The sequence below is a fragment of the Carcharhinus amblyrhynchos genome, chromosome 2, assembly GCF_965287045.1.
Source record: "Carcharhinus amblyrhynchos chromosome 2, sCarAmb.v2.hapA, whole genome shotgun sequence".
NCBI lineage: Eukaryota > Metazoa > Chordata > Chondrichthyes > Carcharhiniformes > Carcharhinidae > Carcharhinus > Carcharhinus amblyrhynchos.
This window is the reverse complement of record NC_137325.1, coordinates 116,375,392-116,490,805: the sequence shown is the minus strand read 5'-3', so window position 1 is coordinate 116,490,805 and position 115,414 is coordinate 116,375,392. Positions and strand designations below refer to the sequence as shown.

Here is a 115,414-nt window from a genome sequence, read left to right as displayed (position 1 = left end):
ATTCTATATTGAAATTCTCCATTGTGACTGAAGTGGCTGATTCGTCCATTTTAAAACTTGAAAACATCTCATTCACTTTAAAACTTAGTTCGTGTGTACATATCCAATGAAGTATAGGAACAAAAAAAAGAATGAAACTATGAACTTTAAAAATCGGAAAGCTCCAGGAATGCAAACAGAGTTTTAACATTGCTGGATTTTTAACCCAGTCTCTTTCCCCCTTTACTGAGGTTAACAGGCCTGCTGTGCATTGCAGGCGTCGACTGAAATTGATTTGAAATTAAAATGAAAACCTACAGTTCTATTAAGTGGGCATGCTCGTTAGTCGATGTATGATATATGCCTGGTTTAAAAGTGTGATTCTTATCCAATTAATAATTAAGTGCAGCATTAATCACAGAGGCTGGGACGCCACGCAATCAATCACTCAAATAGGAATGACCTGCCACTGGCATATTCGGACTACTGCAGACACCGGTGGATGCTCAAGTTTTATTTTCACATAGTTATATCATAGTCAAGCAATTTTAAAAAAAACACGGTCAGTGGAAGATATGAATTAATGTCTTCAACCTAGGAATGCGGTCCATGAGATTCCAGTTCTCCCTGCAAGAGGACAGCATTTTATGTTCGCATCATAAATCTGAATCTAAAAGATCCTTTCCCAACCCATCTCACCCGAATTGAGCAGGAAGATCAGAGCCTGGCTCCCATCACTTCTGCGGTACTGAGTCTGGATTCGCCCGACAAGGAACATGGGGTGCAGTACATGTTCTCATTGTAACAGGATACCTTTCCAAAGGCATCACTCTGAGACAGAAACAATCAGATTTGTTTATTAGCTAAAACCTGCCGGTGTTCTCACTAACTGTAACATGATAGTTTATCACACTGATTATGAAAATGTTAAGTTTTTGTTGTCTTAAAAGGCGAAGTGGCGCAATTAGAGAGACATCAAAGTTGGTGACAAAGTGCGGCATGCTCCAGTTCAGATAACTGGATATCATAAATCGTGTAAATTGCAGTAAGCTATCTCTCATCGCACCTTAGGCCGGATCATTCCACGTCAATTAAGTTGCTAAATACGACATTTCATTGTTTAAAGGAACACCCGGTTACCGTGATAGGAGCTCCAGGTTTGAGTGCATTCCACAGTGTGCAACTCCTCCGAAATAAATCTGCATAAATCAACATAAACTACACTGCTAATCGGTGCGGTTTATTGCTAAATCTATTCCAGATGCAAAGAAGGACGGCGTCGCGCGCGTTCAGATAATCCGCATCGCGTGTGTATGTGTGAGACAGCAGGGAAACCTGGCAATATGGATATGAAGAACATAGCTTTCATTTTGTTAATGCATTAAAGTGACAGAAGTCTTCCACTAGATGTGAGTGAAAGCTGGGAAAATAACTTACAACCTAGTTTCGCCCGCTCCGTGTTACAGCGTTAGTTTTGCACATACGACTCCGTTTATACAGCTCCCCGCAAGAAAAAAATACAGATGCTCAGTTTTAGATTATTCCTGGGCAAACTTAATCAAGTCCTTCCGTGATTCCACTTGACAAGCCAGATTTTTATTTAGCAGGTCTTGGTTTTTTGTTGTTGTTGCATTAAACGGGAACCAATCCCGTTACCAGAGTTAAATGATCAAATGCAAACATTGTCCCCGGCTCTCAGAGACCGTACTCCACACAAACCAATAGCTTAATGCAAGAGAGTACCCCCCCCCCCCCCACCCCCCAAACTCCAGGCTTCTGTCGTGAGATGGTTACGACCGTTTGACATCCTGGTTTATCTGTTCGGGAGGACCTGCTGAAGTGACAACTAATGGGAAGTTCTTTATTTATTTAGTGTTCCACTTAATCCTGCTTACACAGAGAGCCCGCGGTTATGGCGAGTGTTGACACTGTTCAAAATCAATCGGAAGAATGTTTTTCTCTCTTCTGTTGCTATTCCCACTCTCAGTCGCGCCAAATCAGCAGCCCACATACACTGTTGTTTTTTGCATTACACACTTGTTTTGTCCCTAAGGACAGAGCACTGTTGGCGAAAGACTGATACCTTTTACAAGACCGTCCATCAAAACATGTCCTGTCTTTGTGGGCAACGCGTTATTTAATTAATTCCCAACGTTCATGTCACTTGAAATTGACAAAATCAAATCAGGACTGAAAGTAAGAAGCGGCGTGAGTTTGAATAAATTGTGATCTGAAATCATCTTCCCGTCTTGTCCTGTCCGATCCGAAGTGACGAATTTCACAGGATAGATCAAAACAGTGGCCATGAAACAGGATTACCGGGGAGAAGGGGGGAGGGCGGGGGGCCCAGTTGGATCGGCATCTCCCAAAATAAGGAAGCAAGAGGATAAAACTAAATGCTATCAAAATAATACGGGAGGCGATTGATCAGCGTATGCCAACCCTCAAAAGATAGGATTGTCTTTTTAATTGTGGTGTCAATGCTGATGCCGCCTGTGGCATGAGATTTTATTTACCATCTCACTATTCTTTCACGGGACGATTTCGCTGGCTCTAATAGTTTTTACCCGGGCCACCTCACCGCGGTTATAAATATCTTAATTTTCCTACTCTTTGAGTGCGACCCTCGTAAACCATTCCTGGCATCCTATAGCCATCGTTGCACCTTTTCGGGATATACATTTCTCTGCTTTAACGACCGTGCAATTTAGAGATTCTAAATTTGCACAGAAGCGCCGATCACACGGCTCCATTTGTCAATGTATCGCTTTAGTGGAAGCTATAGGCGTGTGTGTGTGTGTTCGCAAGGGATAGAGACTCCAGAGTTCCTTCTCTTAGTGCTGACGGACCCACTGTGTGCTCCCAATGTTTGAGTTTTTACTTGGAGCATTTCAAACTCGACTTGTGTTACGTTTGTGTTTGCAATGACTTCAGCGGGTCGCTGACTGCCCCGTCACATTAACCGCTGTGTTCAATCAGTGTACATAAACCCCGAGTCCTGAGAGAAATCATTTCTTCCACAATCACTATGACAACGAGGTTGGATTCAGTTGAATGTCACCTCGTATAAAAATAAGGTCAAATTCATAATACCACTTGCACTCAGCACTCGCAGATATTCAAGAACATTTTGACGCTCTTTTGTTCTAGAAAATAAACAATGATTTTAATCAAAAGAATTGTGGATGTTCGATCCACTAATCAGCATAATTCGTGCATGGCGAGGATAAACTTGAGCTGGTTTAAGTCGCCCTCAGGGATAATTAATAGTCTTTGAGTCCTAGAGTTTTACAGCACCAAATAGGCCATCCGGCCCATCGTGTCTGCATCTGCCATCAAGCACCCATCTATCCTACTCCGTAGCCTTTGCTGAACAGTACTTCTTGAAGTTAATTAACACCACGACCACCAGCCCAATAAACTCGCACGATTTTATAAAGCAACCTTCATCCAATAATTAGCTTTCCACAATGGTTTGGTATCCAATAGTTTTTTTTAAAGAACGTCCGTGGTTAATTCAACGAAAGGAATAGAAAATAACTGACTATCGACGATGAAAAAAAAATGTGATCCTGAATTTACACCTTCTCATTTCAAATTGCTATATTGAACACTCTCCCGCAAATAGGATCGATTCCTGATTCGGAAAATTCCCCTCCTCCGACAAGTTTGTAAATGTGTTAATTTATACACGCCTCGCGCTGTTATTCCTGTGCCGCTTCTAATTTTTGCCGAAGTTTTGAATTTTATTCATGGTTCCGTTTCATAGGAGGGCAATCTTCTTGCAAGAGAATCAGTCTAATCTCAATATAACCCGGCTACTCAAGGTGTTAGAGAATCGCCCGCGATTTCTGATGCATACACCAGACAACACATTAGAAACGAACTTTTATCATTCGTATTTCAATTAATTTATCTTCAAGAGAACGGAATTTCCCGATTGAACACTATATTCGATATTTCACATTGAAGTGCAGATTCTGTCTGGTCCTTTAATGAGGATGTCTCTCCGGCATGAATATAAGCTGGAATATGAATTTTAAAAGCACGACACAGCATCTCCAAATGCGAATGACATAAATATGTATATAATTTTGTACACTTCTCCATATATGTATGTATATATGTATATATATGAAGTGTGCAAAAAGGAAATAAGACCTGAAACATGATTCAAGGGTAAATTTAAGACAAAATATTAATTTAAGACAAAACTCTGTGATAAATTGACCGGGAAATGTGTTTTGGAAAATCCAATCCAGTCGATGTTATCCATGTCAATTCCTGGATTCTAGGGCATTTTCGAAAACATGGGTGAATATATTTTTAGTGCTGCATTTGACGGAGGAAAATGGAACGAAAATGCACCAGGTCACTTTATTTAGAACGGAAATGTTCTCGCTGGAAATGAAATAAGCGCGCTATATTTAGGAGTGGGCGAACAGGATCCTGTAAAACAGGCAGAGCCAGCCTCCCGCTGCACCTTCCCGGAACCTGTGTAACGCAGCCCGTCTATGTTCACAGACTAGGCAGAGCAGCTGGGAAACATGGTCAGTGCTGTTTATTCAGGTTCCGGGGTCCGGGCTGCCATCAGGGTAAATAGGAGAGAGGCGAGCGTGGTCCGTGCGGTTTCACTTCAGTCAGCCTGACAAGCGATGTGAAATGGGAATACAATTGCACACAGGAGCTGGATTACTACCTACTCTTATCGCTTTACCACACTGACCGGATCCTTCCTAAAACACCAAACCAGGTACACTCACTCCTTCTCTGCATGCTTTCCACTGGGGGTGTTTGTTGGTGGAACAAGATATTATCGTCTGTCAACAGGCAACAAGCATGTTCTCGGTCGGATGTGTTTATATTAGTGACAGGGAGGCTTCAAGAAATCTTTTTGAAACCTGTCACATTCCACAGGGGTGATCTGAACAGGGGAAGGGGGTTGTGGGTCTGAAAAGGGTTGGCGACTGGGTGGGCAAAATGTTCGCCGGGCGAGGGAGAAAGTGGTTTGTTACAAGTTGTTTGCTGATCGCATTTTGACTTGGAGCTGGCGGGGGCCGAGCAGCTGATGTGCGGGCTTGCTTGCGGTTTAAAATCTTATCAACATATCAACTGCCCATTTCTCCAGAAGGCACGGGGAAGGTAACAGCCCCTCCAAATGCGACTGACAGGCCATTTATATACTGTGATCTCAGTCTGGTGGTGGCGGTGGTGGGGGGGGGGGGGTCACTAACTGTCTACACTCCCCCCTCTAATTAAACATCATTTGACCAGAGAGACTGTTTTGGTTAAACCAATCTCAGGAGAGGCGCTGGGATGTAGCGGGATGAGTATGTAATGCGGAGCCGCAGGTAAGAGACAGGCTGCGAAGGAACAATTGGACTATTATCTGATCAGACGGCAGACACGTGTTGGGTCTTTTCTGTCTGTGTCTGAAAGTTATTCCCAGAGGGCGAGGCAGAGAGAGAGACACACATACAATGAATCGGAGAATGCTGTGCAAACTTCGATAGATGGAGTAAACATTCCCAGCCCACCATACCGAACTGCCCACGCACATTGTCAATGTGCGCACCGCAATGTTCCTCACTCAATAATATCTAACAGCCCGCTCTGAATGGGAGCCCTGTCTGGATCAGCACCCGCGCTGCCTCCAAACACACACGTAAGGAACATTAATCACCAAAAAGCCTTTTTTTTCCTATTAATGTGTCCACAAGGCATTGGCGGTCCTAAAAAGAAACGATCTTGTGCAGCTGTCCCGGGAATTTACCGTTTACTGGAAACCATTAAATATCTTTACTTGGCTTTGGCGAGGCAAGTTTTGACTGTTCCGCGGGTCCGCTGCAGTCAAGCGAGCAATCGAGGACAAGATGTGAACTGGACACGCGTTTGGTCTGTAATGCTGTAAAGTGGCCCATTAAACGTAACCATTTTTCTTGTTTCCACATGTTTATGTGATTTGTATCCCCCAGATCACAGGCCGCAGGAATTTATTCTGGCCGATACTGGGGGGAGAGGTTCCAACAAATTGTATTTCATTTCACAAATAGGATTATTTTATTCTCTATATCTTAACCTAGGAATCTCAGCGGGTGATCGAATAATGAAATGTGGTCAGTCCCTAAAAAAAAGTTTCATCTGCAGATTTCCTTTCGCTCTTTTTTAATCTCGCGGATATTTAAGGGTTGTAAACAACACGGTGTAGAAAAACAAACTCTCGTTAGCTGGGCAAGTGAATAACACCAGCATTCAGTCTGAATGGTCTGCATTTTGTCTATTTTGGCACACGGCCGGTTCCTTCTTCTGTGCATGGGGTTTCATTGCGCCTTCATTTACACGGCATCGAGGACCCTTTCAGTTTTTTTTGCTTTTGAAGTAACCCACGATTCTTTTTATCCTTTGCCTCCAGTAAACCAGGTTCGATCCCCGATTCACCGACACTTTTCACCCGCCGGTGAGGCTGACACGGGGAAGGTACAAAGATGAACGCCATCGTGTTTAATAAATTTACCAACCAGGTCATTTTCAAAGAAAAGGCGAGTGAGGTTGAGAGGAACAGCAGGACCTATATGGAAGTCATGGAGGAACAGCACCAGGAGCTGGTGATGCCCGACAGTCCGTCTGGGAGAAGCCAGAGAGGCCTACGACACAGGAGGTCTGGGTATGACCATGTTTTTAATCTCAGTTTTGTATTCGAGGTATGTATTTAACGAGTGTCTGTGGGGGGAAGAAGTGGGTTAGCGGAACCTAATCACACTTCATCCGTGCACTGCACCCTTGATGCACTGACATCGGGGAAGCCGGAATTGTGTTTTGCCGGTATAAACAATCCGCTTCTGCCCCTAAATACTGAGAACACGTCCCCAAAGCAGGACGGGATGTATGTCTCGTGCAGGGAAAGTGCAGCAGGCAGTGTGGAGTACAGTATCTGCAAAGTAATCCGCAGCACATGTACATGAGATTTAAAACAACACATTCCACGTTTCGCCAAGTTTGACAGTTATGTTTCTGGAGATGTAATCACGAGTTTCTGATTATATCATCACAGTTGTTCGGATTAGTAAACATGTACTGTCTACCCATCCCACTTTACCATTGGAAACACAACACCTTTCTGTTAATCTTTATTTTTATGCTTATATGTTTACTTTTTTAAAAAACTCAAGTGATTTGAACACGTTCAAATTACTCTTTCATACCGTTGTTAATAATGGGAGACCTATTATTGATTATGTTTTAAGCAATGCCTCATTGCACCAGGCACTCAAACAATTGCAACGCGATAGGAGAGTCTAAATAGCAATGACACTTAACTCCTCGAAATTCATAGCTGCAGCAACCTTCACAGGTAAAACTTCAAAACAGTTCAAGGATAATCAGACATCATGTGTACATACACATACATGATAGCAGGTATTATATGTACATGCATGTATCTGATACATGTACATACACATGCATGACATTTGATATATGCACATACACATGCATGATCTCAGATGTCATTTGTACATTTACATGCATGGTGTTCGATACATGTCCATACACATGCATGATATCAGATATACACACATATCATATGTATATTTAAATCAATGTTATATGGTAGTCATTTGTCACTAATTTATATGCATGTGTTTCAATTACCTCAAATTTTATTGGCACAAACAAATCAATATTTTAAAAGAAAAGTTTCAGTGGCAATTATTATGGATTTCAAGAAAATTGCCATATTTTTATTCTAAAGAGATTATCGCGTTCACTAAAAACACATTTTCCATGAGAAGAGAGATAAGAATTCCATCTCAAACACAAAACAATTGTAACCGTGAATATCGGGTAGCAAGGATGTCTGATGACAAGTGGTTTGGGTGTGACGGGAGAGGGGGTGGGGGAGGGAGGTGGAGGTGGTGTCATGAATGTGGATTGCGAAAGTTTAGCAATACCGCGACAGCCTGGCAGCATTGAAGGGAATGTGAGTCAGAAGTATCATCATCAGTGTGCCACAATACAAGTGTCTGTAATAAGTGCATGTCCCGCCTTCGGCTGCACAGCGACACCTACAGCATTCAGCTTGAATGGACAAAATTATCTTGGTGTGAGACTTCGTACTGAACGGACAAACGCAGCAGACACGATTCACATCATGTCCCTCGGCCAAGGACATACTGCACAGGCATCGCAAATCCACCTACTAATCACATGCAGGGCTTACATCCATGCAAACACAGCATATCCACATACTTACAATATTATAATATTATATCAGCATTAGTAAAGAGGTCATTGGTTATGGGGATAAAGAGGGAAGGTGGGGTTAGGGATTATCATTTCAGATCGGACATGACCGATCCTTGAATGGAGAAGCAGACTCGATGGACTGAATGGCCTACTTCTGCTCCTACCGCTTATGGTCTTATCTTTCAGTCAGCATCACTAACATAACACATATTAATCTCTCTACCTTCTAGCTATGACTGTAACACTGCATTCTGCACCCTCTCCTTTCCTTCTCCCCTATGTACTCTACGCGCTATACAAGGCATGTATGTTTTGTATGGCGTACAAGAAACAATACTTTTAACTGCATTCCAATACATGTGATAATAAATCAAATCAAAAATATCACATTACTATTTGTGGGCGCTTGCTGTTCTCTGTCGCATGTCCTATCACAGTAATTCCATTTCAAAACTACTTCATTAGCTGTAACACGCGAGTTGATGATAAGTGCTATATCAATGCCAGTGTCCTTTTATGTGAGTATTGGGTCAGAAACAAGCACTACTTAAGGGCGCGCAACTGGAGAAGCAGCAATTATGGATGTGAAACCTTCATTGAGACAGAGCCTTATCAGGTTGCTGAGAAACTTCAGCTGAAATGAAACTGAAAGATTTAAATACCAGTACGGACCAGTTGGGCTGAATGGTCTGGTTCTGTGCTGAAATTCGGTGCACCGATAACAGAAAAACCTTCCTGAGAATGCTTCTCCCCCATGCACAGAAACATTCCCGCGGGCCCTCAGATCCACGATTAACCTGAAATTGATTTCTATCCCACAACTAAATCACCAGAAATATGATAACATTTTTAAAAAAAGTCAAACCCGGGGACTCCGATTTAATTTGTACAGTTTTATTGTGGCAATTTATTACTGCTGTGGGTTGGATTTTGCTGTTAGTCCTGAGGTGCACCTACTGCGGGAAATAAGGTTTAATATTTTTAAAACTGCACACATTTTTGTTACCGTTCTTCCCTCAACAAAGTGAATTTTTAACACTAGTCGAAAGACAAACTATTATGTCCAGTAATTGACGCATCAATGTGACTAGCTTGCTAAGAGATTATGGTGCGCTGAGCGATTGCGGGAAAGTGCAGCCAAGGATACAATGCAACGCCCTATATACAATGTGTGCACGGCCACTCAGAGGCCATCGCGTGAACTGAAATTATTAGATTCTTTCAAGTAAATTACATTTTCAGAGGGATAGTTGCATCGACTGGTTTGAGCTGTTTTTTTTACTGATTGAAACCTGTACCTTGAACTGTTTGCAGCTCTCGACAGGGAGGAGGAAAAGTCAGACACAAACGCCAGGCTCTTCAGGATATGGCTCGTCCCCTGAAGCAATGGCTCTACAAACACCGGGACAATCCCTACCCAACTAAAACGGAGAAGATCCTTCTGGCACTCGGATCCCAAATGACCCTGGTACAAGTAAGGTCGCTTTTTTTTTTACCAGATACACTATACCAGTAGATTACTTTCTGGATGTCGATCCCTCTTCAGTACGTGTAACTCTCAGGGTTATCCGTGTGAGTGCCTTGCAATAAAAAAGTGTAAATCCGCTGCCCTGATAATAAACTGCAATGATATTCTGATTTTATCATTCGGTTTATTATATTGCCATTGCTTGTAAGTTAGTCCAGGTATATCAGTGGAAGGTGTGTTTTACCAGTGATATTGAAGGTAGAGAGAAACCTTATTGAAACTGAGAGGCAGGACGTGTGGGGGAATTGTGACAGTGGCGATCACAGAATAGTGAGTCGATTAAGCGCACACGATACTTAGAACATTTCCATAATTGGTGTGTAACCGCAAAGACTTTTGTATATTCTTATATTTGAAATGCAGGAATTAAACTATTTTATTTAAGGCCAGGCTGCTAAATGTTTCTGCATTTTTGAAATCGTGATTGAAATTGCAATGTGTAAGTTTTGTCTACTGAACTCCAGCAGACTGGATTTCGAAATGATCTAACCCACTGCAGGTTAAGCGGGAGGAAGTCTGTTTAATGGATTTAATTCCTCCCTCATAGAGGTTTGGAGTACAAATACATTTCAGGTTATGGTCTGTGACAATGACAATTTATGCGCCTGTCTGTTTTAAGGCAATCACAAAAGGTTAAATGATAAACTCATGTTAGCTATTTAAACTGGTGAAACTCAATACTTATCCAGGTGCACAGTCATCTAACTGATTTCATCTGGAACCCTCACACCGTTATACAGATTTATCCTGATCAATGTTATTCCAACATTCCTTATGTTGACAAGAAATGGACGGCACAGTGGCACACAGTGGTTAGCACTGCTGCCTCACAGCGCCAGGGACATGGGGTCAATTCTAGCCTCGGGTCATTGCTGTGTGGGGTTTGCACGCTCTCCCCGTGTCTGCGTGGGTTTCCTCCCACACTCCTAAAACGTACAGGTTAGGCTGATTGGCCATGATAAATTGACCCTTCAGAGGGAATAGCCGGCTAAATGCCTGGAGTTATGGGAATAGGCCCTGGTGCCTCCTTCTGTACCAAAGGGATTCTATGATTCTAAGAATTTCTTAAACGTCTTTGTAATGTGACAAGGTGTAGTTTAAGATGATATTGTGCCATACATACACACATTTCACACCCAATAATAGTAATGTTTAGCAAGTACGATTATTCGCAACTCTACATACAACATATTCAACTCCAAAAGGTTTAAGGTGAGGGGGATAAGTTTAGGGGAGATGTAGGGAAAGCTGTTCACACAGAGGGTGATGTGTGCCTGAAATACACTGCCAGTGGAGGTGATGGAGGCAGGCACATTAGCAACATTGAGAGGCAAACAGAGGAATAGAAACCCCGTATCAGTGCTGGCTTGGTGAGCCGAAGGGCCTGTTCCTGTGCTGTATTGTTCTTTAATAATAACAAAATACTGCGGATGCTGGAACCGCAGAAGAGAAAACGCTGGAAAATCTCAGCAGGTCTGGCAGCATCTGTAAGGAGAGAAACGAGTTGATGTTTCGAGTCCAGATGACCCTTTGTCAAAGCTTTTGTGTTGTTCTTTGTTCTCTTTATATTAAGTACCATTGTGCTAAAACAGGAGCAAGTGGTCCAGCGAGGGAAATGAAAAAATGAACATTCATAAAACTCAATAGCTTATAATGCTCCAAACTGGCAGTATTAATTTCCATATCCATTCATTTTCCCAGTTTTACTGCTGATATTAATATGCGTGATCTTATTGCTATGTTGACAGAAAAAAACTACTCCTTTAACACAATAACAAATTAAGTATCTCTGGACCAGTTTACCAGATGTATTTTCACAGGTCCTTCTGAAACTATCGCACTGTCAATCATGATTTAGGACACCGCAGTTAAGACTATACCGGAAAAATATATATTTTTAAAAACGTACTGTTAACCATTTCTTTGTTCCCGTTGCAATTCACCTGTTACATCAAAGAAAAGACTGAGCGAATCATTCATCGGTTAGACAGAAATACATTCAGATTGAGTTTGTAATATGTGTGAAGGATTTATTTACAGAACACCACCATTCCACACAAAGACTTTACATCCCAGTTTGAGTCTGAAAACGAGTTCTCTATTTCCAAACAATTTGTATGTTGTAATTCTCGGTCAAGGCGACTTACAACTGTTAACATCTAGGCAGTTCTTGGACGTTACATGGATTAAATTCTGCGATGTTGTTTTTATAAATATTTACTGCTTCTGTTAAATCAATTTGGGGGCTTCAGGCTAGAATCTTGAGAAAGGACATTTTGCAGTGCCATCTACTGACGGCTTCCCAACCATTCTGAGGATGCTCAGATTTCATTTGCACCCCAGTTTAAACACGCGTCTTCCTCACACCAATTTTAGGGAATGGGGTGATGAATTGGATCAGTGCCATCCCGGCTGTTTTTGTTTTCTAGTCTTTCCTTGTACGCAATAATCATCTCAATGAGATGGTGGCCCCTCTGCAATAATTCCGTCTTTTTCAAAGTGATGGCAGCATCAGCTGTGACCGAGCAGAGGTCAGGCAACTTCAGTAACAGTTTGACACTGGATCGAAAAGTGACAAGAACAGAAAGAATGCTGGGGGGAAAAAAATCAGCAACTTCGGTTCCTGTTCCGGATTCCAGTATCCGCAGCATTTTGCTCATTTTACAAGACATATCCATGGAAGAAACTCGTCATTTCGTGTTATATATGAATTAGGCAGAAGTGTTGCGATGTTGCAATTGACACCTTGGCTTCTGGCGCACGAGCCGACTGAAATGCTACCGTGTAGTTTCTGCCCACTGTTGTCCATCCGGTGGGCCCGGTACAGAGAGATTTCAATCCAGAGTCTGACATCTGGCAGCTCCCAAAGAACCTGCCTGCCCGTCCGCCCGGGGAGTGTTCGCGTCCGACCACCGCCTGCTTACTAGGCTGGGAAATAAAGACTAAGTCACATTTTAATGTAGTCCAGTCACCTAAAAATGCTGACTGCAAACCAGAATCGACAGATTTGTCATTTTGACGGATGTAAAGAAGAACGATGTCCGTTGTTCTCTTTTTTGATATTCTGTTTACGCAGGTGCTTAGGGGCATTTCTCAATAATATTTATGTGAAAGTGATGTTCCTGTATAAGCTGGCAATCAAAACAGGCATAGAAAAACATAGTACCTGCCACCCGTCACCCCATTCCTAGATCAATAATTACACTCAGCAATTAAATAGTTACTCAATAACGTTGTAAATGTCACTGTGGATATATTTGCTAATATATCACTTAATGATCGTCAATGTCAATTGCTTTGAACACTCCGGTTTCCTTGAGTTCAGGTCACCGAATTGTAGCCAATTTTATTGACCTTAAAATACTGTTGCACTGAAAAGGGTTGAAAATTAGAATCATACCCAGCAATGCTCAGACGAATAGGTAATTTTATCTGCGCCTGTTACATGCCACTTTCCCTTCTACACATACCTAAAGCTAATTCACATTCACCGAATCTGGTAGCATACTGGCTGGCTCTTTTGATACACTTAAAATCAGAAATAAATTCATTACAGAGAAAATCAGGCAGCTTACATTTTTAATGACAACAAAAGATAATTTTAAACATGGTAGATTTGACAATTGCTGAGGATATTGATATAATTTGATATATTAATGTGGTTAGTGCAGCCTTCAAATAGCAGTTACTAATCTGACACCAGTACCAGCTTCAGAGTGCCAGAATCATTAGTGAATTGCTTTATGCTCAGGCTAATTGTGCCTTCACCTATGCAGGTCTAATATGTGCAGCTGTCCTCTTCTGGACTGGCTTTGATTGCTGGATCTTTGGAGACATTATTTTTTAAAAAAGCTTCATAGTGCTGTCTTTCCACCAGCTGCAGTTTATGCTGCAACCAATGTGAAACCTAGGCAATGTGAGCCTATCCTCTCAATAAATACTGCTAAATAACTACAGCTACTTCAATAAGGCTGAGCAGTCCAATGAGACAGTAACAAGTGTTCAGATGTAACTGATACAGAAGTCAGTTTCCAGTGCTCTCAGAATTTCCCAAAAGTGATGTTTCTTTTTGAGTTCATTATCTTTGTCTTCCATATTTCCCCACTGTAGGTCTTTTGACAGCTGACAATTTGAACCAAATCCATTGGGCTCTACATTTCTTACATTAAATTTCTCTGTCTCACCGTTCTCAGATATTACTTTCATCCTTTTTTACTTGCAATAATTGTGAAGATCCAGATTGGATAGTATATTACAAATTCCATTGTGCTGTATTTTATTTCCTTTCCTCATGTTAAAAACCTGTTCATGAATGCCACGCACAATGCCTTGCTTTAATATTTTTGTCAGTTGTTTATACTAAACTATATATTTTGTTTTGGCTCCAAAATATGCAGAGAAAACAAATTAGTCATATAGATTCTAAAATAAATTCTGCAACTAAGTAATAATCATTGTTATAACATAGAACAGTACAGCACAGTATAGGCCCCTCAGCCCTCAATGTTGTGCTGAGCTATGTCTAAACCCAAGATCAAACTTTCCCACTCCCTATTATTCTGGTGTGCTCCATGTGCCTATCCAATAACCGCTTGAAAGTTCCTAAAGTGTCCGACTCCACTATCACAGCAGGCAGTGCATTCCACACCCCAACCACTCTGAGTGAAGAATCTACCTTGGACATCCCTCCTATATCTCCCACCATGAACTTTATAGTTATGCCCCCTAGTAACAGTTACATCCACTCAAGGAAATAGACTCTGCTCGTCCACTCTATCAATCCCCCTCGTCATCTTATAAACGTCTATTAAGTCACCTCTCATCCTCCTCTGCTCTAAAGAGAAAAGCCCCAGCTCCCTCAACTTTTCCTCATAAGACCTACCCTCAAAACCAGGAAGCATTCTGGTAAATCTCCTCTGCACTCTCTCCAATGCTTCCACATCCTTCACATAATGAGGCGACCAGAACTGAACATAATATTCAAAATGTGGTCTCATCAATGTCTGGTATAGTTGCAGCATTACCCCTCAGCTCTTAAACTCAAACCCCCTGTTAATAAGACCATAAGAAATAAGAACACAAGTAGGCCATCTAGCCCCTCGAACCTGCTCCGCCATTCAATAAGATCATGGCTGATCTGATAGTGGCTCAATTCCACTTATCCACCTATCTCCCATAACCCTTAATTCCCTTATTGGTTAAAAATCTATCTATCTGTGACTTAAATACATTTAACGAGGTAACCTCTACTGCTTCAATGGGCAGAGAATTCCAAAGATTCACTACCCTCTGGGAGAAGAAGTTCCTCCTCAACTCTGTTCTAAATTGACTCCCCCTGTATTTTGAGGCTGTGCCCCTTAGTGGAAATAACCTCGCTGCTTCTATCCTGTCAAGCCCCTTCATTATCTTATATGTCTCTATAAGATCTCCCCTCAACCTTCCATACTCCAATGAGTACAGGTCCAGTCTACTCAATCTCTCCTCATAAGCTAACCCCCTCATCTCCGGAATCAACCTGGTGAACCTTTTCTGAAGCCCCTCCAAAGCTAATATATCCTTTCTTAAATAAGGGGACCAATATTGTACACAGTACTCTAGGTGCAGCTTCACCAGTACCTTGTACAATTGCAGCAAGACCTCCCTGCTTTTACAATCCATCCCCCTCGCGATAAAGGCCAACATTTCATTCGCCTTCTTGATCGCCTGTTGCACCTGCAAACTGAGTTTTTGTGATTCATGCACAAGGACCCCCAGGTCCCTCTGCACCGTAGCATGTTGTGATTTTTCACCGTTTAAATAATAGTCCATTTTACTATTATTCCTTTCAAAGTGGATAACCTCACACTTGCCAACGCTATACTCCATCTGCCAGATCCTTGCCCACTCACTTAGCCTATCCAAATCTCTCTGCAGACTTTCTGTGTCCTCCACGCAATTTGCTTTCCTACTCATCTTTGTGTCATCCTCAAACTTTGTTACCCTACACTCAATCCCCTCCTCCAGATCGTCTATGTATATGGTAAACAGTTGAGGCCCCAGCACTGATCCCTGCGGCACGCCATTAGTCACTGACCCCTGCGGCATGCCACTAGTCACTGATCCCTGTGGCACACCACTAGTCACTGACTAATAAATGCTAACACAATATAAGCCTTCTTCACAGCTCTATCCACTTGAGTGGCAACTTTCCGAGATCTGTGGATATGAACCCCAAGATCTCTCTGCTCTGCCACATTCCTCAGAACCCTACTGTTGACCCTATAATCTGCAATCAAGTTTGTCCTACCAAAATGAGTCACCACACACTTATCAGGGTTAAACTCCATCTGCCACTTTTCGGCCCAGCTCTGCATCCTATCAATGTCTCTTTGCAGCCTACAAGAGCCCTCCACCTCATCCACTACTCCACCAATCTTGGTGTCATCAGCAAATTTACTAACCCATCCTTCACCCCCTCTTCTGAGCCATTGATAAAAATCACAACTAGCAGCGGACCCAGCACTGATCCCTGTGGTACACCACTGGTAACTGGCCTCCAGTCTGAAAAATTTCCTTCCACCGCCACCCTGTGTCTTTTATGAGACAGCCAGTTACTTATCCAATCGGCCAAACTTCCTTCTATCCCACACCTCCTTATCTGCTTCATGAGCCTACCAAGGGGAACCTTGTCAAACGCCTTACTAAAATCCATGTATATGACATCAACTGCTCTACCTTCACACTTAGTTACCTCCTCAAAGAATTCAATCAAATTTGTGAGGCAGGACCTACCCCGTGTATTTATTTAATAACAAATAAATTATTAAGTGAGTAATATTTTTCATTTGTTCATTGGATGTGGGCATCACTAGCAAGGCAGTATTTATTGCAAACCCTAATTGTCTAAAGAGTGTGGTGGTGAGCTTCCTTCTTGGACCACAGGTACACCTGCTTTGAAGGGGATTGCAGGATTTTGACCCAGTCACAGTGAAGGAACAGTGATAGTTCCAAGCCAGAATGGCATATGACTTGAAAGGGACTTGTAAGTGGTGATATTCCCATGTGCCTGTTGTTGAAGGTGCCTTAGTGAGTTGCCGCAGTGCATCTTGTTTATGGTAACTGCAGCCACTATGCATTGGTGGTGGAGAGAACAAATGTTTAAGATGGTCTATGGGGTGCCCATGAAGCCAGCTGCTTTCTTTTGGATGTATTGAATTTCTTGAATATTGTGGGAGCTGTATTCACTCAGGCAAGTGGAAAGTTTTCCATTAACGCCTGACTTGTGCCTAGTATTCACTAGGTAGGTGGGCTCTAAGGAGTCAGAAGGTGAATTACTTTCCATACACTAAAATCTCTGACCTTCTCTTGTAGCTTCAGTATTTATATGGCTGAGTAAAGGTAATTGCCAAGACATTGATAATGAGGGATCCAGCAATGATAATGCCATTGAATGTCAAGCGGAGGTGGTTATATTGTCTCTTGTTGAACATGGTCATTTCTTGGCACTTGTTGGCACGAATGCTACTTGCCATTTATCAGCCCGATACTGAATGTTGTCCAGGTCTTGCTGCATGTGGGTACGGTATCTGAGGAATTGCGAATGGTGCTGAACATTATGCAAACAATGTTGCGCGAACATCTCAACTTCTGACTAATGTTAGAGGAAAGGTCATTGATGAAGCACCTATGGTGTTTGAGCCGAGGGCATTATCCTATGAAAGGCCTGCTGGGATATCTCGAGGCTTCCAACAAACATACACATTTTCCTTTTTGTTAGGTATGACTCCAACTAATGGAGAGTTTTCCTCAGTTTCATTTTTATCAGGGCTTCTTGATGCCACACTGAGTCAAATGCTGTCCTGAGCTGAATAATATTGTGGTGGTGGCAAACAGGATGACCTCCCCGAGAAACCACTTTGGTTTGGAGCCAGTATGCTTCACAGCCATAAAGTGCTGCAGGGCTGATTAATGAGGGCCAACTGGGACTTTGGCCTTTCATTGGAATGAAAGACCCACCCTCTGGAATTGCCAGCCAGCAGCTTCATCAATCCCAGCAATGCCAGAAAGGCAACTATGGCTGTTTTCAGGAATGTTGATGAGGATCCAATACTTTGGATCCTCAAAGCGGTTAAGTCTGAAGTCTTGCACCAATTTTGGGTGGGGTCAGGTTAGGGGCTTGGAAGGAAGGGGAGCAGATTCAACCTAAGGGGACTGCTTTGTGATCGGCAAAGGGCAGCTCCCAATGACTGAACCTTCTGAGCTGCCCACTACCACCCTCCTGCCCAAGCCAAACTTTTAATGGCAGGAAGCATACACCTTAACCTTGCTGGCGTTTTTGCTGGTGTGATCTTATGGACCAGCTGACAGTGTACCCAATCGTGAGGGGTGCGTTTAACCTTTTTGACAATAGCGGGACCATAAGATCCTGCCGCAAGTGAGCAATGTACCATCTCCCACTGCTGTGAAACACAGCACAGAGTGGGGGAAGGCTGGGGCAATCCGGCCCACATGATCAGGGTCAATAGGCTAGATAACAAGCCTAATTGACCCTCAACTGTTCATTTAAATATGGTGGGCGGGGTGTTGATTTGGGCGCGCACCCTTGTATCATTGGGGTGAGATGGAGGTGGGAAGCTAGTGATTCCTGATTTTACGTGCCCCTCCCTGCTAGAAACACGCCTGCCAGGGGCACATAAAATTCAACCTCAGATGTCAAGGCCAATTATTCTCTCACATCATCATTGCAATTTAGATGATTTGTGATGTTTGGACCAAAGCTGGAATGAGGTTTGGAGCCAAGTGGCCCTGAAGGAACTCAAAATGGGCATGTTGTTTCTGAGTAATTGTCACTTGACAGTGCTGTAAATGACACCATCCATCATTTAGCTGATGATTGAGGGAGACTAAAGGGCTGGTAACTGGCCAGACTGAACATTGATTGTTTTCCAGGCTGTTAGGTGGATAGAACAGGTCAGGTTAAAACCTAAACCTAAATTAACCCAACTATTATTGTCCGTAATTTTCTGTTTTTCCCTTTTGCCATATTGCTGTTCCCTATTTACAAGGGACAGACAAATTCTTTTGATCGTTGTTTAATTGCAGCAAATTTGATATTCTGCTTTTTATAAAATCAATCATTCATTTTATCATCATCCAACAATGATTCAATCAAAATTCAATTTCTCATAATTTTTAAAGTATCTTTGCAGTGCTCGATAACATCTGCAAGCAGGTCCCAGATTTGCTTGGCTTTTTTTTAAAGCTCAGTACTTCTTCCAATTGGCAAGACTGTGCTTGCTGCTGGTTAGCTGAACTCTTCAGCTTCCCCCAGTGACCACAATCAGCATGAAGCCTTCCCTGCCACGTTCCATTGTACTATCTGTGCAGAGCTCAAAGCAAGTTCTGCTTCAAGTGAGCAGCCAAGTAATGCGCCTCAGTGCATCAACATATGGTGGCCCAGCTGCCATGAAAGCTTATCTATTTAACTCCACTGACTCATTTTAACCCTTTCATTCTGTGAATGGATAGGGCAACTGAATAGCATTATGCCAAATGTATCCAAAATCTCCAAACTCACATGCGAAAGGCCATAATAAAAATGAGACATTTTCTGAAGCTGTATTCTTATTTATTTCATAGAATCCCAACAGTGCGGAGTCTGCACATTCTCCCCTTGTCTGCATGGGTTTCCTCTGGTGCTCTGATTTCCTCTCACACTCCAAAGATATGCTAGTTCGGTTGATTGGCCATGCTAAATTGACCTTAGTTTTGGGGGGGATTAGCAAGGTAAATATGTGGGATTATGGGGATAGGGTGGGATTGTTGTCAGTGCAGGCTTGATGGGCCACTTGACCTCCTTCTGCATTGTAGGGATTCTATGATTCCATGATTCAGTGCAGAGGAAGGCCATTCAGGCCATCGAGCCTGCACTGACAACAATCCCATTCCTCGGACGCATGAAAGCTTCAACACAATTGTCGACATATTGTTTTGCTTACCTTGATTAACTTCAATGATTAAAAATGGAAACCTCATGTTTTTGACTAGTTGTCGCTGGAGTTGTAACAATTGTTTTAGATATTTCTAAAAAAGTGAGTCAAAGTTTAGAATCTCATCCTAGAAAACCAAATAAATATTCACTGGAATTTGAGTCTGGTGCCATTATAAAAACATCTGTGGGAACATCATGAGTTAGTGACATGTTATTTTTGTCTAACACATGTTGCATAAAGGTTTGTCATGAAGAAATTATTTATGTTTATGAATTGGCATATGATGCTCATATAAAATGTAATAATGTGTGTTTATGTCTATAATCAACAACATGCAAGTCAATCAGTGCTCCTGCATGACTTTTTTAACCAAAATTTTTGGAACTCATACTTTGTTATCAAATAACCATTCTTTTAAACAAACTCTCATGTTTTTCAAATAGGTTTCCAACTGGTTTGCAAATGCGAGGCGCCGTCTAAAAAATACTGTTAGACAACCAGATTTAAGCTGGGCATTGAGAATAAAGTTGTACAACAAGTACGTCCAGGGCAACGCAGAACGACTCAGCATTAGCAGTGATGACACATGTTCAGAAGGTACGGCAAATGAAGAAAAAGTCAGTCGCACTCAATGTTTTTAGTATAGAACATATTTTATTGTTAATTGGCATTGCCTTATTACAGAATGTTCTGGTATTTGTGATTATAGGAATCAAATTCAGTCCAACAAAGGTTATGCTCTCTCAAGAAAAAGTAAAACACTATGTTAAGCAAACACACCACATTTCCAACATAACTTGATTTACAACTGAGCATATTTGAACCTTTAAGGGAGTAGATTTGGCGGCTGGTTTGTAGGTTCCTTCATGTCTGAAGAATATAACTGAACATTACCAATTTTTAAAAAGGCATTTTATTTGAAGCAAGAATAATACATCCCACAAATGTAAATATTTCTGCACATTTTCATATGCTAAAGTTGTGAAAAGATATTAAGAAAATATCCTGGGGTTACAAATGCTAAATAAAGCAAATTATAAGGCATTGAATAAAGCAAAATCTAAGTTTCCTACTTTCTTCTCTCCATTAAATTTAACCAAACAGCTGATGTGAGAGAGCTGGTGAACAAGAATGACGAAATGTGTTCACAAATCTTTCCTCAGGATTATCCACCACTCAGAGTTTTGGTCCAAAGCAAAGCAAAACTTTCTAAAGGGCAAGTAAAAAAACCCTGAAGTTTTGCATGTGGGCGGAAAGTAATTTGAAAATTGAGTTCATTGTGCACAGTCACGTCTGTGAATTAGTTGTTTAAAGGAACAGCAACATTTCAAAGTTTCAGCAGAGTACTGCTGGAAATAATGAGTGACAGATTTGTGGGGTCTGTGTTTCTCATTTGTGCTATTAATCTAATGATTCCCTCTGGGAGCCCAAATTCTGCTCAAAGCCTCAATCGAACTCCTGCTAACAGCACATGCCAACGTCTACTGCTCCGACTTGTCTCAACTATCATTACAACTGATTAAATAATTAAGTATGGGCTGAATTCTATGGGTTGTCTGTGGATAGAAAAACAGGCAGTGGACCATCAGCAATGTACTGCCATGGTCCACTCGCCCCCCACTTCCTCCATGATTTTACAGGCAGCCGGACAGGCTCGTGGTCCAATTGAGGCCCTTAAGTGGCCAATTAACCCCAAATTAAGTGCTTCGTCCTGCTGCTGCTCCAATACAATAGGCTGCGCCCAATGTGTACACTAGTAGATTTAACACTGGAGACTGCTGGCCAATGAAAAGGTAGGGGAAAGCTGATACTTCTTTCCTAGTGTCAATCTAAGAACCCTCTCTCAAAGTTTTGCCACACAACATCTATCTTTCCTGTCTAAGAATGTTCCCTGCCCCATCCCTCAGTGGGTCCTGCAAGATCTGGGTATGTATCGGAACATCTGGGCCCAGTACTGAACACCACCGCCCTGGTCTGCCTGCAGCACCGACAGTGTTACTGCTCCTGCTGGTGAGCAGAGTTCAGACCTCCAGTTGGCTGGCAGTGCTATGAGGTGTTACTTCTTCCTGAAGAGGGATGAAGATCCTCCCACCCCGCCATACTAATGAAAGGATCATTGCTTTTAAAATGATATCAAAGTGAGCTGGCTGAGAGGAGGTGAGCTTGCCCTTGAAACTTATACCAAGATGTGGAGAGGCCTTCCTCAGTGTAATATCCAGTGCGATGTGTTTACCCTCACATGCACAACTCTTATTGTTATGACCATAGTTAAACATGTATGGCCATTTTCTGTTTGTTGCATCATCAAATTGCAATCATGTTAAAAAAACCTGACAACATTAAATATGTTCTTCCTCTTCCCACAAATACAGTTGAGTTGCTTCCCTTACCTTGGTCATCCTTTCAAAGGCATAGAATATTTTATTAATTCCTACCAAAGCTATACTCATGAAGACTGAGCCCCAAGCAGTAGTGTGCTGCAGCACCTTCTCGGTACTGTTGAAATATTGGACAGGTTTATATACAAGCTTTTTTCAAAGGCAGAAAAATGAAATGGATAGAACAACTTTGCATTGAAAAGGGAGGTTGCTATGTGAATTACACAGATAGTTCTATACTGATGCACTTCAGATTTACCAGGGGTTAGGCCAGGAGGGTTCAGGTTGGACTGGCAGCCCAAGTTAGGTCAGGCTAGATTGGGCTTCCATCAGCTGCCTCACAGTACCAGGGACCCAGGTTCAATTCCGGCCTTGAGTCACAGTCTGTGTGGAGTTTGCATGTTCTCCCCATGTCTGCGTGGATTTCTTCTGGTTTCCTCCCACAGTCCAAAGACACGCGGGTTGGGTGGATTAGCTGTGCTAAATTGACCCTGGTGTCAGGGGGCTTACCAGGGTAAATGTGTGGGGTTACAGGAATAGATCCTGGGTGAGATTGTGGTTGGTACAGACTCAATGGGCCGAATGGCCTCCTGTGATTCTAAAGAAGTTATATAGTATGGGGTCCATTGGCTCAAGGATCTCATTTGCAGTCAATGTTTAGTTTATGATGTCCTCTGAAGAACAGGCTATACTTTCACACATTATTAGCTGGCTTTCATAATGTTAAAGGTAACAGTATATTTGTGGAGATCTTGTGGTGCAGTGGGTAGTGTCCCTGTCTCTGAGCCAGAAGGTCTTCATCTGAGTCCCACTCCAGGACTTAACAGAGATATGTTCATAAAATGACCAGACAAGTCAACCTACAAATTGTTCCAATGTGCCTATTAAGAGGGCATTAAGAGTGGAAGGGACTCCTGGTAAGCCATGCTCTGGTTCCCAGCTCTGGAAAGGGGAAGTCTAATGGCAGGAATTCACCCGTAAAATAGCCTGCCAAATTCAGACACTGATGGTTAACACCCAGCTGAGCAACCAGCATTGTAGTGACCCCATGTAACATGGAAAAAGCTGAAAAAGAAGAAAGACGACAATATATGTGCCAACAGGATTGCAGCGTGCAGATGAGACAAAGGATGAGACAAATTCTACACTGTCTTGAGCAATCTGCCTGAGTCCTAGCAGGCAACAACCAATCTTCTGTGAAGACTTCAATATCAGAGTCAAGAAAGATGTGAATCTCTGGAAGGGTAGGGTAGGCTAAAGAAAGAGTAGAGAAAACAAACTCCAGTGGAGTCCCACTCCTGACAAAATGTCTATAACATGAGCTTGTCATAACCAACACCTTGTTCTGCTAGCAAGATAAGTACAAGATCCCAGCACAGTGCTCACAGTCCAAACACTGGCATATGCTTAACTACATCATCATTCAGAAAAGGAGCACAGAGATGTCCATATCACCTGTGCCATGACAGGTACTGATGACTGCTGGACCAATCTCACTGCCTTATCCAGTCTACAATTTCCATCAGGCAAATAACAGAGGCAACAAAAGCAATGCTGCAAGGAAATTACCATCAATGGTCTCTGTGACCCCACCAAGGTGGCTGTTCTGAGTTAGTGTCTTACTATCAACCTCTCAGCCTCCAGCCACTCAGAGATACAGTGTGCTCATACAGCCTGATAGACCTAAAAGTCAAATACAAGCACCCTATTACTCAAGGGTAACCCTATTAAGAGCCAAGCATAGAGAGGATCTCAGCAAGGTCAGGGAAGCAGTCCGTGATCACTGAAGGGAACATTTTGTAGAACTCCTCAACTGAGATTCTATCTTCAATTCAAACATCCTCAACTCCATTCCTCAAAACCCATCCAGCTCAATCTCAGCGCTACAGCCCCACCCCTCCCACCCGAAGTGAAGTCAAAAAAGCCCTTTAATAGCTGAAAAATGACAAAACCCATGGAGTAAATGGCATCCCTGCTGATATTCTGAAACATGACGGAGATACAGTCCCATTAAGGCTGCACAACCTCAAATCCCTCACTTAGGAAGAGGAGTGCATACCGGGGGATCGTGGCTATATTCACAAAGAGATAAGTCCGGTTGTGGAAACTACAAAGGAATGTGCCTGCAATGTGCCACAGGGAAGATCGTTGCAAGAATCCTCCTCAACTGCCTCCTCCCCATGGCTGAGGAATTCCTTCCATAGTGCAGTTCCCGCTCATCGAAAGGCACCCCTGCACATCACGGTCAAGAAAAGTTCAAAGATCAGCACTAACCATTTTACATGGTCTTTTCCAACCTCACAATTACTTTTTGATTCAGTTAGCCGTGAAGGCGGAGTCTCCCCTTCAAACATGGCTCCCCTTGGAAATTTATCACCATCCTTTGGTTACTCCATAATGACATGCAAGGTGTGATCCTCATCAAGAAAACTACCACAGACCCCCTCTCAGTGAAAACTGGGATCAAACAGGCTGAGTCATTGCATTTACTCTCTTCTCCATTTTCCTCACTGCAATAACACCCGTGTCTCCAGTAAATTACCCACAACCATGGAGATAATCTACAGAACAAACTGAAAACTGTTCAGCTGATTCTGCCTTCAATCCAAGCCAAAATTCAGTCTGACCTCTCTCATAGAGTTTCAGTGTGCGGGTGGCACTTGTGTGTGCACTCACTCACAAACTGAATCCCAGGTCATTGTCAAAGCCTTCTCCTGAAACACATGAGAAAATGGGCCATTCACTTAACACCTGGAAAGTCCACTTCCAGCCAGTCCCATAGCACAAAACCTCTTCTCATTAGTTAAATCAGTGGTGAGATCTTGGAGAATGTGAGCCATTTTCCACACCTAGGGAGCCTCTTCTCAACAAAGGCATAAATAGACAATGAAATTCATAATCTCGGGTTTGAGATCCTGGGCCTCAAATATCTTTTGCCAATGTCTGAAATGGAATATTGGAGATGATAATGAATTCCATTGTGATCATGGCTTACCACGCAGCAGTGATTCCTGTGCTCCAATGACCACAAGAGTCATAGAAATCAGTTAACTCAATACAGACTAAGGATTGTATGTGAAACCTCCCTGCTCTGTGTAACTTAGTACCATATCATTGCAGATCTGGATAAACAGAAGCTCCTACACGTGTTGGACAAAGATATTCTCCTTGATAGATTGATGATTGTAATATAGTTATTACATGCAATGAAAGATAATTTGCCATTGGTTTTCAGAAATAAAACTCAATATTATAGAATGCTTCATTGTTAGTTTGTATTGATGGGATATAAAACTTAGCATGTGGATTGAACCCGCTTCTTAAACATAAAAGGAAATGCAGTATCTCTTACTTGCTACATTTTCTACCAGTCATGCCTCATTACTTGATGTAAAGTTAATAGCAATTAAAGTTAGTCTAAGCAGGAATATTTTGTTTAATATTTCCCTCGTAACCATAGAGTTCCGACTGTTGCAACTTTGCAGATGGTAATAGTTTTGATCATTCCATTGTCTCCATTTATAATTTTAACTATGGTGCCAATTAAAAATTTCATAGTAGGACAAAATGTATCTACCGAATGTCTTTTTAATTAAGTAACTGCCATCAAATGTTGTTGACTTTCTACTGGCAAGTCTACCTTACGTGTAATGATTAATTGGCTGTTTGATAGAAAGTAGAACGATAAGGACTCCAATTTGAAGAGCTGATTAGCTTCCTCCCTTCAAAATCAAAAATTCTTGCTGCTGGGCTGTGTACCCTTAGATTGGATGAGGTGGCCACTTCTATGCCAGAGATCATGCTCTCTAATAGCCTTGAGGTGTGGCCAGGACATTAGTCATTCCTCATTGATTGGAGCAGCAGAATACGAGTTGGCAGAAGCGCAGAACTGCTGCAGCTGCACTTCAATATTCTGTATCGACCCAACCAAACTGACAGAATAGCAACAGAGGAGCTTAACTCTCTATTGTAGAGCTGTCTTCTAGACAGCATCATTACTCACAACTGTCCTCACACAGAGAAAGACAAAGGCAGATCTGTTTGCTCAAAAAAGAATTTGCAGAGATGTGATGCACGTAAATCTTTTATTTCTTCCCTGCTGAATTGTCATAAATATTCTGAGTATTTTAATTCTTCAGCAAGCATAAACAATTGTACGAAATGCTTGCTATAATTATCGCCACACGCTAACAAAAATAGTTTTAATGGGGTTGAAAACAAAGAACGACTAGCAAGATCAGATGTCAAGTAGTGTGTAGAGCTTTCCATTGACATTCAGTGCAGGCTTTTTCTTTAGATGTTGACGTGTAGCCACAGCAATTCCTGTGTTCTTTCAACTCACATGATTTTTTTTAAAAGACTACCAACCTGGCAATAACTACAAATCTTCTGGAAAATAAATTGAAAATGGAATAAGTTTGATAATTTGAACATTGCTTTGATCAGCTAAACTCTTGACTAATTTCAATATAAGAATTAAGAAGTTTTACCTAAGCTTTATAAATATAGTAGCATGAAGGCAATAATATGTTTTACTGATTCTTTTGCTGGAAGTTTTATTATTGTGGGAGGTAGGAGTAAGTAAAAAAAAACCTGTCTGGTGGCTTGAATTTAGCTACGATTGTGAACTGTGCACTTAAATTTTCCACAACTGGAAAAAGGCATTTCCATTGATAACGTTACTGCATTGTGCAAATAAAACATCTTTCAGCTGAAGCTAAAAAAACACACTTAATACATGTCAAGCTTCACATGTTTCTATTGTATTTATCTTGGCTGAAAATTACGTAATAACATTACGTGATGAGAAGGACCTATCAAATGTGGAGACAGGTGTGTTAATCCTGAAATCTAAATCATATCCATATCAGGATTGAACCCAAGGATCAAATTACAAATCTGAAGTTTTACACAATGAATATTTCAATAAAACGTGTTATAGTTTAAAAATACAATAGTATCACAGATTCAATAAGATTAAATATGGAATTTATTAGGATAGGCTCATATAATACTTAAGTTAATCATACAAAATAGAATCTACCCCTTCTAAATTACTAGGCATCTTTTTGAATGATGTCAGCCTGCTACTATATTTATAAAGCTTAGGTAAAACTTCTTGATTCAAAAATGTTTAAGGCATTGAGCTGAATTTGAATAGTTCTGCACACTTCAGTAGACCCATGTACATAAATATACCCTTTACCTGAATAAAGCAAATGTGTCCAGGTATCAGATTGCTGGCTGTTCATTGTAGTTTAGATACTTCAATAAGGGGATCAAGGGTTGCATGACAAGATAGGAGAATGGGGATGAAAATCATATCAGCATGGAGCAGACTTGATGGGCCAAATGTCCTCCTTCTGCATTGTAGGTGTTCTGGAGGGCTTCTATGAAGTTAAAATTTTCACTGATTTCAGCGCCATTCACAACTCCTCAGTCCATGTCCATACACAGCAAGAAATGGCCAACATTCAGATTTCATAAGAACATAAGAAATAGGAGCAGGAGTAGGCCAACTAGCCCTTCGAGCCTGCCCCTCCATTCAATAAGATCATGGCTGATCTGTCGTGGCTCAGTTCCACATTCCCGCCCTCTCCCCATAACCCTTAATCCCCTCTCTTATCAAAAACTCATCAACCAGCGTCTTAAAAATATTTAGCGAGGTAGCCTCCACCATTTCAACGGGCAGAGAATTCCAGAGATTCACCACCCTTTGAGTGAAGAAGTTCCTCCTCAACTCCGTTCTAAACCGCCCCCCCTTTATCTTGAGGCTGTGACCCTAGTCCTATTACCCTTTCTGAGCGGGAAGAGTCTCTCCACCTCTATCCTATCCATCCCATTCATCATCTTATACGTCTCAATGAGATCTCCCTTTCTTCTAAACTCTACCGAGTACAAGCCTAATTTATTCAGCCTCTCCTCATAGCTCAACCCCCTCAACTCCGGCATCATCCTAGTAAACCTCCTCTGCACTCCCTCCAAGGCCAAAATATCCTTGCGTAAGTACGGCGCCCAAAACTGCACACAGTACTCCAGCTGCGGCCTCACCAATGCCCTATACAGCCGCAGCAAGACCTCCCTACTTTTATATTCAATCCCCCTCGCGATGAAGGCCAGCATCCCATTTGCCTTCCTGACCACCTGCTGCACCTGCAAGCTGGGTTTTTGCGACTCATGCACAAGGACCCCAAAGTCCCTCTGCACCGTCGCCTGCTGCAGTTTTTCTCCACGCAAGTAATAATCCTTCCTACCATTATTCCTACCAAAGTGGACCACCTCGCACTTGCCAACATTAAATTCCATTTGCCATTTCCTGGCCCATTCGCCCAACCTATCTAGATCCTTCTGCAGACTCTCCACACCCTCCGCACAATTTGCCTTTCCACCAATCTTGGTGTCATCAGCAAATTTCGACACCATACACTCGGTTCCCTCCTCCAGATCATCTATATAAATGGTAAATAGCTGAGGCCCCAGCACCGACCCCTGGGGCACTCCACTAGTCACCATCTGCCAATCCGAATAGCACCCATTGACCCCCACTCTCTGCCTCCTATTTGACAACCAGTCCTCTATCCACGCTAACACCCTACCCCCAACTCCATGCCCCCTGACCTTCTGCAATAACCTCTTGTGAGGTACCTTGTCAAATGCCTTCTGAAAATCAAGAAAGACCACATCCACCGGCTCTCCTCTATCCACCGCCCTAGACACATCCTCATAGAAATCCAGTAAATTTGTCAGACACGACTTCCCTTTAACGAAACCGTGCTGCGTCTGCTTTATCAAGCAGTTCCCCTCAAGATGCTTCGCTATTTCCTCCTTGATGACGGATTCTAACATTTTACCTACAACAGACGTTAAACTAACCGGCCTATAATTCCCTGCCTTTTGCCTGGCACCCTTCTTAAACAACGGCGTAACATTAGCCGTTTTCCAATCTTCCGGCACTTCCCCGGAATCCAGCGACATCTGGAAAATAACCACCAAGGCATCCACTATCACCTCCGCCATTTCTTTCAGAACCCTCGGATGCATTCCATCCGGTCCTGGCGACTTGTCCACAATCAGCCCCCTCCAGTCTGTCGAGCACCGCCTCTCTAGTAACAGTAATGTCATCGAGACCCTCCAGTCCTACCACCTTTCCATCTCTAACATCCGGCAAATTATTCACGTCCTCCTCCGTGAAGACAGAAACAAAAAAGTTGTTCAAGACCTCAGCCATATCCCCATCCCCTACCACTAAGTCCCCCTTCTCATCCTCTAAGGGACCAACGTTCACCCTAGCCAGCCTCTTCCTTTTTATATACTTATAAAAACTCTTGCTATCCTTTTTTATATTAAGCGCAAGCCCAGCTTCATAGTTTCTCCTACCCTTCTTTATCAACTTCTTTGTCAATCTTTGTTGACATTTAAACCTCTCCCAATCCTCTTCTCTCCCACTACTCTTAGCTACTCTAAACACCTCCGCTTTTAATTTAACACTTTCCTTCACCTCCTTCGTTATCCACGGCTTATCACCTCTCCTCCTACAGTCCTTTTTGACCATCGGAATAAATTTCAGCTGAGCACCAAGAAAGATCTCCTTAAAGATCCTCCACTGCTCCTCAGCAGACCTACCTTCCAACGCGCTCCCCCAGTCCACATTCGCCAATTCTTCGACTGATAAGTGGCAAATAACAATGCCACACAAGTGTCAGGTAGTGACTATCTCCAACAAGAGAGAATCTAACCATCTCCTATTACCACTAATATAAATCATAAATATAGACCAGAAACTGACTAGACCACCCATATAAATACTGTGGCTATAAGAGTAAGTCAGAGGCTAGGAATTTAGCAGTAACTCACCTCCTGTCACCCTAAAGCCTTTCCACAATCTACAAGGCAGAAGTTAGGAGTGTGATGGAGTACTCTCCAGCTGCCTCAATGACAACAACTCTCTACCCAACACTGTTGTGAGTATTCACGCCACGATTTGACTTCAGGGGTTCAAGAGGGTGGCTCACCACCTTCTAAATGTCCACTGGGAATGGGCAATAAACTCTGGCCTTGCAGGTAAGGCCCACATCCCATGAAAGGATAAAATAAAAGCTATCCAATTGGTCCCAACCACCTCTTTACAATTGCCATGCAAAGTTTTCCCCTTCAAATATTACACCATTCCATTTTGAAAGATGTAACTAAATCTATTTCCACCTACCCTTTCAGATAGTGCATTCTTAATCATAGCGACTTGCCATTGAAAACATTTCTCCCTATCTCGCCTCTGGTTCTTTTGCAATTATCTCAAATCTGTGTTCTCTGGTTACCAACCCTTCTGCAACTTATCTCCTGACTCATTCACCATAAATTTTGAACAGTCCATCAAATCTCCTCTTAGCCTTCCCTGTTCAAAAGAGAAACTTCTCTAATCTCTCCATATTACTGATTTTCCACATCCTTGGTGCAATTTGAACAAATCTCTTCTGCATCCACTCAAAAGTCTTGATATTCTTTGTGAACAGGTGCCCAGAAATGGCTGCGATATTTTAGCTGGAGACTTAGCAGTGATTGAATAAAGGTTTAATATAACTTCCTTGCTTTGTCTCTCAGTTTAGAAAGCCAAAGATCCCATATGAGAAAAGCATTTTATTTCTCTCATATACCCAACAATAGGATATTTAATTTTTGTTTTATACCTTGTCCTATACATCTTAGATGTGGAGCACCCACCAAGGAATCCTGCAGATGGAGAATTCAACAAACCAGTTCAGGTTGTTGCTAAAATGGAGAGTCCCATTCTGAAGGCAGTGGGAAGACCAGGCACCATAATCAATGAAGATTATGTCTCACCACCAAAATACAAAAGTAGCTTGTTACACCGCTATCTGAATGACTCCTTAAGGCACGTCATGGCATCAAATGCAGCTATGAAAGCTGCTGACAGGAAAAGAAACCATTCTGGATCCTTCAGCTCCAATGAATATGAAGAAGAATTAGCATCACCATCATCATCTGAAACAGATGGGAACTTTGTGTATCGTACTGGTAAGAGCTCTGTACTAGAAATGTTGCTTTTTCTTAAAAAAACAATTATTTATTTTTGGGATGTGACATTATAGGTCAGCATTTGTTATCTAGCCCTAGTTGCCATGAGAAGATGGTGGTAGCCTTCTTGTATCATGCAGTCTGTCTATTTGAAGCAGTTTGATTAAAAAATCCTGAATTGCTGGGCCTCTGCAGACAGAGTGTTAATGATCAAGCAGGTTGGTGTGGGACTGGAGTAACATAAAGGCCAAAATGGTGTGACCAGCAACATTCCTTCTCCAAAGAACATGACCCGCCTCAGTTGGGGGTTCTACAACAATTTGACCCAAATTTCCAACACCACTTTCTACTTCCAGATCTTTTAAGCTGAATTCAAATTTTTACCTGCATGGAATTTCACTTAACCACTGAATCCTTGATAATGTTGTGCAATTTTTCACTCCAACAATTCAGAATTTACTTTCAACTGTTGAAGCATTAAGCATATTAAAATCCCCCTGCAGGGAATGTGCTTATCCAGATTCAGCTTGTCAATAGGTTTGATTGAAGCCTTTAAGGAAAGGGAGACTGTTTCAGAAACTTCATGAATAGCACAAGTTAAATGTTCCCCATGCTTTCCTTCTACTCTTTATTCAATATTATAGAAAAGCTGCCAATTTTCCAATTGACCCCTTGCTGGAAAACGGCAAGAGTAAACCTCCAGTGAACAAAGGCTTAATTTTCAGATTTACATTCAAGCATTGATGACTCAGGTGAGGTACAACTCATAACCATAGAAATTTACCCCAGCAAAAGCCAACACCAGAAGGATGAAGGCAGATCAAGGGAGAAAACTGTGGACAGGGGGAGGAGGGGTGTGGAATATTCTGGGGGATTTTTTGTGCGTGTGTATTTGTGTAACCTCCAATTATAAAATATATTTCAACACGGAAAAGTGTAGATTAAAGTGTGAAGTAGAAGACTCAAGTGAGGATGAAGGCAATTATAGGTGAACGGAGAACTTTGCGATCCTAGTCACATTTTGTTTGTGTGTGCTTTTGCAGTGCTGTCACTGACTCAAGAATTTGACACAGATCTTTTCTCTTCTGAAGAATAACCGCATTGGCTACTTTGTCACTTCCAGTGATATAATAGTGAACAGCAATTTCCTGTTGCAGGCACTTTCTTAGCTGGGGACACAGCCATGAAAAACCAGTTTTTTTCTGCAGGATTACAGAAATTTTATTAATGTTGCTCCAGACAGACTGCTGCACTATTTGTTTTGAAAATAAGAATACTGTAGACATTCTTAGAAATGTGTCCAAGTTAAAAGCTGACATTTTTTGGTGAGCTTTCTGGTCAATGTTTAATTAGTCTGGCATAAAAATGCATTCAAATAGTCAAGAATGATAGTCCAGAAAACTATGGAGGAAGCACTTGAAGCAGGAAGTTCCTGCCCACAGGAAATGTATGTGTTCCCTTTAAACAGAACAGGAGTATTGGGTAGATAAATGTCTTAATTCATTAACCCAGCCAGACATTATTTATGTTTCCATGTACTTATGCTATTTTTTGAAATACTTGCATTCATCATCGGCGTAGAATATTAAGGCAAATTACAGCTTAACATTTCCTTAAAATAACTCCAAAATCTGTTTATGGTTAAATTAATACAGTAGCTGGAAATGTATTTATTTCTCGTAAAAACTCACCACAGTGTTGCTCTTACTGTTGACTGTGAGAAAGATGGATTTGTAAAACTGGATATAAGAAAAAAAGGATTGTAAACATATTTAAATGAAAATTACCCTTCACCAAACCTCTAAAGAAGAAGTTACATTGTACATTTAAGCAATCAAATACTCAATGCTAGGCTTTTTCCAAACGCAGCAAACTATAATAAATTATATTTAATTGATGCATAATTCTGACAGAAACAAATATTTGAATTTCTGCCATGACATAACTTACACTATGAACAGAGTATTCGACAGAACAGACAACACTGGTTTCCAGTTTGTTCCGAACTTGCTGGTGAATGAAATAGCATTTCTTAAATTAACTGTGACTGTGAAACACAGTGGACAAATATTGAACTGATGATCATTCATTGGGAAGTTGGAACTGATTTATCTTTGCAACATTTCTTCATACTTACAGTTTTGCAGAATAACCCATAATTCTAACAAATAACTTCACCAAATTAAATTGCACTTTTTTTTAAATTGAGCCCATTTAGATTGAATTCACTGATCCCTTGCCCCCAAAGGAGAGGAGTATCATAGAATTATAGTATCTTACATTGCAGAAGTGGCCATTTGGTCCATCGAGTCTGCACCAACTCTCTGACAGGCTATTTTACACAGGTCATGACCCCCACCCTATCCCTGTAATCCCATAATTTTACCATGACTGATCAATCTAAACTACAGGTCTTAGAACACTAAGGGGACATTTAGTCTGGCCAATCCATCTAACCTGCAGATCTTTGGACTGTGGGAGGAAACTGGAGCACCCGGAGGAAACTCAAGCAGACGCAGGGAGAATGTAAATCTCCACACAAGCACCCAAGGCCGGAATAGAAATAGGAGTTGAAGGTAGAGCTACAGCACTATTTCACATCCCTTCCTCATTGTGGTGTGGAATTTACCACCTTTATACTTTTTGGTTTTCCATTCTCGAATCTCGATGAATTTGTGATTCCAGAGGTTTTCCTCATTTCACCCAAATGACAATTCCAATCTGCTCACTGTTGACTATTCCATTCATACTGAGCATCAAGGGCAAATCCAACTTAGTCTGCACCCTATGAACACACTTTATAGTGTCTGCCACAGAGATGCAATACAAGGACCACAGTTGATTTTTACTTTCAGCAGCCCTGGGGCACCAAGGGCATCTGACCTACTGTAACAGCCACAACCTAAGAACATGAGAACTAGGAGCTAATCCGCACAAACCAAGGCTGCACTCAGAACGCCTCTGACCTGTGTGGCTCAATGTCACTACAGTCACTGGGAAGCTCTTTTTGAATATATATGCCTACAGTTTTTAGCACATTATTCAGAGTTTCTTAAAAAAGTGCAGAATTTGGAAATATTGATGTTCAGAGGGACTTGGATGCACTCACATAGAGAACACAGAAAATTCACATGTTGACCTTTACGCAAAGGGATTGGGGTACAAGATTAAGGAAGTCTTACTACAGTTCTATGGGGCTTTGTTAAGACCACAAGATGGGCTGAATAGCCTCCTTCTACACTATAGGGATTCCATTAAGTCAATTGCAACGGCTTCTTTTCCCACTCCTACACCATTACCTCTGGTGACTTTCAAGGATCTATTCTTCACCTCCTGCTATTTCTCATTCATTGCCCTGAGTGACGTCGTTCTCTTAAACGTCTCTGCTTCAATGAGAAGAGTCTCAACTTCTCCAATCTTTCTACATAACTGACGTTCCTCATCCCTGGAAATATTGCTGAATCCTTCCTATATTCACTCAAACATCTTCATATCTTCCTAAATTCCAGAACTGGACACAATGGCCTGAATTCTCTGGTCTCACACACTGCGCTCCCAGTGGAAAGGGAGAATTTGATGCTCAGCCAAATCTCCATTCACTGCAACGGGACCGGTGAATCCGCCTGCAGATGAGGTTGCAGAATTCCAACCAGTATTCCAGTTGAGGCTGAACCATTGTTTATAGAGGATTAACATAATTTGCTTTTGTACTTGTGCCCCTATTGAATAATGAATGCTTTATTAACTGCTCTCTCCTATCACCTTCAATGATTCATAAGCAGAAAATAACTTGCATTGGCTTCTCCTCCTGCTTCCACACCATTACTTCTACATAAGAACATAAGAACATAAGAAATAGGAGCAGGAGTAGGCCATCTAGCCCTTCGAGCCTGCCCCGCCATTCAATAAGATCATGGCTGATCTGTCGTGGCTCAGTTCCACATTCCCGCCCTCTCCCCATAACCCTTAATCCCCTCTCTTATCAAAAACCCATCAACCCGCGTCCTAAAAATTTTTAGCGAGGCAGCCTCCACCACTTCAACGGGCAGAGATTCACCACCCTTTGAGTGAAGAAGTTCCTCCTCAACTCCGTTCTAAACCGCCCCCCCTTTATCTTGAGGCTGTGCCCCCTAGTCCTATTATCCTTTCTGAGCAGGAAGAGTCTCTCCACCTCTATCCTATCCATCCCATTCATCATCTTATACGTCTCAATGAGATCTCCCCTCATTCTTCTAAACTCTAACGAGTACAAGCCTAGTTTATTCAGCCTCTCCTCATAGCTCAATCCCCTCAACTCCGGTATCAGCCTAGTAAACCTCCTCTGCACTCCCTCCAAGGCCAAAATATCCTTGCGTAAGTACGGCGCCCAAAACTGCACACAGTACTCCAGCTGCGGCCTCACCAATGCCCTATACAGCCGCAGCAAGACCTCCCTACTTTTATATTCAATCCCCCTCGCTATGAAGGCCAGCATCCCATTCACCTTCCTGACCACCTGCTGCACGTGCAAGCTGGGTTTTTGCGACTCATGCACAAGGACCCCAAAGTCCCTCTGCACCGTCGCCTGCTGCAGTTTTTCGCCACATAAGTGATAATCCTTCCTACCATTATTCCTACCAAAGTGGACCACCTCGCACTTGCCAACATTAAATTCCATTTGCCATTTCCTGGCCCATTCGACCAGCCTATCTAGATCCTTCTGTAGACTCTCCACACCCTCCGCACAATTTGCCTTTCCTCCAATCTTGGTGTCATCAGCAAATTTCGACACCCTACACTCGGTTCCCTCCTCCAGATCATCTATATAAATGGTAAATAGCTGAGGCCCCAGCACCGACCCCTGAGGCACTCCACGAGTCACCATCCGCCAATCCGAATAGCACCCATTGACCCCCACTCTCTGCCTCCTATTTGACAACCAGTCCTCTATCCACGCTAACACCCTACCCCCAACTCCCTGTCCCCTGACCTTCTGCAATAACCTCCTGTGAGGTACCTTGTCAAATGCCTTCTGAAAATCCAGAAAGACCACATCCACCGGCTCTCCTCTATCCACCGCCCTAGACACATCCTCACAGAACTCCAGTAAATTTGTCAGACACGACTTCCCTTTAACGAAACCGTGCTGCGTCTGCTTTATCAAGCAATTCCTCTCAAGATGCCTCGCTATTTCCTCCTTGATGACGGATTCTAACATTTTACCTACAACAGACGTTAAACTAACCGGCCTATAATTCCCTGCCTTTTGCCTGGCACCCTTCTTAAACAACGGCGTAACATTAGCCGTTTTCCAATCTTCCGGCACTTCCCCGGAATCCAGCGACGTCTGGAAAATAACCACCAAGGCATCCACTATCACCTCCGCCATTTCTTTCAGAACCCTCGGATGCATTCCATCCGGTCCTGGCGACTTGTCCACAATCAGTCCCTCCAGTCTGTTGAGCACCTCCTCTCTAGTAACAGTAATGTCTTTAAGACCCTCCAGTCCTACCACCTTTCCATCTCTAACATCCGGCAAATTATTCACGTCCTCCTCCGTGAAGACAGAAACAAAAAAGTTATTCAGGACCTCAGCCATATCCCCATCCCCTACCACTAAGTCCCCCTTCTCATCCTCTAAGGGACCAATGTTCACCCTAGCCAGCCTCTTCCTTTTTATATATTTATAAAAACTCTTGCTATCCTTTTTTATATTAAGCGCAAGCCCAGCTTCATAGTTTCTCCTACCCTTCTTTATCATCTTCTTTGTCAATCTTTGTTGACATTTAAACCTCTCCCAATCCTCTTCTCGTCCACTACTCTTTGCTACTCTAAACGCCTCCGCTTTTAATTTAACACTTTCCTTCACCTCCTTCGTTATCCACGGCTTATTACCTCTCCTCCTACTGTCCTTTTTGACCATCGGAATAAATTTCTGCTGAGCACCAAGAAAGATCTCCTTAAAGATCCTCCACTGCTCCTCAGCAGACCTACCTTCCAACGTGCTCCCCCAGTCCACATTCACCAATTCTTCTCTCATCCTACCGTACTCCCCTCTGTTCAAACAAAGGACGCGCGTCCGGGAACCCACTTTCTCCTCCTCCATCTGCACCAGAAACTCCACCATACAATGATCACTCTCCCCAAGAGGATCCTTCACCGCAAGGTCCCTAATTCTACCCGCCTCATTACATAACACCAGATCCAAGATAGCTCGCTCCCTCGTCGGCTCAAACACACACTGTTCGAGGAAACTATCCCGGCAGCATTCCAAGAACTCCTCCTCGAGCCCACCGCGTCCAACATGGGTCGACCAATCTATATGTAGATTGAAATCCCCCATAACTACGGCTGTCCCATTCCTGCACGTCGCACTTATTTGCGCGTTAACAGCCCGCCCCACCTCCAGATCATTATTCGGGGGCCTATAGACGACACCCACCAGCGTCTTCCTCCCTTTGCTGTTCCTAATCTCTACCCACAACGCTTTCTCTTTCTGCTCCTTGGCTCCAATATCATCCCTTGCTACGACCCTGGTGCTATCCTTAATCAGCAGAGCTACACCCCCCCCTTTTCCCTCCTGCCTATCCTTCCTAAACACTTGATATCCCTGGACATTCAGCTCCTAGTCCCTGTCACCTTGCAGCCACGTCTCTGTAATGGCCACCAGATCATATCCATTTGTGCTGATCTGCGCCACCAGCTCATCCACTTTATTCCGAATGCTTCGCGCATTCAGATAAAGTGCCTTCATCCCAGCCTTCACCTGGACCGTATTTGCGTAACGCCACCAACCATACTCACGCCCCCTACTCCCTGTATTATTGGGACATCCTCGGCCTCTTCCCTTACCTGTACCCTCTCCTCAACTTTAGCCCCTGTAACGTCACCTACCCTCGCACCCTCCCCCCCCTAATTAGTTTAAAGCTCTGTCTACAGTCCTCTTTACTCTATTTGCCAGCACTCTGGTCCCAGCACGGTTCAGACCAACACCATCACACCTGAACAGGTCCCACCTACCCCAATACTGATGCCAATGCCCCATAAATTCAAACCCATTCCTCCCACACCAATCCCTGAGCCACCCATTCACTTCCTTAATCCTATCTACCCTACGCCCGTCTGCACTTGGTTCAGGCAGTAGCCCAGAGATAACCACCTTGTCGGTTCTACTCTTTAATTCCATTCCCAGCTTCTCATACTCCCTCCCCAGATCCTCAGTTCGCATTTTGCCTACGTCGTTGGCACCCACATGTACCACAACGACCAGATTCTCACCCTCCCACTCCAGGTTCTTCTGCACCCCAGATGCGACATCCCGGACCCGAGCACCAGGCAGACAACACACCCTTCTGTGGACTTTGTCATTGTGACAAAGGACAGTGTCAATACCCTTCACCCCACTATCCCCAATCACTACTACGTTCCTTTTCACCTTCTCCTTGCCTATGTCCTGCTGCATCACTGTACCGTGTGCAGTTTGCTCACCAATCTCACCTCCCTCGTCCTCGTCCAGACTGGAAGCAAGAGCCTCAAACCTGTTATGCAGATTGAGAGGCTGAGGCCTCCTCTCCCCACCCTCCTTCCTCCTCTCCCCACCCTCCTTCCTCCTCTCCCCACCCCCCTTCCTCCTCTCAGCAGCCCCCTCTTGTTCCTGACCCTTAGAGTTAGCCAGTCTAGGGGGGGGTGGATGTCACTTGCACCCCATTGACAATGGCACCCTCTCTCCCCTTGATGAGTCTCAGTGTCTGTAGCTCAGAGGCCAGCTCATCTACCTTGAGCTGGAGCTCCTCCAGCAACCTGCACTTACTGCAGACATGGTCACTGGGAAGGACCCTGGGGTCCACCAGTTCCCACATCATACAGAAACAACACATCTCATGCCCCTCCATTATTCTCTGTAGTAGTATTGAAAATTTCAACGCGCACTTACCTGGCCCTTTTTCTCCCCAGCCTTTTGCTCCTAAGCCCTAATAGCTCACTCTGCTTCCCCCTCACTCCGCTGCCCGCTCCGACGCCACCCGCTGTCTATACCAGGCCTCTTTTTAAACCTGGCGCTGATTTAAAGCTTGCTGGCCCACAACTCCCTTTTAACCACTCCCTCAGAATTCTTAAAGAGGTAAATACAAAAAGCCCGCAAAAATGCTTTTAAATGATTTAAACAGTTCTACAAGGAACAAAGTGCTTTAAACTTAAATTTAAACTTAAATTTAAATTTTCTAGTGTCCCCCAAGGATTTAATTGGGCGCCCTCCTATTTCCCATCTACATGCTGCCTCTCGGCAAAACCATCTGAAGTATAGCATTGGTTCTCATGTGTAAGCAAATGACATCCAGCTCTATCCCACTACCAACTCTCCAGTCTTCCACTGTTACTAAATTATCAAACTGCTTGTCTGACACCCAGTATCGAATGAGCAGAAATTTCCTCCAATGTTGGGAAGACTGAAGCCATTGGTTTTGGTCCCGGATCCAAACTCCATTCCCTAGCTAACTACTCCATCCCTCTCCCAGGCAACAGTGTGTTCTCAACCTTGGTGTCATATTTGATCCTGATGATCTCCAGCCCCATATTCATACCTTCATTAACTTTGCCTACTTCAATCATACAACATTGTCTGATTTAATCCCTGCCTCAGCTCATCTGCTGCTGAAACCCTCATCCATGCCTCTTTATCTCTAGAAGCACTCCAGGGTGGTCTCCCACTTTTGATCCCCAGTAAACTTGAGGTCAACCAAAACTCTGCTGCCCTTGTCTTAATTCACAGGAAGTTCTGTTCTGCCACCACCTCCTTGCCAATGACAATAGCTCTGAGTCAAGAAACATCTTGATTTAAAAAATCTGTGTTTTGAAATCTCTCCATAGCCTTGTCCCTCCCCATCACATCGCTTCGAGATATTTGTGTTGCTGTCATTCTGGTATCCTGTGCATCCCCAATTTTAATTGCTCCACCTTTGGTGACCATGGCTTTAGTTGCCCAGATCCCAAACTCTGGAATTCCCTCGCTACAGCTCTCTCTATTTCACTTTACTCCTTTAAGATACTCCTTAAAACATACCTCTTTGACCAAGCTTTTGATATCTAACCTACTGTGATCCTTACATGGCTTGGTGTCTTACTTTGGTTTATAATGTTCCTGTCAAGGTCCTTCTGATATTTCCCTACATTAAAGGCACTATAGACAAACAAGGTGTTAATAGCTACTTAAGGATCCCAGGCACATGTATAAAGAGCATGAATGAAACAAGGCAGGTTTTAAAGCTTTCTCTATAGCCCAGTGAGTAGCATTCTAAGCTAGAACTCCAGAGGCTTGACTGCAACATTCAGGCTGACACTGTCACATTCAAACTCCATTTGCAGTTTGCCAGCAACAGATGTCATGGGGAGCATCTACAATCATGACACCCACTTCACTTAATGCTTGACATTTCTCTGATGGTTAAAAGTTAAGGCATACTCGGCATGATTATTGAGAACAACTGAATTCCAGAAAACAACACAGCACCATGTAAGAGCTTGCGTAGATAAAATAGCTATTAATCATTCATGAAATGTCATAGATCTTGTGTATGCACAAAGATAATCACCTCCGTCTGTACAGTAAACATTTCATGATTCAATAATTTTCTAACTTCAAATTTGGGTACAATCTGAAAGCAGTTCACAATGAATGGAATTTCTCCACCTGTAAGAATGGCTGCTTTAATTCCTAAAGGTAATTTGTTTGGAGAGTTATGTATTTGGTATGTTGTACCTTTCTTGAAGTTTTTTTTAAGGTTACCTCACTGATTGTGTAAAAAAATCTATTGAATGTCTTTCTTCTTTATTGTAAAACACTTGAAAAGTCTGGAAAATCTGACTGAAGCAATTTGGATCTAATCAACAACCTGATATGCAGCAAGTGATGTCCCATTGCAGAGTCACATTTTACAGTAGATGTCTTATTTTGGGGTGGCAAGCATGAGTTGGTTGAGTATGGTCTGCATGCTGCCCTTGCTGACCAATTCTGAGTGTGCTAGTAGCTACACTAACAACCAATTTAAGCATATTACGTGTCTCACTGTCGCTTGCTGGAAATGGCATACATTCATTTGCAGGAACTCCTTTTCTGCAAATAGGAATATTAGGAATATTGTCAAGCCTTGTGCCTTTTTTGAGTACCCAGAAGGCTGGGGAGCCTATTAAACCCCTGTTACTTTCTCCACAGCAACATCGAGGCCAATCAGATTCTACTTGCCAACCAATCAGCAGCTCTTTTCACCTGCAGTATAAATTGTTGTCATCATTTGACATTTGGTTTTCTTGCATTCGTCATGATGAGTGCAAGATGAAAAGCTTCATCAAAATGTCTTTTTTCAGCAATATTCAAGCTCTGTATTACCAATGACAATAAGCCTTTATATAGTGAGAGCACAAAAGCAAAGAGGTTATGTTGAACATGTATAAATCATTAGTTTGACCTCAGTTCAAGTATTGCATCCAGTTCTGGGTGCCAAACTTTTGGAAGGATGTGAAGACATTAGAGAGGGTGCAGAAAGGATTCACAAGAATGTTTTCATGAGGAACTTCAGTTAAGTGAATAGATAGGGGAGGTTGGGATTGTTTTCCTTGGAGAAAAGAAAGCTGGATGGAGTTCTGATAGATGTATACAAAATCATGAGCAGCTTGTATAGAGTAGGTATGTAATTAGCAAAGGAAGCAAAGTGAGTGGTTAGTGTCTGGAGTGCAGTGCCAAAGAATATGGTGGAGGTAGGTTCAACTGAAGCATTCAAGAGAGCATTAAACTGTTGTTGGAAATGGAAACAAGTTACATGGAGAAGGAACTAGGTGAGTTGCTCAATTGGAGAGCTAGCACAGATACAATGAGCCAAATGGCCTTTTCCTGTACTGTAACAATTCTGCTATTCTGCAAAATTTGTCAAACACTATTTCCCTTTCACAAAATCATCTTAACTCTGCCTGATTATAATTACAATTTTCTAAATATCTTCTTAATTATGGGTTCTGGCATTTCCCCAATAATGTGGACTTACTGGCCTGTAGTTTCCAGCTTTCTGTATCCCTCCTTTCTTGAGCAAAGGTGTTATATTTGTGGTTTTGCATTCTGCTGGGACCATTCCAGCATCTAGGCATCTTTGAAAGATTAAAACTAATTCATTCACTATCTCTGCAGCCACTTCTTTCAAGAAATATGGTGCTAGCCAACAGATCCAGGGGTCTTGTCAGCACTTTTTTTATTGTTTCATAGGATATAGACATTTCTGGCTAGGTCTGCATTTATTGCCCATCCCCATTTGCCCTTGAGAAGATGGTTGTGAACTACCTTTTTGAACCCTTGTCCTTCTAGGAGGTAGAGGTTGCAGGTTTGAAAAGTACTGCCTAAGCAGCTATAGGTAAGTTCTTGTAGTTGGTACACATTACTGTTACTGTGTTTCAGTGGTAGAGGGAGTGAATGTTTGTGGATGGGATGCCAATCAAGTGGGCTGCTTTGTCCTGGATGATGTCAAGCTTCTTGAGTCTTTTTGGAGCTGCACACATCCAGGCAAGTGGAGAGTATTCCATCACACTCCTGATTTGTGCTTTGTAGGTGGTGACCAGTTTTGGGGAGTCAAGAAGTGAGTTGCTTGCCGAGGATTCCCATCCTCTGGCCTGCTGTTGTAGCCACAATATTTATGTGGCTAGTCTTGTTTCAGGTCAACAGTAATTCCCAAGATGTTGACAGTGGGGAATTCAGTGATGGTAATGCCATCACTAAATTGAATGTCAAGGACAGACGATTAGAATCTATTTTGCTGGAGATAGTCATTGCCTGACACTACTTGCCACTTTTCAAACCAGGCTTGAATATTGTCCAGGTCTTGCTGCATATGGACAGAATGCTTCTGTATCTGAGGAGTTGTGATTGGCAATGAACATGTGCAATCATTAACAAACATGCCCATTTCTGGCCTTATAATAAAAGGAAGATTATTGATGAAGCAACTGATGATAGCTGGACCTAGGACACTACCCTGAAAAACTCCTGTATTAGTATACTGATACTGAGATGATTAATCTCCACAACCATTAACATTTTCCTTTATGCTACATATGACTTTAACTAATAAAGGGTTTCCACCCGATTGCCATTGACTTCAACTTTTGCAGGGTTCCCTTATGCCGCACTCAATTATGTGCTACTTTGATGCTAAGAACAATCACTGTCATCTCACCAAATACTTTCCTCTACTAATCATGATTGTTTTAAGTTTCTTCCATTTGCCCCCTGCCTTTTTACTCTTCTGCTTTTTCTGTCTTCCACTGTTGAGGACAGATGTAAAATATACCTTCACCTCTGCCATTGCCTTGTTTCCCATTATTAATTCCTCAGTTTCATCCCCCAAGGGACCACCAGCCACTTTAGCTACTCCCTTCCTTTCAATATACATGCAGAATCTTTTACTGTTTGTTTTTATATTTCTTTCTAGTTTCTTTCAGACTCCAATTTCTCTCTTCTTTTTCTAGTTGTCCAAATTTTTCCAAGCTTCAGGCCTACCACTAGTCTCTGCAACATTATATGTTGTTTTTAATTCAATACCATACTTAACTATTTTAGTTAGCCATGGATGGTATACCTTCTCATAGAATCTTCTTTCTCAATATCTTTGAGAGTTATAAAATATTGCTTTAAGCATGTGTCACTGTTTCACTACCATTTTACCTTTTAACATATTTTCCTATTTCACTTTAACCAGCTCTGTGTCTGTATACTTGTAAATGCCTTTCTGTCAATTTAAGACAATGGTTACATTTCTCATCCTCAAATTGAATGTGAATTTCTCTCTTGTTGTGTTTCTATCATCATGTCAAGAGGATCCTTCAATATGAGGTCAGTAGATAAGGTAAAGTTGTCATGGTCCCAGATGACCATTGGCTGCTTTCCCCTTTGAGGGGGAGAGCTGACTGGAGGTGATTTAACTCGATGATCATCTCACCTCAGGCGAGGGGCGAGGTTGAGAAGGCAGGGCTGTATGGGAATTGAACCCACGGTGTTGGCATCATTCTGCATCACAAACTAGCTGTCCAGACAACTGAGTTAAATTGACCCCCACTGGGGGAGGGGGGGGTGATCAATAATTGATTCTGTCTCATTACACATTACCTGGTCTTAAAATATATATATATTCTGGTTGAATCCAGAATATATTGTTCTCAGAAACTAAAAGTAAAAAAAAGTATTAGTCACAAGTGAGGCTTACATTAACACTGCAATGAAGTTACTGTGAAATTCCTCTAGTTGCCACAGTCCGGCTCCTGTTTGGGTCAATGTACCTAACTAGCATGTCTTACTATCTTATCTACACTATCCTAAGCATGGTCCGTAAACTCATCTTAATTTGATTGGCCTAATCTATGTATTAATATTAAAATCTCCCACTATTATTGCAATTTCTTTCTGGCAGGCCCCCATTATATCTTGATTTATACTCTATCCTATGGTGTAGCTACTGTCTCCCCTTACATGAGAACTCCACCCCAAAGTTCACTTTAAAGCCCTTTCTACAGCCCCAGTTATACAGTTCACCTGGACACTTGTCCCAACACAGTTCAGGAATATGTTCCCAACATGACGATTTGCTCTTTCCCTGGTATAGGTACCAGTGCCCCCAGATCAAAACCCATTTCTCCCACACTAACCTTTGAACCACACATTCAACTCTCTGATCTTACTTAACCTGTGCCAATTTGTTCGTGGCTTAGGCCAGAAATTATTATGCTTTTTAATGTAGCCCCTGGATGCTCACACTCCTTTAGCAAAATCTCTTTTATTCAGTGCTTCCTATGTTGCTAAAACCCATGTACACCACGACAACTGGGTCCTTTGGCTTCCACTATGCAGTCCTTACACAGTGTATAACAGATAGACATTCCTCTGAGGCAAAAACACCCAGAGGAAAAGCTAAATCAAATATTGTTAACAAAAAAAGTTAATGGTTGCATTAGATCAAAGAAAGTTAGCTATAAGGCTGCCAGATAAAGTGGTGAATCTGAGGGTTAGAAGCAAATTAGGACCCACCAAAGGAGGACAAAGAAGCTGAAAAAAAGAGGAAAAGCAAATATGAAAGCAAACTGGTGAGGAACATAAAGACAGAATGTAAAAGCTTCTTTAGGTACAAGAAAAGGAAAAGATTAGCTGGGACAAATGTGAGCCCATTACAGGCGGAACGGGAGAATTTATAGTGGAGAACAGGGAAGTGGTGGGAAATAAACAATTACTTTACATCTATTTTAATGGAAGAAGATACAGAAAATGCCCCAGAAATACTATGTGACCAAGGGACTTGTGAAATAGAGGAATTAAAAGAAATTAGTATTCATAATGAGATGATACTTGAAATGTTAACTGGATTGAAGATTGATAAATCCTCTAGATCAGATGAGCTTCATCCCAGTATTGAAGGAAGTGACAAGAAAGGTAGTGGGTATATTTTTCAAGATTCTATAGATTCTGGGAAGTAGCAAATATGACACCAATGTTTAAGAAGTGAGTGGAGGGAATATGGAAAATTGCAGAGTTTATGTCGCAAGTAGGAAAATATTAGAATCTATCATAAAGGACATGATAACTGAATATTTAACAAGGAATGGTAAAATTGGGCAGTCAACATGGTCCTACGAAAGGGAAATCGTGTTTGGCAAGCTTGGAGTTTTTTTTAGGATATTGCTTGTAGCATTGATAAAGGAGAACCTGTGGATTTGGTGTATTTTAATTTTCAGAAGGCTTTTAATAAGGTCCCAGACAGAAGATTAGTAACTAAAATTAGATTGTGTAGGATTGGGGAAATATAAAAATATGGATTGAGAATTGATTAACAGACAGAAAGCAGAGAGCAGGAATAAACAGGCCATTCTCAGGGTGGCAGGCTATTACTTGTGGGGTACCACAAGGACCAATGCTAGATCCACAGCTGTTCTGGAGGCCAATGGTGTCAAGGACAAGGAAATAGTGTGGGAAAGAGGCACTGAAGTAGATCAGCCATTATTTAATTGAATGACAGAGCAAGCTCAATGGGCTGAATGACCTACTCCCATTCTATGTTCACTCCAAGTTCCTCTCCAGCCGGAGAAGATGTCCTTAATCCTGGTAGGCAACACAGGCTTCAGGATGCATCCCAGATATAAAGGACAGTATCTATTCCCCAACTGTCTCCTACAACAGCCACATCCCTTTTCACACTCCCAGATTGATTGGCTTGGTCAACTTGCTCATCCATTCTGCAGTCCCTGCTGTTGTCCACATAAGCTGCAAGAACGTTGAAACTATTAGACAACTGCAAGGACTGAGGTGCCCCAGGGGTCGGTGCTGGGGCCTCAGCTATTTACCATTTATATAGATGATCTGGAGGAGGGAACCGAGTGTAAGGTGTCGAAATTTGCTGATGACACCAAGATTGGGGGAAAGGCAAATTGTGCGGAGGGTGTGGAGAGTCTGCAGAAGGATCTAGATAGGCTGGGCGAATGGGCCAGGAAATGGCAAATGGAATTTAATGTTGGCAAGTGTGAGGTGGTCCACTTTGGTAGGAAGAATGGTAGGAAGGACTATTACTTACGTGGCGAAAAACTGCAGCAGGCGACGGTGCAGAGGGGCCTCGGGGTCCTTGTGCATGAGTCGCAAAAACCCAGCTTGCAGGTGCAGCAGGTGGTCAGGAAGGCGAATGGGATGCTGGCCTTCATAGCGAGGGGGATTGAATATAAAAGTAGGGAGGTCTTGCTGCAGCTGTATAGGGCATTGGTGAGGCCGCAGCTGGAGTACTGTGTGCAGGTTTGGGCGCCGCACCTGCGCAAGGATATTTTGGCCTTGGAGGGAGTGCAGAGGAGGTTTACTAGGCTGATACCGGAGTTGAGGGGGTTGAGCTATGAGGAGAGGCTGAATAAACTAGGCTTGTACTCGTTAGAGTTTAGAAGAATGAGGGGAGATCTCATTGAGACGTATAAGATGATGAATGGGATGGATAGGATAGAGGTGGAGAGACTCTTCCCGCTCAAAAAAGACAGTAGGACTAGGGGGCACAGCATCAAGATAAAGGGGAGGCGGTTTAGAACGGAGTTGAGGAGGAACTTCTTCACTCAAAGGGTGGTGAATCTCTGGAATTCTCTGCCCGTTGAAGTGGTGGAGGCTGCCTCGCTAAATATTTTTAAGAAGCGGGTTGATGGGTTCTTGATAAGAGAGGGGATTAAGGGTTATGGGGAGAGGGCGGGAAAGTGGAACTGAGCCACGACAGATCAGCCATGATCTTATTGAATGGCGGGGCAGGCTCGAAGGGCTAGATGGCCTACTCCTGCTCCTATTTCTTATGTTCTTATGTTCTTATGATCCCCATTCTTGTCCCACGTACAGTCACACTCTTTTACCCCTGAGCGCAGACCAAATCTAAAGTACCTTATCTAAGGGTGTGACTGTTCCTGAAACTAAGTGCCCGGGTAACATTTCCCCACTCTGGTGCATTGTATCCAAAGCTCTGACTTCTAACCCATCAACTCAGAGTCAATGTTACTCGAGCTACAGACATTTATTGCAGATGTGGCTGCCAGAGATCACACAGGTCTTTACCTGTCCCGCATGCTACAGCTGCAACACATCAGCCGTCCTACCATCTTTATTTTGTTTCATTTAACTTTCAAGTTTAGAAATATTACTCAACAGCTTTAGAAACTAAACTATGGAGTTTCATTATTTATCCTCTCAATATACTAATATTTATCTCTCTCCAGTATTCATCTCTCCATCTGTCACAGTATAGAGAAAAAATCCTTTAAAATTCACCAATCTGTTTACTTGCTCACCTAATTAATGCCTCTGGGTTACAACCCTTGCTGCCTTTGGTTCCCTCTCTTGACTACTCCATTTTTGTACAGGAACAAAACAGCCAATCCTTTCTCATTACATCAAATTCCCTCACTTAGCAAACTCCCAAAGTTAAGCACTCGAACTCTCAGTACTCAGACAAAGCTGCAACTTCGTGTGACTTACTTTGTGTGCCTGCTAAACTTTTGTATCAATAATAACTGAAATTCAGGTGACCCGATTCGGCTACTGCTGGCTAGGGAACTAGTTCAAACCAGCTACTAACTAACTAACTTTGCAGCTGTTTCTCAACAGGGGAGCTTGTTTTCACTAAGACTGAAATAAATGCCAAGTTACTTCTACGCTTATGTTAAATACGAAATGCAAACTTGGCTAGATCTTAGAAAGCGATCAACTCTTAAAATTCCCCCACATACCAAATTCCCAGAGTTAAGCAGTCAGACTTGCTACACTCAATCAAGCTGCACTTTTGTGCTACTTCACTCATCTAACTCAAGCCAACTAAGAACACCCAAAGGACATAACTGTTTTGGTCTAAATGATTTAACTACTCATTGCACTAAAAATATTGATGTATTTATTATTGTCACATGTATTAGGACAGGGTGAAAAGTGTTGTTTCTTGCACACTACACAGACAAAACATACCGTTCATAGAGTACATAGGGGAGAAGGAAAGGAGAGGGTGCAGAATACAATGTTGCAGTTACTGAAAGGATGAAGAGAAAGAGCAACTTAATATGCTGAAGTCTGATGGCAGCAGGGAAGAAGCTATTCTTCAGTTGGCTGGTAACGTGATCTCAGACTTTTGTATTTTTTGAGAGAGTTTTTATTGATTACTTTTCCACCGTACTTATAAAGTCACAACCTCATAGAGTCATTGCAGAAGGAGGTCTTTTGGCCCATCAAGTTTGCACTGACCACAGTCCCACACAGACCCGAACCCCTTAACCACATTTATTTACCTTGCTAGTCCCTCTGATACTAAGGAACAATTTGACGTAGCCGATCAACCTAACCTGCACATCTTTGGACTGTGGGAGAAAACTGGAGCACCTGGGGGAAGCCCACGTTGACATGGAGAGAAAGTGCAAACTCCACATGCAGAGATTCTCCCAGGGCTAGAATTGAACCCGGGTCCCTGGCATTGTGCGGCAGCAGTACTAACTACTGTGCCACCCTCACTCATTCTATCATGACTACTAGAAATTACAATTTCTATTCACCCCTCGAATTTGATCAGAAGAATTATCTGAAACCTGTGCAGGGGTGGTAGCAGCAAGTCATTCAAGAAATTACCATCCAAAGCCAGGAAGTGCTGCTGCCTGATATTCCAGTGCCTTTTCTTCTTCCTGTAGCTTTCCCAGCAGCAGTAGGTAACAGTAATTAAAACAAAAAAAACCACTGGAAAGACTGAGCTTGTCTGACAGCATCTGTGGAGCAAGAAAAGGAATAATCCGGACTTGAAACAGTAAATCTCTCTCCACAGATGTTGCTAGACCTGTTGAGAATTTATAGCAATGTTTGTTTTATTTCAGATTTCCAGCATCCACAGTATTTTGCTTTTACTTTAGCAGGTAGCAGTACCCTGCTCTGGCATTCTAAATTCTAGGTGTTCTATATCTCCTTAGCAGGATAGGTTTGATGTAAACAATTAGAAAGTTTCTTGATGTGAAATTTGCTCCTGCTGAGTTACTACATAGTGCATTATCTTCAGATCCTTATATAACTGATGGCTACTTATTATCTACTATGGGACATAAGTTTAAAGTGTGCAAGGAAAAGTTTAGAGGAGATGTATGAGGCAAGTTTTTTTACAGAGGGTGGTGAATGTCTGGAACGCGCTGCCCCGGGAGGTGGTGGGAGCAGATACGCTAGCGGCATTTAAGGTGCAACTAGACGAAAAAATGAATAGGGTGGGAATGGAAGGATACGGACTCTATAAATGCATATGGTTTTAGTTTAGGCAGGCATCATGATCTGCATAGGTTAAGAGGGCCGAAGGACCTATTTCTGTGCTGTACTGTTCTTTGTTCTATCCATCAGGATGGGAAACAGTTCAGTGGTAGAATTTTCACCTGACACACAGGAGGCCTGGGTTCGATTCCTGGCCAATGCATGAGCAGTAGTTAATTTCTCCGTGCTTTTCTTGATCGCTTCTCTGCCTTTTGGCTAAGATCAAGGGTAGTATTTGTTTTTATCAGTTTAATTGGCCTTTTGGCTAAGATCAAGTTTAGCATCGACATGCTGTGCTTGGTTGAAATCATTAGGTTACATTTCAGCTTCACTTGAAGCAATTTTTAAAAGCGGCATCTCGGCCTTTTGGCTAAGATGCAAATAAGATCAAGCTTTGGAGGAGGAGCTATGCCTACTCCAATCAGCTTGGATCATGTAGGTCAAGCCCACGACAGGAGGTGAGAGCCCTGTCTTGTCAGCTTGGATCAGGAATGCGTCAACTTGTTGAGACTCTGAATTGGACTTAATTTGATCAAATTGGAATAAAAACAGAAGAAAATCTGGATTTCAGAGCAGGCTATAACCACAGTTTGTAACTTGCATGACCAAAGGTGGAAGCTACTTCTTTTAGAGAAAGTAATCTCTGGGAAGAATCCTTTTTTTCTTGAAGTCAGTGTGGAGAAACTTAATTTGGGGATCTTTTTACTTTTCTATTCAATGGCACACTATCTGAAATCGGGGGCACATATTTAATTATTCATTTCACATTCTGATTCCATGGAATGCTGAGCACACGACTTCAGAACTCCTGAATGGGTCATGTCTGTCTGTTTACCACTACAAGTGAACATTATCATCAGAATGGTCACAATGAATGGTGTTTTGCTCTCTTCCAAACAGATGTACCATCTTTCATTACTTATTCAGGATATTTTCACAAGCCACATTACTCATCTAATTTACATTAATTGACCCCTTGTTTCTGCAAGCTTATTAGCTCAGCTTATTAGCAGCTCACCTGCCTACTATATGCACATTTTCAGTGCTCCTAAACTTGGACACATTCGTACGATCCAGTCAGATATGAACGTGCCACGGTAGAATATGGAATTATGGAAAGTAGAGATCTTGATCATACCACCAGTCTGCAATGCCGTATAGACGCCACAGTGTAAGCAATGGAAAAATGAAGCAAGTCTACCTGGCCTGATTTTCTGTAGGTCTCGGTGAACAGGAATAATCCAGGTGGAGACATCAAACCAATCTTTTTGCCTATGCTTGTAAATAGTATGTCATTAATGTGAACCTAAAAAGTTTAGTGTGAAGGAAATAAAGCAAGGAATAAAGAACAATGTCATATTTGAGATGCAAGATAAGGATTCTTCTGAAGCCCTAATTTATCTTCTGAGTTAACAAGATTTTTACCCTGATTTGGGGATTTTGGCTGAACTAAGGCAGCACGTGTACCTCTTTCTAAGGTACATTATTGAAGCAAGAAGAAATGTGAAAAGAAATTGTTCGCAGAAACGAAAACTAAACTGCAACAGTGGAAGACTAACCGGCAAAACCAATTGATGCTCAGAGGAAAATGCAGCCAGGAGTATGTGAAAACAAAGTGTATCCTGAAACGAAAGTCATCAAAAATGTTCTCCCATTTAAAAATTTACTTCAACCTCATAAAAGAAATTCTGAAAGAAATTCCAAAAGAGAAAAGAAACCTTCCAGTTTTAACAGAGACAAACTGGAGATTGAGTAACTCACCCTCTCCCAGGACAAGAGATGGACATTTAAATATTATAATGCGTTTGCTGGCCTCATTTGCACGTGCCATTTTAAATTTAAGTCAGGTTTCTTGAGCTTTATGAGGTGTGGCAGTTGCAGGGGACAAAGATTGTGATATCCAGGAAGTAAGGCTGGGACACCAAAGTTGTGGGCATTACTTGAATGGTTATCTACCATTGCATCACAAGATAACTTTACTTAACTTTGGCATGGGTAAACTGTTCTCTTTAAATTCAGCTGTGAATTACCTGCTCTGATCGCTTCTATTAAGTACGTCAGAGACCTTGCAGCCCTCTTTCATTTCGTACCTCCATTAGGAGGTTTCAGTCCAGTATGAAGATCTTGGATATTTGATCTGTCTTCTTTGCTTTCCGAATAATACAGTAAGCAACAGGCACTTGTACTAGGAAAAGATTCTTACAGGTGGTAGAAAGGGAGTTAATACCACTTCAAAACAGCGAAATGTCATGTAGGTCTTCTCCTTTGGTGTATTTGCCTCTGTTGATCAGGATGCACCTCATGGGAATTCTGTCACCAGATGTGGGCCCTCTCTTTACTGGATACATAATATTTCTCCAACAGCTTTACTGTTAACTTGTTCATTTAAACATTCTCCTGGTGAGGTTCATGTTCTTTGATCTCACTTGCATTTTTCTTACACACCTTTCCCCAGCCTCGTTTTGTCAGAGTCAAAATATAGATGCCTGGCAACATCATCTTTTATCTCCTACTGCTGGAGAGAGCAATTCCTCTCACACAGTGCTGACATAGTACGACACCTGTAAAGGTAAGAGTCAAATTTGAACTTATCGCAACTTGCCATTGCAGACAAAGGGGAGGCGATGGCCTAGTGGTATTATTGCTAGACTCTTAATCCAGAAACTCAGCCAATGTTCTGGGGACCCAGGTTTGACTCCTGTCACGGCAGATGGTGGAATTTGAATTCAATAAAAAAAAACTGGAATTAAGAATCTACTGATGACCATGAAATCATTGTTGAAAAAAACCCAGCTGGTTAACTAATGCCCTTCAGGGAAGGAAATCTGCCATCCTTATTTGGTCTGGTCCACATGTGACCCTTGGACAACTAGGAATGGGCAATAAATGCTGACCAGCCAGTGATGCCCATGTCCCATGGATGAATAAAAAATCTATTTGCTCATTAACAAACTTGTAGCAAAAAGAATTTATTGCAAATCATTAGGCCCCTGCATCCAGCCAGTTTGAACATCCTTTTCTGCTTGACTTTTTCCCATGCTGTATTTGTTCTGGTAAGGATAACTATCAATCCTTTCCAGTCAATATACCTTTGTGCTATAAGATTAGATGTACTGTCATACTTAAGGCATTGATTTGAGACTGTTTGGCTCCACATTGCTGTCTAGCCAGTTATGCAGAGTTCATTATGGGTATTTGTTTAAAAATTATTCATGTGATGGAGTATCCCTGGCGAGGTTGGTGGTTATAATTCATCCCTGGTTGACCTGAGAAGGTGATGCTGGACCTAATTCATGTTTGATCCATCAGGGGGCAGTTAAAAATCAACTGTTTTGGAGTTGCATGAAGGCCAGATCAGGTCTGGGCAGCAGCCTTTTCTCTCCTCCAAGGGAATATTTGTGTGGTAATCCAACAGCTTCATACTAAAATCAACTTTTCATATCCACATTTTTTAATACTGAATTCAAATTCTCAACTCTGGGATTTTAACCTACGTCTTCTGGATTATTTGACCAGGTTCCCTGGATCACCAGTGCATTAATTTAACCACTATACCCACAAGCACCAAGCCATCACATCAAAATGTGGAACTGGCTGTCTCATTAGATGCCCACTAACACTACAAGTTAAAAATAAAGTTTTTTAAAAGCTTTTTTTTCAAAGTTTATTTATTAGTATCACATTAACACTGCAATGAAGTTACTGTGAAAATCCCCTAGTCGCCGCACTCTGTCACCTGTTCAGGCACACTGAGGGCGAATTTAGCATGACTAATGCATCTAACCTATTTTAAAGTATATTTATTAGTGTCACAAGTAAGGCTTACATTAACACTGCAATGAAGTTACTGTGAAGTTCCTCTAGTTGCCACAGTCTGACATCTGTTTGGGTCAATGCACCTATCCAACACCTTTCAGACTGTGGGAGGAAACTGGAGCACCCAGAGGAAACCCATGCAGACACAGGAAGAATGTACAATCTCCACACAGACAGTGACCAAGCTGGGAGTCGAACCTGAGTCCCTGACACTGTGAAATAGCAGTGCTAACTACTGTGCTACCATGCTATAGTCCTTCTGACTGTGGGAGGAAAGCTGCTTGGGAAACTTTGAAAGTTTGCTTTTGTATGGTTGCAGATATATTGCTCATCTACATGCAGATTGGTCTCTGATTTGAGGGACTTTGGCTAAAAGGTTAGGCTAGGGAGCTGTGATTGTTACATAGGAGATTGAGGTGCATGTGATTGTGACAGACTTTGATCAAATTGCCAAAGAAAAGCTGTTTCCATTAGTTGTTTGCACAGGGATACAGATTTAAGATTTTGGACAAGAGAGGCAAGGGGGATGGGGGATTACTTTTGCAGCAAGTAATAATGACCTGGAACTCACTGCCCGTGAGGGTGTGGAAATGGTGACATCGGTAATTTCAAAAGGAAGTAGAATGGACACTTGCGAGAAATCCATTTGCAGGGCTAGTGGGATCATACAGAGAGTTACCCTACAGAGAGCCTGCATGGAGCCCAATGGTCTCCTTCTCTGTCTTAAGGACTCTGTGACTTTATGACTGTGTAGGAGATATGATTTGGATACCTTTTAATGATAAAATTTGTGTGCAGGAAAATTATTCTCTTCTGGGCCTTCCTAAGGGGAAAATATTACCTTGTTTTTTTTTCCTGCAATTATCTGTAGTTCCACCTTAAAATGAAGCTCCTAGAGCACATAGCTTGTCAAGAACTAAGCTGCTTAGAACAAGTATTTCGACATATGGAGGGTTAAGTTAGAGTTGGATATTCCTCAGCATTTTTTCAAATGGAAAACTGAAGATCTTTTGTTGAGGTCCTGTATGAATTTCACTGGAATTCTGTATTGGAGAATTCCATTGCATTCTCCTGTTCTTTTTCAGCCAAATCATGCATTAATGTATATTCTATGTTAGGAATTCCCCTACTCGGCACTTCGGCATCTTTTCCCCTGTTTGCTAAGTTTCCTTATTTTCATGCTATCTGGCAAAAATCCATGTCAGTAAAAGTCAAAGAACCATTCAGAGGAAAATAATAAAGTCCAATATTTCTGATTAATCTTACAGAGCCTTATTATTGTTCTTGGCTCGTCAAAGCCACAAAAATGCATTCTTCAGGTGTAAAAGACAAAGGAATGCCCTTCACTTCTAACTCCCTTTGCTAAAGAACCCTCATGTGCTAAAAAAGTTCCCAAAATGTTTTTGCCTTCCTCTACTTTTTACAAGGTTTCACACTGTTTCTGTCAGTGTTCTGTTATATTTAACTATGGTATATTCATTTCTGCCGCATTGAGAAGATATTGTAAATTTGGCAATTTAAATTGAATTTAAAGTATTAGAGTAGCTAATAATAAATGTGATAATTTTATCATGTCAGGTAAATAAAACTTAGCAGTTAAAAATATATAGAATCCTGATATAGAATCATTGAATCCCTATGGTGCAGAAGAAGGCCGTTTGGCCCATCAAGTCAGCACTGACCACAATCCCATCCAGGCTCTATTCCCATAACCCCACAAATTCACCCTGCTAACCTCTCAGATACTAGGGTCAATTTAGCATGGCCAGTCAACCTAACCCCCATATCTTTGGACTGTGGGAGGAAACCGGAGCATCCAGAGGAAACCTACGCAAACACAGGGAGAATGTGTAGACTCAGCACATACAGTAACCCAAGGCAGGAATTGAACCCAGGTCCCTGGCGCTGTGAGGCAGCAGTGCTAACCATTGAAATGGACAAATTATACTGTTGTTAAAAGATGAAATAATTAAGGTTCCATTATCTTGGCTGATTTGTTACAGGACTAAATAAAATACTTTCTTCCAATTTTTAAAACTGTAATTTTTTGAACAGTTTTCATTTGACTGACAAACTCTCCACAGGAACTAGCATATTTACAACAACTGTTTGCTGCGTTGGACAAGATGTTCAATTATTGATTCTGTTAATTATTTACTAAATAATAATTTTGTTGTTAACTGAAACTTCCTAAAATCATATTGTGCTTTAAATTTGTTGCTACATAATAGGTATTGTTCATACAAAGCTTTTATAACCAAATGAAATGGAATCCATAGTGTTATCTGGATTTTGTAACAATGGGTGGGATTTAACCTACCCTGGTGCAGTGGGAAAAATGGCAATCAAGCCCACTCAATTCAGGAGAGGCCACATGTCATTCACTCAGCTGCAGGAAAGCCTCCCATGACTAAGTCAGAGGCAGAGAGGGGCCAATGTGAAAACCTCATCAGCAGTAGCATATTATTTAGACTCATTAATGAGCCAATCAACAGCATTTATTCCAGAGCTCACTGGAGTGGTCGTGACTCAGGAATGAAATGTGAGTCACGAGGCCCATAGGCCTGTTGGGTTTGCCAATGGTCTAATGAGACGGGGTGGGAGAAGGAGATGGGGGAAGATGGGGTGGGGTTCCTTACTGCCAGGTACTCTGGCCCGATCAAAGGACCGAACATTGTAAGGCGGGGAAGAGGGTGTTCAAAGCCACCCTTCTCCAAGCTTCCTACATCCCCTTCTCAACTCCTCTCCATGACTCCCTCTCCTGCCTCACTCACCTGAGTCCGGGATTTCGACAGCAATCTTTGGTGAAGTCCCTGGAGCATTACCAGCAGCAGCCATTGATTGGCTGGCAGCATTTCCACCACTGTGGTCCTCAATCTTGGGGAAGGACCAATGCTGGCTGGCAAATGCCTGACAAGCAGTTTATCTGGTCAGATATTTCCACACCCCCCCCCCCCGCCCCCCACCGCCCACTCCCTCACCCCAGGAGTGACACAGGTTTTCCAATTGACAGGTGGGACCCACATTGGGAACATTAAATCCAGCCCCAAAAGGGGGCCAAATAGCAAATAAGGTAAACTGTCCAAATCCTCACCTGCGGCAAGTTACTTAACAAGGTGTGTATCTGAAAATCACAGGCGGTGGTCCCACAATGTTTTTGATGCATGATCCTGGAATGGAAGAAATTTATTGCAGAGGGAAGCATTGTAGCATATATATAACATGTACATATGTGAGAATATGTATATAGTGTGTAAAATAAATACATATATTTAAATGCCTACTGGTGAAACAACATGTGTGATAGAAAGCGGAAAGTTTAGCCTAGTTGTTAACCACTGTCACATCTGGCTTTTGTGTCTCCAGCATTCAGTGAAAGGGAATATTTGAAAAATGAGTTGATGTCGGATGACCAACATCTCCAATTGTGTTATCGTTGGCATCCCACCCAATTTAGAAATATACAAATGCAGTGGAAGAATGACGCTCCTTTAAAACTCACAACTATTTAAAAATGTACGCTGAGCATCAGCCCTCTAATACCATTTCTAGAATGGGTGTGTTTAATGATAATCACATCTCAATATTAGGACTGAGTAGAACCCTTTGATCATATGTCTGTCTGGAGTTAATTATTGTGTTATGCTGACTCAGGCAGTGTTTGGCTTTCATATCTAAAAAAAACTTTTAAAAATTGGCTATCAATTAAATGGAGATGAAAGGGGATGTTTGGAAAATGAGTCTGCACCAGATGACCAATATGACCAAACATCCACATTTGTTTGCTGATAATTAGCCTATTTCTGAAACATCCATCTAATATAAAGAAGATGTGTCCTTTGAAATACTGATGCAGTCGTGTTCAGCATCATTTCACAACCTCTATGCATAAAACAATCCTTTGGTTTACTATTCTTCCTGGACATGGCCTGGATCTGAACTGTGAGTCACTCATAACAACCAATAATAAGGGCTATGGGGATAGGGCCTGGGTGGGATGAATTGTTGGAGAGTTAGTGCAGACTCAATGGGCTGAATGGTCTCTTTCTGCACTGTAGGAATTCTATGAATGCTTTCTACCTGTTGATACTACATTTGCCTTGAATGAATTGTCAGGTTATGCTGCATTAGATAGCCATGGTTGGTTTTTGTTTCAAAATAAATGAAAAAAAACTCTAATGATTAAAAGTAGGTCCTGGGTACATTGTAAATGACCAAAAGTAGCTTAGCCCGTTATGTTCACACACTGTTCAATTATGAAAAATATAAACTATCAAACAGCATTTCTTCTAACTGGATAGCCCGCTTATCATACCATTGTAAACCTTGGAGCATGTCTATGTTAAGAATGTGGAATATGTTTAAAATTGTAGTTAATAACGTGAGCTGAAGTTAGGTCTGTTAAGAATATTTCCATGTACAATATACTTGGCTGCTGTCGTGTGCGCATGAGATATAGATTAAAGTAGACACAGTCAGAAAATCTTCAGTGGACCCAGCTGTGGAGACTGGAAAACGCTCAGTTGATGCCAGTGCAGTCTGATCGCACTAAACAGATAATGACTTTAAAATTGCTGTCACCTGGTTTCAATTATGCAGACTTGATGCCCTTAGAACACTGGTTTTTAAAATGCTGGAAATAGAACGTAAGAGAACAAAGGTGTGGAATTAATGTTTGCAACACATTTTTACAATTAGCAACAAAACGTTATCAGGTTAAAATTGTGAGCAAAGGGATGTAAGGTGTTTAAGCATGCAAATATTACAACACAATTCTTTCTGAGTTTAACATATTCTTAATAAGACTACCAGTGAGTGACTAGCCAAAGTGATGAATCCACTTAACTTTTGATATAAATTACACAACTGATAGATCACAATCTGGTTAGTGGCTTGCAACAGTGTTCTTTCACATCTGGGTTTGAATTCAGTCCAGATCATTCTCCTCTCTCAGGGGACTGTTAACCAAAATAAAAAAGAAGCAAGAACTTAATTTTCAGTTGCACCTAAATTTACCAACACACAAAGGCCCATAATTTGACACCAGTAAGGATTATGTTGCCATTCTTGCAGAATGAAACTGCATGGGTAGGTAGCTAGGTGAGAACTGGAAGTCGCACACTGGCAAAGTTGAAAGCTTACCCTGAGATGAGAATTAAATCATATTTTTGGAGCAGTATAATGTTTTAAAGTTTATTTATTAGTGTCGCAAGTAGGCTTCCATTAACACTGCAATGAAGTCGCTGTGAAAATCCACCAGTCGTCACATTCTGGAGAATTGAGGGAGAATTTAGCTTGGCCAATGCACTTTCAGACTGTGGGAGGAAACTGGAGCACCCGGAGGAAAACCATGCAGGCTGGGGGAGAACGTGCAAATTCCAGACAGGCATTGACCCAAGCTGGGAATCAAACCTGTGTCCCTGGATCTGTGAGGCAGCATGCTAACCACTGTGTCACTGTGCTGCCCAAAGGAGATTCCCTATATCTGGCATGTATTACATTTGATGCTGACAGAGGAAGAACAAAATGTGAAACTATTTTCTTCGCATCAATAAAGCCCACCCTTATCTTGATAAACGTAAAATCCGCGAAAGAACAAAAATTCAGAAATACACCTATTATTGATAGTTCTACTGTAGCATCGCTCACATTGTGCTCTAGGATGTAATTTAAGTTCAGTATATGGTATCATTTGAAATTTAATCCAATTCAATACTGTGATAGATTACTTTTGCGCTATGGACATTATCATAGTGTGACTTCCATAAGATTCCCATGACATTGTTCATAGTGAGACAGATAATATGCAATTTTATAAGGATAGAACCCATGTACAATGCAAAATACAATATTATTCTTCAAATGAAGTTTTGTTTAAGGCTGAAAGGCCTGTTCAATATGTAGACAGGGGGCCAATTTACTCAAGGGCCAATTGACAAGGCGCAAACATTCTGGATGCACTATGTTGTGTCTTATTCTGGATTTCTATGTAGTTTCTTCAGCTGCTCCTCACCCCCTTATTTAAAAGTTTGTCAACGACATTGCAGAAATTTACATGAATCAGTGCAGTATCTTAAGTATGACAAGCAAGAATTACCCACATTAGCAATTTTTATCCAGATTGATTATATAGATTGACCAACAAGCAATTGGAAATCAATATATGAACAGTAATTCTGGTACAGTAAAGCTCTCAGTACCAGGCCATACATGTTGTCTTAAATTCATTCAAATTTTTAAGGTATTTAGATTTTAAAAAGTACAGCGGAATGGTTAAATTTATCTACAAAAACGTTTATTATTTCCTCACTGATGGTTAAGAAGAGATGTGGATAAATCTGTGCAAACATTTGTTCTAAACTGTTGCACTGTATTTGACCTACAATGATCCAAATATTTCACCAGTGTAAGTGCAGACATGACACTTCTTGACCTTCTGTGAAGGAATAGTTTAGCAAGTGAAAGGAGCTAATTCAAATCCAGCTGTTCCAGACTCCCTCGGGTTCTCTAATATCAACAGGTCATAAGATTAGGTTTCAGTCTCTAAACAGAAGGATAATCAGAGACTCCTTTATCATTACAATATAATAACTGCATAACTCAATAAACAAGGAACACTGAGCATTTCCTTTCTGAAATTACATTATTCTTTGCTGCAGTGACTGTGAGCCACCCAAAACAAGTCACCTGAAACAAATTTCAGATGCAATCTGAAACTATATATGATATAACAACACAATAAAATCAAAGTACTGTGGATGCTAGAAATAAAAATAGAAAATGCAAGGAAAACTGGCAAGAGGAAAAAAGAATGTTTTGAGTTCATATGACTCTTCCTCAGAGCTTGTGGCTATGCATAAGTTGCAGTAAACCATTCAGTTATATAATAACAATTATATAACAATAACATTATCCAGGACTTCATAACATAGCATTTGGAAAGCTCTGGTATAATCAGGCAAAATCAGCATGGATTTACAAAACGAAAATCATACGTGACAAAGCTACTTGAATTCTTTGAGGATGTAACTCGTAGAGTTGACCAGGGAGAACCAGTGGATGTGGTTGATTTAGACTTTTGGAAGGCTTTTGACAAGGTCTCACATAGCAGATTACTATATAAAGTTAAAGTACATGGGATTTCAGGTAGTGTCTTGGGATGGATAGAAAGCTGGTTAGCAGGTCGAAAGCAAAGAGTTGGAATAAATGGCTCATTTTCCAATTGGCAGGCAGTGACTAGTGGGGTACCACAGGGATCTGTGCTAGGACTCCAGCTGTTCGCATTATATATTAATGATATGAAAGAGGAAACTAAATGTATTATCTCCAAATTTGCAAATGACACAGAGTTGGATAGAAGGATGAGCTGTGAGGAGGATGCAAAGATGCTTCAGTGTGGTTTGGATGGGCTGATTGAGGGGCCTATGCAGATGAAGCACAATTTGGATAAATGTGACATTATTCACTTTGGTAGCAAAAATAAGAAGGCACATTATTATTTAAATGGGTGTAAATTGAGAGAAATGGATAGTCAACGAGACCTCGTTGTCCTTGTGCATCAATCACTGAAAGTAAGCATGCAGGTACAGCAGTTAGTAAAGAAGGCAAATGGTATGTTGGCCTTCATAGCGAGAGGACTTGAGTAATGGAATAGGGATGTTTTACTGCAATTGCATAGGGCATTGGTGAGGCCACACCTGGAGTATTGTGTGCAGTTTGGTGACCTTATCTGAGGAAGGACGTCCTTGCTATAGAGGGAGTGCATCAAAAGTTTACTAGGCTGATTCCTGGGATGGCAGGTCTGTCATATGAGAAGAGACTTAAGTTAGGATTATATTCATTGAAGCTTAAAAGACTAAGAGGGGATGTCATAGAAACCTATAAAATTCTAACAGAATTAGACAGGGTAGATTCAGAAAGAATATTCCCAATGGTGGGGGAGCCAGAACGCAAAATCATAGATTGAGGATAATTGGTAAGTCTATAAGGACTGAGATGAGGAGACATTTCTTCACCCAATGAGTGGTGAATCTGTGGAATTCACTACCACAGAAAAAAGTTGAGGCCAAAACATTGTATGATTTCAAGAAGGAATTAGATATAGTTCTTGGGGCAAAAGGGATCAAGGGATCAAGGGAAATGGGGGGGGACGGAGGGATCAGGATATTGAATTTGATGATCAGTCATGATCATAATGATGGAGCAGGCTTGAATGACCAAATGGCCTACTTCTGCTTCTATTTTCTAACTATGTTTCTATGTAATAGTTGCTGGGATTAAAACATGTAAAGTGGATTTTAGGAGGTTCCTGTGCTTAAAACATTCGACCTTGTCCATGGCTGGGATTCTCCGCTGTTGCTGCAGTTAATGGAGTTTTAGCTGGTATCACATTGCCATTCTCATTGGCAGCGGGGGGTTTACGGACGTGACCAGAGAATCCTGCTCCTGTTCATTCAAATCAACCCCCCAGACATGGAAGTTTGCAGTCGCTGGGTCAAAATCCTGGAATTCTCTCCCTAACAGCATTGTGGGTCAAGTCACTGCACGTGAACTGCAGCGACTCAAGAAGGGGCTCACCACCACTTTCTCAAGGGCAACTAGGGATGGGCAATAAATGCTGGTTATCCAGCGACACCCATGTCCCATGAATGAATGACAAAATTGCAAATTACCATATGTAGTTGAAGGAAAAAAGGAAAGGAAAACTGGTCTGAAAACTATTCTTTCACTCTACTTGTTGGCATTTTCAAAAATGAATGGGGAGAAAAAAGAATATTTAGTCTGCTGATTTGAGTGAGAAACCATGTAAGATAAAGAGAATAACCTTCTTCTCTTTTGTTATCAGAGACAGTGGAGCAGGGAACACGCAGATTAACCAGGTTAGTGAAATCCCGAGCATACTACTTCAGCACTGGAAGTTGCTAATGTTAGTTCAATTTACAGACTAAAGTGCAGCTTTCCGTTATTCTCCCAGCTATCCAAAGAGAAAGGAAGCCTCCAAAGATGAAACCTACTGGAAGGAAATTAACGCTGCCATGGCCTTAACAAATCTGGCACAAGCAAAAGGCAAAATTCAAGGAACGACCAGCTGTATCATTCAGAAGTCTTCACATATTTCCGAAATAAAGACTTTGAAAATTTCACCGGGTAAACCATTTTAAAGAGAACCATGAAGTGACTTAAGACATTTCAGAAGCAAAACCATTCCATGTATATATTTTTTTAAAAATCTGCAATCAAATGTTGACTCCTGGCTCCTGAAGCCAGTTTAGAACAAATCAATTTTTAAAAATCTAATCTTATGTTTATTAATATATTTAGGATCTCGCAGCAATTTTTAAATCTTTTGTAATAGCATATGTATTTTTGCTGTTGTTGGCCAGCTTTTTTTTAAAACAAGAACTGACTGTAAATTGTTAAAACGGTACAATTTCTATCAAAGTATTAACTTATTTTATGTTACTCAAATTAATCTTTGACATATCATGTTGATGCCCTCAACGTGAATATAATGTAATATAAATAATATATCAATAAGCTACATGTTGCACACTGAAAGCATTTTTAACGTAGTGAAATTATACTTACGTATAACAAGATCAGTTCCATGTTGTAAGGCTCTTATTTGACAAACAAAGCAAAAAAAATGTCGACAACACAGGAATGTACATTGTGGTCCTGTAAAAGAAAATTGGGATTGTTCTGGCATGTCACTTTATTTTGACTGTCATTACACTCTGAGCTTTGGCTCCGAGGACAAGTGTTGAAAATACATGACAACTGGCATGTCACACAGATCTAAACTGTGATCTAATTAAAAGCAGCTACCTTTTGCACTTGGGATTCAAATTTGCTGAATTATTAGCCATCATTTAACTGGAAGGCTCCAAAATTAAACAATGCTCAAACCACTGCTTTTCATAGTGACAATATTCAAGTACATATTCAAAATCTGAATGGATGTGTCAGCATGCATTGGCCTCAATATAGAATTGGTGCTACTTCTTCATTTAACACTCAAACTTACCCTTGACGATAATAACATTTAAAAATAGAAAGCAGATCATTACAAAATGACAAGCACAGGGAGCATCTGTTGAATGCTGATTTGGCAAATTTTCCTGTAAGAAATTTTGAGGTTACAACTTTAAGCAAGTCCATCTATGCTCCCACTTTACCAATGCCTATTTATATCCAAATTTCTTACCAATGCTAATAATAAATGTTGGAAAATTAGGAATGAATGCAGAATCAGTAAAAAAAAATCAGAACCTGAATAAAGTACTGAATTCACACCAAAGTTTGAAAACTGAAGTCTCAGGCCATCTATCAAACATGCAAATTAGGCACAACTTGTTTAAGAACATGCATAAAAATGCAATCTAGAAACAGAAAATACAGGTCTCAGTGCACATACATTTATAAAAGTTACTCCAAAATGCCAGAACAAATGACTTTGTTTCCTGCTGTGCCTCAAATTCTGATGTTAATTTTACACCAGTATAATTGTAGAAAATGATGTATGGCTCGTTAGCCTGGGGACAGAACTAATACAGTGATCTGCAGTGCATTTGGAGTCAGGAATTGATAGATGGATATAAAAGAACAATGAAATTTGGGGCTAGTATATTTAGATGTAAAACACAATTATATCCAAATTTCCACACGGTTTATGCTTTCTTTCAATTTCTTTGCTTCATACCCAATAGCATGTGTCCCTGAGGACAAGTGCACAGGGCATTTCACCCCATTATTTGGTTTGATTTAATCTATTATTGTCACATGTATTAGCATACAGTGAAAGATATTGTTTCTTGCGCTATATAGATAAAGCTATATAGATAAAGCTATATAGATATAGATTTCATAGAGAAGGAAAGGAGAGAGTGCAGAATGTGGTGTTACAGTCATAGATAGGGTTCAGAGAAAGATCAACAGAATGTGAGGTAAGTCCGTTCAAAAGTCTGATGGCAGCAGGAAGAAGCTGTTCTTGAGTTGGTTGGTACGTGACCTCTGACTTTTGTATCTTCTTCCTGACGGAAGAAGGTAAAAGAGAGAATGTCCGGGATGTGTGGAGTCCTTAATTATGCTGGCTGCTTTGCCGAGGCAGTGGGACATGTAGACAGAGTCAATGGATGGGAGGCTGGTTTGCGTGATGGATTGGGCTACATTCGTGACCATTTGTAGTTTCTTGCGGTCTTGGGCAGAATAGGAGCCATACCAAGCTGTGATACATCCAGAAACAATGCTTTCTATGGTGCATCTGTAAAAGTTGGTGAGAGTCATAGCTGACATGCCAAATTTCCTTAGTCTTCTGAAAAAGTAGAGGCGTTGATGGGCTTTCTTAACTATATTGTCAACATGGGTTGTTGGTGATTTGGGCACCTAAAAACCTGAAGCTTTCAACCATTTCTACTTTGTCCTGTTGATGTAGACAGGTGCATAATATTAGCAGGGAGTCAAATTTTCCACCATGTTCCTGACATTATGTTTAAAGTGAGTACTACTGTGATCGGTAAAAGTCTCATTACTTTCCATGCTAGTTATAATGCTTATTTCGTGGCCAGATAAGTTGGGGCTGTGTGTTTGTTTGACCTGAAACCGACTTGAGGAGGTAATCTCATATCTCTTCAATCTCATGCCTACCTCTGTATAATTGTAGCCAGTGACAAATGGAGTTTAAGGAGACTACCTTGTAACTTTCAAGCTTACTTTCCACTCTTAATGTTAGCAGGGAGTCAAATTTTCCATCATGTTCCTGACATCAACATTTATCTGGCATTCCAATATTGGTAAGCAATTACCAAACATCACTTGAACAAAATTCTGGAATATCAAAATCATTTGCTAATATGTACTTTTCCTATTTAAAATAAAAATGTTATTGCCTACTTTTTAAATCTAAAGGAAAATTTCAATGTAATATCTGAGGGCCACTCAGTGTAATTTCATTCCTAATATGCTCTCCTCTTTGTGCAATGAATATAATGTATTTTGTGATGGTATTTGTAAATATTTTTATACCTTTTGTGCAAACTGTTAAAAGTTGCAATTTGTAATATGCCCTTAGGTGTAAAGCAGATATTTGAATGATGTATTTTGGCATATACAAAAGAAAGCTGCTTTAAAAAAGCTTTTTATGGTAGTGTCTTTTTTTTAATATATCACAAATTAAGCAAAATAATAGATCCAAGATTGTTCTATCATGTATCTTTTTCTGAATATGTTTAGTTGTTCTGATGTGTTCAGCAAACAATTTGTTGCAAATATTATTACAAATTTATAAATTATCACAATAATAAATAAAGTGCATGGCATTAAAGCTTTCTGCTACATATACATTTGACAATTCTTCACAAAATTGCAGACTGTCAGTGCAATAATGAGTTGAGTTTTATAGCTGTAATCTGCAACAGGATAAATGACAGGATGCATGCTTGTGAAAGTGCATTTTCAAGTGCCAGAGTGATTATCTGAGTAATTGGTGACCTACTTCTCCATCCTTGCCATAAAGACTTACAAGTCCCATCATTTTCTGATGAGCATTCAGTGGGAAAGTACCACAATGACATTCCTTTCTCATGCTTTTCAACGTTGTTTTTCTTCGGTGAGATAGTGGTGGAGCAAAGCATGTAGAGAAGTAGGGAAAATTAGAGAGCACCTTCCGAATTGTCACATCTGATTGCACTTATTTAGATGCGAGCTATCTGTCTTTACAGTGATGCTGATAGACTCATTGTGGGGGGAGAGATTGTCGGCCTCCTCGAGGCAGGGTGTATTTCTCACAGCAGGATTTCCCACTGACTGCACCCTATGCCACCGGGAAACCCACAGTGGTGGTGCATCATCGGCGGGACCAGAAGATCCTACCAGCATGGACAGCCGGAAAATTCTGTCCACTGTTTCTCCATCCACAAAATCTGAATCTTATAATCTTGCTGGTTTCCAGTTCTGTGCCAACAGTCCATAACAAATAACTCTTATAGATTTATATTTTCCATAATCCGCTCAGTATTTTAAGTACTTCACTCTTTCCCTTGATCAAGTTCAAATTTCTAGGCCTTTTTTCATTTAGAACCTTATTTCTGAAATTCATTTCTTATCCCACAATATGTAAAAAAAATCTCGCCAGTACACTATATATGTTGAGGATAACTTTTGTTTATACTTGCAATCTAATGCTCTTCAGATCCAATTTAGCATGTATTTCATTACATATGTTAATACAAGCTTTATTCGGAACAGAATCTTTCCATGCACAGTCATCATTTTTCTTCTCTAATGATGGGAGACTCTCATTGTGTACACATTTGCAGTTACTTTACACTCAATAACTTTAAAATTCATCTGTTATTGCTTTGCTTTCCCCTTACTATTTGGCCCAGATATCTTTCCGTGCTGTTTATTTCATTTGTAGCTGTCACCTGCTGAAATAAATTGCTATCAGCAAATTGAACACTATTTTAAAATTTAGGAATAATATGTACAGAAAGAGAACTCTGAAGAACTCTGTTAGCAGACACGGCCAGTCTTCCCAAAAGAACTTCTTCCATTTATCATCACCTTCTGCTTTTTACTTCCAAGCCAAATTTCTATGTAACAAGCCAATTCCATTAATTAATGACCTTTCAGTTTCTTCAAAACACCCAGTGGGATTATATCAAAGACTGGGAATCGAAAGTAAACATTATCAACTGGATAGCCTCATTACTAGTTGAGGAAACTATTCCAAGTAGATGACTGAGATTTGACCTCATACAAATTAGCCTGAGGGTGGAATTTTCCCTTCTATAGACTAAGAGCTTCAAGTTTGTAGGTGTTCAAGTCACTAATAACTTGTCGTGGATCCCCTATGCTGACACATAGTTAAGAAAGCCCACCATTGCCTCCATTTTTTCAGGAGGCTAATGAAATTTGGCATGTCCACTATGATTCTCACCAACCTTTACAGATGTACCATAGAAAGCATCCTTTCTGGTTGTATCACAGCTTGGTGTGGCTCCTGCTCTGCTCAAGACTGCAAGAAGCTACAAAGAGTTGTGAACATAGCCCAGTGTATCACAGAAACCAGCCTCTCATCCATTGATAAAAGCAAAATACTGTGGATGCTGGAATCTGAAACAAAAACAGAAAATGCTAGAAAATCTCAGCAGGTCTGACAATATCTATGGGGAGAGAATAGAGCCAATGTTTTGAGTTTAGATGACCCTTCATTGTGGCTAAGAGCTAACAGAATCAGCAGAGATTTATACTTTGGGAGTGAGGTGGGGGTGGAGGGGGGTGGAAGGTGGACTGGGACAAAGGAAATGTAAATGAAGATACAGAAGGCTGAGAAGGTGCTAAAAGTGTCCATTAAGTGATCAGAATGTGTGAATAGCAGAACAGAGGCACAACTGGTTAAGGGACTGCCTGGGGATTATAGCAGTTGCCCTGAAAGTGGGCGGGGAGGGGGCAAGAAGGAGAGCTGGAATGGAAAGTGGAAAAATGGAAGTGAGAATGAAGGATGATAAAAATGGATGAATGAGATGAAACAAAATGCAAAAACATACATGGAAATAGGGTAAAGGTGGAGGGCAGAGTTTATCCTCTGATGTTTGTAAACTCAATGTTCAGTCCAGAGGCTGTTAAGTGCCTAATCGGAAGCTGAGGCGCTGTTCCTCCAATTTGGGCTTCACTAGAACATTGCAAAAGACCAAGGACAGACATGTGACAGGAGTGCAGGGTGGTGTGTTGAAGTGGCAAGCAACAGGACGATCTGGGTGCTGCTTGCAGGTGGACAAAAGGTGTTTGGCAAAGCAGTCACCCAGTCTGTGTTTGGCCTCTCCAAAGTAGAGTACACCGCATTGGAAGCTGCAAATAGAGCAGATTGAAGGAGGTGCATGTGAGGCAATGTTTCACCTGAAAGGGGTGTTTAGGGCCTGGGATGATGTGCAGGGAAGAGGTAAAGAGGCATGTATTGCACCTTCTATGATTGCATGGGAAGATACTGGGGCAGGGGGGTGGGATATTGGATGTGACAGAGGAATGGATCAGGGCGTCCTGAAGAGAATGGTCCCTATGAAATGCAGAAATTGGGGATGGGATGGTGAGGGGAAGATGTGTTGAGTAGTGGCTTCATGCTGGAGTTGGCAGAAATGGTGAAGGATGATCTTTCGAATTTGGAGACTGGTGGGGTGAAAAGTGAGGACAAGGGAGACCCTATCCTGGTTCTGGGAGGGAGGGAAGGGGGTGAGAGCAGTGGCCCAGGGGGATGGGTTAGATGCGGTTGAGGGTCTTGTCAACCACAGTAGGTGGAAAACCACAACTGAGGAAGAAGGAAGACATATTGGCAGCGCTATTTTAGAAAGTGGCACATCAGAACAGATATGGCAGAGGCAAAGGAACAAAGAGAATGAGATGGAGTCCTTACAGGGTGTGGGGTGTGAAGAGCTGTAGTCAAGGCAGCTGTGGGAGTCAGGGGGCTTATAATGGATACTAAGTTTATCACCAGAAATGGAGACAGAGAGGTCAAGGAAGGGAAGAGAAGTGTCAGAGATAGACCATGTGAAGATGATAGAGAGGTGGAAATTGGAAGCAAGATTGATAAATCTTTCCAGGTCCAAATGAGAGCATGAAGTGGCATGAAGTTCCCAGCAGGATGGCCTCAAAGTTCTTTGCTCCTTCCTCAAACAGAGTCTGAACATTCCCCATCCACCACTTCTCTCTGTCTGGCTGAACTGGTTCTCTCACTCAATAATTTCTCCTTTAACTCATCCCACTTTCACCATGTGGCTATGAGCACTCAAGTTGGGAACTGGAAAGAATTAGCAATTTTGCTTCCAATTTCCACCTATCACTTTCACATGGGGAGCATATGATGGGGAAGCCAGCGAGATTCAGATTTTTTGAGTCTCATGACATTTTGCACCTACGTCGTTATTCGCGCTAGCGGTGAACACGGGTGCAAAATCACATCAACACCTGAAACTCAAGATTGTTGCAAGACAGAAAAACCAACAAAGCAAAGAAGCCCCAAAGTTTACCAATGCTTTGTTGGAACTCCTGATTTGGTGCAGTCTGTCAGAGAGTCAGTGCAGATTCGATTGGCTGAGTGGCATCTTCTGCATCATAGGCACTCCACAATACCCAAAACCCAAGATTGCTGCAAGACAGAGAAGGCCCACAAAGCAAAGAAGCCCCAAAGTTTACCAATGTCTTGCGGGAATACCTGACTTAGTGCAGTCAAGGTCAGCCAAGACCTTTCATAGCCCACCATGACCCAGTAAGGTCGTAAAAGGTAACCAACCTGGCTTGCAGGAGGTGCCTGTGGTAGTAGGCACCAACTCCATCCAGAGGAGGTCAGTCATGCAGTGCAGAAAATGTGAATGATCGCATTTGCAGTTCACGCTCTCACAAACCCTTCACACGTTCAAAACCCTGAGTCAAAATCAATTTAGCTCAGTCAGTAGTACTTGTGGCCCTTAACCTTAGGGTTGTGGGTTTGAGCCCCAGGTTGAGCGCTGTTGTTTCAAAGTGGCACAGGGGTTAGCACTGCTGCTTCACAGTGCCAGGGACCTGGGTTTGATTCCCAGCTTTAGTGACTGTCTGTGCGGAGTTTGCACATTCTCCCTGTGTCTGCTTGAGTTTCATTTGGGTGTTCTGGTTTCCTCACACAGTCTGAAAGATGGGCTGGTTAGGTACATTGACCCGGACAGTGGCGACTAGGGGAATTTCACAATAACTTTGCAATGTTAATTTAAGCCTTACCTGTGACTAATAAATAAACTTTATAAAAAAATCCTGGAACTCCCTCCCGAACAGCACTGTGGGTGTACCTGCACTGCATAGACTGTAGCAGATCAAGAAGCCATCTTCTCAAGAACAATTAGGGACAGGTAATAAGTGCTGGCCTACCAAGAGATGCCCACATTCTTTAAATGAAGTTTTAAAAAAATTGCAGGTTCAACCTGCACAGGTATTTCATATAGTGCCATCACAAAGAATATCACCACTCACTTCCTCACACACACCTTGATATTCCATCTAGCTTTGTGTCCTGGGGAGGGCGTGGCATTGTGGTATTGTCACTCGACTAGTAATCCAGAGACCCAGGATAAAGCCCTGGGAACACAGGTTCAAATCCTGCCACGGCAAATGGTGAAATTTGAATTCAATAAAGAACTAGAATTAAAAATTTACTGATGACCATGAAACCAATGTCCTAAAAACCCACCTGGTTCACTAATGTCCTTTAGGGCAGGAAGTCTGCCATCCTTAACTGGTCTCGTCTACATGTGATCCAGATTCACAGCAATGAGATTGACTCTTAGTTATCCCATCATAGAATCCTACAGTGCAGAAGGAGGCCATTCTGTCCATTGAGTCTGCACTGATCACAATTTCACCCAGGCCATAACCCCACGCCTTTACCCTAACTAATCCCTACGACACTAAGGGGCAATTTAGCATGGCTAATCCACCTAACCCACACATCTTGGACAAGGGCAATTAGGAACAGGCAACAAATGCTGGCCCAGCCAGTGATGCCCACATCCCATTGTGAAGTTAGTGTAACTTTCAGAGATTTTTTTTTAACCATGTTCTCCCAGCTCACAGCCTCAGCTGATATCATTATTGCTGAGCTGTCTCCAAGGAGTTATTTTACTGCTACTTCAGTGGTTTGAAATGGAATTGTTTACTGTTTATGTTTACTCTGGGATTAGTGTTATGACCCTGCATTGTTAGGGGAAAGGTCATGGGTTCTGGACAGGTTTTTTTCCCCTTGAGGGGCAGTTTAAGGTTTTTTTTTCTATTTGATTGCAGCTGAGTTTTAGTTTTAGAAGGGACATCAAGCTGAAAAGAAGTCTCTCTCTCTCCCCCTGGTTTTGGGAGTTCTGCATTTAGCTGAAAGCCTTCCTGAAGTAGAAAATCTGCTGTTGGTGGTTTGATCAGAGTCTACCTGAGGTTCTGGGGGGTTGTTGTGACTTCAAACCATTCTGGGTGAGTCAAGAGGACTACTAGAACTTATAAGGCAGAGTTTTTAATTATCCAACCAAAGGGCTCAATCTCAGTATCACGTGAGCATTAGTCTTTGCTGTGTTGAACTTGTTTAAAGGGTTTTGTCTATGGAAGGTTTTGGTTTGATTGGAACATTTTAGATATATTTGTTGAGAGTTATATTATCGTGGTTTTTTTGTTTGTACTTGAAAAAATTTCTTGCTAATTTTCTTGTTACAAATTAACCATATTCTTAAATAAAATTTGTTCACTAAAAGCTCCCTAGTGAAATTTTATCATCCTAGCCAAATTCAAGATGCAAAACTTATAATCCAGGCAGGTTCCAGAAAACGCTGGCAGATGGAATCTAACCTCGACAAATGTGAACTGATGCAATTTGGAAGGTCTACTGCAGAAGGAAATCATTCAGTAAATGGTAGAGCCTTTAGAAATATTAGCGTACAAAGGGATCTAGGTGTGCAGATCCACAATTCCCTGGAGGTGGCAATTCAGTTGGACAAGGTGGTTGAGAAGGCATATGGCATGCTGGCCTTCATTGGTCGGGAAAAGACTTTGGTTAGGACGCATTTCGAGTATTGTGTACAATTCTGGTTGCTACATTACTGGAAGGATATTGATGTATTGGAAAGGGTGCAAAAGAGATTTATCAGGTTTGGAGCATATGGATTGTTTTCATTAGAGTGTTGGAGGATGAGGGGGGACCTGATAAAAGTTTACAACACTATAACAGGCTCAGATAGAGTGGATAGTCAGGGTCTTTTTCTCAGGGTCAAAGGATTAATTACTCATGGGCATAGGTTAAAAGTGAGAGGGAGTAGGTTTAAAAGAGATGTGAGGGTCAGATTTTTCACACAGAGGGTGGCGAATGCCTGGAACACACTGCTGGAGGAGGTGGTGGAAGCAGATTCTATAACAACGTTCAAAAGGCATCTGGACAGATACACGAAAGGCAGCAAATAGAGGGATATGGACCACATAGAGGCAAGAAAATATTAGATTAGAGAGGCATCTGTCTCAGGTGGGCATAAGGCCTGTTCCTGTGCTGTATTATTCTTTGTTCTTTGTTCACTTTGGAGTTTCTGACCTGAACCATAATACCCATGAACAAAAAAAGCAGCTCACATTTTCATCCTGAATGTTAATCCACTCAGTACACACACAGCCATCCTTATCATCTGCCTTGGCATACCTCATGCTCACACTCACTCCATCTCTATGCAGGCCAAGCTTATCCTAAAAAAAGGAGAGAAATGTGGGCATGGCAGAATTCAGCACCCTCACTCAGAATGAAGTGTGATCTTCGCCTAGCTGGAGAGGATCAGCACTATTAACACAATATCCACAGCGGTGATGAGGTCAGTGCAGCACACCCAAATAAGGACCATGTACCAGCTCATTCTTTAGACTGCAAGACTATAGGTGCTAATTGACACCTCCGCCATTCGCCCTAGGGACACTGTGAGTCAACTTCTAATCGCCATCCCCCTTGACCTTCGGATGCAACAGAAATGAAGAGCAGTCACAGTAGATTGAAGGGCCTTTTCTGCACTGTACAACTCTATGACTTTATGACAGTGCTCACCCACTCTGCACCAGTGCAAAGGCACACACCTCAAACTAAAGCAGGCTTGCAGTCACACCTGGTGAGCACAGCACAGATTAAGGAGTGGAGGTAGGGACATCCATGGTCATAGGCATTTGAGGCCTGCTGGAGACCAGGATTGGCTGAGTCTGAATCAGATGACAAACATCTGGACTTAGTCTTCAGACATATGGTGGAGCTGCAGTGAAAGACAATGGACTTCTAGAGCGGGATGACAGATTGCAACAATCAATGGAGGAGTCCTTTCACGTTCAATCTGAGGTCATAGCACTGGCAGAGGTTGACTGATAGCATGGCAGCCGCCATGGAGACTTTTGTCCAGGTCTCATAATGCACCAGGAGTTACACTCCATCACCGTAGACATTGGTGGAATCTATCAGTGGCTACGGGGGACAGGGGGGAAGGCACTGCATTCTCAACCCAAATGCACTTTCTCCTAAGGAATGAGGACCAGCAACTGGACATGCCGAGTGACTTGGGAGTGTGCAACAGAGCCAAATCTTCTCTGCTTGTGACCCCATCACCTTCAGCTCCACAGGTCAAGAAGGGCAAACATGTCCCATAGCACGAGACCCAACGCTAGCTGGCATCCTCCAAGTCTTGGCCCTCCCAGGACCCTCACCAGGATCATCAAGGATAACAGGGCATAGGAATCAGCAGACTGCCTCCACCTTTATAATCCATTCACAGTACATGGGCATTGCTGGCTAGACCAGTATTTAATGCTGAACCCTAACTGCCTGTGAGGAGGTGGTGCTGAGATGCCTTCTTGAACTGCTGTAGTCCAAGTGATGTAGGTACACCCACAGTGCTGCTAGGGAGGGAGTTCCAGGATTGTGACCCAGTGACAGTGAAGGAACAGCGATGCAGTTCCAAGTCAAGATGGTAAATGACTTGGAGGGCAACTTCCAAATAGTGGGGTTCTCATGTGTCTGCTGCCCTTATCCTTCTAGATGGTTGTGGCCATCGGTTTGGAAGGTGCTGCCAGAGGAATCTTAGTGAGTTCTGGTAGCTGATACACACGCTGTTGTTGTGCATCAGTAGTGGAGGGAGTGATTGTTTGTTTGTAGAAGGAGTACCAATCCAGCAGGCCTCATTATTCTGGATGGTGTCAAGCTTCTTGAATGTTGTTGGAGCTGCACTCATCCAGGCAAGTGGAGAGTATTCCTTTAGACTCTTGACTTATGCCTTACAGATTATGGAAAGTTCTGGGGAGTCAGGAAATAAGTCAAGAGATACTCAACAGAGAAATCTCAGCCTCCTACCTGCTCTTGTAGCCATAGTATTTATATGGCTGGTCCAGTTCAGTTTCTAGTCAACAGTAACCCCAAGATTTTGATAGTAGGGAATTTAGTGCTGGTAATAGCATTGAATGTCTAAGGTGATGGTTAGATTGTCTCTTGTTTGAGATGGTGATTGCCTGGCGTTTGTTTCACATGAATGTTACTTGCCATTTGTCGGCCCGGCCCAAGCCTGGATATCCAGGTCTTGCTGCATTGGGAGATGGACTGCTTCAGTACCTGAGGAATCATGAATGGTGCTGCATGGTGTGCAATCATCAGCGAACATCCCCACATCTGACCATATGATGGAAGGTCATTGACGAAGCAGCTGAAGATGGTTTTGCGTTGGACGCTTCTGCTGTAGATGTCATGGAAGCACGAACACAAAGCTAATAGGTAACTATACTGGAAGCAAGCCCTTAAAACCACAGTCACTCACATAGTCAGCAATAAAAAAAAGAGGGTTACTGCGCAGAGATTGATAATTGGAGCTAATCAGAATTACGCTCACGTGAATGCACTTTTACATTGATGGCTCACTATTTCCTCTGTTGTATCAGTGACGTTCCTGATGTGCATCAGCTGTGCATTCCTCCTCCTTTGGGAATACAGATGTCAGATGGGTGCCCCTTTAATTGTCCCCCCAGTGCTGTGAGGCATTCCTTCCAGAAATCTTCACAATCCTTTCGAGAGTCTTGTTTTCAATTTCATTTTCCACTGCTCCATTGCTTCAGGTTCCACGAAGGCAGTCCTCAGATTTAATAGCAGACCAGCTTCGACCATCCCTGTGTGACCATGGAAATCCCACCCATCTGGAGGAGCCAGATGTTCAAGTTTCCCTCCCTATAGAATCCCTACAGTGCACAAGAAGGCCATGTGGTCCATCAAGTCTGCACCGACCACAATCCCACACAGCTCCTATTCCTGTAACCCTACCTATTCACCCTGCCAATCCCCCTGACACGAGAGTCAATTTAGTATGGCCATTCAACCTAACCCACACATCTTTGGACTGTGGAAGGAAACTGGAGCACCTGGAGGAAACCCATGCAGACACCGGGAGAATGTGCAAACTCCACATAGACAGTGACCCAAGGCCGGAATTGAATCTGGGTCCCTGGCCCTGTGAGACAGCAATGCTAACCACTGTGCCACTGTGTCTATTACTCAGTGTCCCCCTGTAATTCTGGACCCTATTCTGAAAGTGATTGATATCCCTGTGTTACTCCGAGTTGTTTGTGGATGTTTCTATGCCCTATTTCAGGATGTCTTTGCCCCCAAACTTCCCCCCAGTCATATGTCTACATTCAACATTCCCTAGTTTTCCTCCCTCATAATCAAGTATTTCCCCTCCAGTCCCTTCTCTTGTCTCCCCCCAGCCTGGTCAAACCTTTGATCCGTAACATATGAGAACCCAGCCCCGCCTTGCTGCTGGTCTGGTATATTGAGCTTTTCCTGAGATAGCCCACTGAAGTTGATGCGCTGAAGCTTAGCACGGTGTCTGAAGAGGTACAATCGCAATGCAATGCATGGTGAGCAAACTAGCCTCAAAGTCACAAGCAAAATGCTTGTTAGGTCGATTGGCTATGCTTAGTTGACCCTAATGTCGGGGGATTAATGGGTTAAATATGTAGGGTACACGAAAAGGGCCTCGGTGGGATTGTTGATGCAAACTCAATGGACAAAATGGGTTCCTTCTACACTGTAGGGACTCTATGATACCAGGCCGTGAGGTACACTGGTTTAATTAGATGCCAATATAGGATTTCAATACCATGCCAGGTGTAATTCTAGTGAGCTACCTTGAAAATGAGCATTTATTATATTTGAACGTATTCAAATGGCCTTTCCGACATGTCGTAATGGGAAAAGCAACTGGCCATTGAAGGCAGCTCCATCCTCCTGTGACCCCTTTTCCCATCAGTGGGGGATTGACTTTTTGACTCCTGTGATATCTTCCCCTCTTGCCCACCATTACACCCGCCAAGGGCAGGAGTGTAAAATTCCAGACTTAGTTTGTTTACGATTCTCTGAAGTGACTTGGGATGTCTTTCTATGTTAAAGGTGCTATGCAAATAAAAGTTGTTGTAGTTGCTCTAGTCCCTGTATTCTTTAAAAGTTTACCTGCAGCATCAGGCTACAATGATTTTTTTCTGCACTAGAAATGTTCACAATCATTTCCTGGTTAATTCACACTCCCTTTTTGAATATTGGGATAACATCTGGAATTTTCTGATGATCAGATGAAGTGATGGTCCTTGGTGTTGCCCAGTAGATAAAAATGTTAATGAGAATCTTACCTATTCCCTCCTATTTTTCGGTGGAAGTTATATTTGATTACTCCTCAAATCTTCTTTGAGGTAGTTTTAAAAAACGATGGAATTTTTTGCTATTCAATCCTCACCTGTTATATTCTCTTGGTCGCACAGCACAAAGTTCACTCTCACTTATTGTGTGTTTTGATATTAGAGGGCAAATTTCATATGGAAATATGGAACTGGTATTTCATTCAGCTACCTTACCATTGTAGCTCTATTGTTTAAATATTGAAAATATTTTATTCCCCCTAGCCAATTGTCTTTCCCCCCCTTGAGCACTTTATTTGATTTTTCTCATGCTCCAGCCACCTTTGCATTAGAACATAAGAACCAGGATCGGGAGTCGACAATTCAGCCCCTTGAGCCTGCTCTGCTATTCAATATGATCACAGGAGATCTCATCTTTGCTTTAGCTCCATAACCCTTCAACCCATTACTAACTAAAAATCTGTCCATCCCCTCCTTAAGTTTATTCAATGTGCCAGTGTCCACCATGCTCTGGGGATGTGAATTCCACAGATTCACAACCCTTAGGGAGAGATTTCTCCGTATCTATTTTAAATCTGCCACCCCTTATCCTAAAATTATGATGACCTTTTGTGCTAGAATTCACGTACAGAAGCAGCACTTAAGACAAATGGGATCAAAGATTATGGGGAGAAAGCAGGATTAGACTATTGAATTGGACGATTAGCATGATTGTGATGAATGGCGAGCAGGCTTGAAGGGCTGAATGGCCTCCTCCTGCTCTTATCTTTTATGTTTCTATGTTTCATCTATGAGCCCACTGCTTTAAAATTAACATATCATAAAAGGTACTTCATTGACTGTGAAGTGTTTTGGAATATCTTGATGTTCTGAAAGGCACTATATAAATGAGGTCTATGGGGTGTCATGGAGGGATAGTGCCTCTGGTGGGGGAACATGTCGCGTCCTTTCAGGGCGGTTTGTCCATCCTTTGTCCCCATCTGGCACTGAGCTCTCATCTGTGGCTCCCCATAGCTGTTTGCATGTGACAGTGGCCACACCCTGGGCAACAGCTTCAACACGCTGGCTAAACCAGATGAGGGTAGCCGACGGGTCTCAACCCACGGTGAGATAGGGAGATGTCTATCCCAGCAAGTGAAGACAGAGTCTGGCGGATTGAGCGGAAGAGACCAATGGAAAGTCCAACGGTCAAGAAGGCGGTCTCTGCAAGCGTCGTGGAACGCGAAGAGCAGGACAAGATACAGAAGACGTCCTGGTCATCCACTGCGTCTAGTCCCACCTCCAGCCATCTCAAAGAACAAAACAGCCCGGAAAACAGGCCCTTCGGCCCAACGAGCCCGCACTGCCATTTTAACACCACCAGTACCCCCCTCCACCCATGACCCTTATCTATTGTTTTAAGGCCATCCACATTAAGGGAAACTAATTTAGGGACAATTTATTACTGCCAATCAGCCTAACAGCACATCTTTGAGGTGTAGGAGGAAACCGGAGCACCCGGAGAAAACGCACGCAAGCACGGGGAGAATGCGCAAACTCCCACAGACACCGGCCCAAATCCATGTGTCTGCACAGCAAACAGTGATAGTCACTGAGCTGTCGTGTTGCCCAGCATCTGGTCCGGTTTAGGCACACACTAACGATATGAAGCACTAGGCCAATCTCGAACAACCAAGAGCAGCCCAAGTACAACCCATCGCGTGTATGCTGCTCGTCGGACAACGAGGCGGACCGACTTAAAACCTGTGAATGAAAAGAGAAAAAACATTATTATCATACCATATCCATTTACCTTACCAGGGACGCCCCAATGCTAATGAACCTTATTTAAAACAATCTCCTATATCCACCCATCTCCAACCCACTCATGTGCTTGTCTAAGTTACTCTTAAACAACTCTAGCGTGCTTGCCTCCACCACCTTAATTGGCAGAGCATTCCATACCCCTACTACCCTCTGTGTGAAAAACCTCCCTCTAATATCCGTGTTGTACCTCTCCCCCCTCATCTTAAGCCCATGGCCCCTCGAACTGTGTGTCTCTAACATAGGAAATAGCTTACCTCTGTTTACTCTATCTATACCCTTCAAAATCTTATATACCTCTATTAGATCCCCCCTCTGTCGACATCTTTCAAGGGAAAAGAGCCCCAGTTTGTTCAATCTTTCCTCATAACCCAGTCCTTCCATACCAGGCAACATCCTGGTAAACCTCCTCTGCACTCTCTCCAGAGTCTCCACGTCCTTCCAGTAGTAAGGTGACCAGAACTGGACGCAGTACTCTAAATGCGGCCTAACCAACGTTCTATACAACTGCAACATTAGACTCCAGCTCTTATACTCTATACCCCTTCCTGTAAAGGCTAACATACCATAGGCTTTCTTCACAATCTCGACTCTTGTCTTGTCATTGGATCTAGATGGGGATTGGGAAGAGAGAGTGAGGCTGGCGCTGTGCAACTCTCCCTCACGCTAATCCAAATCAAGCGCTAGTTTCAACACCATCATCATCATCATCCTCATCAGTCTCCTGTTCAACCCTTGAAGTCCTGTGGCGGTGGGTGAGCGGCGAAGCAGCAGGTGTGCATATACTGGGAACTGTAGTGACACAGGCAGCTCAGGTCTAATGGTCGTTTTCCGCTGACCGAAGTAGCAGTGGAACTCGGTGTCTACCTGGGCAACTGAGCAGTCTTCTTCAGAAATGCACTGCTCACCTCCGTAGAATGAGAAAGAGGCTAGATGAGGTGCCCTAAACATTGCCTGATTCACTACAGCCTGGCCAGTTTATCATGGCTGGCGGGGATCCCACCTTGCGGTTGAACAAGCAAAATAAAACATAAGGTGATACCGCTCACCATTGGCACTTGGAATGTGTTCACGCTTTTGGACAACCCTACAGCAGACTGACCACAGAGAAGAACAGCCTTGGTTGCCAAAGAGCTTGCAAGGTACAACAGTGACATTGCAGCCCTGAGCGAAACTCATCTTGCCAACGTAGGTCAGCTGACTGAAACTGGAAGTGGATACACTTTTTTCTGGAGTGGTCGTGGCAGCGATGAGCGTCGTGATGCTGGAGTTGGATTTGCCGTCAGGAGTCACCTTGTTCGGAAACTTGCTAGTCTCCCCAAGGGTGTGAATGACCAGTTTATGACATTTCAGCTTCTGCTATGGAACAGAAGTCAAGCCACCCTGTTCAGTGCCTATGCCCCCACAATGAACAACCCAGAAGAAATGAAAGACAAGTTCTATGAAGAACTAGACGCCCTACTATCAGGAGTGAGTAGTACCGACAAGCTGATCTTGCTTGCCAATTTCAATGCAAGAGTAGGGTGTGACTCTGCAATTTGGCAGGGAGTCGTTGGGAGGCATGGAGTGGGCAAGTGTAATAGTAATGGCCTACTCTTACTGAAGACATGTGCAGCACACGACCTCCTCATCACCAACACAACCTTCCATCTGCCTACCCGTAACAAGACGCACCCCCACTCTAAGCATTGGCATACATAAGAACATAAGAAATAGGAGCAGGACTAGGCCATCTAGCCCTTCGAGTCTGCCCCACCATTCAATAAGATCATGGCTGATCTGAAGTGGATCAGATCCACTTTCCCGCTTTCTCCCCATAACCCTTAATTCCTTTGTCTATCAGAAATCTATCTACCCGTGACTTGAATATATTCAGCGAGGTAGCCTCCATCACTTCAATGGGCAGAGAATTCCAGATTCACCACCCTTTGAGTGAAGAAGTTCCTCCTCAACTCTGTTCTAAACTGCCCCCCCTTATTTTGAGGTTGTGCCCTCTAGTTCTGCTATCCTTTCTAAGTGAAGAATGTCTCTACCCCACCCTATCTAGCCCCTTCATTATCTTATACGTCTCTATAAGATCCCCCCTCAGCCTTCTAAACTCTAACGAGTACAGACCCAGTCTATTCAGTCTCTCTTCGTAAGCTAACCCCCTCATCTCTGGTATCAGCCTAGTGAACCTTCTCTGTACTCCCTCCAAGGCCAATATATCCTTTCACAAATGCGGGGACCAAAACTGCACACAGTACTCCAGTTGCGGCCTCACCAGTGCCCTGTACATTTGCAGCAAGATCTCCCTGCTTTTATATTCTATCCCCCTCGCTATAAAGGCCAACATTCCATTCGCCTTCTTGATCACCTGCTGCACCTGCAGACTGGGTTTTTGTGACTCATGCACAAGGACCCCCAGGTCCCTCTGCCCTGTAGCAAGCTGCAGCTTTTCACCCTTTAAATAATAATCCCTCCTACTATTATTTCTACCAAAGTGGATAACCTCACATTTGCTAACGTTATACTCCATCTGCCAGGTCCTCGCCCACTCACTCAGCCTATCAAGATCTCTCTGCAGACTATCCGCGCCTTCCACACAATTCGCTTTTCCACTCATCTTCATGTCATCAGCAAATTTTGTTACGCTACACTCAGCTCCCTCCTCCAGATCGTCTATGCATCTTATCGACTATGTCATTGTCAGGAGAAAAGACAGGCAGGATGTCAGAGTGACCAAGGCCGTGTGTGGTGCTCACTGTTGGATAGATCACAGGCTCATTGTTTCCAAAATGAGGCTCTGCATCAGACCCAATAGGCTATCACAAGGAAGCAAAGTTATGAAAAGAATCAATGCGGCCAAGCTAAACAACCCCAGGAAAGCTTTAGCACTGGCTGAAGACTTAGAAATCAAGCTTGCTGACCTACACCTCACAGGCAGTGCTGAGGACGACTGGGAATGCTTCAGGGATGCTGTTCATTCATCTGCACTGAAGACACTCGGGCCCTCTACCCACAAGCAGCATGATTGGTTCAATGAGAATGATGAGGAGATACAGGCTCTACTTGTTGAAAAGCACCGTCTTCATTGGGCCTGTCAGAATGACCCAGCTTCAGTTGCCAAGAAAAATGCTTTTACCAGTGCTCGCAGGACAGTCCAGAATAAACTGTATAAAATGCAGGATGCCTGGCTGAGCGCCAAGGCAGATGAAATACAGGGATACGCTGACAGAAACGATTTGAAACAGTTCTATGGAGCCTTCAACACTGTCTACAGACATCAATCTCTCAGGAGATCCCCCTCCTGAGTACAGATAGTACAACTCTCATTACAGAGAGGGCTCAGATCCTGCGGAGATGGGCTGAACACTTTGAAGCCATCCTCAACCGACCGTCATCTATTCCCCAGGCCGATATCTACAGCGCCATGGATGGCCCACCGGCAGTAGCCGAAGTCACGAAAGCTGTCAGTCAGCTATCCAGTGGCAAAGCCCCAGGGGCAGATGCCATACCCGCAGAGATCTACAAAGCTGCTGGTCCTGTACTTATTGAGAAGCCAAGTTGTTCCAGTCCTTTTGGAAGAAAGAATCCATTCCTCAGGAACTTAAAGATGCTTCCATCGTACACCTCTACAACAGGAAGAGCAATCAGCAAGTATGTGACAACCACTGAGGAATCTTGCTGCTCTCCATTGCAGGAAAAACCCTCTGGTCACTCATCTGGAGTTGGGCCTGCTACCAGAGTCAGAGTGTGGCTTCCGTAAAGGACTGTTTGCGGGACTATTGATATGATTTTTGCCCTGCGCCAACTTCAGGAGAAGTATTAGGAGCAGAATTGCGAGCTCTACATCACCTTTGTTGATGTCTTGAAAGCCTTTGACACTGTCAGCCAACAAGGCCTGTGGAAGATCATATCAAAGTTCGACTGCCCCCCCCCAAAATTCATTCAGATAGTACGCCAGTTCCATGATGGCATGATGGCCAGGGTACTGGATGGCGGAGAATCCTCTAAGGAATTCTCAGTCACCAATGGCATCAAACAGGGCTGTGTGCCTGTGCTCGTACCCACACTGTTCAGCATGATGTTTACTGCCATGATGAATGATGCCTTCCAGGACAGTGCTGCTGGAATCAGTCTCAAGTACAGAGTGGATGGGAAGCTCTTCAACCTGAGGAGACTTCAAGCTATTACCAAAGTGAAGGAGACTGTTCTGAGAGACTACCTCTTTGCCAATGACTGCGTCCTGTATACTGGCTCAGGATGTGGAGATGCCAGCGTTGGACTGGGGTAAAACAGAAAAAAAAATCTCACAATACCAGCTTAAAGTCCAACAAGTTCATTTGTAGCAAACGCCCCAAGCTTTCGGAACACGTTGTTCCTTTGTCAGGTGGCTGGGAGTTCCAGCTGGTGTTGTGAAATATTTTTCTGCTGGCTCAGGGCCAGAGATGCAAGTCAGTATGGACAAATCTTCCACAGCTTGTGACAATTTCGGACTCACCATCAACATTAAAAAGACTGAAGTCTTCATGCACCATACACAGAACCCATAATCACAATCAAAGGGTAGAAACTACTGGCAGTGGACCAGTTCACTTATCTTGGCAGCACCCTCTCCCAAGCAATGACTATTGATATAGAAGTTAACTGCAGAATAGCAAAGGTAAGTTCTGCTTTTGGTAGACTGCTCTCCACTGTATGGGAACATCGAGGAATCAGCCCAGCAAAAAAACTGAAGGTCTATAGCGCCGTGGTACTCACTACCCTCCTGCATGCCTGTGAAATGTGGACTGTATATTGAAGGCATGCAAGACAGCTCAATCATTTCCACATGACTTGTTTTCGCAGAATATTACGCATCCGATGGCAAGACAAAGTACCAGACATTAAAGTTCTCTCTAGAGCAAGTCTACCATCAGTCCACACACTGCTGATCAGAGCACAGACCCGGTGGGCAGGTCATGTCATCCATATGTCAGACGAGTGCATACCCAAGCAGCTCCTTTTTGGGGAACTCTCTGCTGAAAGATGCTCACATGGAGGGCAGAAGAAACGTTTCAAAGACACACTCAAGGTCTCCTTGAAGTTGCTTGACATAGACACGACCAGCTGGGAAACGCTGGCACAAAACTGCCCTATCTGACGCTGCCTCATTCACAAGGGCTGTCAAGCTTACGATGCAAGGTGCAATGCTGAAGCATAACTTAAGCACGAGCTGTGCAAGTCCAGAGCCACCAGCGCAACAACCATAGTGCCTACACAAGTCTGCCCAATATGTGCCAGGACATTCTGTGCCCGAATTGGCCTGATAAGTCATCTTCGGACACACCGCATCCTGCCTCAAAATGACTAATGGTGTTGAGGTCCTCATTGAAGATGATGGACGAACAACATTTAAATGCCAATACATTTCTTTCTTTCATTTGAAAATGTGTATTGGCTGACTGTTTGTCCATCCCAGCCAACCCAAATGTGCTCTGACATGGCATCAACACACATGCTGACAGCAGAGGGTCATTGGAATAAGATCAAGAATCAGAATCCTGCCCAAGGATTTGCTCTTTAGTCCGGGCATGCTGCATTAGCTTGTGGTACTCCAACTGCTGCCCAGGATTAAATCACAAAGTTCAGCACAGTTCTGGAATCAGAATTGGCACATTTCTGTGCAGCTTAGCGCCAGATTTAGTGCACTTATCCACTGAGCTAGAGTTGGGGCATCATGGAGAGTTGTTTTATTCCCACACTGACTTCAGTACATTGGTGGTCATACCATCTTTATGCTTCAAATGCAACAAAAGCACCTCTTGAAACAACTCCCTGTATTTTTCTAGAAGGATCAGGCATTTTCTTTTCCAGTACATTAAACTGAGGTAACGGGCTGTCAGTTCTGCTAAGTCAAGCACCCAGTTACATTTTGGGTACGGACCAAAAATGTGGTTATAATTCCACCTTCAGGAAAAAAAAACCATAAGGAATATTAAAAAAAAGTCTTATGGTAATAATAATGTTGATAGACCACATACTTAAATCGTTCTGCTTTCTCAAATGCATTCAAGCACAATTTTGTTGCGTTGGCACAAAATGATTTCACAATTAATTTTCTTTTGTGCTTGACTGAACGGCATTAATACTTACGTTGTATGTACCATCATTTCAGTTTAATGCTGATGGAAACAATGTAAAAAAAACAAAAGTTTTTATTCCCTATTCCATTTTATTTTCTCCATGTCACTCCATATTTCCAGTTGAACTTCAAATTGATTTTGGGCTAGCTGTTGGAAATGTGCAACCTTTCCATCTCTCCCATTCTCGGCAGTGTCTCCTGTTGATGGTCTGGTTGAGATAAGAAACTTAATGCTTCGTGAATCTCAAGTACGAGCTTGCACGCTGGCATGACACGTCAAACCTGGATACTAAAGACAGCAAGGATCCTAAATATCATGGCTGACATTTTCTGGTGCCGTGGCAGATACAGCCATTCAAATGTCCAGTAAATTTGACAGGACCAGAAGATCCCACCAGGGAGGGACTGGAAAATTCTGGCCCTTGTTTGCTTTCTTTGTCACTATTACCTATCTGAATGTTGTATAGCCAATTGTTTAATTAGCCATTGAACATGGGTGTGTGAGGCTATTGCGCCAATCACTAATAACTGGACTTGTGGATTTGATGGTGGGCAGTCACTCTCACTCATCTGTTTAATCGGCTCTTCATCCATATATGGATCTAGGCTGCAATGAGGTCTGGAGTTGAGGAGACCTAGCAGAACCCAAACTGCACGACGCTGGGCAAGTTATTGCTGAGTATTACTCGATAACACTGACTTTGCTGGTGATTGAGGCTAATGATGACTGGCTGTGTGCAGTTTGCACAATCTCCCCATGTCTGTGTGGGTTTCCTCCACGTGACCTGGTTTCCTCTCTCAGTCCAAAGATGTGCAAGTTAGGTGGATTGGCTGTGTTAAATTGCACCTTATTGTCCAAAGATGTGTGGGTTATGTGGATTAGCACTGGCTTCGGGGATAGGGTGCAGGTAGGTGGGCCTGGGTAAGATGCTGTTTTGGAGAGTTGGTGCAGACATGACAGGCCGAATGGCCTCCTTCTGCACTGTAGGGATTCTATGGCTGTAGTCAGTTGGATTGAATATATTGTTACCTTTAGAGGATATCTAAAGGGGTGCAATAAATAACAATGAAAAAAATTCCCTCGCACTCCCCAAGAATTCAAACAGATAAACACTTCTCACTCTTACGACCTGATAAATGGTATGTGCAACTGGAGGGAGGAGGACCACACAGTTAAACTAGAATATCTAGTCCTATGCAGCCTAGTGAGTTCTAATGAAAGGCCATTGACCTAAAACATTTAACTCTATATCTGTCTTCACAGGTGCTGCTTAATGTTTCCAGCATTTGCTGTTATTATTTCACATGACTTTACAGATCAGGCCATGAACGAGTCAGTAGACTTTGTATTACTGATATAAATTTCCAGTAAAAAAAGTTATTCAATGTGCAGAGAAGTGGCAGCCACATATATTTCATACTGAGGAGTTTTAAAAGGGATTGACATGATTGGGTCCAACAAGAACACCAGATGCACAATACTCTCCCTCTCCCCAATAGGATTTTTTTGCTCAGTACGTCCTGCATTGAACTCCACCAAAAGCTCACAGTTCAGGGCAGAATTTATTTGTGTCTGAGCATCAGTAAAGCCACAGCATTAAGCAAAACCAAGTCCATTCAACTTACAAAAGTTTTTGCTGCCATGACATATGAAAAAATACTTGTATTTATGTAGCACCTTTCATGATCTTAGGATGTCCCAAATTGCTTTAGCAGCCAATATGTGCACAGTATTTTTGAAGTGTGGTCATTGTATCTTGCCTTGCGTACAAACATACAGAATTTTATGACAGATGGCACACTCTAGTGAGGTCATTCCAAAGTTATTTTGCAGTTTTAAAAATATATCTTAAATTTGATAAGGAGGAAGTTTAGGCATCTTGTAGTTTGATAAGACACCGGAACCAGAAGAGATGTATCCAAAGATACTGAGGGAAGTAAGAGTGGTGCCACTGGTCATAATTTTCCAATCTTCCTTAGACTCAGGGGTGATGCCAGAGGACTGGAAAATTATAAATATTACACTGTTGTTCAAAACAAGAGGAAAAGATACACCTCAATGCTGGGGAAGCTTTAATAATGTTAAAACTATTACATAAGTTGGATTCATCTGCTTGCTGTTTGTAAATGTTTCCTGCTAAACCAGTGCGTTCCAGGATCCTCTCCACATGAAACTTCTTTTGTTAAGACATACTAAGCTTTTGTCAGTCTGGTTAATTGTACCTAGAAATAGGACACACAAAGACAAATATAATCCATAGGCATGCTTTAAATACAAACACAGGTCAAACATAAGAAAGAAAAATAATCAGCTTTACCATAACAATTGGAATACAGAGATTACTGTGACAAATGGTATCAAAAATACAGTATTACACCACTTTAAGTTTTATACTAATCAGGAAACATTGGGCGGAATTCTCCTGAAAACTTTCTGGCAAGAATAATGGAATGATTCCTGCCAGTTTCTTAGGCGGCACCGCACTATAATCCTCCCACACTCAGTCACTTTTTTGGAGAGCTGGTACTGAGGAGAGGGGGTAGTCTAGCCCCTAAACACAATGGTGAGCACAGCTTCTGAGTGCTTGGGATACCCCTCCCTCACATCACGAACGTGAGGGCAAAAGGGATCAAGGGTTATTGATTTTGATGATCAGCCATGATCAAAATTAATGGCAGAGCAGGCTCAAATGGTGAATGCTTCTATTTTCTATGTTTCACCCCTCATTGGTGGCCTGTTCCCCCCAACTCCTCTCCGACATCGTTCGCCAACGTTGGGGCATCGAGGCCCCTGGTGGGTCCCCCTGTTCAACCTCCAATATGTCCCTCATCAAGACTGTATTTACAATCTACTCCTGCATGACTCCTCTACCCCCCTCCACACATAGCCCTCCCATCATGGGACCCACTCATGCCCCACCCCCTCAGCCCTGCCATTGGTTCACAGGCGGTACCTGCCTGGCGCCATCAGGCTGTCTGTTGGCAGCTGCCCGGTGCTGCCGGTGTGCTGTCAGGCACTGCCAGTGTGCCAGGTGAGCCCTGCCAGGACACTGCCTGGTGGGCACTGCCTGGCCATGCTTCCAACTACCCAAAGACTTCAATGTCCTCCAAGCACCCCCAGCGTGACCATCGCACCAGGTCTCCGCTAGTGAAGACCAGTAGTGATTCTCACTGTTATCGCGCTGTGCCCAATGGCCAGTGAATTCCATGCGCTGGGTTCTGAACAGGTACTACATATTTAAACACTACTTTACATATGCTAATTGGACTAGTTTGCACCATTAGGAAGGGGCCAAGAGACTCGCAAGCTGTTTGGCATCGGTTGCAAAACAGATTTTCTTGACCACACAGTCTGGGACTAACAGCAAGACGAGATTGGAGAATCCTCCTTTATATATATTAATCAGAGAAATATAACCTGAACCTGAATCTAAGTGTACTGTCAATAATGCAGTTAACTTGGAAACTTGGATACAATAAATAGAAAATGTCTAGCAATGATGATTTATTTATCTAAATGGATACCTTACAGTGCCCTACTGTGGTTCATATTTATTTTAAATATGTTTTCAAAAAAATTATAAAAGTTATGCAGTGCAAGTTATATTCACCAGCATAGAGCTGAAGAAAGTACATTTTTATACTTGCATGCAGAAATGTGCCATTGTCAATCAACATTTTTAATGGATCCAATTACATTGTATATTCTCTCCTTCAAAGCTCTATTAAAAATCCAAATAAATTCCTACTTGAAGAAGCAATTCTGCTCATTGCCAAACCCGCGAGGTGTATCCAGTATAGAAATGAGGTTGGAGTCTGAAAGACCAACTGTATACATTCATACTCTGTCACAAACCAGATCACCCCATCTGATCACATGTTTCAAATAACAAAATTAGGTGCCCCTTCAATAAAACTCCACTTAAATTAGAGCTATTATTTCCTTCCATCCATTACAGGTATTGTAAAGCTGTCAGATGCCATAGCGAAGTAATTACTAAATCACATCCGAAATTTACTTTTAACCACAACATTTTAAATAATTTTTTGATGGAAGGACACACACATACAATCACGCACTAGCCTAGCACATGAACTCCTCTTAATTATGTCCGGTAATGTAAGCATCTTGCAGTCAAGTTCTGAAAACATACGTTCTGCCAAATGAAGGCTTTATACCATTTACTCATGGCAGCATATGTAGTCACTTTGCATTATTGTGCTCATCCTAACGGACTTGTTCTAAGTGTGAGCAAACATTAAGGGACCTTTCACTAAATTGAAATTGTCCATGAGAGGTTAGCTGAATAGTTGGAATTTGACTACTTCGAAGTACAGCAAAAGATGATAAAGGCTTCCTCCCAATGGTGGCAATACTGACCACAACTGAGAACAATTACAGTTAATCATTGTCCTGAGAGTCATAATACTCTGACAGTATAATTATGAGGTTACTTCTGTAATCCTTCGGGTAAAGTTTGTCAATTATATGCAGAAAGCTCCAGCCAAAATTGTTTAATTTATACTTTTTTATTTTAAGTTAACATTTTCTCTGTTTTGACCAGGCTATTGCTTGGCACATTATTCTTTTGCAATCTGTTATTGAAGGCTATTATTCACTGCTGTCAGTTGGCAGTCAAGTGAACCATTGCTTGAATTTTTTGGGTGGTAGAGTCTTGCTCCCCATCACCTAAAGAGTTGACAGGGAACACATCCCCACTGACTCAGACTCCCCCATAATCTTGAATAAGTGTTGATTAGCTGCAAACGGGGCTTCTCTCCCTCATTCAGGGGGAAACCACCTTAGAGAGCTACAGCTTTCCGGTAGCAACTGTGCAACAGTAGGCGGAATAAGAAGTTCAAGAAGGTGTCAAAGACTAAGGAGACAATCTTACAAAAAAAAACTTAAGCACTGAATGAGCGAGAAAATGGGTGACTTTCAGACCTGTTCTTTGGGCAAGTTTGGAAATGCAAATTTATAACGCTGTCAGTTTTCTGGACAAAAGTGTGATTCTGACCAGTTATTGGGGAGAGTGGGTGGAGATTAAACTTGGCAGCGAAGACCACAGGGCACCATTGTGTAGGTACCCTCAATCTCCCAGTGAACTGGGAGACCAGCAGCCCCCCACCCCAGTATCCCCCATCATCATTGGTGGCATTGTAACATAGCCCATGGCAACCTGGGCCACTGGCATCAGATATCGCAATCCTATCGATCAGCCTCCATCATGATCCCCTCTGTGGCTCATCCTGCACACCCCCCTTTTGCCAACACCCCCCATCTGTTGATCACTCACTTTACTGATCACCCCTTGTTCCAGTCTCCCTCTGTCTACTGATCTCTTCTTTGTCAATCATCCCCTTTTCTGATCACCCCGACCTTGCATATCCGCCCTTGGCTTCCCTCAAATCATAGCCGCATCCCCACTCAGGCTCCACCCCACTCAGGTCCCACCCCCTTGGCACTGACCTGGTATAGTTATGGTGGCCAGTGGGCAGCGCCATGTGCCTGATGGGAAGTGCCAGGGTGCCAGGTAAGCATTACCTGATGGATATTGCCCAGACATGACCCTGACCACCTGGGGGCTTCAATGGCCTTTGGCCACCTTGCCCGCCCCCCCACCCCTCCCCACCACTCCCCACCACTCCCCACCCCCACCAACCTCCCATCAAGGCCATCACATCTGGTCTCACCCAACTGTGATTCTCACCAGCGTGAGGTCTGATGAGGGAGTACATGTTGATGAGGCCGGAAGATGCCATTTGAGTTGCCGGTGAGTTTGCCCCCTCAGTTTTCATTGCTCTCAAAGAGAAATATGTTACAGTACAAAATAAACCACCTGTACCTGAAATTGACCATTTTGTTAAGTTCCCTCACGTTCAGGGCTGAAGTGGGAATCATTCTAGGCATGATTCTTTCTCTGAAGAAGATCATGGGGATGATTTCATTGAGAATTTTGAAAGGAATTGTGAGATGAGATGAATGATTCTTTTTCCACCGGTAGGGGAATCTGGGACAAAGAGGCAGACCCAAAAATCATGGCCCCAGACTACTCATGAGAGAAGTTAGGAAACACCTTTGACAGGTAAAGAATGGTAGAAATACAGACCATCCCTCCATAAAAAGCAGCAGCTGCTAGTTCACTTAATTATTTCAAATCTATAATCAGTAGATTTTTGTTAGCTGAGGATATGAGGGGATATAGAACGAAGGTGGGTGGATGGAGCTAGGATACAGAGCAGCTATGATCTCACTGAATGATGGAACAGATTTGGTGGATTGAATAGCCTACTCCTGTTCCTATATTCCTACATTCTGCATGGAAAATATGCTGTTTCTTACACCTAACATAGCCAGTATGCCAAGGGAATTTGGGTTTTTAGTACTAAGAATAATACATATGTTCCACATTACGTTACACCCATAAATTCACTAATCACAGTGAAAGCAGACACCATTGTGCTAGGGTGTGCTGGGTCAAGCCTATCTCCCTAGTGTATACCACTGCAATCCAGTACTGAGTAATGAAATGTGCTTCAATATAATGGTGACATACCCCATGATTACTGAAAATTTATTACATTCATAAAATATAAAAATTTTAATCCTCAGTTTGTTGAACATGTAAGGTCCAACTGGAGTCCTTCAATCCTAGACACAAATTCAACAGCTGAGCATTGCTCTGAGGTCAACAGGATCTATAAACCTTCTGAAGCAAAACATTTAGTAAAGTATTCAAAAGAGCAGGGCTTGATAATTGATATCTTCCCCTGAAATTATTTATTAGAATAAGCATTTTGGGCAATCAGTTGCTCAACAGTTTACCATTGTGCTGAGAACTAATATTTGATTGTTTTGTATTTAGTGCTACAGTAGAGTGTTGTTATCGCTGGGTTATCCTCACTCATTTTTCTCAAATTATTTTGCAGATCTGGACAGTGTAAAGTTTATTTATTCATTAGTGTCACAAGTAGGCAATGAAGTTACTATGAAAATCCCTGAGTTGCAACACCCCAGCACCTGTTTGGGTACACTGAGGGAGAATTTAACATGGCCGATGCACCTAACCAGCATGTCTTTTAGACTGTGGGAGGAAATCGGAGCACCTGGCCGAAACCAACGCAGACACAGGCAGAATGTGCAAACTCCACACAGTGACCCAAGCCAGGAATCGAACCCAGGTCCCTGGTTTTGTGAGACAGCATTGTGCCACCAGTAAGAATTTTTTGGCACTAGCAGGAAGGTCTAACTGGTGAAACAGACTGAATCATTTAGATGGAAGTTTATTTCATCTTTATCATTGGTAGTAGAGAGAATGAATCATTGAAACTTACAAAATAGAAGCAGGAGTAGGCCATTCGGCCCTTCGAGCCTGTTCCACCATTCATTTTGATCATGGCTGATCATCAAAATCTGTCCTGATCCCACATTCCCTCCATATCCCATCATAGTGCAAGGGATGTTGGCTGACTCTGTGACACTGTAGTTTTCTTTCATAGGTACATCATTGGTTCAAAATGCTCAAGACTTTGCCTCTGAGATTGCATATCAGGAGATTAGGAATGGCTGTTTAATGGGCTCATCTCAAATTCTTCTGCTATTTTAGCAGAGCTATTACCAGTTTCAAATAAATGGGTTAATGCTTCCACTAAAATGGAGAGAAGTCACTGACAAATTTGTTAAGCGTTTTTCTAATAGCTTCCCACAGCCTAATTTTAGGGCCTACATTTAGGTTGGGGTCAAAGAAATAGAACACACCCTAGAGCCATTGTTAATGACATAAAATTGAGCAGCCACTTTGCAACAATTTTGCAATTTGTTGTGAAAGGTGGATTAAATGCAGGCTATTTTAGTAAAGTGAGCCCTCACGCTATTGAATGCCCCATTTTTGTTTGGCTTCTCATCTTCCACATTTGCTTAAGTGAAAGACTGCTTTGGGGATGGCCCACGCGAGCTGCTATCCTGATTGTTGGCGTGAGATTGCCAATGAAGGTGCTGTGTTTTCATTTCCATTATATGGGCTCATATTTCATCTCAAGCAGTGGAAGTCTGCCTTTTTGATTGTTATTATAAGGACGCCAGGTGAAGTGGAATTAGATAACAAAAATACCCGTAATCGGCCTCTAGATTTTCAATTTGAATTAAAGCTCCAGCTGTTAAAAACTATTTGTAATTGTTACAAATTCAAGTCTGCTGTTGGATAACTGCTTAGGTGCAGTGCTGCCAGCCATTTCCTTAAGTGGTCTAATCAGCTGTTCCTTATGGACTCTTACTGCCCCATATCTCTATCACAGGAGCAGAACCCAACATCTTGACAATACAAGATCCAATCTGACCTGGATTGAATCTCCGTTTGTCATGCAAGTGCATGTTTTTGATTTTACCGCAGGCGAACCAAGTTTCATTAGATGAAACATTTGGTTACACTTGCAAAATGCGTTATTTCACAGAAGGCAGACATGTAGATCAATAAATTGGTTGGTTAAAAATCAGTCTGACTTATGTTCATGTACTACCACAAAACTAAAGATGATGTATATTGTTGTCCACTTCAGAAGGTCATTCAAAGAACAGTATAGCCCAAGAACCCAACATCTCAATACCTTTCCACATTTTTAATTGCAACTAAACACTAGTTGGCACTGCCAGGCTATGAAACAATTTTGTACTAGCTACATTTAATAATTAGATGTGGGAGATAACTTTGTATAGAATGGGAACAATTGCTGATATCTTCTCAATTCTTCCTAATTCATGACTTCTGGACTAGAATGATTCCTACAACTTTTCTGTTTCTGTTGAGCAAAATTAATACCCATAGGGTTAGAGGCACAGTAGTGGTATGGCTATAGAATTGGCTGAGGGATAGAAAACAGAATGTGGTGGTGAATGTTTTACAGCCTGGAAAGAAACATACAACGGCATTTTCCTAGGTGATCGGTATTAGGGTCACTGATTGTTTTGATATATCAATATTCATGATTTGATTTGATATATACAAGGACTTGCATATGCATGACATAATTTCAAAGTTTACAGATCATACAACATTAGGAAGCACTGTAAATAATAAGGATGATGATAATTGATTTCAAGACAACATGGATAACCTGGTAAAATGGCACAGTGCAGGTGAGATTTAACTCAAAAAATTTGAAGTGATAAATTTTGGTAGGAAAAATGAGGAAAGGTAAAATGACCTAAATGGTACAATTTTAAAGTGGATGGAGTGTAGGGACAGAGAGATCTGGGGTGTACATACAGAGGTTGTGTAGGACAAGTTTTTCTTCATTCACAGGATATGGGTGTCGCGGAATGGGCCAGTATTTATTGCCCATCCCTAATTTTCATCCATTTGGATTGGGAGCAATTCAAAATTCAGCAAAGGAGAACCCAAGGATTAAGAAGCGAGAAATACAGTATTTAACTAAGATAGTGGGGAACATGAAAACTGACTGTAAAAGTTTCTATAGGTATGTAAAGAGAAAAAGATTGACAAAAATGAATGTAGGCCCCTTACAGTCATAAATAGAAGAATTCATAACAGGGAATAAAGAAATGTCCGAGGAATTAAATCTGTACTTTGCTTCGGTCTTCACAAAGGAAGACATAAATAATGTCCCAGGAGTTCTCACAGAAACAAGTTTTAGTGAGAAGCATTAGTAAAGAAATGGTTTTGAGGAAATTGACAGGATTGAAGGTGGATAAATCTCAGGTCCCGATAACCTTCATTCACAGAATACTTGGAAATACTTAGCCCCGGAAATAGTTATTTTCCAAAATTCTTTGGACTCTGGACTGGTTCCTATAGATTGGAGGGTAGCGAATATGAGCCCGCTATTCAAAACGGGAGGTGGAGAGAAAACAGGGAACTATAGACCAGTGAACCTAATATCAGTATTGGAGTTGTTAGAGTCCATTACCAATGATTTCATAACTCAGCATTTGGAAGGCAGTGGCATAATCAGACAAAGTCAGCATGAATTTACAAAAGGGAAATCATGCTTGACAAATCTACTGGAATTCTTTGAGGATGCAACTAACAGAGTTGACCAAGGACAACCAGTGTATGTAGTTTATTTAGACTTTCCAAAGGCTTTCGACAAGGTCTCACGTAACAGACTACTAGGTAAAGTTAAAGCACATGGGATTGCAGGTAATGTCTTGAGAAGAATAGAAAGCTGGTTAGCAGATAGGAAGAAGTCACACAACACCAGGTTAAAGTCCAACCAGTTTATTTGATAGTAACCCCACAAGCTTTTGGGGTTTGCCCCTTCGCTAGGTGAGTGGAGAGTTTTCTAACGAAGAGGCAAACCCCAAAAGCTTGTGAGTTTAACTATCAAATAACCTGGTTGGACTTTAACCTGGTGTTGTGAGACTTCTTACTGTGTTTACCCCAGTCCAACGCTGGCATCGCCACATCATAGCAGATTGGAAACAAAAAATTGGCATAAATAGGTCTTTTTCTGATTGGCAGTCAGTGACAAGTGGGGCTCGGAGTGTGGTGCTAGACCCCAACTGTTCACATTATATATTAATAATTTGGAAGAGGGAACTGAATGTATTATCTTCAAATTTTCAGATGATATAAAGTTGGGTGGGAGAATGAGTTGCGAGAAGAATGCAGAGATGCTTCAGCGTGATTTGGACAGGCTGAGCATATGGACATCTGCATGGCAGGTGCAATACAATGTTGATAAACGTGAGGTTATCCACTTTGGTAACAATAAGAAGAAGACCGATTACTACTTGAATGGGTATAAATTGAGAGGTGGATACTCAACAAGACCTCGGTGTCTTTGTACATCAGTTGCTGAAAGTAAGTGTGCGGGTACAGCAGGCAATAAAGGTGGCAAATTGTATGTTGTCCTTCATAGCAAGAGGATTTGAGTATAAGGATAGGGACATTTTGCTGCAATTGTAAAGGGCATTGGTTAAGTCACACCAGGAATACTGTGTGCAGTTTTGGTATCTTTATCTGAGGAAGTATGTCCTTGCTAAAGCAAAGATTTACCAGGCTGATCCCTGAGATGGCAGGTCTGTCATATGCAGAGAGATTAAGTCGATTAGGATTATATTCACTGGAGTTTAGAAGAGTGAGAGGGGATCTCATAGAAATTATAAAATTCTAACAGTGTTAGACAGGGTTGACTCAGAAAGAATGTTCCCAATGGCGGGGAAGTCCAGAACTCATAAGAACATAAGAACATAAGAAATAGGAGCAGGAGTAGGCCATCTAGCCCTTCGAGCCTGCCCCGCCATTCAATAAGATCATGGCTGATCTGTTGTGGCTCAGTTCCACTTTCCCGCCCTCTCCCCATAACCCTTAATCCCCTCTCTTATCAAAAACCCATCAACCCGCTTCTTAAAAATATTTAGCGAGGCAGCCTCCACCACTTCAACGGGCAGAGAATTCCAGAGATTCACCACCCTTTGAGTGAAGAAGTTCCTCCTCAACTCCGTTCTAAACCGCCTCCCCTTTATCTTGAGGCTGTGCCCCCTAGTCCTACTGTCTTTTTTGAGCGGCAAGAGTCTCTCCACCTCTATCCTATCCATCCCATTCATCATCTTATACGTCTCAATGAGATCTCCCCTCATTCTTCTAAACTCTAACGAGTACAAGCCTAGTTTATTCAGCCTCTCCTCATAGCTCAATCCCCTCAACTCCGGTATCAGCCTAGTAAACCTCCTCTGCACTCCCTCCAGGGCCAAAATATCCTTGCGCAGGTGCGGCGCCCAAAACTGCACACAGTACTCCAGCTGCGGCCAGGTCATAGTTTGAGGATAAGGCGTAAACATTTAGAACTGAGATGAGGAGAAACTTCTTCACATAGAGGTTGGTGAATCTGTGGAATTTACTACCACAGAATGTAGTTGAGGCCAAAACTTTGTCTTATTTCAAGAAGAGATTAGATATAGCTCTTGGAGCTAAAGGGATCAAGGGACTGGGGGGGGGGGGGGTGGAAAGGGGGGAAGGAGGGAAATCAGGATATTGAATTTGAAGGTCAGCCATGATCAAAATAAATAGTGGAGCAGGCTCGAAGGGCCAAATGGCCTACTCCTATTTTAGAGGGCATTTACAAGTCATCCACACTATTGTCTGGTAAGAATGACAGATTTTCTTCTCGAAGGGAGATTAGCAAACCAGACTTGAACTAGCCCAGGAACAGCCCTTTGGCCCACCAAGCCTGCGCCGATCACATTATCCTATTTAGACAAACCACCTGCATCCCTCTATTCCCCACCTGTTCATGTGTCTATCCAGTTACGTCTTAAATGTCACTAACATGTCTGCCTCAATCACCTCACTTGGCAGTACATTCCAGACCCTCACCCTTTCTGTGTAAATTCTTCCCCCGATTCACTCTTCTAGCCACTGTGCACACATTTTCTCCCAATTCGCTCTTACCGTACAATATGGGCATCACAACGGCACAGTGGTTAGCACTGTTGCCACCAGTACTAGGGACCGGGGTTCAATTCTTGCCTCGGGTGACTATGTGGAATTTGCATGTTCTCCTCGTGTCTGCGTGGGTTTCCTCTGGGTGCTCCAGTTTCCTCCCACTTTCCAATGATACGTGGGTTAGATAGATTGGTTGTGCTAACTCGTCCATTAGTGTTAGAGGAACTATCAGGGTAAATACTTGCAGTTACGGGGATATGGCCTGAGTGGGATTGTTGTCAGTGCAGGCTCAATGGGTCGAATGGCCTACTTCTGCGCTGTAGGGAATCTATGATTCTATGAAAAGGATGGCAAACATGAGAACAGATTACAGGCACGGATGTTGGAATAAGACACTTAAGCAGATTTCAAGAATGAAATGAAACAGTTTCTTAACAAGGTTCAGTTGTTAGAAATGCACTTTGAGCCTTCTAACCGCTGTGGAGAGGTTTTCTCCTCAAAGGTATTGTGAGATGTTAATGTTTGTGAACAGAGTCCCCTGCCTTGTCTTTGTACACGTCACAATTTTCTCCAAAACTGGTAAGAATGACAGATTTTCTTCTCGAAGGGAGATTAGCAAACCAGACTTGGTTTTTACAACAATCGTTTAATGGCCAGTATTGGACTGTTATTACCAGATTTTTATTGAATTCAAATCTTACCATCTGCTGTGGTGGAATTTGAACCTGGGTCTCCAGATACTTGCCTGGATCTCTGGAATACTAGTTCAATGGCAATACCACTATGCCACCAACAGAAGGCTGTTGAAATATTTGGTTTTATTGATGGATTGAATAGCCTTCTTCAGTTTCACAATGACTCTATGGATTTTCAAAAGGCTTTGGGTTGGAACTTACCAACACCAAAGGTCATCTTAGGATTGCAATGCATTCAGGACAGTTAATTAATGGGGTTGGGCGGGGTGGTGGTGGGTGGGTGGGTGGTGGCAATGGGAATAGGAAACACACCACTTGTTGTCAACTAATGGCCCCCTAAGCTCCTTAAGGAGCTTATTAATAAAGGGTCCTGTCTGATGCAGAATTGCACTTTTGAACTTTATTTCAGAAAAGCCACGAAGTCTAGCAGTGTAAGTTATCGTATAGCAGTTGAGCTTACCATGGGATCAATTAAAGTTTATCTGTCTTTGTTTTCATCCATTTTTCCAGAACCTATTTGCACTGGTGAGAGTTCTCGGCCTTTTCCATCCGTCAATGCTAATGGATCTCCAAAGAGCCGCCAGATCTCTTTGGCAAGGCAGCTGCAGCCTCCAACATGGCTGCCACTTGTCCTTGCCACTGGCAACAGGTAGGCAGCTCCCAGTTCTTTGAGGTGCTCATCTCCAGGCCTTTTAGGCTTGCATCGGTGACAATGCGGGCGGGGTGGGATTAGGACCAGAATTTTGAACCTTGTTTTGAAAGTCTGAATAGAAGGAAATAGAATACAAAAATAATGATAATAAATCTTTATAAATCATGGGTTTATAAATCAGCTGGAGTGTTGTATTCAATCCTGGCCTCGTATTATAAGAGGGGTGCCAAGTCCTTGGAGAGATTGCAGTCGAGATTTACCAGAATGGTACCAGGGATGATAGACATCAGTTATTTGGAGACACTGGAGGAGTTGGGGTTGTTTGCCTTAGTGCAGAGAATGTGAAGATGAGATTTAATACAGATGTTCAAAATCATGACTGGTTTTGATGGAGCAATTAAGGAGAAACAGCAGAAGGGTCAGTAATCAGACGACATAGATTTAAGTTGATTGGCAAAAGAATCAGAGGCGACATAGGGAAACACTTTTTGCATCACAATTTGTGATCTAGAGCAGACTGCCTGAAAGTTGGAAGCAGATTCAGTAGTAGCATTGCAAAGAGAATTGTAGAAATAATTAAAGGAAAATAAATTTTTATAGGAAAAGAGCAGGAGTGTGGCATCAATTGAATAGCATTACCAAATAACTGACGCAGGCAGGATTGGCCAATTGGCATCCTTGCATGTTCTATCATTCACATTATGGAGCTCTTCCACATTTCCTTTTGGCTTCTTTAAGGGATGAAAGAAGTTGTCATTATTATTTTTTCCTGCACACATTTGATAGAGAAAACACATCTACGTTGAGGAGGAACATCTTCCTTAATAGCATCACCAAAACAGCCATATCTGTAAATTGTAGGTTTCTTCCATTCACAAGTCAAGGCCTCATGTTTGAGATCAGGCTATTTGGATTATCTGATAAATTGCATACGATTGGGGTTAAAAGGCTCATTTGATGGCTTGAATTCCATAGGTTTCAGGTTTCACATTGCTACTCTCTTGAAAATATCCTATTGCTGAGATTATAAAAGGTTGAACAACTTGTATAGCTAGCTTAAATGTAAAACAATCTAAAATTCACCATTATAGTTCAGATCAGATTCTGCATTTGTCCTGATAGCACTTGGCTGAGGGTTAACAAAAAAGACAAAAAAGATCATATTCACAGTAAGATAAGGGCCATTTATGTGAGACTTATGACTATCTGGGAAACCCTAGCTCTAGCAAGGCAATCACCAGCTAAGGGGAGGAAACTAGACAGAAAGAAATCGAGTAAGAAATCTCACCAACTTTTACAGATGCATCATAGAAAGCATTCTTTCTAGTTGTATCGCAGCTTGGTATGGCTTTTTTCTGCCCAAGACTGCAAGAAACAATGTGAATGAACCCCAATCCATCAGCAAACCATCCTCCCATCCATTGACTCTGTCTACAGAAAAACACAGTAAGAAGTCTGACAACACCAGGTTTAAGTCCAACTGATTTATTTGATATCAAATAAATCGGTTGGGCTTAAACCTGGTGTTGTCAGACTTCTTACTGTGTTTACCCCAGACCAATGCCACATATGGAAAAACAGCCAGCATAATTAAAGACCCCACACATCCTGGGCATTCTCTCTTCCATCTTCTTCTACCAGGAAAAAGATACAAAAGTCTGAGGTCATGTACCAATTGACGCAAGAACAGCTTCTATCCTGGCTGTCATCAGATTTTTGAATGGACCTACGTTGATCTTTCACTACACGCTAGCTATGACTGTAACACTACATTCTGCAGTCTCATTTCCTTCTCTATGAATGATATGCTTTGTTTGGAAAGCGCACAAGAAACAATACTTTTCACTGTGTGCTAATACATGTGACAATAATAAATAAATCAAATCAAAATCTGATATTAACTTGCTGAAAGGGGATGGAGGGGCGGCGGCGCAAAAATCGGTATCACACTGGCGTGAATTTAGAATGGGATTTTCCACTGCTGCATGCCATGCTGGATCGGGAAAGCCATGGAGATTGGCATGAACTCCGTTTGCATCCCATTAATGGGTGCAGATGAAAATCCTATCACCCATACCTGGTGGCTTGCTGGCGCCAGCGGGAAAACATGCAAAATACATTTGGAACAATGTGGCATACAGATGTTAAGGCTCACCTGAATACTCCCTAGGCTTGACTTCAGGATGGACGTCAATGGCAATCCTAAACTGTGGAACACCACAGCAGCGGGTTGGGACAGCATTCATAGGTGGCCCTTCCCAATACGTGTCCTGGATTACGCCCATTATCCAGCCGAAGAATGTTCCTTGAGAACCATCCTCTTTCTCAGGAAGTCCATCTTCCAGCCTGCAGATGGCACCAAGATTGGTGGCATAGTGGACAGTGAAGAAGGTTACCTTGGATTGCAATGGGATCTTGATCAATTGGACCAGTGGGCAGACGAATGGCAGTGGAGTTTAATTTACATAAATGCAAGGTGGTGCATTTTGGTAGACTGAACCAGGACAGGACTTACTCGGTTAATGGTAGGGCACTGGGGAGAGTTCCAGAACAAAAAGATCTTGGGGTACAGGTTCATAGTTCCTTGAAAGTGGAGTCACAGGTGGACGGAGTGGTGAAAAAGGCATTCAGCATGCTTAGTTTCATTGGTCACAATATTGAATACAGGAGTTGGGATGCCTTACTGAAGTTGCACAAGACATTGGTAAGGCCACACTTGGAATACTGTGTACAGTTCTGGTCATCCTATTATAGAAAGGATATTACTAAACTAGAAAGAATGCAGAAGAGATTTACCAGGACTTGATGGTTTGAGTTATAAGGAGAGGCTTGATAGACTGGGACATTTTTCTTTGGAGCATAGGAGGCTGAGGAGTGATCTTATAGAAGTCCATAAATAATGAGGGGCATAGATCAGCTAGAAAGTCAATATCTTTCCCCAAAGGTAGGGGAGTCTAAAACTAGAGGGCATAGGTTTAAGATGAGAGAGATACAAAAGCGTCCAGGGGGCAACTTTTTCACACAGAGGGTGGCGAGTGTCTTAAACAAGCTGCCAGAGGTAGCAGTAGAAGCAGTACAATTTCGTATTTTAAAAAGTGTTTGGACAGTTACATGGGTAAGATGGGTATAGAGGGATAGGGGCCAAATGTGGCAATTGGGGCTAGCTTAGGAGGAGTGTAAAAAAAAAAGGTGGCATGGACAAGTGGGCCGAAGGGCCTGTTTACATGCTGTAAATCTCTATGGCTGCTGCGAGACGCCAGTCTTCATTTTCAGAAGCTCCACCTTCTTTCTCCAATGGTGGATCAGTGATGTTGAGCACAATATGGACACAATGGTGGATCATGCATCATCCAGGCCTGCTCTGCCATGGAATACAGTGCGAAACACCCAGTTGTATCATTAATGAAACTGGGGCCAGAGAATTTGGTGTGTTTACCTGACAGCTTTCATGGTGGGAACCACCCCACATTCTTGCCCCCACCCATTCTCCCCAGGATAGGAGAATTCTGCCCCAACTCTTTTTACCAAACTGTTTTCCAAATCAACCTTTCCATAAACAACACCCCACCCGGCTCCACCATGGGTCTTTTAGAATTTTACTTCTTGCTATGTTTTCTGCAGCCAAAATGGAATTTCAAATCTATTCAGCTGGAGGGGAAAAAGAGAACTGGGTGGTACAGTTCGTTACAAAACTGTCCTTTCACATTGCATGTCAACAGAAGAGTCCAAGCAAAGGTCTGAGATAATGATGAGAATTTCTTTTTCTCAAGTGGTTTAAGAGTCTTTGGAACTCTCATCCTCAAAAGGCAGTGGAAGCAGAGTGTTTGAGTATTTTTAAAGCAGATCTAGATAGATTCTTGAAAAGCAAGCGGTGAAAGGTTCTGAGGAGTAGGTGAGAATACAAAGTTGAGGTTGCATTGGTGGAGCTGGCTCAGGGGCCAAGTGGCCTTATTTCACATGAATGTTTGTTCGTGTCTGGCTTTAGAAGAGAGTCCTGAATAGGGCAGTGGGAATAACTGGCAGACATGACAGGATGTTACTTCACTCTTTATTTTAAAGAACAGGCTAGATGATCTCTCGGAGTGAAATGACAAACATGTTGTACATTTAAAGGACACATGGAATCTTGGACAATCGTGTGTAGTGATGGCCATTTGAAAGTGAGAATTATATTCAGATACAGAATTGAATTGTAGTATCCAAGTTTTCCACCAACTTAAAGCTTCAAACTAGGTTTGCTGGCAGCAAATATAATCCACTCAAATCTATGAAAATAGGGAAATAAATAATTGTTTTATCAGTAGAGTGGCAATGGAACAGAGATGAAAGAACGAGTCAAGAACTCTTATCTGAACCCCTCTCCACCCTCTTCAGGCAAGACAGGAAGTCAGAGGTAAGATGCAGACTATTTGGAATGGGGGTTCATTCTTCATACTTCGATTTAGCAGAACAAATGTTGTCTTTGATCAAGACATCAAAGATTGATCTGAGACCTAATAAGCCATTTTATTTACTAACAGACATTATAAGTCAGGACATTTAATGAATTCAAGCTTGTATTCCAGCCTTACTGGAATGTGTTCAAGAAAACTGCAACTCCACTCATAATATGAAACATAGTCAAACCTATTTATATGAAAGCTTAATGTAGGGAAACTTGTAAAAGGTCCTAATTGTTGTGTCTTTCTTAATTACTCACAGGTATCCAACATACAAATATGAAAGCCTGTTTATAAATAAAGTCTCATTCCCCATCCAGACTTGTTTGTCACAAGATTTAGCTACACTGCAAAATCTCCTGCAGTTTTTCTTCCGCACTGATAATAGTTTAACTTTAAGTTCTGATTATATAAACAAACATTAGCTGCAATCTCTGGTTTCTAAAACTGCAAAATACGAGAAAACCCTTTAAAAAAAACCAAGCATATATTTTCTTTAAACAGATGGAACAAATGTCTCAGCAAAAATCTGTGAATACCTCATGTCAAGATCAAGATCCTCATGGATTATAGTTTATTAGACACTGTGCCAAGTTTATAAACTAGGGTAATAAATCTTACTTTATGTTAGAGTAAATGTGTGCTCAGTACCCGCAAGCCAGGACACAACATACGTAATTGTCAGCCTCTGTCCATTACTATGTGTGAGATTTATGAACAAAATATTTGAGAGAGCTGTTGACCTCATCCAAACACACAGGGCACTTCTGTTAGACAGCACAACTTATTTTTATACATAAACATTTAGAACACAAATGTACAACTCTGACATTTAGTGAAAGTTCAAATAAAAATCATGGGTGCATTCCAATGATTATATTGCATAATTGTGTAAAGTACATAATATAAGAGCAGTCTTTCTTTGAGTATCTGTTTGATATCAGAACATGTTTAGAGTCATCAAGAATATCTCAGATACACAGCCAGCGCTACATTGTGCCATAAATTGGTACAATAAAGCACATGTACGAAGATCTGCTTAACAGCAGCTAACTTGGAACACTTTGTGAATAAATAAGCAACATGGCAGTTGGATCTCCAATGTTAAGGTATTAAAATTTGGATAAAAACGTTTGTGTAGCTGAAGGGAAGTACTCCATAGTGAGTTTTACTCCATCAGGTGATTTCACTTAACTTTCTATGACTTCACACCAAAATAACACTGTGCAATTTGCATCAATGTAAAACTAAGATTATTGTGTGAGGATAAAAATGTTCTAATTAGCCCATTATGCTTACTGAAGAATTTGATTCCTAGTAAGCTTTAGATGCATGTTAACACAGCACTCATCATTTTCATAACATATAGTCTCAGGTCTTCTGTACAATGAAAAATATAAACCAATTTATCTTATGGATTAAAAGCCATTCTGTACATAGTGTAAATATGGGCTAGGAACTGCACTGACAAGGCTAAAGAGACAAGTAGAAAACTAACTACTACATGGTGAACTTTATGCATTGAGGCAGGACCAAACTATTCAGGAAGCATCTTGTTCACATTTTACTGCACACAGAATATAAGTTAGAGCTTAATCACTCAGCGACAAGAGTAAACAGTAATCTCACTCTGGATAACATTATGTGATTTTGCCACCAATTTTTCCATAGAAAACAGCAGGGTGTGAAACAGATTCCAGTGGAATACTATGCTTTCTTTGGCTCGTTGCAGTACATTTCAATGGTTCTCTAGTGAAAGTTTCTGGTATGCAATCTGGAGCATGTTTTATTTCCATAACTTAAAGGTTTTAAAAATATATCAGTAAAAGCATTTTTCATTCTCAAAAAATTATCCTGAAAAGTAAAACCTCATTAAAACACAATTTCATATGCTGCAATTCAATTATTTAAGATGCACTTCAATTATTGCATCAGCATCGGGAGTTTCAATTAAATTGCTATAGTCATTAATCTAACAAGGTTTGCTCTTTCAACCTGGAATTTACATGAGGAATGATTCAAACGTTCATGGTAGTTCAATATGCATTAAGTTGCTTCCAGCCTGACTGGAAGACCATGATTTGAATCCCTAAGTGATCATTTAAATCCAAATAGATTTGGTGCGTTTTGTTCATTCTCAGTTGGCCCACTTGGTAGAGTACTCAAAGCATTCCATTTTACTCCAGTGAGCGTTAGAAAATTTGCCATTGTTTGGCTCGACCTGATTGAATCGGGTTCACTGATGCTCAACTTGACAGATGGTCTTGCAGCTGTCACCCATTGTTCAAACAAATACTCAGGTAATGTTAAGCATTTTAATAGCCAGAAGGAAGACAACATAGAGACAATTGTTCTTCCTACAAGGATACTTCTGATTCCGAACTAAATGTGGAACAAGAAAGAACTGAGCCACAGCTGAAAATTCAATCAAGTATCTCCAAAAAATAAAAGTAGTACCGGCAATGTGCTTGAATGGGAATGAGCAAGAAAACAAGTATGGTATTTGAGTTAGAGTTTGAAGTTAAATGGGAAGTGCTTATAATGTATGTAAAGGCGATTGTACCAAAAATGTATGCTTTATTTTAAATCCATTCATGCAGATCATTTCTGGTTCAAATAGTGACTCTTATTTTTAATTATCAATCTGTTATTACTTACAGTGCAAATATTTACTTTTATCTTCATGTCTTGCCCATATAATGCCATGATCCTATAACCTCATTTCAACATCAAAGGGCAGATTAGCAGCACCATTGTAGGCAGACTTGGAGATATTCATAGACCAAATGTATTGCTTTCCTTGCTGAAGGAGGTCGTGTGGTGGCCAACAACCTGGAAAGGGGAAAATATAATAAATAGTCAAGGAACTGAAAAACAATTCTCAATTATGTACAAAAACATTGTGCTGCTACTAGAATTACTAGAAACACGGGAGCTGTTTTCTGCTTCTATTTAATAGCAGCAACAGTGGAGACAGGCTTTAAAACAGGTGGAAACCAAGAGGTATAGATTTTTCTGCAATCATAACAAATGCTTGTTGGTGGGAGAGGGGTTCCCAAGAGCACAACCCTTAGGGGAGATTACAAAAAATTTAACTCCATCAACATGCACTGCAATCACTTCAATCATCTGACCCAAGTTCTGCCAACGAGCTCTTTTCAACAGTTTACAGCTCATATGTTTAAAATCTAAACCCGTCGCTCAGCTGATTATTTCATTCTCATAAAACCTGGATTTGCTAATTATTTAAGAAGCAAATCCTGAGCAATTTTTAGATGTCAGCTGGCAGTTTAAGCAAATCATTACAAGCTAAGTTGCAGTTTCGTTTTCTCCCTTAATAAAATTTGGATTTTGATATTGCAAAAAAATGTTTTTGTTCTAACACCGTTGTTCTTGAAGTCAATTTTTAACTGGCACACCAAATGAATTAACTAGCAGTTTGTCGTTTTGTTTAATTTGTTCCAGCCTCCTATTCTCCAAGTAATGAACATTCTTGTTCATAAACAGTGACTGTTAAGTCAATTGAGGATTTCTACAAGTGAATCCAGATTGCCTACTATTAGCAATAGAAACCAAAGTATATGGAACAGATTCATCCTTTTGAAAACTCAAGCAACATGTATTGCTATTTTTTATCCTTAATCACCCTTGTTACTAAGAGCAGAAAACACTCCTACTAAAAGGTTATTTAAATCGCCACAGTATTCAAAATCTTCTGGCTTTAGAAATGTTCTACAATTAAATTGTAGAATATTCAGTGAGGATTTTTTAATAAGATGGTTTCAAATATATATATACAGAATGAGAAGTTTTGGAAAGAATTTCTGATGCAATATTAAATAATGTAAAAATAAAGAAAGTATTTTTTATTAAAGTGTCACAAGAAGGCTCACATTAACACAGCAATGAAGTTACTGTGAAAATCCCCTAGTCACCACACTCCAGTGCCTGTTCAGGTACACTGAGGGATACAGCCAATGCACCTAACCAGTGGGAGGAAACCAGACCACCCAGAAGAAACCCACGTAGACACCAGGAAAACATGCAGACAGTGACCAAAGCCGGGAATTGAACCTGGGTCCCTGGCACTGCAAGGCAGCAGTACCGGTGGCCACAGCATAAAAAATCCTGGACAGCCAAATCTGGCATTTTACTATATTCCTTGATGACTTAGATTCTTTCCAAAGAAACAATAGTTTGTTTCACACAGATTTGGCAGAATTTTGATAGGAACTATATGTGACAGTTGTACGAAGGAATGAGTGATTACAGTTTCTAAAATAGTGTATTTCTCTGTCAGGTATTACCTTTTAGTCACAACAAAAACAGAAAGTACAGGAAAATCTCAGCAGACCTGACATCATCTGTGAAGAGAGAATAGAGCCCCCTAGAACATTGCAAAAGGCCAAGGATGGAATGTGGACAGGAGAGCAGGGTGGTGTGTTGAAGTGGCAAGCAACAGTAAGGTTTGGGTCCTGTTTATGGATGGGCCAAAGGTGTTCAGAAAAGCGGTCACTCAGTCTGTTTGGTCTCCACTGTAGACTGCATTGGGAGCAGTGAACGAAATAGACCAACTGAAGGAGGTGTACGTGAAACACTGCTTCACCTGGAAAGGATGTTTAGGAATTGGGATGGTGAGCAGGGAGCAGGTAGCAGGTAAAGAGGCAAGTGTTGCACCTTCAGCAATTGCATGAGAAGGTGCCATGGGCAGGGGGCAAGGTGTTGGATGTGATGGAGTAGACCAGGGTGTCCTGGAGAGGATGGGCCCTGTAGAATGCTAACAGAGGGAGTGAGGGGAAGATGTGTTGAGTAGTGGCTTCATGCTGGCGTTGGAAGAAATGATCCTTTGAAACTGGAGACTGGTGAGATGAAAAGTGAGGACAAGGGGACCCTATCCTTGTTGTGGGAGGGAGGGAGGGAAAGGGGTAAGACCAGTGGCCTAGGGAATGGGTTGGACACTTCTGAGAGTCCTGTCAAACACATTAGGTGGAAAACCATGATTGAGGAAGATGACGTATCGGCACACTATTTTGGAAAATGGCATCATCAGAACAGAGGCAGAGGCAAAGTAAATGAGACAGTGGGATGGAGTCCTTACAGGATGTGGGGTGTGAAGAACTGTAGTCAAGGTAGTTGTGGGAGTCACCGGGTTTGTAATGGATACTAAGTTTATCATCAGAAATGGAGACAGAGGGGTCAAGGAAGGGAAGTGTCAGAGATAGACCATGTGAGGATTATAGAGGGATGGAAATTGGAAGTAAAATTTATAAATTTTTCAAGCTCCAGACAAGAGCATGAAGCAGCACTGAAACAGTTGTCTATGTACCAATAAAGGAACTGTGGGAAGGGCAGCAATAGGACTGGAACAGGGAATGCTCCACATGACCCATAGACACAACTGGCACCCATGCAGGTGCCCGTTGCCACACCTTTTATTTGGAGGAAGTGGGATGAGTTAAAGGAGAAATTGTTGAGAACCAGTTCAGCCAAATGGCAAGTGGTGGTGGATGATGATTGTTCGAGTAAGAAGTGAATAGCTTGGAGGTCATCCTGGTGGGGAATGGAGGTGTAGAAGGATTGGACATCTATGGTGAGGTGGTGGTAGTTTGTGCCAGGAAACTGTACGTTGTTGATGTAGTGTACAGCATGGGAGGAATCACGGACTAAATTGAAGGAAATGCATGTGAAGTGTTGCTTAAGCAGAAAGGGGTGCTTGGGACACTGTCAGGCCTGCTGAGATTTTCCAGCATTTTCTGCTTTTGTTTCAGATTCCAGCATCGGCAGTACTTTGCTTTCCTAATACATTTTGGTCCATAGATTGCACATGCATCATAACATAAACTCCTTCCAAAGTTTGGAAAATTATCCGATTGTTTGCTCTCAACAACGCAGGAAAAATGATGAAAGCATCTATAATAGATCTGTTCCAGTTCACTTGAATTGACTGAGATCTCGTAAGGAAGGGATCAAAGGGTGGTAGTTAGGGAGTAGTCAACCTAAAGCTGGTCATACTTTATGGGGCTTACCACAATGGACTGTTTGATAGAAACAGCAGCCCTCAGCTTACCATATTAGCCTCAATAAGAAGCAGTTTTGTTTGCTTTAGTTGAAATGAATAATTTCAGCTAAAATTGAAATATATATATCTAGCCAGAGCAACATGTGGCAGTTTAACAAATAGTTTCTTTGATATTCTTCACTATGCCAACAGTGCCCAGTTTTTGGTCTTTTTAAAAATGTTGCTAAGGAATGGGTAACAGTATACTTTTTAAAAACGTGTCCTGGAAACTGCAATACAAAATAAATATAATTACTCAGTGCCTGTAATAACAATCAGTAAAATTTCTGTATCATGACAATCTTTACCATGATATAAATTAAAATTAATTTTAAGGAAAATGAAACTTTAAAAAAATACTGGCTGACAAATCTAGCAAAATGTTACAGTATTTCACCATTGCTGATTGGGAGGCTTTGTTCCTTATATTGTCTGGTTATACAAGTTACGCATGAAATATTTAATATAGCTTTGCTCACTTCAAGCTCAAGCTTAATAGGATTCGTAAACTGATGTGTGATTTCAAAGGAAAATCTTAAATCCTTTTACTTGCCAGAGGCCTTGAATTTTTACGGGCAAAACTGTTTCCATTGTTTTGGAATTGGTGTGCAACTTTTCTTCTGTCTTCCTGCTCATTCCATTCCATGTCAGGATGTGGTTACAAAATAGACTTCATTAAGAATATTGTATACACAAGTATCTGACTTCTTGGAATATTTATGATTTCATCCATTCAATGCAAAGTTTGAGACACTTTTTCCACTGTGTTAAAACAAAGTTTTACTCACTGAAATAATAGACTATCAAACTTTAGTTATGCAGAATCATTTTTCCATGTCCACTAATGATGAAAATGCTTTACAGAAACTCTTACTTGTAGCCATTACAACAGCCTTGCCGTCTCAAACTGGCAGATAGCCTAAGGACTAGGCTATCTTAAATCATTTCCTTGTATCCCTCAATACTCAGATCCAACTTCTTACCTCACCGCAATCTACGTCCACCACTTAAACTCTCCTCCAAGTCACTTAACATTTTCTAAACTTCCAACTGCAGCTTTAAGCCCTTTATTCACTACAAGATTACTACATCTGTTGACTTTGATATCTGGTGGTTAGCATTGACTAGAATCTGAACTGGACTAGCCATGTTAATACTGTGGCAAGAAGAACAGGTCAGAGCTAAGTATCCTACGTTAACTCACTTCCCGATTCCCTAAAACCAATGGTGGGCAACCATATGGCCAAGTTTTGAGTGCAATCCACGAGATGTTTTGTCAAGTTGTCCATGTGCAGAGTTGCCACATTCTGCTGGTTTCCATCCCTGTATGACTGAAGTGATTAGTATATGAATGATTAAGCATTTTTTTAAACTTATGAAATATTTGGCATGTATTAAATGTATTCAATTTTATTGAAGGGTCATAGTTAGGGAATATGCATGATTTCAATCTGGTGGCTCACAAAGAAGGAAGACATAAGAACATAAGAAATAGGAGCAGAAGTAGGCCATCTAGCCCTTTGAGCCTGCCCTGCCATTCAATAAGATCATGGCTGATCTGTCGTGGCTCAGTTCCACATTCCCGCCCTCTCCCCATAACCCTTAATCCCCTTACCTATCAAAAACCTATCAACCCGCGTCTTAAAAATATTGAGCGAGGTAGCCTCCACCACTTCAACGGGCAGAGAATTCCAGAGATTCACCACCCTTTGCGTGAAGAAGTTCCTCCTCAACTCCATTCTAAACCACCCCCCCCTTTATCCTGAGGCTGTGCCCCCAAGTCCTACTGTCCTTTCTGAGCGGGAAGAGCCTCTCCACCTCTACCCTGTCCATGCCATTCAACATCTTATACGTCTCAATGATATCTCCCCTCATTCTTCTAAACTCTAACGAGTACAAGCCTAGTTTATTCAGCCTCTCCTCAGTTCAACCCCCTCAACTCCAGCATCAGCCTAGTAAACCTCCTCTGCACTCCCTCCAAGGCCAAAATATCCTTGCATAAGTGTGGTGACCAAAACTGCACACAGTACTCCAGCTGCGGCCTCACCAGTGCCCTATACAGCTGCAGCAAGACCTCCCTACTTTTATATTCAATCCCCCTCGCTATGAAGGCCAGCATCCCATTCGCCTTCCTGACCACCTGCTGCGCCTGCAGGCTGGGTTTTTACGACTCATGCACAAGGACCCCAAGGTCCCTCTGCACCGTCGCATGCTGCAGTTTTTCGCCACGTAAGTAATAGTCCTTCCTACCATTCTTCCTACCAAAGTGGACAACCTCACATTTGCCAGTTCCTGGCCCATTTGCCCAGCCTATCTAGATCCTTCTGCAGACTCTCCACACCCTCCGCACAATTTGCCGTTCCACCAATCTTGGTGTCATCAGCAAATTTTGACACCATATACTCGGTTCCCTCCTCCAGATCATCTATATAAATGGTGAATAGCTGAGGCTCCAGCACCGACCCCTGGGGCACTCCACTAGTCACCAACCGCCAATCCGAATAGCACCCATTGACCCCCACTCTCTGCCTCCTATTTGACAACCAATCCTCTATCCACGCTAACACCCTACCCCCAACTCCATGCCCCTTGACCTTCTGCAATAACCTCTTGTGAGGCACCTTGTCAAACGCCTTTTGAAAATCAAGAAAGACCACATCCACCAGCTCTCCTCTATCCATCACCCTTGACACATCCTCATAGAACTCCAATAAGTTCGCCAGACACGACTTCCCCTTAATGAAACCGTGCTGCGTCTGCTCTACCAAACAATTCTCCTCAAGATGCCTCGCTGTTTTCTCCTTGATCATGGATTCTAACCTACAACAGACGTTAAACTAACCGGCCTGTAATTCCCCGCCTTTTGCCTGCCACCCTTCTTAAACAACGGTGTAACATTAGCCATTTTCCAATCCTCCGGCACTTCCCCGGAATCCAGTGACGTTTGGAAAATAATCACCAAGGTATCCACTATCACCTCCGCCATTTCCTTCAGAACCCTTGGATGCATTCCAATCCGGTCCTGGGGACTTGTCCACAATCAGTCCCTCCAGTCTGTCGAGCACCGCCTCCCTAGTAACAATAATGTCATTCAGGCCCTCCGCTCCTACCATCTTTCCATCGCTAACACCCGGCAAATTACTCATGTCCTCCTCCGAAGACCGAAACAAAAAAGTTATTCAAGACCTCAGCCATTTCCCCATCCCCTACCACTAAGTCCCCCCTCTCATCCTCTAAGGGTCCAACGTTCACCCTAGCCAGCCTCTTCCTTTTTATGTATTTATAAAAACTCTTGCTATCCTTTTTTATATTAAGCACTAGCCCAGCTTCATAGTTTATCCTACCCTTCTTTATCAATTTCTTTGTCATTCTTTGTTGACATTTAAACCTCTCCCAATCCTCTTCTCGCCCACTACTCTTAGCTACTCTAAATGCATCCGCTTTTAACACTTTCCTTCACCTCCTTCGTTATCCACAGCTGATTACCTCTCCTCCTCCGATCCTTTTTAACCATCGGAATAAATTTCTGCTGAGCACCAAGAAAGATCTCCTTAAAGATCCTCCACTGTTCCTCAGCAGACCTACCTTCCAACACACTCCCCCAATCAACATTCGCCAATTCCTCTCTCATCCTACCATACTCCCCTCTGTTCAAAGAAAGGACACATGTCTGGGAGCCCACTTTCTCCTCCTCCATCTGCATCAGAAACTCCACCATACAATGATCACTCTTCCCAAGAGGATCCTTCACCACAAGGTCCCTAATTCTACCCGCCTCATTACATAACACCAGATCCAAGATAGCTTGTCGACTCCAACACACACTGTTCGAGGAAACTATCCCGGCAGCATTCCAAGAGCTCCTCCTCAAGCCCACCGCGTCCAACACGGGTCGACCAATCAATATGTAGATTGAAATCCCCCATAATTACTGCCGTTCCATTCCTGCACGCCGCATTTATTTGCGCGTTAACAGCCCGCCCTACCTCCAGATCATTATTCGGGGGCCTATAAACAACACCCACCAGCGTCTTCCTCCCTTTGCTGTTCCTAATCTCCACCCACAACGATTCCACGTTCTGCTCTTTCATTCCTATATCATCCCTTACTACCTCCCTGATGCTATCCTTAATCAGCAGAGCTACGCCCCCCCCCCCCTTTTTCCTTCTTCCTAAATACTTGATACCCCTGAACATTCAGCTCCCAGTCCCTGTCACCTTGCAGCCACGTCTCTGTAATGGCCACCAGATCATATCCATTTGTGCTGATCTGCGCCACCAGCTCATCCACTTTACTCCGAATGCTTCGTGCATTCGGATAAAGTGCCTTCATCCCAGCCTTCACCTGTACCCTATTTGCCAGAACGCCACCAACCATACTCACGCCCCCTACTCCTTTTATTCTTGGGACATCCTTGGCCTCCCCCCTTACCTGCACCCTCTACTTTAGACCCTGTAATGTCACCTACCCTCGCACCCTCCCCCCCCCCAATTAGTTTAAAGCCCTAACTACAGTCCTACTTACTGTAGTTAGGGCTTTAAATTAGCCAGGACTTTGGTCCCAGCATGGTTCAGACCAACACCATCCCACCTGAACAGGTCCCACCTACCCCAACACTGATGCCAATGCCCCATAAATTCAAACCCATTCCTCCCACACCAATCCCTGTGCCACCCATTCACTTCCTTAATCTTATCAACCCTACGCCCTTCTGCACTCGGTTCAGGCAGTAGTCCAGAGATAACCACCTTGTCGGTTCTACTTCTTAATTCCATTCCCAGCTTTTCAAACTCCCTCCCCAGATCATTAGTCCAGGTTGCTATTCACTGCAGTCCACCATCTACAATGCACATGCCAGGGGTACGATGGAATACTCTCCACTTGCTTGGACACTCAAGTTTGACACTATAAAGCAGCCCACTTGACTGTTCTTCTAAATGGAAGGGGTGACAAAGGCACCAGATACCCAGGAACACCACGACCTGGGAGGTTTGACTCCAAGTCACTTACCATCTGACTTGGAAATATAATTGCTGTTCCTTCACCATCACTGGGTCACAATCATGGAACTCTCCCAGCCAGTACTGTGGGTGTATCTGGGCCTCAGACTGCAGCAGTTCAAGAAGGCAGCTCACGACCATCTTTTGAAGGACAACTGGGGTGGACAATAAATGCTGGCATAGCCAATGGCACCAATATCCTGTGAATGGTGAATACCAAAAAAATCCTTGCTCTCTCCCACAATTTGTCCATGGTACAACCACCATTTTCACTCTCAAAGCCAAGTGGAATGGATTTGAATGTGTATAGCTTACAACCTTTTTAGTAATTCATTACCGTATCTGATTGGACCATATAGAGCACCATCTCTAATCTGCAGGGAATACAAATACACTTCTGTCTTCTTTTCAGAACTACCATCCATTTATTTAAATCCTTCTTCCAAGAACCATAGAATCAGCGCAAAAAGAGACCATTAAGTCTACACCCACTCTCCAAAAGCGCATCTTGCCCAGCCCTGCATCCTAGCCCCACAACCCTGTGCATTTACCATGGCTAATTCACCTAACCTACACATTGCTGTACAATAAGTGGCAATTTAACATCACTACCAGGGCCCCGTGGAGAGCTAGTCCAAACCCTGCTGGAGTGAAATACTCCTTATGGTATGGGAATTGCTAGTGGGCCCAGAGAATTCAGACTTAAATTACAAAAAGTTAGCGCAGCGGATAGGAGAATTGGCCCCTTTGTTTCAGTAGGATTGCCTCTCATTCTTCTAACTTGAGTACACCTTCAACCTGCTCAACTTTTGTGAACCTTCTCAGAACCACTTCCAATGCGATTACATCCTCTTTTAAAGGCGCCCAAAATTATACACAGTCTCAACAATGTCCCATACAGTTAGCCAGGCATTTCCACTTTTATACTCCAACCCCTTAAAAAAGGCCAGCATTCCCATTCGCCCAATTCATTTTTGTACCAATGTTCTCCACTTAAATAGTATTCTGTTTTTCTATTCTGCCTGCCAAAACAAACCTCATATTTTGTCACATTATACTACAAATGCCATTTTCCCTCCAATTACTTAACCTACCTAAATCCCTTTGTAGACTTTTATTCTTCTCTCAACTTGCTATCTCACCTAACGTTTTACTATCTGTAAATCTGACCACAACACAGTTGGTCCCTTCACTCAAGTCAAATATAGAATGCAAATATTTGAGGTTTTAGTACTGATCACGCCATTATTTAGTTTGCAAACCTGAAAATGGTCATTTTATTTCAACTGTTTCCAGTTAATTAGCCAATCATCTATCCATTTGAGTAGATCACTCCC

The 115,414-nt window shown here is 42.2% G+C and overlaps 1 protein-coding gene and 1 pseudogene across 3 annotated transcripts; both read left to right on the top strand.

Moving 5' to 3' along the window:
* The first annotated feature begins 4,619 nt into the window (after window positions 1-4,619).
* On the top strand, window positions 4,620-64,571 carry mkxa (mohawk homeobox a). Of its 3 annotated transcripts, XR_013889847.1 has the most exons (8): window positions 4,620-4,732; window positions 6,392-6,643; window positions 9,538-9,697; window positions 20,166-20,319; window positions 30,804-31,133; window positions 52,370-52,483; window positions 62,576-62,609; window positions 62,705-62,756. XR_013889847.1 is itself a non-coding variant. In XM_080217353.1 (7 exons), exons 2-7 carry the CDS (start codon window positions 6,465-6,467, stop codon window positions 62,889-62,891), a joined length of 1,044 nt encoding a protein of 347 aa, XP_080073479.1. In that variant the 5' UTR covers window positions 4,620-4,732; window positions 6,392-6,464; the 3' UTR covers window positions 62,892-64,571. The 3 variants fall into 3 exon arrangements, 2 of the variants coding, with proteins under 2 accessions (XP_080073479.1, XP_080073485.1); XM_080217353.1 differs by lacking the exon at window positions 52,370-52,483 and having other exon boundaries at window positions 62,705-64,571; XM_080217359.1 differs by lacking the exons at window positions 4,620-4,732; window positions 52,370-52,483 and adding an exon at window positions 5,580-5,644 and having other exon boundaries at window positions 62,705-64,571.
* LOC145362197 (U2 spliceosomal RNA) lies at window positions 50,111-50,260 on the top strand (annotated as a pseudogene).
* Window positions 64,572-115,414: the final 50,843 nt, after the last annotated feature.

What these genes read in the sequence shown, in the direction of transcription:
- mkxa (XM_080217353.1), top strand. Translation starts at nt 6,465, where the DNA reads ATGAACGCCATCGTGTTTAATAAATTTACCAACCAGGTCATTTTCAAA. An exon ending in TGATGACACATGTTCAGAAG is followed by an intron (nt 20,320 to 30,803) that starts GTACGGCAAATG and finishes TATACATCTTAG; the next exon opens with ATGTGGAGCACCCACCAAGG. An exon ending in GAACTTTGTGTATCGTACTG is followed by an intron (nt 31,134 to 62,575) that starts GTAAGAGCTCTG and finishes TTTTGTTATCAG; the next exon opens with AGACAGTGGAGCAGGGAACA.